The 144,179-nt window shown below is 35.8% G+C and overlaps 6 protein-coding genes and 1 pseudogene across 6 annotated transcripts; 4 read left to right on the top strand and 3 right to left on the bottom strand.

Annotated features, from left to right (window-relative positions):
* The first annotated feature begins 9,943 nt into the window (after positions 1-9,943).
* On the top strand, positions 9,944-10,442 carry LOC122195725 (uncharacterized). Its single transcript, XM_042897802.2, has 2 exons — positions 9,944-10,111; positions 10,183-10,442. The coding sequence occupies exons 1-2, from the start codon at positions 10,019-10,021 to the stop codon at positions 10,432-10,434; spliced, it is 345 nt and encodes a 114-aa protein (XP_042753736.2). The 5' UTR covers positions 9,944-10,018; the 3' UTR covers positions 10,435-10,442.
* Positions 10,443-14,840: 4,398 nt separating this feature from the next.
* Positions 14,841-17,497, top strand: LOC111903773 (pentatricopeptide repeat-containing protein At2g15690, mitochondrial-like; annotated as a pseudogene).
* A 3,566-nt stretch (positions 17,498-21,063) lies between these two features.
* LOC111903774 (squalene synthase 2) lies at positions 21,064-27,019 on the top strand. Its single transcript, XM_023899530.3, has 14 exons — positions 21,064-21,404; positions 22,247-22,289; positions 22,736-22,825; positions 22,925-23,000; positions 23,389-23,464; positions 23,576-23,722; positions 24,169-24,273; positions 24,574-24,720; positions 25,688-25,763; positions 26,016-26,104; positions 26,247-26,338; positions 26,526-26,571; positions 26,668-26,728; positions 26,864-27,019. Exons 1-14 carry the CDS (start codon positions 21,195-21,197, stop codon positions 26,875-26,877), a joined length of 1,272 nt encoding a protein of 423 aa, XP_023755298.2. The 5' UTR covers positions 21,064-21,194; the 3' UTR covers positions 26,878-27,019.
* A 31,287-nt stretch (positions 27,020-58,306) lies between these two features.
* Positions 58,307-62,263, bottom strand: LOC111903711 (SH3 domain-containing protein 2). Its single transcript, XM_023899460.3, has 10 exons — positions 62,076-62,263; positions 61,081-61,203; positions 60,381-60,450; positions 60,117-60,268; positions 59,892-59,993; positions 59,267-59,467; positions 59,122-59,184; positions 58,891-59,037; positions 58,727-58,801; positions 58,307-58,651 (listed from the first exon to the last, which is right to left on the bottom strand). Exons 1-10 carry the CDS (start codon positions 62,133-62,135, stop codon positions 58,535-58,537), a joined length of 1,110 nt encoding a protein of 369 aa, XP_023755228.1. The 5' UTR covers positions 62,136-62,263; the 3' UTR covers positions 58,307-58,534.
* A 2,828-nt stretch (positions 62,264-65,091) lies between these two features.
* LOC111903712 (uncharacterized) lies at positions 65,092-68,102 on the top strand. The gene is made up of 7 exons (XM_023899461.3): positions 65,092-65,547; positions 65,771-65,902; positions 66,101-66,160; positions 66,754-66,830; positions 66,907-66,963; positions 67,149-67,215; positions 67,820-68,102. The coding sequence occupies exons 1-7, from the start codon at positions 65,344-65,346 to the stop codon at positions 67,937-67,939; spliced, it is 717 nt and encodes a 238-aa protein (XP_023755229.1). The 5' UTR covers positions 65,092-65,343; the 3' UTR covers positions 67,940-68,102.
* A 903-nt stretch (positions 68,103-69,005) lies between these two features.
* LOC111903713 (zinc finger CCCH domain-containing protein 19) lies at positions 69,006-75,050 on the bottom strand. The gene is made up of 10 exons (XM_023899462.2): positions 73,610-75,050; positions 73,433-73,512; positions 72,961-73,142; positions 71,940-72,750; positions 71,691-71,815; positions 71,537-71,596; positions 71,377-71,427; positions 71,196-71,266; positions 70,911-71,065; positions 69,006-70,819 (listed from the first exon to the last, which is right to left on the bottom strand). The coding sequence occupies exons 1-10, from the start codon at positions 74,935-74,937 to the stop codon at positions 69,144-69,146; spliced, it is 4,539 nt and encodes a 1,512-aa protein (XP_023755230.1). The 5' UTR covers positions 74,938-75,050; the 3' UTR covers positions 69,006-69,143.
* Positions 75,051-80,091: 5,041 nt separating this feature from the next.
* LOC111903714 (B-box zinc finger protein 19) lies at positions 80,092-83,838 on the bottom strand. Its single transcript, XM_052767056.1, has 6 exons — positions 83,459-83,838; positions 82,128-82,224; positions 81,251-81,366; positions 80,875-81,117; positions 80,624-80,715; positions 80,092-80,510 (listed from the first exon to the last, which is right to left on the bottom strand). Exons 1-5 carry the CDS (start codon positions 83,549-83,551, stop codon positions 80,629-80,631), a joined length of 636 nt encoding a protein of 211 aa, XP_052623016.1. The 5' UTR covers positions 83,552-83,838; the 3' UTR covers positions 80,092-80,510; positions 80,624-80,628.
* Positions 83,839-144,179: the final 60,341 nt, after the last annotated feature.

Genomic DNA, 144,179 nt, shown 5'->3' with positions numbered 1-144,179 from the left:
AGCGAATGGACCATTCAACCACTTGAAGTCATGCTCCGAGCCCGAGTGTTTGAATTCAGTAAGTCATGGGATACCCGGTTGCCCTTGACTGAATTCTCATACAATAACAACTATTGCACGAGCATTAAGATTGCTCCTTTCGAAACTCTTTATAGTCATAAATGCAAATCGCTCGCCAGTACTCTCATGAGACCAGAAACCATTTGTGAAACAACAGAGAAGATAATCCAAATCAAAGCTTGACTTCAAGCATCGCGAGACCGACAGAAGAGCTATTCTGACAAGCGGCGTAAGCCGTTAGAATGTCAAGTCGGGGATCGCGTGTTATTAAAAGAATCTCCTTGGAAAGGAATTATTCGCTTTAGGAAACGAGAAAACTAGACCCACGACACGTCGGAGTGTTCGAGATTCTTGCTCGGATTGGTCCAAAGACCTATAGGCTGCAGCTACCTGTAGAACTCAGAAACGTACACCCTGTGTTTAGCGTCTCGAATATGAAAAAGTGCCTATCAGGCAAAACTCTTATCATTCTTTTATGAGGGATCGAAATAAACAAGAATCTCCTGTTCGTCGAAGAACCAGTCAATGTATTGGATAAGGAAGTAAAGCGTACAAAACAAAGCCACATTTTCATTGTGAAGGTTCGATGGAACGCTAAGCGTGGACCGAAATTCACAAGGGAAACGCGAAGATCAGATGAAGTACCTACTCTCTCATTCACGAACCTACCTTTCGAAAGAATTTCGGGACGAAATTCCCTCTAACGGGGGGATGATGTCACAACTAGCATTTTTGCTAGGAAATTCTACTCTCATGCAATCATTCACCTAGTGTAATAACTTTTACTCTAAAGGAATATCATACTCTATTCTCATTCAAATACATCTCATAAGTTCAACTAAGGGTTGGAAACCCTAGAAATTCCGGCTCAAATTCATTATGGACTAGGATTCTTTTATTGGGCCTAAGGGACCAATAAATCATCAACTCATCAATATATAACATTTTGGGCCATTTGGGCCTAAAATGATCCATCTTATTTCTAGTGGGCCTTATTGGGCCATAACAACTCCAATTAACCTTAATGGACTTTAGGACCCGTTTTTTTTACACTATTGGGCCGTAAGATACCTTAAAGGCCCAATGGGCCGAAAGATGATATGATTAGGCTCCAAAAATCCTAACTAAATTTTAATGGGCTTAAGCTATTCCGATTCCTAACTTCTTGGCCCAAAATTTCGACCCAACACCATTTAACAAAAAAAAAAGAAATGAATTAGGGGTTGACTTTGGAGGTGCCACCTCCATATTATCCCCCATACAACAAGGAAATTGTTTCTCATACTTCTATGTAGACTTGTATAACCCAACATACTTCAAAGCTAGTCTCTCTCCCTCTCTTCTCTCATTCTCGGCCAAAGACACATACACACACACACTTCAATTACAAACTCTCTCAAATAATCTCTCAAACACTTACAAGAACACTCCCACATTTTTCCTCTAAATTTTCGAGAACTAGAGTATATTTCAATAGATTCTTCTTCAAGATCATCAACCTTGGTATGTTCTCACTTAGATCTATGATTTCACTTCTTGATCTCTTCAAAAATCTCCTCTTACACCTTACTTTCATGGATCATGATCTCTAGAACCCTTTAAGTTCGAAAACATCCTCAAGGAGTTTGCTAGGGCCGAGATCTACTCATCTCTTCACCAAAAACCGAATCCAACACCCCAAAGTGAGTTCATACCCCTTTTTTTCTGTTTTTAGATGATTTTTGGGGGAGAATACAAGTTGCTTTGTGTAGATCTATGTGTATATGCATGACTATGTGTGTTTTCCATGAATTATTTGATGATTATGTGTTGATTTCTTCACTAATCTAAAAATATGTTGAGAAACTTGAAGTTATCATTAGGATCTTCATATGAATCTTGACAAAAGTATGTTTTATCACAAGTACTACATGTAAACATGTAGATCTGGGATTTGTATACTTTATATAGCAAAAACAAGTGTTGTGTTCAAAGATTTATAAACTAAACCCACAAAACAGCTCTTAACAGAAAAGTTTTGGTCCAATCTCGGACTGTTTTGACCATCCAAATGGAATTATTTTTCAAAACTGTTTTACATGGATAAAGTTCAGGTTTATACCTTTAAAATGACTACTCACACGTTTTCATAAGATTTTTCTATAATTTTTGGCGAATTTTACAAAACTGCCTATCATATTTGAAATAATTTTGGACCAACCTGTGAAGATGAGCAATTTCACACTTGTTAGAAGCTATTAAAAATTATGAGAAAATTTTGGAACAAAGTAGACAAAATTTCTAAACTTTGAGAGTTTACGGATCCAAATTTCGACTTACGATGATTTTTCTACAAATTTTCAAACAACTAGGTCGGAAAAGTTCAAAAACCAGAAAATGTGCGTTTTCACAAAAATCAAGCTAAGAATGTTATTTTTGACAAAAAGGGGTTTTAAAATGTTGTTTTTACTACAAAATAGTTATCAAAACAAGTTTTGAACAAAATGGAGACCAAAGTGTTATTCTTACAAAATTGGGCCTTAATCCTAAATTTTTGGCTTATTGGGCCAAGAACATCATTTTTACAAAAAGTGAGCTTTAGACATCAATTATGTAAACAATCATGCTAAAATAAACTAAGAAATAACAAACGGGTTAAAAACGACATTCATATCCTTATTGGGCCTGGAAATAATATACTTGTTTAGTGGGCCTTAGTGTCCTTTTACATGTATATTGGGCTTAGAATAGACATTCACATTCCTTTTGAGCCTGGAAATAATAGACACATATAGTGGGCCTTAGTGGTCCACTTACATGTTTATTGGGCCTAGGAATGGGTTTTATATGCGTTATTCTTTTTATGCTATTTTAATGGATACTATTTGCATGCTATTTGGGCCTATAAATACCTTACATGTGAAATGGGCCTTAGTTGTCCTTTCACATATATTTTGGGCTCATGTTATATAATCTCATTCCCTTTAGGTCTTGAAATGATTTACATGTTTAGTGATGCCTTAGTGGTTCACTTACATGGATCATTGGTCCTATAATGAGTTTATACATTTTTCTTCGCGTAAATTCGATTAAGGATCTAGCGAGTTTTAATCGGTTGGCACCTATTAAGTGTACGATCGTAGCATGTAGTTATAACCAGAGTCTCTTGGAGGGAGAGCGGGGATTTGTGTATAGATCTATACGGGGATGACACCCCACACCTGAGCTGTTCGCTACAGTTAGACTAGGCTAGTCTAGGGTGACAAAAACCTTATTCTATTTTCCGTCGGCGTCCAACGACGCCAAGACAGGCGAAATTGTCATTATATAGTATGGTTATGACGGCTCGCTTAGAGGAATTAACGTTATGAAGTTTACGGAAGACCTTTTTATTTAGGCAACATCGGGTTGTCTGGTAACATTCTCGTTACATGCTCTTACGTTCTCTCTGCATTCTCTTTACCTTTTTAGTCAAATAAACAATAACATACATGCATTAATACAAGATCTAACACAAACACACTAAACAGTTTTCAGAAAATATCGGATTTTCTGGTGGTTTTCAAAGTTATACAAATCATTTTCACAAACATGCTTATGAACTCACCAACATTTTTATGTTGACCGTTTTCAAAATAACTTGTATTCTCAGGAAACCGTTGAAGCAGGATGAACGAAACAAACTAATGAATATTGTGTGATATTTTGTTTCATTGTACTCTTACTAATTTGGCATGTAATATTCAAATACAATACTCGATGTAAACAATGAATGTTGTAATATTACATGTGTGATGATGATGATGATGTTATGTTTCAATTATATTCACTGTAATGATATTTCAAGATGAAGTCACGCGCAAGCCCCCGGACGTTTCCGCCGTCTGGTTCGGGGGTGTGACATTAACTAGCCTTCTTCCCCACTTAGATCCATGGAAACACGTTTTTGGTGTTAGATCTTCAAGAACACCAAGAACACATGCTAAAATTTTTGGAGTTTAACCATACTTCTAAGCCTCTAGATCGTATAAACACTTATCATAGCTTGTTATAGGCCAAGAACACTTGAAGATCTTTTGGAAAAACGCCATTTCTCATGATCTTCAGGAGTGTACGGCCGCACACACCATGTGTATGGCCGCACACACCATGTGTACGGCCGCACACACCATGTGCAACCATACACACCCCTTTTAGGTCCTAAAATGGCAATAAACTCCATATAAGGCTAGAGCATGAAGTGAGAAACCTTCCTAGATGGGTTCTAAGGCCTTAAAATACGTTTTGACACACTTCATAGGGAGTGTGCGGCCGCACACACCAATATGGTGTACTTTGACCATACACTCCCTTGTATAGCCATACACCCCTTACATACAATCATATATGATTGTAACACTTCAATATAAGTGTTTACTATCCCCTAAGGTGGTCCTAATTCGATAATTAGTTGTTTCAAACGCTAATTGTATACATGCATATGTCATTATATGGTTAATAGGATTTGTTTGTGCTCAAGTCCATAATTAACACTCAACCTCCTAAAGTGATCCTACCGTTGCATCACTCACTACAGGTGAGTTCATACCCCTTAATTAACCTTTTAAATGTTTCTAAATGCTTTTATGGGGGGGGGGGGAATACAAGTTGAGTCATACTCGTTATTATATCAATCACATGTGATTAATAGCTAGCATGCACATGGAATTACTATGCGTTAAACTGTCTTGACAACAAAACTACTTCAAAATGATTTCCAAACACTTTTACATGTTAAACTATTTATAAAACTCAGTTCTAGTTTCCAAATCTTTACTCTCAAAACTCTTTAAACGTATATACTGTCGAATCATGTCCAATACATATATACTTATATAAGTAAGGTTTGAAGGACTTAGGACTGATAATACGCTCTATTTCCTGTTCCTTATTTGGTTGTGGACTTAGAGTCCCCTATTGTTTGTCCGAGTGTCGTTTGATCCTTAGTTATATATCATGTTTACATGTATAGACATATAAGCTTTCTGTCGTATTTCAATACACTCAGTTATATAAACAATCTTTCTAGTAAACTATAATAGGTATAGTTTAGTGATATACTACTTACTACTTCTAGTACTATGAAACATACAAAGAGTCAGTTCATACATGATTCAGAACATACTATTGTGAGGATTGAACAAGAACACATACATATACATATACAAAGAAGAGAACATATACATATACATTTACAAGTAAACAGAAGGAACATACACAAACCTAACAATTAGAATATGAGATTTACTTATACCTGACGTGGATTCCACCGTTGTCATGTTGGTAACCAGAGTCTCCTGGAGGGAGAGCGGGCATTCTGTGTATAGATCTATACGGGACAGACTATTCCGCACCCTGACTGTTAGCTATAGTCTTAGGCCGACTAAGCTGATGGGGTGACAAATGTCACATTTATTATCGACGTCTTTCATCGTCGTGTTTCTTCAGCCGTCAATCAGTATGGTTACAAATCTCACCTTACCTTATAATTCACTGGCTTTAAGGTAAGCAGTATCAAAGTAGTTTACATATACAGCACTACAGTCTATAATATTTTCCCTAATGCACTTTCCTTGAAACGTTTTCTAGATAAACGATAATATACAAACTATATTTTGATAAGGATAGTTAAACTTGGGAAAGATACATACTTTTACAAACAAACAAAACGAACATTGAGTCTTGGTAGAAGACTACATTTCTAGTAGAAAATATGGGATTTTATAGGATGTTACGAACATTTTACACATAGCATTAACATTTACAACTTTACTACAAACATTTACAAGCTTTTACATTTAACTAATTACAAACATTTTCACACAAATAATGACACTAAAATGCTTATGAACCCACCAGCTTTAATGCTGATTAACTCTTTCAAAATAACTTGTATCCTCAGGTCATTAATAGACAGGTACCGATGCCAACTTTTGAGAAGATGGAGCGCTTGCGAGACTCATCTTTTATTTTGATTCATATTTTTGGTGTCTATAAACTGTACAGAACACACTTGTATTAAAATACTTTATTAATGCAATGGATGATGTTGTTTTCTTGTTTACTATATTTCTATATTGTGATATTGTACATGACGTCCTCTGCCCCAGAACGTTTCCGTCGTTCTTGGTTTTGGGGTGTGACAGCAAAACCTATAGAATCTGGTGAAAAAGACCTAATGTGTACATATTAATAAAGTATAAGGGTTTATTTTACAAAAAAAAAAGAATAAGGACTAAATGTGTACATTTCAAAAAGTATCTTACCCTATCAAGTCATTATCCCATATTTTTATACCATGAGAATCATTATCATCATATAATATCATATCATATCATATTATATTACAAAGGAAGCATTTTTCCTTTCACCACATTCATTTGAAACTCCCATGTATTTTTCCTTTCACCACATTCATTTGAAATTCTCATAACTTTTCAATTTCTTTCAAATAATAATTATAAGTTGGTTAATAAGGTTAAATAAATATCAAACCTAAAGTGTAATCATATATAAACTAAATTTCAATATTAAAATAATATATTACTTCTACATATAAAGTTATGTTTTTTAACTTTTAACATATTATACTTAATTTATTAGTTTTGTTATATCATTGATTGTAAGTCATTATCATTTTAAAGATACAACTTTGGAACAATTTGTATAAAATATTTAAATTATTAATTTGAATATAACATTACAGGGTCAACTTAAATATAAAATTTAGTTTAACTTAAACAACCCAAATAATATTTTGTAAATAGTTAAAAATGATTAATTGTGGTGTCTTTCTAATAAAAGAAAATTGCAAATATAACCAAATTCTTTAATTATTTTGTGGAAAATAGCCAAAAAAAACCCCAAATTACAAATATAGCCATGAAAATCGCAGATGGATTAAGTCCATCTGCGATTTTAGCATTCCATCTGCGAACGTACAAGTCGCTAAAACACAGTCGTGCTTTAGCAACTTGTACGTATGCAGGTGGTTTTTTTTAGCTTTTTTGATTTTTTTTTCCGTATAAATACCCCAATCTTTGACTGAAATCCCAGATGTTCATCTACGATTTCCTCTCAACCCACTTGCGATTTTGCGTTGTTTTTTTTTTTTTTTTTTAGTTTTGACTACAATTATATAGATGTTTCTACGCAACGTGCGGACATTCGCCTGGTATACTTATGAAGCTAGCGTTTTTCCTTTCACCACATTCATTTGAAACTCCCATTCATTTTTCCTTTCACCACATTCATTTGAAACTTCCATGATTTTTCAGTTTCTTTCTAATAATGATTATAAGTTGGTTAATAAGGTTAAATAAATATAAAACCTAAAGTGTAATCATATATAAAATAAATTTCAATATTAAAAGAATATATATTTTTTTCTATTTATAAAGTTATGTTTTTAACTTTTAACATATTATACTTAATTTATTAGGTCTAATATGTTGTTGTATGTAAACCATTATCATTTTAAAGCTATAACTTTTGAACAATTTGTATAAAATACTTAAATTGTTAATTTAAATATAACATTACAGGATCAACTTACATATAAATTTTAGTTCAACTTAAACAACCTAAAGAATATTTTGTAAATAGTTAAAGTTGATAAATTATAGTGTGTTTCTAATAATGATTATAAGTTGGTTAATAAGGTTAAATAAGTATCAAACCTAAGTGTAATCATAAATAAACTAAATTTCAATATTAAAATAATATTTTTACTTCTACTTATAAAGTTATGTCTTTAACTTTTAACATATTATACTTAATTTATTAGATTTAATATGTTGTTGTATGTAAACCATTATCAATTTAAAGTATAACTTTTGAACAGTTTTGACAAAATACTTATTTTGTTAATTTAAATATAACGTTACATGGTCAACTTCAATATAAATTTCAATTCCACTTAAAAAACCCAAAGAATATTTTGTGAATAGTTAAAAATGATAAATTGTAGTACTAGATACAAAAATTAAATTGTAATATTAATGTAACTAAAATATTTCCTAAAGATACTTTTATAATATTTAAAAGTTTTCAAATAATTAGCTTAAAATAACTTACAATAACAATAGTTAAAAATAACTCTATATAAATGATTACAATGATAGAAATTAAAACGTTAAGCAAATAAATTTTAAAAAATTAATTAATAATAACTCCAACTATAAATAACATTAAACTATATATTATATTTTATTTTATTCATGAGTAACACGCGGGTAGAGGTCATTCAAAAGATTGAGATTATGCAATTTTAATAGATGTATATATTATCATATAATTCAAAATAGAGTAAATTACATGAATGGTCCCCACGGTTTAGAGTAATTTGCGTCTTTGGTCCCTAACTTATTTTTTTAACTCGGAAGGTTCCTAATATTTGTTTTTGTTACGCACTTGGTCCCTGTCTTACCTAAAAATACTATTTTTCCCTTGATTTTCTAATTTATTTAAATAAACACACCTCCAACCCCACCCATTCACCTTACCTTACCTACCCCACAATTTTTTCCTATTTAAATAATAGTCATTTTAGGTAAGACAGAGACCAAACGTGTAATAAAAATAAACAGTAGAGACAAAGCGCGTAACAAAAACAAATAGTAGGGACCTTCCGAGTTAAAAAAGTAAGTTAGGGACCAAATGCGCAAATCACCCCAAACAATAGGGACCATTCGTGTAATTTACTCTTCAAAATAATCAATATATTATATCTCTTTAGTATACGAATTATTATATCAGATTTAACAATAATATTATTGTTATATTTAAAAAGAACATCTAAAGATTTCAGTTATATAGATGCTTCTGCGCAATGCGCGGGCATTCACCTAGTTTCATATATATTCTTATGAGAATTTCGCGCGTGTATGTATGTATATATATATATATATATATATATATATATATATATATATATATATATATATATATATATATACACATATATATATTAAACATCAAAATATTTGGTAACTTAATTTTTAAATATCATGTTTATCATTTATATACTTTCAAAATACCGTATGTATCCTTTTTAAATATCAAAATATCAATTTTAAATATTAAAATATCATATATACTCTTCTTAAGCATCAAAATCAATGTTAATATCTAACATATCATTTATCTAGAACATGAAAATAATCAACAACAACAAAAATTAAACAATCAATACATACATTTCATGGAAGAGAGTTGAAGAGGAAATGTTTTGTGGGCCGACATTCTAACAATATAGAAATAGACGTTCAATTATTATAGATGTAGAAATAATATGTTTACATTTTTTAACTATTAAATAATTCTAATATATAGAAATTATTATAAACAGTTAAAAACATTGCAAAAAAAGATTTGGACAAATATGATATTGTAAATGTTTGTGAATGGTAAATATGATATTAAGAAATTAAACCAGACACATATGATATTTTGATGTTTAAAAAAGACATATATGAAATTATTCCTTTATAAAATAACCATTTGAAAAAAAATAAGGGTTATTGTCATTGTAGGCCGACAAACTTTAGTATATTGGTTCACCCGGTGACACCCATTCTAATCAGCAGATTTAGATGCGACAAAATTGCAAATTTGGTCCCTGTGGTATGTCAAAACTAGCATGTTTGGTCCAAAATGGGTTTGGCTTGCAAAGATGGTCCAATAGTTTCTATTTGTTGCGAGTTTAGTCCAATGGCTTAACAGCCGTTACCAAGCTCCTGTTAATTTACCCATGCCCCTCTCACTTAAGGGTATTTTAGTCCATTCATCTAGCCCCTTTATTATTTTATTATTATTTAGTCCATAAAGAGACTACAACGTCTCTATTCTCGTCTCCAGCAACAAGCCCTAACTATCACTCCCTCTCTGATTTCATATTTTCCATCGATCACCCCCTGTGATTTCATCTTCTCCATCGACAATGGTGATGTGCTTCTGCAGAAAGTGGGCGATAGTTCGGACATCGTGGACAGATAACAACCCAGGGCGTCGATTTTGGGGATGTCCTGACCCAGTAAGTGTGTTAAACTTTATTTTGAAGACTGCTCCCTGATGATCTAATGTTTCTTTCTTCTTTTTTTCAAGAATTCATCATGTGGGTTTATTGGGTGGTATGATGAACCCATGTGTGCTCGTTCCAAAGTTATAATACCAGGGCTGCTTAGGACAATCAATAAGCTACGAAAAGCAATGGATGATATAAAAGAACAAGCAAGCAAGCATGAAAAAGCAATGGAGAAGATCAAAGAACAAGCAACTATGTTGAAGTATTACCTAGTCTATAGTTGGATTTTTTTGTTGTTGTGTTGCTGTTCTTGTTGTAAGTCCACAGGTTGATTGTGGTTATCTTTTGTAATAGGATAGGGTATATGTGTCTGGTTTAAGTATTTTTTTTTTTGCTAATGTGGAACATTGTTGTAATGCAAAGTAATGGTTAATGAAAATTTGGTATCTATTGACCAATTATGGATTTATTCTATTGTTCATACATAACCTTCTAAAGATAACATATAATGCATCCATATGTAGTTAACACAAAAGCATACTAAAGACATAATACCTATTACCATCTTCAAAATACATGTCATAAGTTATCTGAAAACAAAGTTATTGCAACAAAAGACATCCTGCATCTAGGAATCAAACCAAAGTTGTTCAATACAGTCAAACCAAAAGATAAAACCAACATAGACCATCAAGTCCCTCCCTGACCTTTGCATGTCCTGGAGTTGTACCCTTTGTTTCCACACTTACTACAAGTCACACTAACAAACTTTCTTGTTAGTTTCCCACTACCATGTGGACCATGACCATGAATCTCATTGGGACCAACATCTGACCTTTGACTCTGACTTTGACTCTTGCTTTGACTTTTCTCCTCCATGGATTGCCTTCTCTTCCTCTTGGGTCTCCCAGGTTGATTACGGTGTGGGGGAGGTGTGATCTGCATTGGACACTCACTTCTAGACCACAGTGCCCGACCTTTAATTGGTTCCACCTTGTACCCATATGTCGTTTTCCAAGTTTGTAGCCAGTGCACCTTGTGGACATAAGTATGGAGCTCTTGCATACACTCACCATGATCTGCTTTGTTAGAAATCACATGTCTGCAAGGGATACTTGTTAATTCCCATTTCCTGCAGCTGCATACCCTTTCATGCATATCAACAACATGTTGATCATTCCATGGGCCTTTGACTTGGTATTTTTCATCACCACACTATTCTGCAATGTACTGAGTAGCAGCTGCTTCATTCTTCTCCATGATCTTTGTTGTTGTTGGGGTTAGTGGGCCTACACACTTTTGTTGCACCTTGAGGACATTACATATCCTCTTCATCATATACTCCCTAATAAACTCCAAGCAACTAATAATTGATTTGTCTCTCCCATCAACTAGCTTGCCATTAAACACCTCACAAAGGTTGTTTAACAGCATGTATGTGGTTGCTCTCCCTGTATAGAAAAGGGTAAAAGTGTCATAATGTTATGTGAAGGGTAAAATGGTAAAAGGGTAAAAGGGTCATAATAGCTTACCTGTGAAATGGCTTTTTTCCCAATGTTGTGGTGGTATTGACTTCAACCATTCATATGCCGATTTGTCATATAAACTGAATTGGTGCATGAAATGGTTAAACTCTGGCATTGTTGTAGCTGTGGCACAATCCCAAAGGTGATCTTTATATTCCTTAGTTCTCCAGTTTTTCTTCATGTTCTCATGTATATGTATGAGACAGAACCTATGCCCAACACATGGGAACAGTTGACTAACTGCTTGTAGCAAACCCTGGCAACAAATTACACATGTTTAACAAATAAACATTAAAAATAATAAATAAACAACCATTACCTTTTGTCTGTCACTAACAAAAGTGAAATTAGACATAGCATGTAGATCCAAGTCATCACCAAGACATTCAAGGAACCACTTCCAAGATTCACAGTTTTCAATCTCTACAATGGCATATGCAAGTGGGTATATGCCATTGTTGGAATCTAATCCAACTGCAGTTAAGATCTGGCCTGGATAAGGGCCTTTCATATGAGCCCCATCTAGCCCCAAGAAATCTCTTAAACAAGCTTTGAATCCCTTCTTCATCCCCCCTAGACAAACATAGATTCTTTTGAAACATCTTGAAGTGCACTTCACCAAATTAGATTCTGAAACATCTCCAAGTTCTAATTTGACTGTGGTATCAGGATTGGTTGACTGCAACTCAAGGATATAGTCTCTCATAACTTCATACTGTTTTTTGTAATCACCCACTACAATCTTTTTTGCATCTGCTTTAGCTCTAAAAACTTTATGGATTGAGAAGCCCACTCCATACTTCTTCTGTAATTGTTCTTGGAGAGCTTTAACTGGGATAGTAGGGTTGGATTCTACCTGATCCATGATTTGTTTGGACATAAACTTCGCTGTTGCAGCTCTCACCTTCCTTGTATTCATACAAGTGTGTTTGTCTTCATATGTTTTAATGTACCAGCTGCTTGCATCTGTAAACCTCGAGGCATGTAACATCAAAGGACAAGAAGAATCTGCTTTTTCCTGACTTGTCCCACCTTGTTTGTCCTTTTCTTTACTTTTCCCTTTAATTTTCCCTTTACTTTTTTCAGCTTGGGTAGGTCCACCAACTCCATCATTAGTAAATGCCACAACTCCATTACATATGGCCCTCAATCTGGATTTGTCATTTTTTTAAATGCAATATTCTTTTTTGTTTCCATTGCATGCATTTTGATTTTCTCTTTCAACTCCTGCTTACTGTTATACGTTTGACCTATTTTAAAATGACACTTATGAACCTCACCTAATGAACAACTTTTTTCCTTACTTAGTTGTTTCAAAACTGCTCTTCTCTTCCTGTCCTGATCAGAATCCTCATCCATGGAATCAAAAGCATCATTGTCAATGACATCTAACTCATCTGCTTCTTCATCACTCTCATGTTGTCTAGGATTCCTAGCCCTTTTATCTAAGAACTCTACTTCTGTATCAATGCTCATGTTAAAATCCCTCATATCAACTTCAACATCTTCAATTACATTATCTTCATCCACCCAATAATCACTATCATCTTCCTGCTCTGTTTCACTTCTTTCTTTACTTTCAACCTTACTTACATTTTCTTTTCCACTACTATCCATGTTAGACTGAGGTTGGTTTTCACTTCCATCTTGGACAAAAACATCAGTTTGATAGTCAAAATCCCAAAAGTCATTCATTTGAGGTTGGTTTTCTTCATCCATTTGAGCTTGGTTTTCTTCATCCATTTGAGGTTGGTTTTCTTCATCCATTTGAGGTTCATTGACATCATGCATGTCAGTGCCATTGACTCCATCAACATTGCTTTGTAGTATTTGTTGGTAGAGTCCAATATCAAAATCAGTAGCTGCCTCAACAAAGTCTTTGGCTATCTGCTCAGTCTCACCAATATCATCAAAGTATATTTTCTTACTGCAAGATGCCATCACTCCATCCTTGCTCATACCCCTTCTCCTATTATATCCAGGTGATAAAGTTACGACTTGAACTATTTCATTAACTTGGATTTCAGGTTGGTTTGCTTGAGTGGGCACCACATCAACTAAATTATCAGTAGGTGTAGTCATTACAGGTGTTTCCTTTCATTAGTCATCAGGAGCTTCATCAATGTGTTGCACATCCTCATGTGGTTCATCTAACTGTACAAGGGTAACCTTGGTAACAGGCTTAGGATTCAAGAAATAGGTGAGTAGTCTTGTTTCACCATGCTCTGTGTATACCTTCATCACTTTGTGCTCACTGACATATTGAGAAAAGTTTGCAACATCTTGATCATTTCCTAAAGGGCGAAGACCAAAGTGGAAGTCTCCACCAGACACAAGAAAATGGTAGTATATAACAAGAGGAACCCCATATCTAAAACCCTTCATGATTGCATCGAGCTCATGAACTGAAAACTCATCCATGTCTACCATGTCAACATAGTTTACAGTTCCATCAATGTAACGGACATCAGGGTACTTGGTGAACTCACCTCCATGGTACAACTTAATGGTAAACAATGTTGTGTCCATCTTCAAAACAAGAAAAAAACACCTCAGTTGGACTTACTTCAAAAAAATCAAGAAATCAAAAGATGAAAAAGGGCAAATTACGTACCATAAACAACCTTAAGGTTGAAGGGTGTGTTTAACAACCTTATGTGCCACATTGGTATGTTCATCCACCGATAATCTCTACAAATCGCAGCTTAACTAACAGAACTAATTTTGTGTCTAGGGCTTTTATTGATCTTGGTAAAGAACGACGGTCTACTTTATTGAGAAGGAGACGAACTACTTTTATTGAGCTTTAGCGGGAACGGTTACAGGGATGAATGGACTAAAATACCCTTAAGTAAGAGGGGCATGGGTAAATTAACGGGAGCTTGGTAACGGCTGTTAAGCCATTGGACTAAACTCGCAACAAATAGAAACTATTGGACCATCTTTGCAAGCCAAACCCATTTTGGACCAAACATGCTAGTTTTGACATACCACAGGGACCAAATTTGCAATTTTGTCTTTAGATGCCAACTCAATTGCCACGTATAACACCTAATCTAATGCTTTCTGTAGAACCTGAATCCAATCAAATCCCTTGTTGTCTTTCATCTTAACCCGCTCTGATGCTGTCTTCTTCAGCTCCACTGCTGTCTTCTTCGATTCCGGCGGTGGCCTTAATGTTGACTCTGGTAGAATCGAACACCAATCTGTGACTCAACACATCCACAAAACCACCAACTCTTCCCAAAACACGACAACACACCAACCTATCTCCGCCATCGGATGTGGATTTAATGACGCTATGGAAAAATAGGTCGACTAAAGAAATGATTGAGTTAATGTCTTAAGGTGTGCCCGCAGGATCTGATGTTTTCAAGCTTGTTTTGGATTCGTGTGACGATCTTAAACTGGGGAAGAATGTTCAGTAGCCTCTTATTCGATCTCCCTATTATGGTTTTGTGAATTTGAACTCTAAATTGATGGTACTATACATAAAATGCAACATCATGAGGGATGCACGTGGGGTGTTCGACAGAATGCGTGAATGAGACGACTTAAGCTTATGGCATTCAATGATAAAGGGTTACATAGATAACGGGGAACTCAATGCAGGTTTGTTTTTATACGACCAGATGAAAGAGTTGGGCTTAACTCTAAACAAGGAGACTTTCCGATTACTTTTTTCAGCATGTGCCAGTGTTAATTCGATTCAAGAATGCTTCAAACACTTCAAATCAATGAAGAACGACTACAATCCAGATCCATAAATTGATCATTATTTAGGGGTTATTGATGTTTTGGGGAAATATGGGCATCTAAACGAATCTTTTGAGTTCATCAAAAACATTCCTTTTGAACATATATTTGAAATATAGGAATCATTATTGAATTCTGCTCAAATCTATGGTGATATCGAGCTAGAAGATCAAGCCATGGAATTTCTGCAACCATCAATCGCATTACACAAACTTCCTTTAATTAATCAATCTGCAAGTAATATGATTTAAGGGAAGAAGAATAAAGTCTATGAATACCGAAATCGAGGGTGGTGGCCCTGATGTTCGCTCCACCGTTGTCTTTTCAGCCACCCCATTCTCTCTAATTACACCCACCACCACATCGAAAATCTCACATACACTTTCCAGGATTGTAGTTTTGGAATTAGAACATATGAGAAGTACATGGCGTTAATGACGAAGAAGAAGCTCCATTGTTATTGTTCGTAAGCCCTCACGTCCCGATGTAAACTGATGGATTAGTTCTATCTTCGTGGCAATTAGGTTTTGGCTTACGTGGCAACAATGAGTCGACTCACCACTGAGTCATTGTTGACTCACCTGCCTAGTTGGCAATTGACAAGGCACTGTAACCTTCAAAAATAGGTAAAGGTACCAAATTAACCGGTAAAACACAACTTCGTACCCTTCAAAGGCAAAAAAAATCACGAGGGACTATTTAAACCAATATACTAAACATTGTTGGGCTACAGTGACAATAACCCAAAAAAATAATAGCCACTTGTTTTAGAATAAGCATTATGAAGTAGTCAAAAAAAGATTAAGCCCTAATATTATAGTTTGATTGTACACACACACACACACACACACACATATATATATATATATATATATATATATATATATATATATATATATATGTGTGTGTGTGTGTGTGTGTGTGTGTGTGTCCCACACATTGATATACTAGATATACCATTCCGGATAGTGCTCATTCCAAATTTTTTGCAACCAAAATATCAAAGTTTCTTACATTTAAGTTTTTAAACGATTTTTTGTACATCAGATGTGTAGAACCTGTTCGGAATGGCATATTGCATGTTGATTTATTGTTAGTCTTAGTCATCATGACCATATAAGTATCTTAAAATTGTTAGTATCACTCCATAAAGAGGAAATAAGTGTAGATTACCTATTGAATATGGTTATGGTATGCAAAATAAGTTTCTAAAAATCCATAGAACTAATCAAGATTGTTTGGAATACGAAGAACTTATTTGAAATGTCTCTTCAGAATAATTTTTCTTTTTGTTTATGATATTGTTAAATTAAGAAGTAATATTGATTTGTATTAAACCAGTACCTATGAATTAGCCCCAAAATAAGAACTAGTGTGTTCGAAGATGCCCCTAATCAAATTGTGTTGATGTTGCTAAAAAAGTGAGTTTTAAGGATGACAAATTATATACTGTCTACAAGTGCTTTCAGAATTGGTCTTAATAAAGGTAAATTTTAATTAAAAAATATGATTATAAATATTTTTTATGATACTAAAAGTAAACAATAGTTTTTGGTTGGATTTTTTTTTGTAGACTAGTTGCCATTTTATAATTTTTGTTATGGATATATTTTATAATGTTTGGAGGCATTTCACTTTTATAATACCTTTGTATTTTTGAATCACAGTCTCCAACATCTAGTGAGTCGAATGATGAGGATGTGATGCTAATAAAATATGAACTGCTACGCCTCGAGGACAACTAAAGAGGTATTGTTGGTACCATTACGTTAGATATGATTCGAGATTTTCAACGTGCGAATGAGCGAATGATAATATTGGAAATTCCATAACTGCTTTTTGTGGCCAAGAAGCATAGAGAACTAGCATTGTATAATATGCAAATGTTCCTCATTACAGTTTTTGAAGATATACGACTGTTTGTGAACACAATGAACGTCATTGAGGAAGCACGTAGGACAAGAGCAACAATAGAAGAATGAGTGTAAATGTTTGATATTGTGTTTTGCCTAATTGAGACATACATGAAATTGTTTCAAAGTCGTGTAGACACTTCTACTTTGCACCGTATGTTGATGAACCAGTAAAATCTGGATGAATTCTAAAATATCAATGTTGAGTACATTCCAACGGGTGTTAGAGAAATAGGATCTTACCCATTTCGCATTACCGATTTTGGCAAGTCACTCACATGCGGCAGCCGCATAGTCAACCGAATGTTTCTTCAAAATTAGACATAGTATATGTAACGTCCAAATTTTCAAACCAAAATTTTTATTGTTAAATCCATATAAAAATAGTTTTCATAAAAACCATCCCAAGAAAAGTCATAATGTTAAATACAATTCTACATCAAAATATTAGAGTGTCCCAAAAATATCCAGTAACATAATCTCCCAACGAACGTGTACAATCAAGCATTTGCCTTCCAGCGATCCTCAGAACTACCTGAAACGTATTTAATCAACAACTGTAAGCACAAAGCTTAGTGAGTTCCCCAAAAATATTACATACATCACAACACATAATACCACTTTGGGTTATCAACAACCCTGAAAACTACATGAAGTCTCAGTAAGCAAACAACACACCCTGTGGGTTATCAACAACCTTGGAGACTACTCAAAGTCTCAACACATACAAACAATGCAAACACAGTGATAACACTTAGACCCAGTTGGTCGTCACATACATCTACAATTATTCTACCATACAGGTAAGAGTGTAAGTGAGGAGATTCACCTAGTATTGATGATTGATAGAACTCACACCTGAACTGCCAGAACTACACTTCGCCTAATTAAATACACCAATTAACCTCAATTAATAATTAAGGTATTTCCTACATATACTATTAAGCCCAAGACAAGTCTAGTCCACACTCATAGTAAAAGACCGATTTTCCCTTACAAAACCCTTCACAGTCTATCTAAGACATAAGTGGTCAAAGACAATGAAAGTCAACGGAAGTCAACCCTTGGTCAGTACGCTCGACGTACTCAACCCTACGTTGGGCATAGAGCGAAAATCAGGAAAGTTGGTCTCACATCTGGCTACGCGGGGCGTAGCCAGGGGTACGTTCACCGTAAGTAAGCAAGTCTCAAAACTTCCATATAATATCTTAATCATTAAGACTCGTTCCAAACTCAGCTCTAGCCCCTAAAGAATGTCATAAGTCGTAAAGTCTCTGATTGTAATCCTTTTCATGGCTAAAGAGAGCTTAACCTCTAAAACCTTAACTTCATCATCACCAAAAGCTCCAAAACACTTGCATGAAGGAGAGGAGAAGGTCCAACTAACATCTTTATGAGTCACAACACTCTAAGACCTCTGAAAGGACAAATCAATAACCTTGAAGTACTCCATACTCACAAGGATCAAAGTCTTGGGACAAAAGAAGCATAAAACCATGCAATATCTAACAACATAAGTCCCAAGGTAAGAACTTTATACCTTCAAAAGATAGATAAGGAAGGATAGATTCTGGATCCAAAGGTTTGCAAGCACCACCACTTCTTGAATGATCATTCCTTCACAACCAAGAGCACAAAAATGTCACTCTCAAGCTTCAAATCACACTCACAAGGCTAGGGTTTCGTTTTAGGGTTTAGAGGGAATGAAGGTTGGATGAGAGGATGTCCAAAGAAGTGATAAGGTAATTAATTATGGGTCACACCCTAAAATTTAGGGTTTAGGAATTGTGCGAGTACACCTGGTGTACTCACATGTACGCCAACGTACTCCCTCATCCATCTTGACTCCTTTAATGACTTACGCCCGTCATACATGGCTAGTACGCCCAGTGTACGTGGCTAAAATGCAAGTTACAACAACTTCAAGGGTTAAAAAGAAAATGCTCAACAACGGGTGTTACAGTATATAACTTGTGGCCATAGCAAAGGTTATAATGTTCAATTTCGATCAACTCTTGAGCGTAAAGCCAATGTCACACTCTTACACAATACTCATGATAAGAATTAGGGAAACACACACACACACATACACACACACACACACACACACACACACATATATATATATATATATATATATATATATATATATATATATATATATATGTATGTGTGTGTGTGCGTGTGTGTGGGTGTGTTTGTGTGTGTGTAAAACCATGTTGTGTATGCATTCATTCATACTTGTACATAAAATACAAAAAATATCGTATGAAGTGAATATAAGATATATACATATTAATGAAAGGCTTAGTGGTAAGCACCATAAATTAGGCGCACTTGCTTCTTAATTTCCTGAATTTGAATCCTAACATCACTTTTTTAATTACATGTGATTGTCATGTTAGTTAAAAATTCACTTGAGCAGCCACATGACATGTCGTGTCAACCAAGTAACTGGACAAATGTATACAAAAATTATTCATTTGTATTCATTTTAAACAACGTTGAAAGATTATTAATAAATCTATACAAAGTTATAGAGAAATGATAAAACATATACAAAATTAAAAGATTATTGGTAATAATTATTCAAAAAAAATTATTGGTATCTTTTGTATATAACCCAAAGTTCATTTCCCTCTTTAGAGCTTTCATGATAAGAGCTTTTTAAAAGGTCTTTTAAAAAATTAAAACTTTTGTAAATGAAATGAGTTTGTTAATTAAGAAGCTCTTCTCTTGAACTTTTTCAATAATGTGCTAGGTTTCATAACTTTGTAACCATTTGCAAATAGACAACTACATAATCAAAATACAGATAATCATATTGAAAAAGCTCTCTTAGAGTATCCACAAAAGAAGTTTTATAATAGTTTTTCAATAGCTTTTTAGTGGCCAAAAAATTGTTACTAAAAATGAAAAATTCACTAGAGGAGCTTTTCATATTAAAGTTTTTTCAAGAACTATTCTCTTGAGTTTTTTCAATGATGTAGTGGATTTTGGAGCTTTTCAAAGCAAATATCAAATAGACACTAGTAAAATAACAAAGATATATACTCAAATAGAAAAAGCTCTCTAGTGGGTATAAATAATTTTTTCATTTAAAGTTTTTCATGAAAAATCTCTAAAAAAGAGGTTTTCCTATCATAGATGCTCTTTTGTGGGGACACAATGAGCTTTTACAATTTAGAATTTTTTTTCATGACTCTTTCATATTATGGATACTTTTAGAGGATGTTTGACATTGCACTTTTAACTTTTAATTTTTTTAAAAAGCCAAAAGATATCGAAAAGTTTTTTTTAAAAATGACTTTTTGTATAGACGAAAAAGAGGGGTTTCAAAAAGTTACAAAAATATGATTTTTTGTGACTTTACATGTAAAAGTTATACCAAAAGTCATTTTGCTAATTCAAATATATTTTAAATAGTTCCTTTTGCAAAAAACTCTTCTACAAAAAAGACGTTTGATTCAAAAACAATCCCAAACACCCCTTTAGTCATTTTCCCTACAAGATAAATGATAGGGTTACTAAATAAAAACCTAGTTGTCATTAAGTAAACTTTTTGTTTATGAAATATAAACTTGTAACATAAACCTTTAAATATTGATCTGAAATTATATTTCTATAAGTAAAAATACATTGTTATTTAATTATTATGATTTGTCTCTATCTAAATTAAAATAAAAATATAATTATATGTGAAAATAGAATCACCAATTTGGACAAGCGGTCGATAACACATTCGCATGCATTAGCAATAATCGTACCGGCCGGCCTACATTCCCTTCCCTCCAGCCCCCATAATATCATCCCCTTCCTAATCCTAACAAACTCCAACAATCTCATTATAATCCCATTGATATTTCTTCTTCCGATCTGCACATTCATCTCGTTGAAATGAGTCACGATACAATGGGGACTTTAAAGGCGGTGCTACAGCATCCTGATGATTTTTATCCATTGATGAAGCTCATGATGGCGACGAAGCAGGCGGAGAAACAGATCCCGACGGAGCCACACTGGGGATTTTGTTATTCAATGCTTCATAAGGTTTCTAGAAGCTTCGGCCTCGTTATTCAACAGCTTGGCTCCGAGCTTCGTGACGCTGTAAGTTATGCGATCTCGCGTTTATCGTTTTGTTTCTTTTTATTATTCTTATTCCATTTCCATGTGTTGATTTCAATTTTTCGTCAAAATTGTTGGTTGCTAAATGCGAATGTGTGAATGATGAATCCAAAACATACATACATTTAATACATTTAATGTTTCGCTGTATCAGCTGGTTTTCGTTTGACGATCGTTAATGCGAATTGTGTAATTGATCGACAATCCACGTCTATATGACGCATATATTTCAAAATTTCTTAAGAATTTTGATTTTGTGGATTATGAATGCATGAATTCAATACATTCCTGCAACGTCTTGTTCTATCAACTTTCCTTCTACGTTAGAGTTTTTAGATTTTCAGGATCGTGAGTGGTTTAGTTAATTTAATCATAAAAATGTTGCAAGCTTTAATAAGTATGTTTTTAGGTGTTTGAATTTATTATGCCAATCAAACATTTAAGTGAAAACTATTAACATTATGCACCTCACTCCTTGTTTTCTGTCACTGTGATATCTATCAATGAGCAATAAGTGAAAACACAATGGAAAACTTATTCTCATCTTCCATGTTAGCAGCAAGAAAAGAATTTTCTTAATTTTGGTATTGAGATCATAGCAAAGAAATATCTGTATGGTGGACACTTTGCTGCATTGAAATTTGTGGAGTCTATGCTAACTTTCTTAATCTGTAGAAGATACAATAATCTGTATTGCTAACTTTATGGAGTCTATGCTAACTTTGTTAATCTGTAGAAGATACAACAATCTCATTATAAGTTCAGCTTTTTGTTAAAATATTGCTGGATTTCCTCATTCTCTTGTCAACATGCTGCTGATGCAGGTGTGCGTTTTCTATCTGCTTCTCCGAGCCCTTGACACTGTTGGTATGCTCTGTTACCTTTATGTGTAGGTTCTATTATTTTACATCACTTGTAGCTTCTTTACTTTTTGTACAAATTAGGTAGCCTACTAACACCTTTGGGCCCCATTTATTATTAGGATATGACATAACAGATGGTCTTCTATGCATTTGACTGAACTAGGATTGAGACTGAGTCAATGAGACAAAAATTGCAATTTTTTGTCCTACTTGAAAAGTTGGGAGAGGGACTCCTGTCAATCATGTCCTGTGTAACAAACACAAACTTAATGTACAAGGTCTTTGTGATCCACCTATTTAATAAAAAAGACAGTAATCCTTACTTACATGCTGTTTCTTTTTAACTTAATGTACATAAAGGGGACAAAACTTAATCATGTATGTTATATATGTGTGTTTCTTGTTGACTTAACTGAGAAAGTAATAGAAATGATTTTTCCTTTTGACCAGAGGATGATACAAAGATAGATACTATGGTGAAGATACCAATTCTGATGGAATTTCATCGCCATATCTATGATCCTGATTGGAATTTCTCATGTGAGTACTGAATGTATTGCCTTCCTTTCTTAAATCTTTGAGATCTTATCCATCATACATGATTTACATGCTGATTCTAGTTGTTTCTTTTTTCTGAAGGTGGTACTAAGGAATACAGGATTCTCATGGACCAATTTCATCATGTTTCAACTGCCTTTTTGGAGCTCAATGGCAGGTTGCTTTTACACATAACTCTTGATTGTGGAATCTTAGGTATCTTGTAATGGTTGGTGGATTTCAAATCAACATAACCGAAAGCATTAGTGATACGTTTCTCATCATGTTTCTGGTTTTATCATTTGAGGACATGATAAGATTGACTTAGATGAGGAGGGCATTCATGTCTTTTTGCACAAATACCATCTTGTACAAAGTACAACATGTTCATGTTATGCCATGTCATAAATTGCTTAGATTTGATCAAAATAGATACTTGAAGTAGCCTTCTGAAGATTTGTGAGATTAACTAATCTAATTTGTTACTCAAGATATGTACTTATATGTGTTTTTTCACATGTTATCCTTCTACTGATTTATTTACAAAATCTTCAACTATTGTCCAGTTATCAGGAGGCAATTGAGGATATCACCATGAAAATGGGTGCAGGAATGGCAAAGTTTATATGCAAAGAGGTACATGTTATGATTGCCTAAAGTGGGACCCATGTCAGTGGGACAAAATTAAACTTTAGTCAAGATCTTTTTCTCTCTTTCTTTGTTGTGAGAAAAGATTATTTTGACTTTTTGCAGGAAGTTGTAAGCATGGCTGACTATGATGAATATTGTCATTATGTTGCTGGACATGTTGGATTAGGATTGTCAAAACTATTTTATGCCTCAGGAAAAGAAGCAATGTTTCCTGAATCTACCTCCAATTCAATGGGCTTATTTCTTCAGGTAATCATTGCAATGTACTTTCATTTATTTGTTTTATAATATCATCCTATATTACAACATTGTAATTTGAAAAATCTACCCAATCACAAATCAATGTAATTTCATTTCTTTGTTTATAAGAGCATCCTATATTAACACAAAGGCCTTTCAAATGGTATTTGCAATGCCTAGTCATGTTTCATCTTACATATATTGAAAGTTGAATTGAAATTTTTAAATGCCATGTCATTTTTTTGGGTTTCACATATTAATTAAAAAAATTACTTTTTGCTATTTTACTTTTACCATTTAGTTACATTGATCTATTTATTATCTTAATGCATATCATATAGAATACACTTATATATTACAAACATTTAATTTATATTTGTTTAATCAACTTCTATATTTTTAAATAAATTAATAGAACTACATTAATATTTATTATTTCTGGTACCATTTTGCAGAAAACAAACATTGTTAGGGATTTTCTTGAGGACATAAATGAACAACCCAAATCCCGTGTTTATTGGCCTCGCCAGGTCTGGAGTAAATACGCGAGTAAACCAGAGGTATAAATATATACACATAATATTTTTTTCATTTATTTAAAAAAAAAATCTCAAAAACTTTCTTGTAGTGAATTTGGCATGTATTGGACTAGAATTCATGTCAATGGAGACAAAAATTGCAATATTTTTCTCCACCTAAAAAGGTGGGATGATGTCTTGTCTTGAAAAAGACGTGAATGCCCCTCCTCATTGAAAATAGCCCTAGAAAGGTTTTTAGGGCTATTTTTAATGTACGTCAAATGCAATACAACTTGTTTTGTCAAATTCCATTTAACCAGTTATCGGTATTACGTGTCTCAGGACTTGAAACACAAAGAGAATTCAGTGAAGGCCATTCAATGTCTGAATGATATGATTACAAACGCATTAATACATATTGAAGATTGTTTAAAGTATTTATCCGGAATACGTGATCCAGCAATCTTCAAATTTTGTGCTATACCTCAGGTATTCCTTTTGCCTTTTTTTTCCCATTCAGGACATGATATGACATGACAGTACTGGCTGTCAGCTAGACAGACAGGACATTATTGGCCTAGTCTAGACTAGACTGGACTGGACTAGACTAAAAAATCTTTGTTGGCAATTTTTAATGATTGATGAGGAGGACATTTTTGTCTTTTGCAAATTTTGTCCGATTGACATCTTCCGATCCCAGTCCAATGTTGTCAAACACAGTATAAGTTGTTTTCTTTGTGTCCTGTCTCAACCACAATGATTATTAAGAGTAAAAACGTTGCTATTATGAGTAAAAAAGTGTAAGTATGTTTCCATTATGGGAAAAATATAAAGTATATTCCTTATTGGTAAAAAAGGGAAATTGTCAAAAAAGTTCCAATATTTTCGAAAAAGTTTCACTTTAGTCCCCCAAAAAGAATTTGAACATAAAGGTCCCGATTATTTCATTTTGGCTCAAAATCCCCAAAAAAAGTATAATGGTTTTATGCGGAAAAGTCCCATTATTTTGGGAAATTTTTTGATAAAGTCCTAAATGTTTTTTTTTTTTTGAAAAGAAAAGTCTCATTATCTTTGGGAAAATCACTTAATCTTTCATTTCATGTTAAAATAAAAAAAGGACTTTTTCATTAATTTGCGCAAAATGTTAAATAATCGGGATTTTTCTATTAAAAAAAAACATTTAAGACTTTATCAATTTTTTTCCCAAAATAACGGGACTTTTCTGCATAAAACCGTTATCAATAAAAAGTATAAGTATGTTGTTATTATTGGTAAATAAATTAAGCTACATCGCCCATATTTGTAGCAAGAGTAAAGTATGTTGCTATTCCCCTGAAATTTACCCTTTGATATCTTTCATTTATTAAAAATCTATGATGAGTTATTAAATTAAACCTCAAGATGCAGAATTGCAGTTTAAGTATTCTTTATGGACATTTAACTGATCTTGTATTAGATTATGGCAATTGGAACTTTGACTCTTTGCTACAATAACATTGGAGTTTTCAGAGGGGTAGTGAAATTGAGACGTGGTAAGTTTTTTTTTTTTTTTTTTTTTTTTTTTTTTTTGAAAAAAATACATTGTGTTGTTGCATAAATTGGTAAAAAGGTAAAACATATTTCCATCAGTAAAGCATTCATGAGGTAACTTCTTGAAATATTTTTACATACAAAATTTTACTTTGTTACAAAAATTGGGAATATGTGAAATGTTATTGTATAAATTATAAATCCACATATAACCAAAATTATACCTTTGGAGTAATTTGTATTGTTTTTTATAGGTCTTACTGCAAAAATAATTGATCAGACTAAAACCATGGCAGACGTGTATGGTGCATTTTATGATTTTTCCTTGTCTCTTAGGTCCAAGGTATTATTATTATTATTATTATTATTATTATTATTATTATTATTATTATTATTATTGTTTTATTGTATTTATGAATTTTTTAAAATAACAAATTTTTTTTCTTAAGTTTTAATGGGGGGTTTATGTATTTAACAAATAACAGGTTAACTTGAAAGATCCAAATGCTCATACAACAGTAAGCAGGATAGAAATTGTCCTAAAAATCTGCAGGGACTCTGGCACCCTCCACAAAAGGTATTTCAAATATATATTTTTTTAAAATTTCCTATTCCATGTACAAAAGGAGGTAGAGATCATGAGGGCAAAATGGTCATTTTATGGTTTAACAACATAAGTTATAGGGGCAAAATGGTCAAAAGAGTAAAGTATGTTGTTATTTCTTGCAATTGTTCTGATTCTCCAATTGTTTGGCCTTCATCAGGAAATCTTACATAGCCGACAACGATTCATCCTACGGTCCACCTCTGGTGAGGGATTCAAATTTCCTAAAATGCCCTTATAATCCTAATATTTCAACCACAACCATCTTCTAACAATATCCCATATATGATCTTTATATGCAGATTGCTTTTCTTATCGTTATAATGGCAATTCTTTATGCATATAGTCAGCTCAACAAAACCAGTAAGCATATTCATTAACTTTTTCTTTTTCCTACACTTGACTAAACACACTAGAAAACATCCTGTTCTATCCTATCCTGTCCTGTCCTGTTTTGTTTTGTTCTGTTCTGTATAACAAACGATCTTCTTTTTGTAGAAGTTACATCGTGAGAGTCAGTCGGTATCAGTGTAATGTCGATTACCATCAACGGATAGCCAACACAGTATGGTAAAACCATTGTCTAAAAATCTAATTTTTTTTTAATTTTTTTTCGGTTATTGTTATGTAGCGGTATAGGTAGAGAGTATGCAATAAATTGGGGTTTGGGTTCTTCGTAAAGTTGATTGTTATAAATGTTACAACAAATTTGTTACAGAATTATTGATTCATTAGCTTTTGTTATTTAGCATTAATATGTGAAATGACATGATTTTATATTGGTTTATGTTAGCAAATTATACTTACACATAACAGAAACGTACTTTTATTAATACGTAACAAATAAAGTACTTTACCCTTGTGGTTGGGAAATATAAGTACATTTCTATTATTGGTCTTATAAGAAAATAAAGTGACATTGCTATTTTCATCAAAAATGTAAATCTGTTGCTATTGTGGGTAAATAAATAAAGTACATTGTCAGTATTGAAGTAAATTGCTACTTCAGATAATGTGTCCAAAGTTGGTGGTTATGAATGTGGTATAAGTTTTATTGGAAATAGAGAATTAGGTAGTTTATTTAGTAGAAATCAGTGAAGTGACAAGTGACAAGATATGTATTCAGGATTCATAGGAACAAATACATACAAAGGTGAGGGTTTATGGTGGATATATAGTGCTAAAATGTTATCAAAAGGATTTTAGTTCTAAATAATACACAATTATCAAACAAATGTTTCTTTCTCGAAAAAGAAAAGTCGTTGGTAAATAAAAGTGATTATGGTATCATCCATCGATCTCTTCTTATTGATAATCAATGCCCTATTATATCGGGACCAATACAATGCAAAACTACCACATATAGTGCAGATAAATACCAAATATACAATCAAATATTGACAGAAGTATATCTCCTAAAGATACGTACAAACTATAAATATAATCGGCTAATATTCCCCCGCAGTTTGAGTTGGGGAAGGACGAACACTCAAACTGGAGCTAAATTGTTGATACAAGTAGAGTGGCAACCCTTTAGTGAAGATATCTGCATATTGCATGGAGGACGGAATGTGTAGAACGCGAACATGACCAAGACGAACCTTTTCATGCACAAAATGTATGTCAATCTCTACATGTTTGGTACGTTGGTGTTGGACTGGGTTCTGTGACAAATAGACTACAGACACATTGTCACAATAAACAGTTGTTGCCTGGCGAAGCGGAACATGAAGCTCAAGTAGGAGATTTCTTAACTAGGTTGTCTCAAAAACAACATTAGCAACACCACGGTATTCAGCCTCTGCACTTGAACGAGAGATAGTTGGCTGACGCTTTGCAGACCAGGATACAAGATTGTTACCAAGAAAAACGCAATAGCCGGAAGTGGATCGGCGAGAGTTAGGACATCCTCCCCAATCAGCATCAGAATAGGTTGTTAACGTGTGTGACAAAGATGCAACAAGTTGGAGACCGTTGTCTATGGAGCCCTTAAGATAGCGGAAAATATTCTTCATGAAATGAAAGTGTAGCTCACGAGGAGCATACATGAACATGCAGACTTGTTGAACAACATATGCAATGTCTAAGCATGTGAAAGTCAGATACTAGAGAGCTCCGGCTAGAGTGCGATAGAGAGTACCATCAGCAAGTGGTTCACCGTCAGTGGTGCTAAGTTTTGTGGACATATCCACTAGTGTGGCGCACGGCTTTCAGGACGCCATAGAGGCTCTTTGAAGAATATCACGAGTATAAGAGGCTTGTGACAAAAATAGACCATGTTTATCACGAGTGGCCGTGACCCCCAGAAAATGGTGAAGATCACTGAGATCAGTCATAGCAAATTCATGCGACAAATAAGTGATAATCCGGCGGAGAACACCGGGGTCTGATGCACTCAATGTTATATCATTGACATATAGTGTCGGATTTATACTTGAGAGGGTAGACCTGTACATAGTGAGTAAAATTCTCAATGAAGACCATATAGTATTTGTAACCGGTTTTGCTTAAGACTGGAGATGTCCAAAGATTACAATGAATTATATCAAATGGTGCATAAGTCATAGATTTTGAATCATAAAAAGGCAACTGCGTATGTTCAGATAATTGGCAAGGATTGCATAAAGAAGAAGTTGTAGGTTTATTACAAGTAATTGAAAATTTAGAATGAAGTAAATCTAAAACAGAAGCGCCCGGATGATCCAAGAGAGCATACCAACGATCGTGAGAAGTGGCAATAAGAGCGGATGCACTAGTTGGCGTTGTAAAAGGATAAAGATCTTCCATGCTATCATGACGAGAAAGAAGAGCTCCAGTCTTGAGGTCCTTTATAGAAAAACCAGATGGGTGAAATTCAACAGAAGCTTGATTATCTATAGTAAATTTGCGAACAAATCATAGATTTTTAATAATGGAAGGAGTGAAAAGGATATTTTTTTTAATGCATAGGAATGAGACAGGGAAGTGTATGAGGTATAACCAGACCCATGAATTGGAAGACTAGAACCATTTCCAACAAAAATAGAGGTTATAGGAGAAGTAATCATGGGACTAGAAATTTTACCCGGGGCGGAAGTAAGATGTGTCGAGGCGCCCGAGTCCATATACCAAGTCGGGTCATTGGTGTTGAGGTGAACTTGCTGCATTGTTTAGGCTAAGTCTGATGGATTGTGATGGATTGTAGTCTGAGTAGCCAGCAAATTGAGGACTGGAGGTACCAATTTGGTGTCACAACTAGCATTTTAGGGCTAGAAAATTATGTCCATGTGGAATTAACTTCTAGCATATCTTGTAACCCTAATGTTGATACAATGCAAGTTATTCATTCAAAAACAACAATTCGAATCAAAATTCACTCGTGAAGCCCTAAACCTAAATCAATAAACTACACTCACTCAACTTTGGGCTTGTAACCCTACCTATCCGGCTCAAACTCTTATTGGACCAGGATTCTCTTATTGGGCCTAATGGCCAGTAAATCCTCAATTTGGTTCTTTTGGGCCAAGAATCCACATTTGGGCCCTAATTGGGCCGAAATTCATTAAACATTAATGTTTGGGCCATAAAACTCTCCATGGGCCTTATTAGGCCGAAAACCCATTTCTTTACCCTTTTTAGACCGTAAACTCATATGTGGGCCCACATGGATCAAAAATCCCTAATGGGCCAATACAATATAAATTACACATGAATTTAAGCCCAATACTCTCTTCTTTCATCCCCTCTCCATTCTCGGTTTAAAAAAAATGGTGATTATCCTAAAACTTGACACCTCCTTATTGCATGGAGGATATCCATGCATTTAACCCCCATACATCTAGAAATCTCATACTTCAAGGCAAGATCTTTCCTCTCTTCACTCCTTAAACTCTCGGCCGAGACCTCTAACCCTTTCCTCTCTCCATTCAAACTTCAAACACACTAAAAATTCTCTCTAAACTCTCAAGAACTCTCTCACTTTTTCCTCCAACAAATCATGAGTTAGTGTGTGTGTTCAAACTATCCACTTGAAGCTTTTCATTCATTTGGTAAGTCTTTAACTAAACTCAAGTTGATTTATTCCATTTTGTGCCAGATTATTCCTCATGAACACTATGTTTTCGTGACCATGCTCTTAGAACCTCCTAGAATTCGAAAACTCGCCTCAAAAAAGCATCCAAGGCCGAAAACACCCTCATTGTCTTTCATTTCTTCATCAAAACCGATCCATCACCCAAGGTGAGCTTCATACCCCCATGTTTTCGGGTTTTACTATGTTTTGGGGGAGGATACAAGATGATTTTGTGTTAGATCTAAGTATTTATGCATTCTTGTGTGTATTTTCATGATATGTTATGTAAATGTGTTATGAATCTATGTTTAACACTCATGAACTCGATATATATTCCAAGTCTTGAAGATATTAGGAAAACAAGTTACTTTATGTAACTCATTAATATGTTGAAAGGATAAAACATGTTAAAGGATACTTGAAAACTAAAGAAACCCTAATGAGGGGCCAAATTTGACAAATAAGCAAAAAGTGGGCCTTTTATGACACTCGCGGTTTTAAAGGGGCCAAAAGAGTCATTTTTGGATAAAAATGGATTTTTATGACATTCATGGTTTTGTAGGGGTCAAAAGTGTTATTTTTGGAAAAATGGGCTTCTTTTGGGTCTTCTCGATTTTAATGGGCTAAAATGGTCATTTTTCATAAAAATGGGCCTTATTTAGAAATTCACGGTTTCATGGGCCTAAAATGTACTTTTTTGGCCTTGATGGACTTAAAATGTCATTTTTATTAAAAATGGGCCGAAAATGTCATTTTTATCAAAAATGGGCCGAAATGTCATCTTTATCAAAAGTGGGCCGAAAATGTCATTTATATCAAAAATGGGGCGAAAATGTCATTTTTATCAAAATGGGCCAAAAATGTCGTTTATATCAAAAATGGGCCGAAAATGTCATCTTTATCAATAGTGGGCCGAAAATGTCATTTATATCAAAAATGGTCCGAAAATGTCATTTTTATCAAAAATGGGCCGAAAATGTCATTGTTATCGAAAATTAGCTGAAAATGTCATTTTTAACAAAATGGGCCTCAAATACCCATTTATAGGCATATTGAGCCTTATACATTCATTTCATATTTATTGGGCCTTAAATACCCATTTACATGCTTATTGGGCCTTGTATATTCATTTCATGTTATTGGGCCTTAAATACTCATTTACATACTTATTGGGCCTTGTATATTCATTTCATGTTCATTGGGCCTTAAATACCTATTTATATGCTTATTGGACCTTGTATATTCATTACATGTTTATTGGGCCTCACATACTCATTTACAGGCTTATTGGGCCTTGTACATCCATTTCATGTTTATTGGGCATTAAATACCCATTTACATGCTTATTGGGCCTTGTATATTCATTTCATGTTCATTGGGCCTTAAATACCCATTTACATGCTTATTGGACCTTGTATATTCATTACATGTTTATTCGGCCTCATATACTCATTTACAGGCTTATTGGGCCTTGTACATTCATTTCATGTTTATTGGACCTTAAATACTCATTTACATGCTTATTGGGCATTGTATATTCATTTCATGTTTATTGGGCCTTAAATATCATTTACATGTTTATTGGGCATGTTATACTTATTTCATGTTTATTGGGCCTCACAACACATTTTAAGTTAATCGGACTGATAACATTAAATACTTGACATTTTGATAAAAACAAATGGTATTTTTATTCACCAATGTTTTGAAATCAAATACATACTCGAAGTATTATTTAAAACGAATGATAATGTGAAACACTGTTCGCGTAAGTTTTGTTAAGGCTCTTGTGAGACACGCCTTCACCCGTACCTTCCCTAGTGTACAACCGTAAGTCTTGTAGTTATAACCAGAGTCTCTTGGAGGGAGAGCGAGAGTTTGTGTATAGATCTACACGGGGTTGACACCCTACACCTGAGCTGTTCGCTACAGCTAGACTAGGCCAGTCTAGGGTGACAAATATCTTACCTTAAACAAGCGACGCCTGAAGAACGTCATGACAGGAATAACAGTCACATCAAACATGGTTATAACGACTAACATAGAGATTACTAAAACTGTGACTTTACAGAATACATATACTCTACCGCTATTACAAAAACCATACAAATACTATTTTTCGGTCTTAGAGTTTTAAGACCACTACACTTTCACAAGTAGAAAATATCGGATTTTCTGGGAAATACATTATACACTACTATATACTTACTACAAAAAATATCGGATTTTCTGGAACTCTCATTTTATACACTGCAAAAAACAGGAACATACATGCTAAATACAAGATTTGAAACAAAACTCTGAAACCATTTCTATAGAAAATATCGGATTTTCTGGTGTTTACAAAACAATACAAAAATATTCATACAAATGTGCTTATGAACTCACCAACATTATATATGTTGATGTTTTCAAAATAACTTGTATTCACAAGGACACGTTAAGCAAGTCAATCGTCAAGATCAATATGGACTTTTGCTGTACTTTTGCTTTATCATATAATTAACATTTTGGCATGTAATTTGTGATACAATATTTTGATGTAAGCAATGATGGTTGTTATATTTATGTACGATGATGATGTTGTCTTTGATTCATTTATATACACTGTGATGATATTACAAGATAAAGTCACCCGCCCCCAGACGTTTCCGCCGTTCTGGTTCGGGGGTGTGACATTTGGCCAGAGGGTTGCACCATAGGCGGTCCATGGGGAGCTTGTTGTGTCATTGTTTCAAAATTTTGGGCTGGACCCAAAGGTATGATTAGCCCAGTGATTTGTAGATTTGTTTGGACCGTGAGATGGATATGGTGATGGTGGTGGATTTCATGATGGCGAGGTGTTCCAGTTATTTCCTTGATTCCATTGACTTCCTTGATTCCAATGTTGTTGACCTCGACCTCCACGTCCTCTGAAGCTTCTACCACGGCCTCGACTATTTGAACCACGACCTCGATTGCTTGCACATCTGCCCGAGTGGCTGTCGTAGGAAGGAGTTTGAACATGTTGACCCGTTGTTGGGTATTATGATGCTCGATCAATCGTAGAAGATGCAACAAAGACTGTTTCTGTTTGATTCTGCCAAGCAGTTTGTCTGTGTTGTTCCAATTGTAACATGCTACGAGCCGTTTCCCATGATGGAGAGCTTTGATTGATATATGCCCCGACGACATCAAATTCTGGTGGCAATCCGCGAACCATCTGCAAGACGAGTCTTTCAGTGACAGGATTGTCAACATCTTCTAGTTGGTCCGCTAAATCTTTCAATTTCTAACAATAAGCTTCCATTGATGAAGATGAGGCTAGAGTAAGGTTAGAAAATTCCTGTTCGAGGGCTGCAGCATGTGAACCTTTGTTATTGAGAATGTTTGTTTTGAGTTTGTTCCATACAGCTTGGGCGGTGGTATCGCTTTCTAGGATTCGAACCATGAGTTCATCAGATAGCATACTGTAGATCCATTGCAAGACGAGTGAATCCATCTCCACCCATTGGTCATAACTAGGATCGTTTTTTTGTGGTGCTGGGGTGTCGTCAATGTGATCAAGAACCTTGTAGGCTTTGGCATGAAGACGGAACAGTTACGCCCATGAGGAGTAGGTAACCTTAGTTCCATCTAGAGTTGGAATCTTGGTTTGAATATTTGTCACAATATATGATTGGTGTAAGGATGTGGCCTTCACTTCGCTTGAACTAGCATCGTCTTTGGCCTTGATGACTAGGGATTAACAAACAGAGAAGGGGATGAGACAAAGTTGTAGCTATTGGAGGTTCTAGGATCTGTCAATTTGGGTTTCTAAGGCTCTGATACCATAAAAGTGATTATGGTATCATCCATCGATGTCTTCTTATTGATAATCAACGCCCTATATATAGGGACCAATACAATGCAAAACTGCCACATATAGTGGAGATAAATACCATATATACAATCAAATATTGACAGAAGTATATCTCCTAAAGATACGTATAAACTATAAATATAATCGGCTAATAGTAAATACATAAATTGGTTTAGATTCTTTGAAAACATGTTTTGCAAATGCTATTTGTATTTACTTTGATTTCTAAATTCTAAATATATAAATGAAATAGAAATAAAAAACAAATTCTATTTTTATACGCCTTAAAATCAAACAAAATACAAAAGGCTAAAAATCATCAAAATTTTAATGGCATGACCAAGGATTCTTAAGACGATTCTTTTGACCAAAGACATTATTATCCGAATTTTTGACATATGTATCAAGCTAGTAGTGGGATTGGCTCGGCATGGGAGATCGACAAACACCACGTTGGGTTCATGTAGAGTTTTTGTGCTCTTCTTGACATTTGCTTGCCGTTTCATCACCTCAAAAAAGCATGAGTAAGGGAGAAGTTGGGTTGGAGCTCGGCACCCACGCTACGCCACCTGTTACGACATCGTTTACACCTAAAAATAATAATAAAGGAGACCACTTTATTGAACTAAAGGGTAGCACAAGAATATAGGGTTGAATCCATATGGACACAACATAAAAGTCAATGATTTTTGCGCCACGTACAATACTAATCCAGACAGAAATTAATAAGGGGGATTTTGATTATTAAAAATAAAACTAAATACAAAACTATAGAAATTAAAGTGCTTAAAAAAAACTTTAAAAAATCAATAATAAAAAGCGTTTCTGTTGCGACTCTCCTATTTATACAATTAATTTAGATCTGGTTATCTAAAATGAATAAAACATAAAAATAACAACGAAATAGCTCGCCTTCAAGCTGGTCCAGAATTTGAACAACCTTTTGGTGGTAGGCACGTTCTGATTTAGTCTTTCATAAAAAAAAATACAAGTGTCAGATAATAAATAAGACATGATGAGAAGTTGAATTATTAATAGTAATAATAATACCATGGAAATTAATCTCTGAAGTGTCATTTTTTTGTTGACCTTCAACAGCAGTCATTGCTGATGCAGCTTCTCTTCCCAAAATTGCCATGTTGGATTTGAGATCTTGTAATTTTGATTCTGCTGCTTCAAGTTTCATAAGGATGTCGGATTCCTGTTCTTTCTCTTACTCTTGCTTGTCTTTTAGAAACTTCTACAACCTACAACTTAAGATAATGTCATTACTTTTTTTAGAGTAAATTACACGAATGATCCCTATGGTTTGGGGTAATTTGCACGTTTGGTCCCTAACTTATTTTTTTAACTCGAAAGGTCCCTATTGTTTTTTTTATTACGCGCTTGGTCCCTAATGTATTTTTTGTTACGCGCTTGGTCCATGTCTTACCTAAAAAGACTATTATTTAGACAATAGTAATTATATATAAGACTATAGTTATATATTACAAGTTTAGTATCAGAGCATGGTTTAAGGGATGTAGACATACATTTGTGTATGTTTAAACTCAAACTAAGTCTCAAGGTATGAAATTTTTCTTTAAAATGGGTCAAGTTTTAAAAGCTCAAAAATTTTAAAAAGAAAGCTTTCAAAGGAAACAGTTAGGCTTAGGAACGTGGACTTAGTCACATTGCATGTTCTGGTTTGATTGTTTCTTTAGGATTAGGATCATTGTTCTATGACCTAACTTAAGTTTAAAGAAAGAAATATGTGATGCTCGAGAAGGAAAGTGATCTCAATATACCCATATTTCTTTTGTATGTTATCCATGCAGTTGATATATATGCATGCTAGAATGTAGGCTAAGGATCTGCTTAGGATTCGCATGTTAAGTTGCTTTCTTAGGAAAGATACCTTGTTTTTCCTAGTGTATTGATTGTTATGTGCTACCTGAAGTCTATGTTAATGTTGATAGGTTGCTAAGTGAATGTTTTAGGGTTGTACACAAATAGAATCAAATAGTCTTAGAATTCTTGATCTTGCCTTATTGTATGTTCCTTTTTTGGTTGTTGCCTTAGGGTAGGATCAACTATTCGAATGTTTATCTCATTATTGACTACGTACGAATGTGCATTCATAAAGCGACTCAGCAATATTGGCGGAAACTTCATTCGGCATGGTAGGGGAGCGAAATTCTAAAGAGAGTCTAGGAAGATCGGTAGTATATATGGGTGTAAGAATATACATGTGTGATAGGACTCTTAGTAATGGCATTAAATCCTAAAGAGCCTAGGAATATTAGTAGTATGTATGTGTAAGCATATACTTGTGTGATCAAATTTAAAGTAGTGGTTGTAAGGGGCAACTTAGAAACTGTAGGGAAACTCTTGGGACAAATACGGATATGTATGGAATGTAGTATGGGATCGTACTACAGGAAACATAGGATACATACTTAGATCAGGAAGGGTCACAGGGTTTAATCGGGAAAATAGTGTGGGGATAACACTATATATATATATATATATATATATATATATATATATATATATATATATATATATATATATTGTAACCTTTCTGTTTGTGTTTACATAATGGTGGCTACTAGAATTGGATGGGAGAGGTTCTGGAGCACGTCCGAGTGAGTCGGATTTGCCTGATGTGATTGTTGATGTAATATGGGTTAACACCCCCACCTGCGGTTGCTAGCTACAACCTCGACGAATCAATCAAAGCGGGACATAATTATCTTTATTCTTTATCCACGACGTCAAATGAAGTGTCATAAGGGGTTATTATTGGATTAGATGTCTAAGCCCATAACTATATTTGGTATGTACTTGACCCGATAATAGCATGGTCCTTTTAGGTTGCCTTCACCAAAGCAACTTGACTTGATGATTAATGGAGAGAGAGGATAATATGGTTTATTAATATATTATAAGAATAATATATTAAAGGAAAAATCATATTAGTTAATTAATATGTTGGTCTAGAATTAATTTGGTGATCAAAAGATATTAATTGAACTTAGGGGACTGGATTGCAATTATTGGATAATTGGTTATTGGGCTGTGAAACCCTAAGGAGCAAGGGGTGGACGAAAATTAGATGGAAGCCCATAATATTTTCGTCCAAGGCCTTATTACAGAAGGTTCCTTAGACTGCTTAAGGTCTAACCTATCCAATTAGGGTTTTGACTGAAACCCTAGAAGCACAAGTATAAATAGCCCCTAAGGCTATAGACATCGACACTTGAAACCCTAAGAAGTCTAGGAGCAGATTTTGTGCCTCTCATCCCCTCTCTTCAAGATCATCCTCTTGTCTTGATGTTTGTAAGCCATTAGAGGTGTGACAATTGTGACACTAAGCTCTAAAAGATTGAAGATTCTAGCATTCAAGAAAGGTAATCATCTAGATCTGATCTATTAGTGTAATTTCGAAATATATATTCTAGATCTAGGGTTCTTAAGTCTTGGATGAATTGCATGTATAATAGAGAAACCTAGATCCAACCTTTAGGGTTTTGCATGTGCACATAGAATGTTGTTTTCTATTAAACCCATCAGTGGTATCAGAGACAAGATTGGTTTCAATTGTATTTGATGTTTGCTTGTTCTTCCAATACTTGAAAAATCGATTTTTTGTCCTCTGCCCGACCAACTCGGCGAGTCCAGGGGTCAGACAGAGGGAAAATTGAGATTTTTGTTGTTTTTGCTGTGGCATAATTACCAAAAACGTTTTTGACTAATAATATCCGATTTTTATTATTATTATGTGATTATCCTTACCAAAATAAAAGATAATTATCAATTGATTAAATAATTATTGCCTTATGTGATAATCTTTGATTATTTGACTTAATTGGCGAATTATCTTGTTATGAAATTGAAGTAGGTCAAATTTAGATAATCATAAATTAACTGTTTAATTTAAATTATTTGCAATTTGATCTTATGTGTTTTGAAAAGTTCAAAACTTTCCCTCAAGTTTTAAGATTTAAATTTTTGATTAAAAGTTTAATTTTGAAATATTTAAATTTTAAACCCTAGAATTTTAAAAGTTTAAAATTCAATCTTATACTAATATTTATTATAAGATTTTATATATATATATATATATATATATATATATATATATATATATATATATATATATATATATATAAAGATTAAGCTAGTCTTATCGTTACTAGGCCTCATTCACGAAACCGATCTATAAGGGGGTATAAGGAAATTGCCTATAAAATGGTGATTGAAAGGGTGTCCACTCTCACCCACCACTTCCTTGATTGGTGGAGGGTCGTTAGTCAAACGGGTAGGATAGGGCAACTAATTCCTCATTATAAGTATAATGATTAATAAAGTAACTAAATGTTTTTTACAAAATTCTCAATCTTAGTTACTTTAGGAAAAAATGTGAAATTGTATGCTATTCTATGAAATTACAGTTTGCACATTGCCAAGTCGTTAGTGGAGCGTGTGTGGCTAACCAGAACACTAACTTGGGACTAGTTTGGGTGGCAAAGGGTGGGTCGATGTTTTTCATAGACTAATGGAGTGTGTGGTTCACCAGCACATTGGTTAGGTGATAAATGACATCGAGAGCGCCAAGTACATTTACATGGTTATTCCCACCTTATTTGTGATCCTCGACATCCCAGTCACAAACTTGTAGGGCATAATCGAGATTAAAACATGCCATTGGTGAATCGTCATTCACCTACATTCAAATTTTTTGCAATTAGATTACGACATCCCTTTTCTAGATTGTAAATAATGTTGTTGGATCCTAGCCCTAATTTCTCATTTGGGTGTTTAGTTGGGGATTTTTCATTTCTAATCAAAACTTTGTCTCTTTTTCAGATGTCTACTCAAAACAACACAAACGCTTCTGGCTCAAATGCTTATGGCTCCTTCTCTCTCATGAATCTTTGTGGGAGAGTGATCTTCAATGGCACCAATTTTAACGATTGGATTCGTAATATTTGCATGGTGACCAAATACGAGGACAAAGAGTATGTTCTCGAAAAGGAGCTCAAAGAGATAGCTGCCTATGAGGCACATGAGAAGGATGCAATTAAAGTTCATTGCATCATGTTGGCTACTATGACTGCCGAACTCCAGAAGTCCTATGAGGACTATTATCCCTATGAGATGAACCAGGATTTGATGGAGCGATACCATCAAAATGCGAGGAAAGAGAGGTACGAGATCATCATCTCGATGATCACGACCAAAATGAAAGATTGAGAGTCCATCACGTCCCACCTGTAAAAGATGCAGAGGTATGTGGACCGCTTGCTGAAGTTAAATGTTAACTTCGATGAGGAGCTGGCGATTGACATCATTATCCACTCCTTACCTCCTTGCTACAACCAATTTCGTATGACTTATCATATGAATAAGGAGGAGGTAACCTTGAGCAAGCTTCAAGGTCTCTTGCGCACTGTTGAGAGCAATCTCAAAGATAAACCTGTTGCACCAACTCCTATATCTACTGCCCCTGTCCTGGCTATTGGGCAAGGAAAAGGAAAGAAGAGGAAGGCTCCTCACAAGAGCTTCAAGGGTAAGACCCATGATGGATCCTCTTCTAGTGGGACCAAGGCTGGTGTAACAATTGGTAAAAATAGGAACGACCGTACGATGCTATGTTTTGATTATTAAGCAATATGAGTATTTCATCAAGAATGGTTGAAGGAATTTAACCGCTTTTATTTAAATAAGTTATTGTGAAATATAAAACAAGTAGCTATTGATAAATTTCGTTATGATGTATGGCTACGAACCATCACCGGTTTGTGAAATTAGCATATAACATCATTTGAACGCAACAAACTTAATTTTTGTATCAACATGTATCTAGTTGATAATTAAGTTGGGTTCTATGTAAAATGTGTGCTTAATAGTTGTGGAGGATCTAAATTTGACAAATATACGAACCAAAGTGACAAAATGTGTTTAACGATATGGTTAACCGGTTAAATGTCACGAAATTATACATTGGTCAATAAATTTTATATTTAAATAAATTAAAATATAAATTGAATTATCATAAGGTATAATTAGAATTTATTTAAGTGTTTTTGAATAAAAAGAATAAAACATAAACATTAAAGTTCAAATACACAAAAACTACATTGTTATTTTATACTAAGTATACATGTATGTATTTGTATATATGTATTATTATCTAGTGAATGACTAGTTATGAGTCATGAATTAAAGTGATTTCATGTAAGTTTTATGATGTCTAAATCAATTAAGATAAGAGAATTGATGGAGATAAGTGCCAACTTAACTAATAAGTGCTTAATCACTTAAGACATTTTACTAAGAATGCTTCTTAATCCCTCTTCTAATTTTCAAGATTAAGACCTTCCCTCTCCTTAACTAGAACTCCTAACTAACTAAATAACTAGTAGTTAGTTAGTTAACTAACCCTATCTCTAAGCAACCACCCAAGCAAGTGGCTAGACAAAATCATATCACTTAAACTCACATCCCATCACAAGCTAGTGTAGGTTTTGTCCCCTTATCCTCTTCCACTCTTTCCTCCTTCATATCCACGAAATTCCTCTTCATTTTACCCTCATTTGACCAGCCAATACTCCAGGGAATTACTCTCAACCTTCATCTCATTTTCAAGCACAAGAACTTCCTTCCAAAGCCATCAAAACCATGAACTAAAGGGCTGCTGTCCCTTTTGTGTTTCAGCCACCATTTCACCCATCTACACCTTCCTTTTGCTTGATATTTTTACCACCAAATACCCCTGGAAGTTACTTGTTATGATACTCAAAATTATTGATTCAAAACAGTGAGTAAACTATCCTTTTTCTTGCTCTTTTGCTGTGAAATTTTCGTGACAGCAACATAGCCAAAAGAGTGGCTGTTTTGGAGCATCAAGCCAACAACCAAAAGTTCATCTTCAACCTTCCATTCTTCAAGTATTCACATAAGTTGAGTTCATACCCCTACATTTTCATGTTTTCTTCAAGTTTTAAGGGGGGGAATACAAGTTAGAACACTAAACATAACTTAAATTTAAATGACAGCTTTCTACAGAAAAGTTGAGTCCTGTTCACGGACTGTTTTGACCATCTTAAACTTAATATCATTCAAAACTGTACAATATGCAAATATTTCAAGTTTATACCTTTCTAATGACTACTCGCACGCATTCATACGATTTTTCTACAATTTATGGCGATTTTTATAAAACTGTCTGTCATTTCAGAAGTGATTTCAGACCAGTCTGTGAAGATGTTCATTTTCACACTAGTTTGAGACCACTAAAAATCATAATAAAAATTAGGAACAAATTAGACTCATTTTATAAACTCTCAGAGGTGACGGATTTAGTTTTTGACTTACGATGATTTTTCTATGACTTTTCTAAAAACAGGGATAGTAAAGGGTAAAACTGTCAAAAGTGGTTTATAGATTTATTAACACCTTCTAACATTTTTGAGCAATGTTTATACATTAAGGAAGTTAAAACACAATCATTTAAATATGTTTAATTACCATTTTTACAAAAGTGATAATTACAAAAAGGTCTTTAGTATCAAACTTAAGGATTATTTCATGCAAAGTTTCTAATAAAAACGTAAGAATATGAACAACAATGACGAAACATACCAAATCATCTTTTAAAACTTATACATATATATAACCATATACATATATATGTTTTGTTTACAAACTTGTCTTCTACATCAAAAATTTCACTTTACTCGTTTTTATCAAATGAATCACTTGTGATTTATTACTACTATGTGAAAACTCTTGTCATACTTTGCATGCACTAGATTTATACAAAGTATTTAGAAATTCCAAAGTATCCTTCGTTGTTAAACCGTTTTAATACATTTTAAAAACTTATGATTTATGCATTGTCAAAACTTTGTGAGAAAGGATGATCTTTGCATACAAAACTATTACTTTAATACAGACTTAGTTGAGAATCCGTGAGACAAGTACATCTTCAAACACTGCCTTTTTGCTAGAAGGTATCGCTACAAGTCCTGTCTATAACCAGAGTCTCCCATTCGGAGAACGTGTCAAATGTGTATAGATCTATACGGGAAGTCATGATCCCGCGCCCTGACTGTTAACTACAGTCCGTCCTTTGGGGTGACAGTTTGTCATAACGCTACGACGCCTGAAGAACGTCGCTACAGGCATATTATGTTTAGTATGGTTATAAAACTCATCGGATATACAATTATTATAGTACTTCTGATTAATGAATGAGTAGTTATTAAAACTATTCTTCATCGAACAAACTGAAATCTTCTAATAGGTTTCATTATATAAATCTATGCTTCAACCTTCTAAAGCATGTCTTTTGCTTTCGGTTTTTAGTCTAGGACATTAGGCTAACTATTACTTTAGGAAAATATGGGATTTTCCTTGTATACAAAACAAACAACTAATAGGAAAATAAAGGATTTTCTTGATTCAACTATCTATATTATTCAATACATATATTCTCATGCATTTCACACTTTTATAAGGAAATAAGGGATTTTCTTGGAAACATACACTCAATTTGGAATGGCATACAAACTTTCTAAACCACTTATGAACTCACCAACTTAATTGTTGACACTTTCTCTTGGAAATAACTTGTATTCTCAGAGAACCGCTAAGCAGGCTTGGAAATCAACTTTTGGGGATTAACGTGCTGGCGTTAATTACTTCTTTTGAAAGATGTTTATGCATTTATCTTTTGAGCATGTAATGAATACAATGTTGTAAACATTTTAAAAACCTTTATATATGTATGGTGGTGTGTACTTTCCTTTCTATGAATTGTTATGATACTGAATATGACGTCCTCCGCCCCCGAACGTTTCCGCCATTCTGGTTTGGGGGTGTGATAGCTAGTTCTGCTACTCCCCCGACCGATCCCAAAGAATTAGAGTGCTTCTATTGTCACGAGAAAGGGCATTGGAAACGAAGCTGCTCGAAATACTTGCAGGACATTAGATATAGAAAGGTCAAGCCCGCTCATGCAAGTATTTATATTATTCAATCTAGCAACTCATCACATCTTATTTCTTGGGTTCTTAAAACAGGGTGTGGTTTTCACATTTTTTCTGATTTGCAGGGCCTAAAAATAAGTAGGGATATGGAGCATGGGAAGATGAACCTAATCATGGGGAACAGAAGAAAGTTGGTTGTGACCAAGATTAGGACTTATTCTTTAGTGCTTGGTAGTGGGTTAGGGTTAGAATTGAACAAATGTTGTTACTCATCCGAGATGGCGAGAAACATTATTTCTTTTCATGGTTTATATAAATAAGGTTTTAGATTTTCATTCAATAATGAAATTGGTTCTATTTATGCTTATTTGAATGGTGTTTTCTATTTTGAAGCATTGCCTTGTAATGGAATATATTAAACTGTGATGGTTGTTGATAACTTAGGAAATAATGTATTGCAAATCGATTCGTCCAATAGTTTGGACAAAGCATGCTTGTGGCATTGTCGTCTTGGACATGTCAACAAGAAGCGCATAGCCCAACTCCAAAAGGATGGAGTGTTGGATTCGTTTGACCTAAAATCAGACGAGACGTGCGAGTCTTGTTTAATTGGAAAGATGACCAAGTCACCCTTCACTGGTACTTGTGAAAGGGGTGAGGGTTTGTTGGACCTCATACATACTGATGTGTGTGGACCCTTCAGATCCACCACAAGGGATGCTTGTTGCTTCTATGTGACTTTTATTGATGATTACGGTAGATATGGGTATATCTACTTAATCAAGCATAAGTCAAAAACCTTTGAAAAGTTCAAAGAGTTTAAACAAGAAGTGGAGAATCAGTTGGGCGGGAAGATAAAGATGCTACGATCCGGTCGAGGAGGAGAGTATCTTAGTATTGAGTTCCACGAGTATCTAAAGGAATGTGGAATAGCTTCACAATTGACGCCGCCTAGGACACCACAACTTAATTGTAACATCCATAAATTTTACACCAAATTTAAACTTTTTCGATCATAAATAAAAATCAAATAGCATTGTTTACAAAAATGTTTTTGTGACAATAGTCAATTTCGAGTCAACTCAAAGTCGTCAAGTCAAACCGAACGACTCGATTAACCCTTGTATATTAGGGTTCACGTTATGAAATTACTATTCAATGCGCTATTTTAATGAGAAATCATCATTTGGAAAATTTGTGTGTTTAATTTCCATAGCCTTAAAAATGTTGAACATTGAACCAAAGCGATAACACGTCATTTCACACTCATCGGGAGTGTGTACGACACTAAATCATGGCTTAATGGGGTTTACGGACCTTGCGTTGCGAAGCCGGACACTCAAAAATATCACAAACGAAACCTCTTAGAGGCCGAAACCTCTTAGAGACCGAGACCGAGCCTCGCTGCCTCAGCCGAGACCGAGCCTCGCCTTCTCCCTTCCCGCCTTCTCACACTCTTGGTTCCTTCCTCTCTCTCGGTCCTTCTCTTCTACTTTCGGTTCCAAGCATCAGAAGCCGAACCTCCGGCCAGACTTCGGATTTTTGACACTTTTCACCCATTTTCAATATTTTTAACATTTTAAGCCCGTTTCTCGTGATTTTAATGCGGGATTTTCATTCAAACTCGTATTTTAATATAATAAACCCTAAATATTCATAATTTAATCATATTTTCATGAAAATCTTTATTTAAATAATAAAATCTAGTGGGTGAATAATTGAGGTGGAGAGTTGACTTTGCTTTACCTTATGACACAAGCAACCACCCCCACACCCACTCTATGACCAGCCACACCTCCCCACCTTACCTAGGTCACTTCAATGTCCTTTCCACTCAATTACCAGCCCTGCCCACTTTCTTAGAGATGGAACATCCATCCTCTCTCCCCACACTTCATTCATTCTCTCATTTTTTTCAACAAAGAATCAAACACTTTTCTCTCAAACTTATTCTCTCTATTTCAAGACTCCAAGGCTGATCATCAAGCTTTATTATACTCTTGGTAAGTATAATTCATCCTCCTTGTGATTATTACACTTTATTCTAATCCAATCATCGATTGCTTACACAAACTCCATCACTTTGATGTTAGATTCTCGAAAATCTTCAAGGCATCTTCAAGTGTTCTTGAGTTGAACACTTCTTTTCTCCATCACCCATCTACTGAAAACACTCAAGGTGAGTTCATATCCCAACATTTTCATGTTTTCTTAAGTTTTAAGGGGGAGAATACAAGCTAAATCATCAAGAACATAACTAAATTCTTCTAACAGCTTTCATCATAAAAGTTACACCCCATTCACGGACTGTTTTGGGCAACTTAAACATTTTAGTTTTCAAAACTGTTTTAGGTGCATGTAGTTCAAGTTTTTATATTTAAAATGACTACTTGCACATCTCCATAAGATTTTTCTACAATTTATGGTGATTTTTACAAAACTCTCTATCATTTCAAACATCAATCCGGACCAGTCTGTGATTATGGACTTGTTCACACAAGTTAGAGGTCACTAAAAATCAGGTAAAATTTTATGAACAAACTAGACTCATTTTCCAAACTCTCAGACTTTAAGGAATTTGATTTGGAAATTTGATGATGTTTCTACAAATTTTCTAAGAACAGTTACAGAAAATGTTATCAACAGAAAAATACTATCAATTTCATTTCACCTTGTAACATGTTGAGCAAGGTATATATCTTTATGTGATTACGTGTAATTGCAATATATGACATTTTGTCTTAGTATATAGATATACATCAGTTAAAAAATGGGTTTTTGCTAGATAAAGCATAGAAATAACAATGTGTTAAAAATCAAATTACATCCATTACATACAAACGTTTGAATAAACTATGTTAAGTATAGTTTATGTACATTACTACTACTATCCTTGTTTTGATAAGCTATAATAGGTATGGTTTATGTTTCTATTAATACAACAAACACTTTTCGAAAGTTTTATTCCCACAGAAAAAGGTTCTACCTCACGCACACTACACGTAAACTTGTTAGCTTAAGTTGTGAGACATTGTCTCCCCGTACGTTCGAGTACGGGATATAAATTCCTGTAAGTTACAACCAAAATCTCTTGTAGGGAGAGCGTGATAATTGTGTATAGATCTATATTGGGGTTGACATCCCACACCTCGCTGCTAGCTACAGCCGGACCGGCAGGTCTGCAGGTGACAAGAGTCATAGGATCAGGGCATCTGAAAGACGTTGTGCAGGTTACCTCTAGTCATAGTATGGTTATAGCGACTCACATAGGGAGTTAACAACACATAAAGTTTATGGGAATTTTATAAATAAAAAGGGGTTTTATGTCGATTTAAAATCACTTTTTGTATCTTTAAGTATGACAAATACTTGTTCATTTTCAGTCCTGGTACTTAGGACCACATAACTTTTATAAGGAAAATATTGGATTTTTCTTGGTATCATACAACTCATTACAAAGATCGATTTTCAAACTCTTACTATCAAAAGCTTATGAACTCACCAACCTTTGTGTTGACACTTTTTCAAACAACTTGTATTCTCAGGAAATCACTAAACAGGTAACCAAGTGCTTTTGAGGATGGAACGTTAAGGCGTCAAACATTTCATATTTCGTCAACATATTGTAATTGATTTTGAAACATGTAACTCATACAATGATGTAACTCTTTCAATTATATATATGTTGGTTGTGTTTACTTTCATCACTATTGCCATTGTTGTTATGATACTATACATGAAGTCCTCCACCCCCGGACGTTTCCGCCATCCTTGGTTTGGGGGTGCGATAGTTTTCAATTCAATATCCATCAGAGTGTCCCAAAATCATAACATAAGGATGAGGAGCGGTACAGTCACGCCTTCGCCTTGGTTTCAGAGGGGATCATGTTGGGACACATAGCCACCAAGTCGCAAAACCTGGCCGTATAAGCCGTTATGTCGGTCCCCTTCATCTTGAGGTTCCAGAGTTCTTCCTCAAGCTTCTGAACTTCGCCCCTAGGGCAGTACTCTCCTCTCATGAGATCTTTTAGAGTGTCCCAGCCCATGGCATTGGCTGTGACCAAGGAGAGTGCATTGACATGGCCGTTCCACCATGACAAAGCTCTGTTAGTGAAGGTAGCAGTAGCGAACTTGATTTTGCTCTCTTCGGGACAAGAGCACATTTCGAATACAGCTTCGGTTCTTTCGAACCATTGGGACAATGCCAGAATTCCTCCGGTCCCATCAAAGAAAGCAGGTTTACAATTCATGAAGTCCTTATAAGTGCATCCCTGCACTCGCTGGTGGACTTCACCGAATCTAGAATTTCCACCGCTCGCATCACCCGAGTTCATTTGGGCCATGGCTGCTGTGACCGCTGCAGTCACAGCCGCTTGGAACAACACCGGATCGAACTGCGGAGGAGGAGGTGGTGGAGGAGGGGTTTGAGTTTCAGGTCTTCCCCTGCTGGGACGCTTTCGTGGAGGCATCCTTCACTGGAAGATCATAGAAATGATAGCAATAGTAAGAGCCTATTGCGAATATGAATAGAGTGTTTCGTGGATTAAATCAACATAATCCAAGATCAGGGTAAGAGCTATAGCAATAGAGAAATCATCTGCCAATATACTGGTATTAATGATGCAACAGAAGTTCATGAAAATTGACCTAGCAGTAGGTCTTACATCATACCGTAGAGAAAATGTTGGCAGTTTAGAGGTTCAGCTAGAGTACTTTTAAACTAGGAATGTTTACAGACAAGAGACCTACGGAACATAGAGATGAAAGGCTAGTCCTTTAAACAAAAGAGTGAGGTAACTAGATGTCTTCTACTGGCGACGGCTGCTTGTCGGGCGAATTCTCAGATCCTCCAATTGACGCATAACTTCTTGAAGGTGTCGATCCTGAGTCCTTTGGCGTGCTCGGAGTTCCCTAACTTCAGCTCGGGATGCTGCCAGCTGATGCTGCAGAGCCTCGTTGGTCCTCCTTGTCCTGTCCATGGCTTCTTCGAGTTGGCGGATGCGAGCCGTGTTGAGGTTTGAGTTGGCATCCACTTCCACAACTCGCCCAATAGCTGCTTGGCCTTGCTCAACATTCCTGGCAATCCTTCGGATCATGATGGGTAGAACCCGATCTGCCGATCCTCCTTCGCTTACGTTGTAGAAACTTCAGTCTCCATTGTAGGGCAAGGGCTGACCCTGCTCCTCGCTCCATCGATGCAAGGACATTGCCCACATAGGAGTGGGGCCCTGCAATGCCAGTCGGGGGTTAGGGTTCGGGGCTTCAGGAGGTTGGTTGTTGACTTCTGGCTCGGAGCTCGAGCTATCCGAGAAGCCTTCAGCATGATGATCATCCAAAGGAATAGGGTGATCGTCGTCGGACTCTTCTTTGAGCCATCCTCCATTGCCCTGGTTTGGAAAGTACGGATCACCGGGTAGGTGGAAGCCAGCCATGCTATCTACGCGAGAAAGGGGGAAAGAAGATTAATAGACGTACTATTCTAAGATACTTATAGGAGGAATCATTACCAGTTGACCCAATACTTGCATAGTGCATACCGGTCACATGTAACCGAAGCAAGATAGTCCTTCGAATAAACCACCCTAACTTCAGACCCCCAATCAAACAAGAACAGGGAATGAAGCAAAGGCTGCAGATTCTGAGTCTATAGCGCCCCAATCACATGTAATCGTGGTGTATCCACTTAGCAACTATTGTCCTACTAGTAACGACCCTTGATGATAACACATACGTATAATCTAGAGATACAGAATACTCCTATAGTATTCTTATGTTAGCGTTATTGTAGTATTGTTGGTAAGTTTTAGACTTGTTGCAACATCCCAACCGAACTTAGGCACATGCTAGTCACTCTCAGGAAAACGTAGTTGATCAGGCTACATCATCCTGAATGTGACTATATGTCTCTAAACCCAATTGTGCTGCCCAACGATCTTAATACTTTTGTTTTGTTCTAGGATGATACTGATTCCTGTGTTTCATAGTGATGGGTGTATATATATACTTAGTTAGATCTTTTAGATACTTAGCAGTATATATTCTTGGTCAGAGTGTTTTAGTCCCGAAGTGTTTATAGTTCGTATATCTTTTATAGGTTGATATACTTGATTCACTATAAACAATGCTCTGATACCAATCTGTCACACCCCAAAACCGATAACGGCGGAATACGTTTCGGGGTGGATGACGTAGTGAACAGTATCATCACAATTGCATAATAGTAGAAACAAGAATCATACAACCATAGTATTACATAGTGAATTTAATTACATGCGTGTTTTGTAATGTTTAACAATCACTCAAAAGTAATTCAAAAATAAGAGATGGGTCTTGTGTGCTCCACCTTCTCCAAAAATGTTGCGTCTGTACCTGTCTATATTTGACCTGAAGATACAAGTCATTTTGAAAACAATTATCAGCATAAAGCTGGTGAGTTCATAAGAGTTTAGTGTGAGTTTTTGTATACAAGGCATTAGTGTTAAAAATGTATCCTTTATGTTCATAAGTAGTAGAAATTTAGAAAATCCCATATTTTCCAGGAAATACATTGTAAGTGACAATCTGTGAAAAGTATGCATTCTTTATCTCTTTGAAAACAATTTATTGTAAAAATTCTTTGGCAAATCTCCAAATAACAAATGTGATAGAATAAGTTAAGCCTGTGATCAATGATAGAGGTGCGAGCTTCTTTTAGTGATAGATACTTACTTACTTCGGGATGTGGTTTAACATTTAGTGTAGTATTTTAGAGTAGTTGTAGGGTATTCCATGTATATTACCAATAGTGTGGATAATAGAGGATCCCATGACCTTCCCGGTCATGCACAGTGTAGTGAAGTAGTGGCATCCCTGGGCCTGTACGGCACAGACTGAGTTAACAGTCGGGATGTAGTAGCGTCTGCCCCGTATAGATCTATACATGTAGAGTCGTCTCCTGCTGGAACACTCCGGGCGTAGTGAATAGCGAATAGAGTATCTCGTAGTGGTTTAGTGTATTATTGTTTGTTTAGTGTTTACTCAATGGTTATAGTATAGTAAGCTTTTACTATTGATCATAGTGTATTCTCTTACTAGTGTATCGTAGAGTAATAGTGAGTATTATAGTGTAGATAGCAATAACTTTAGCGAGTAGTAGCGGTAGCGACCCTAACCATACCTATTATGGTTATCTTAGTGGGGATGTTTCATAGCACGTTAGTGACTTTAGCAATAAGTGAAGGCAGTAATAATTGTATCCCATACTGATATACAGATTATATAAGTAAGAAATCAACGACAGTCGGACGGATAGCTACTACCCTAAGCCCACAATCAAACAAGAACAGGAAATAAGGCGAGATATCGGTCCTAAGTCCTCCAAGTCTTATTTATATAAATATATCAGAGTGGTTACATTTTATAAGCAAATTGATTTAATAAAAATATTTTCCAAAAGAACATTTAAATTCTGATTCACTGTTTAAAATAGTTTGAAAAGGGTAAAACCCGTTTCCAAGGCATAGGGACAAATCACATGTGATTTGAACTAAGAGTAGTGAATCACATGTGATTAATCCTTGTAACTCGGAAATCGTTCTGTAAAACTTTACATAAACATTTATAAGCAACTTGTATCTCCCCCCTAAAACATGTAAAACACTTGAAAGGTTCATTAAAGGGGTATGAACTCACCTGAAATCGCGGAAATCGGGTGAATCGGGTAAATCGGGTAGTAGTGTCGATTGAGCGTTTGGTACCAAATAACCACTTGAGCACCTTTTAGGACCCTAATGTCGTATGAAATATGTATTTTACAAGAAGTTAATCATCTTATGCTTTTCATTATAGAATTTGGACATTCTAGTGTCGTTTTCGGGGTTTTAAGGCCTAGAAAGGGTTCCCGGGAGTGGTACAAGGCCATGGATGATTTACGGGAGGGTCCTTGAGTTCACTCTCTTAGAGTTTATGGCCTAAAAGCCATCCATTGGGAGTTTACGGCCGTAAGCCCCCTAGGCTTGGCCGTAAACTCTTGTGGTGTCCCAAAGTGTGTGTTTAAGGCCTTATCTCACTTCCTTGATTTAGTGGTGTGTGTTTTGGACCAAGAGGGAAGGATTAAACATCATATTTTGTGATATTTTTGGGGAGTTTACGGCCAAGACTTGTTCTTGGGCCGTAAACTCCTATAAGTCCTTCAAGATGAAGGTTTTACTTGTACAACATGGTCCCAAATGGCTTAGAAAAATCCTAGAAGGCCCTATAGTGAGTTTGGAACAATTTGGCACACATTTATGGGGAGTTTACGGCCCAAGAACATCCTTGGCCGTAAACTCTTCATTTGGTGTCAAAATGAAGTGTTTAATGGTACAACACACTTCCATAGGCCTTAGATAAATTCCTTTCATGCATTAGGGTAGTTTAGGGACTTGTTTGACACAAAAATTTGGGTGTTTACGGCCCAAGCTTAGCCTTGGCCGTAAACTCCTCTTTTTGTGCTCAAATGATGTTGCTTGATGCATTTAAGTGTTCCTCGGAGTCAAGTCTAATTTACCAAACATCATAGAAGTGTTTTTGGGGCTTAAATCATAGATTTATGGGGTGTTTGAGGTGTTTACGGCCTAAGCACATGCTTGGGCCGTAAACTCCTTTTTACATGCCAAATCCTTGTGTTTTAGTGTCCAAACCCTTCTAGATATATGCCTTAATTAGTATACTAACATACAAGAAGGAAAAACTTGGTCTTTGGCTTGATTTTGGGGGTTTACGGCCTAAGGAGCTTCTTAGGCCGTAAACTCCTCTTTGAACCTTGATTCCTATGATTTTTGGCCCTCAAATTAAATGAAACATGTCTAGAATAAGATAGAGAATGAGTACTTACGTTTGGAAGTCGGAAATTAGCGGAATCGGGGCCGATTTCGAGTCTAGAGAGAGAAAGTAGAGAGAGGGAGAGTGGGTGTGTAGTGAATGAGTGTTCAAATGTTGTGCACACCCATTGCATATGTCTCGGGAAACGCACCCGATACACGGCTACCCGATGTTTAAATTTAACTGGGTTAAAACTTTTTACCCGGGTGAAGTGGTTGAAAAAGTAAAACAACTCTATTAGGTTAAACGAGGTTAACACATATGAGTTATATTACTTATGATAATATTAAGTCATACATAGACTGAGATATTCGGATTTTGACGGTTCCAAATATTACATAAATAACGTATAGCGACACGTTCCGTTAGTGAAAATGGGGTTTGTAACGGAATTAGATTTGGGGTTGTCACATGCATACTGGCCATCAGCCTGACTAGACCACCCTACTTGGCCTACAGTCCATCTGAATCTATCCTGAGCCTTCGACATGACTGGTCCGCCACGTGGGCATGCAGTCTCCCGGGACCACTCATAGGGTATGTTGGCCTTCAGCACAAAGTAGGACTGCCTCAACCCAAACACAAGCAAATAACCATGTGCGCATAACTATCATATACTGGCATATACAAACATCAAACATATCTATCTCATTGATCATCAATCATAGAATTCTCTCGTAACTAGAGTATCGACCTAGCGGGTTACTAACATACCAATCCTTACAGATTATAAGAGCCTAACATACTGTCTACCCTGATTCCGATCTAACAGATCATAACCACATGTAGCATACCATAACAATAACAACTAAAGGGTCGGCCTTGGTGTCGTAGACTCTATCGATATAGTGAGGATAACTCACCTTGCAAATGTCGGCTCGGAAGATAAACTCCAACTCTCGGATCACTTGACACAGGCTCCACCACCTATGATCATAGTACAATATACTCATAAGTCCTTAACCTTATAAGGTACTCCATAACCCACCAGTTAACCCCTGGTCAAAGTCAAAGTCCACAGTCATGGTCAACAGTCCATGTTGACCCCAACTCACTGAGTACCCTCGGCTACTCGCCGAGTTCCTTGAAGTACAATCCAACTCGCCGAGTCATCGGGGTGACTCGCCGAGTTCCTTCGATTCTCGTTCAAACTTTAAGGCCACCCGTCGAGTTCCCTCCTTGCAACTCGACAGATACACACGCATACATATTCTAGGGAAAACTCATCTGACTCGCCGAGTTGTTCTTCAACTCGTCGAGTCTTATGGTAATCTTCATCGGACTCGTCGAGTTGTTCATCCAACTCGTCGATTTCACGACCATCTTCATGTGACTCGCCCAGTCAACCTTGTGACTCGCTGAGTCCATTCAGTCCTCTTTCCATACAGACTTGTTTTGAGCCATGCAGCGGCTCCAAATCACAGATCCAAGCTTCTAGGGCATGCTTATCACGTAAAGTTGCAAACTTTACGTGCATGCATGGCTATAAAGGCTCTAAATGCCTATTTTAAGTTCTTAATGGAACTTCATGCTCAAGAGGGACCTTAATCATGACCAAAACTGAAACTTTATGCTTCTAGAATCCAAGGAGGGTCCAGATCTGAAGTTACAACCTCAGATCTAACCCATAACTCATCTTTCCAACTTATTATCTCACCAAAAACCCTAAAACTCAACCAATAGAAGAGATTCACAAGGAAAAAGGCAATGTGGTTACCCCCAGAAGATGATAACTGAGATAAGAGTTGATTCCCACACTCTACTTGCCCTAATCTCCTTCTCCTCCAAGCCTTCTCCCTCCAAAGATCCTCTTTTCAAGCTTCAAACACATAATGGGCACACACACACACACACGCGTATTAGGGTTTTAAGGGGCTCTCAAAGACTGCAAAGAGGCCAAAGGAGGCTGAGGCTCCTTTAAATAGAGGTGCAAACCCCGGGATTTAGGGTTTCATCTGCCAGCTCCTACTCGTCGAGTCCCAGTATGGACTCGTTGAGTAGGTCACCTAACATGCGATCCCACCCCGCTGCTACTTGACGAGTAGGTCAACCAACTCGTCGAGTAGAGCTTAACCCAATAAATCTTATTTAAACAATACCTGAGAATTGGGGCGTTACATTAATGGTGTGGCTGAGAGGCGCAATCGGACCTTGTTGGGCATGGTTCGTTCCATGATGAGTCGTGCTTCGTTACCTATCTCATTTTGGGGGTACGCCTTAAAGACTTCCGCCCATATCCTTAACTTAGTCCCTATAAAGAAGGTTGCCAAAACACCTCATGAGATGTGGAAAGGAAAAGCTCCCTCGTTGGCACATATAAAGGTTTGGGGTTGCGAGGCTTTCGTTAGACGAGAGACTCACGACAAGCTTGAACCTCGTAGTGAGCGGTGTATTTTCATCGGTTATCCACAGAAGTCCTTTAGATATCTCTTCTATAGACCGAGTGATGATGTTGTCTTCGTTTCTAGGAGAGGAGTATTTCGCGAGAGAGAGCTCATATTCCAAGAGGACAGTGGGAGGCAAATTGATCTTGAAGAGCTTCAAGAGTCAAGCGATGAAGTAACCTCCAACACTAACGATCAACCTGAGGAGGAAACTCCTGTTGAACCAAATGACGAGTCCCTACCTCTTAGACGTTCCGGTAGAGTTAGCCATCCACCCACGTTTTATGGATTCCATATTACTACTGAGGGCGATACATTCATTACTGATAGTACACTAGTGAATTTAGATGAGCCTAATAGCTACAAGGAAGCCATGGCAGGCCCGGAGTCTGCGAAGTGGAAAGAGGCAATGGACAGCGAAATTCAGTCCATGTATGGCAATCAAGTTTGGAACTTGGTTGACAACGTACCATGGTTGACAACGTACCAGGTCGTAAGACAGTTGGGTGCAAGTGGATCTTCAAGAAGAAGACAGACATGGATGGGAAAGTGCACACTATAAGGTGTGATTGGTTACAAAGGGCTTTACTCAAACTCTTGGAGTTGAATATGATGAGACCTTCTCACCAGTTGCGAAGATAAAGTCTATTAGGGTGATGCTAGCCATAGCTGTGTTTCATGACTATGAAATATGGCAGATGGATGTCAAAACCGCTTTCCTTAATGGGAAGTTGGCTGAGGATATTTACAAGAGTCAGCCAGAGGGTTTTGTTGATGCAAAGCATCCCAATAGAGTGTGCAAGCTTGAGAAATCCATTTATGGATTGAAACAAGCGTCTCGTAGATGGAATCTTTGCTTCGATGAGAAAGTCAAAGAGTTTGGCTTTACGAGGAGTAAGGATGAGTCCTATGTATATGTCAAAGCTAGTGGAGTATAGTAGCTTTCTGGTGTTGTATGTGGATGACATATTACTCGTAGGAAACGACATCCCAACCTTGCAGGAAGTTTAGTCCTGGCTTGGGAAATGTTTCGCTATGAAGGACCTTGAAAAACTGCATATATCCTAGGGATAAAGATAGTGAGAAACATGAGTAAAAGACTAATTGGACTTAGTCAAGGTACTTACTTGGATAAGGTGTTGAAACGTTTCAGCATGGAGAATTCCAAGAAGGGGGAGTTACTGATCCAAAGGAATACCAAACTAAGTAAGACTTAGAGTCCGAGTACAGAGGCTGAGATAGCAAAGATGAGCCGAGTCCCTTACGCTTCTGCAGTCAGCTCCATCATGTATGATATGACTTGTACTCGCCCTGATGTGGCCTTCACTTTGAGCATGGTCAGCAGATATCAAGGGAAACCTGGTAGAGCCCATTGGACCGCAGTCAAGAATATTCTCAAGTACCTACGAAGGACCAATGAATGGTTTCTAGTCCTCGGTGGGAGTGATGACTTAAGAGTATGAGGGTATAGTGAAACTAGTTTCCAGACGGATCGGGATAACTACCGATCGCAGTCAGGCTGGGTCTTTACTCTCAATGGAGGAGCAGTAACTTGGAAGAGTTCCAAGCAGGAAACGATGGTTGATTCAGTGTGTGAATCAAAGTACACTGCAGCGAGCGAAGCGTCAAAGGAGGCGATATGGCTAAAGAACTTCATCAGAGACCTTGGAGTTGTACCTGCCATAAAGGAGCCTATGGAGATTTTCTGCGATAACGAAGGTGCGGTCGCCCTGACCAAGGAACTAAGGGATCATGGTAGATCCAGACCTATCGAAAGGAAATACCATTTTATCAGAAATCGTGTGGAAGAGGGACTCCTCGTTGTGAAAAGGGTATCGTCAGAGGATAACCCAGCAAATCCCCTCACGAAGGGACTAAGTAGGGTTAAGCACTCGCAGCACGCTATGAGCATTGGGCTGAAGCACGATATTAGTTTTTGTGATTAGATAGGTTTTAGAAACTTGTAATAGATAAATTGTAATTGACATTTTATGATTAAATAAAGGTGTATTATTTATGAGTAAAGTTACTATCTTGTGTTGATTATTTACTATTGTTTCATTTTGCATGTTTTGACTTCCTGAATAATAAGATTATTCGAAACCTCCACAGTCGATCATACATTGGAAGTAGGTATGAATGAAGACTGTCATGAATTGACTTGTAGATTGTCTAAGGTGTTAGACATAGCAAAAGTTTGTTGCAACGTTAATGAGTGCTTATGAAATAAGATTTGAGCATTAGATTAAACCCATGTTCATGAAGTGTCGTAAGGGGTTTTTGTTGGATTAGGTGTCTAAGCACATAACTATATTTGGTATGTACTTGACCCGATAGTAGCATGGTCCTTTTTGGTTGCCTTCACCAAAGCAACTTGATTGGATGATTAGTGGAGAGAGAGGATAATATGGTTTATTAATATATTATAAGAATAATATATTAAAGGAAAAATCATATTAGTTAATTAATATGTTGGTCTAGAATTAATTTGGTGATCAAAAGATATTAATTGAACTTAGGGGACTGGATTGCAATTATTGGATAATTGGTTATTGGGCTGTGAAACCCTAAGGAGCAAGGGGTGGACAAAAATTAGATGGAAGCCTATCATATTTTCGTCCAGGGCCTTATTCCAGAAGGTTCCTTAGACTGCTTAAGGTCTAAGCTGTCCAATTAGGGTTTTGACTGAAACCCTAGCAGCACAAGTATAAATAGGCCCCTAGGGCTACAGAAATCGGCACTTGAAACCCTAAGAAGTCTAGGAGCCGATTTTGTGCCTATCATCCCCTCTCTTCAAGATCATCCTCTTGCCTTGGTGTTTGTAAGCCATTAGAGGTGTGACAATTGTGACACTAAGCTCCAAAAGATTGGAGATTCTAGCATTCAAGAAAGGTAATCATCTAGATTTGATCTATTAGTGTAATTTCGAAATATATATGCTAGATCTAGGGTTCTTAAGTCTTGGATGAATTGCATGTACAATAGAGAAACCCAGATCCAAGCTTTAGGGTTTTGCATGTGCACATAGAATGTTGTTTTGTATAAAACCCATCAGTTATATCTACCCACGTAGCTCGTTTATAGGAATCACTATAAGCATTAACTGAAATATTTATCTAGAACCCACATATTCGGTTTATCTTTTATCGAACATTTTCAAACATGGTTTTAACTACAAAATAAATACTTTTCATACTTTTTATATATTTTATTAATACGGTTAGCAGAAAGCCTATAACTCTCATCAACCTTTGTGTTGACTCTCAAACTACATATATTCTCAGGACATCATTAAACCAACTTTTAGCAAAAGAGAGTCATAGATTTCGGGCAATCTAGTATTCTCTAGTTTTTGTTATATCGGCCTATTTGTTAAGACAAATTCATGAACTTATTATTATTATTATTATTTGTACGAACTATTTATTCAAACCTTAAAGTGGAATGTAAATGATGTATTATTATTGTTGTAATTTGTGAAGTATATTCAATTTATTTATGATCCATAAACTAAGTCGCACAACCCAACATGTTCCGTCGTTTCGGTCGGAGGTGTGACACAAACCACCCCCTTTAAATGGCAAGATCATAAAAAGGCATGACAAATATGACGTGACACCTACATGGCAGCAAAAAAGGAGTAACAAAAATAGCACCACACGTTGTAGCCTAATACAACACACATTTGTCATTTGTGTTTATGTGACCCATGACATGACAATATCATACTTCCATTTTCTTGACACAAAACAACATAATTTCAATTCCTTACTTATCATAGTAAAGCACTTACACAATTACACGTCTCTATACATAACACATAAAGATCGAAATGCAAAAATGCAGTTAAAAAAAGTACATTGCTATAATGTTTTGTATTTCTCATAATTGTTCCTTGAATTTCATGACAAAGAAAAGTTTCCCAGAAAAAACACATTAACTTTCTCGACTCAACACAAAAATATGACTAAATCACAAAAGCAATTACATAAATCTTCTCACAAAAAAAAAACTGACAACAAAATTCCAAAAGAGAATTTACAAAAGATTATGAATTTTAGATTTAAATGAGAGCTAAAAAATATCTGTGACCTTACTTGCAAGAACACGTTCTCGTCTTTCAATGTATCCCACCGGAAACCAGCCTGCTTTCCCTTTGCATTCACCTTCTGCCCAACCATTATTAGACACCTGTCATTTTTTTTATAAACTTGTCAAATATGCTGATGTGGCATCTGATTTTGGTAAATGTAATTAATTCCTTACCTTTCTAATAACAACATAATCACCAAGTGATAAATTCAACTCCACATCAGACTCTGCGTGAAATGAGTACATTACCTGAACAACAACAAATAATTCATGAAAAAATATAATCAAGAAAGTAGTTAATAAATTCGAATGGATTTTATAATTTATAGGCTTCTTACCTCTCCTAAAAAGTAATCCACTTCATCATTTGACCCATTTTGAGTTGGAGAAGTAAACGCATTATTTACTTCTTCATATGATGGAGGTGGAGGTGCTGTTTCTATTGGTGTAGGAGCCGCTTCAATTCTTTGTCGTTCTGATACCATCTACACAAGGGTAAAACGGTCATTTACTCTCGCATTCACACAGTTCATGTTTTTTTTTTTTACAAATATGCCCTCATTGCATACCTCGCCTTCAAGCTGATCCAGAATTTGAACAACCTTTTGGTGGTAGGCACGTTCTGATTCAATCTTTTATAAATAAAAATACAAGTGTCAGATAATAAATAAGAGATGATGAGAATTAGAAATATTAATATTTAATATAAAATACCATGGAAATTAATCTCTGAAGTGTCATTTTTTGTTGTTGACCTTCAACAGCAGCCATTGCTGATGCAGCTTCTCTTCCCAAAATTGTCATGTTGGATTTCAGATCTTGTAATTTTGATTCTGCTGCTTCAAGTTTCATAAGGATGTCTGGATTCCCTGTTCCTTCTCTAACTCTTGCTTGTCTTTTAGAAACTTCTACAGCCTACAAATTAATTACTTTTTTTTTATCCATTTAGATTTTAGACCTTTAACTATATTCTGTTGTGATTAAATATTTTACTTTTCAGAACAAAATATAGAAAAGCATAATGTATTAGCATCATTTTATCAATTTAACTACTTAACTGAATTCCTGTAGATTAAACCATTATATACTATTTTTGAATGTTTCAAAAAAAAAAAAAAAAAAAAAAACGTTTTTTGTGGTTACCTGATATAGAAAGGCATAAAATGGTGATAATAGTCACAAGTACAATTGTTATCTGTGTTTTTTTGGATGACAATTTTTATATAAAACAATCAATGCAAATTGCAAGATTAACGAAACTGAGAATAAACATAAACAATTATATATTAATCTCAGAAACAAAAAATAAAATCATTTATTAAAAAGAAAAAAGGAATACCTGAGCTTCAGCCTCTTGCCTCATTCTATCATATCTTTGAGCAAGATGACGAGCATCTTCTAGTGGAGCTCCCATTACCATTGCTCTTAATGGCTCTGCCACCTGTTCAACATTTGAAATAATCTTTCTATTTTTAGCATTGTACTTTAATTCTTTCTATTTTTAGAACACTAATTTGAAAATTGAAAGTAACATGTTATGAATATAATTAACAAATAAATGAACCTGAGTCCCAAATGATTTGAGTAGGTTTCCTCTTTCTTTCTCCATTAAAGCACGAGCTCTTGAAAAGTTTTTTGCAGCTCTAGATAGTGTGCTACCACTAGTGCATGTATTCTCAACACCATATTTCTTGCTATCTTCGGACAATTTTGTCCCTGTTCAAGAAACTCTTCATGTGAATTTACAAATTACAACACAATGTCCTTCAAATGAACTTTTTTAAAAAAAAAAAAAAAAAAAAGTTGGAAAAGAGCATCAAAAGTTTACCAATTTCAAGTTGTTTGGAACCTGTAACTATATATCCTTCAACACCACGAACAATGTCCCTTTGGAAATGCTGAAAGTGAAAAGGGAGCAAACTGTAATGACCAAAAGGGTAAAATTAATTTTTCTTATCAGAAATGCTAACATCATGTTTCATTGAGCCTCAAGAATGTTTCTTTTTTACGTAATCTATCTACCCTTCTTTTTTCCTCCCACTCATTTCACATCAAAGTTAATGAACATTGTGAAAACTGTTTGTTAGAATGTAAGGGTAAAATGGTCATTTAGTCACATGTAGCTTATTTTTTTACATTGATTTAGAGCATGCAACTGCAAAATTGTTTCTCTTGAATTCTAGACATGCTTTTTTAGGGCTATGTTCAATAATAAAGATGAGAAGGGCATTCAAGTCTTTTGCCCGTATTCCACGTTTTTGGGTAGGGCAAAAATTGAAATCTTTTTCCCATTAACATCAGTTTTAGTGTATGTTTGGAAAAAAACAGCCAGAAGCTCAAGCTTTTATTTGTGTAAAAGAGTAAGTTGTAAGGTTTTAAGAGGTGTAGAATTACATAAAAGGACATGATTAGGGTTAGGGTAGATAAATAGATACGTGACTTTTCAAGGGCAACCTAGTAATTTTGTTAAAATATGCATGAGGTTTTCTTTAAATGCTACTTGAAGTAGCTTTTGGATTAAGAGCAACCTTAGCAGCACGTGTAGATATGTATAGCTTCTCAAGTTTCTGATGAAGCCTCAGTTCTGCCTCATCTGTAACAACATTATCAGAGCCTCCATAACCACCACCACCAAACTGCTTGAAAACCGCCTGAAAGTAAAATATATAATAATGTTATTAATTATTGTTGTGAAAGTAAGTTGTGCTTTTCTGTATTTTGCCCCTTTTCAACTTTATTACATTCAGACATTATCATGTTATCACAAAGTGAACACAAAGTTTATTTTTCAGTATTTCAAATTTGGAAAATACGCGTAGTTATTTATGTAAGGACACACATGAGATATGATGTTATCATGTTAGCACTACAAACTTTAAAGGTAGCAAAATGAATTTCTACAACGTTTTCATACTAAATAACAAAGAATCGATTATTCTATATCAAATTGTGTAACAAATAGTATGACTTGGTGTGATAATTGCTATTTGGGGACTGTGAATAACTTTATATCAGTTGTAGAATAGGAAAATGTTTAGTTTGTTCATAAAACAGAAAGATTATAATAAATCTTTCTTTAACCAGAGTATGAGATTCTAGTTATCTACACTACCTTGACCAAAAGCTGAAGTTAACTACAAACTCAATATCATTTACCTACATTATGACAGAGTGCCCTAATTAAAATTATAATCGACGTAAACTGCTTGATCGATACCAACTGAATCAAGTTAGACAATGTCTCTTGAACAAAAAAAGAATCATTGATTACTAATTTTATGTCGACGTTGCTTAAACATCTATATTAGTTTTTTACAAGTTTTTGACATCGAAATTTGAAAATACGTCTCGTTCGTTTTCGAACGGATATAAAAAACTAGGGAAAGAAAAAAAAAATCAGATTCTACAGATTCATCCACAGATCCTTGAAGAATAAATTGTCATAAACAAAATTAACTATGATCTGAAAGTGTTTCGCCGCCGAGAGTTTGAATTCAAAACAAAGAATTCGTCTGATTTGTACCTGTTGTTGTCTGGCAACCTGCTCCCGGAGCTTCGTCGCCTGTTTTCTGATCGTTTCCATTCACGAATTCACCGAAAAAGGGAAGAAATCAACGGATTATGGACTTAGTTGAACTGAGGTTCGCCGGAGATTTATCCCGTCGAACAGATCCAACTTTATTATATTATAGTTATTCCGATACAAATGCTAGAATTGTTATTCATTATGGCTTTTCAGAATTAAGTTAGGGTATATTACAAAATAGCCCCTCGACTATCTCTTAATGACAAAAACTTCGAAAGCAAGCTTCAATGATTGTTTCTCATATACATTGAACTTCTTCGATCAATACTTGGAAATTATTTGATGATAAATTTGGCACACATGTTGAGTCATGATTTGATAATAAAAAATCTTCGTTAGGATTAGGATTTAGATTATTTTTTTTTCTTTGTCAAGCTTTGTGATCATGGATCCAATAAAGTTCTGATATCATTGTGCATCTTAATTCGATGTTCAAATAATTAAAAATATGATTTGTTATATCATCATTTTCAATGAAATAATATCGATGCTTAATACAAAGTGGTTAGATATAGATACAATACGGATTCTTGTTTGCTCATCATCAAAACAAAAAAACATGGTGATAATCAATACAAATGCATGCAGCCAACGCGACAATATCATGAATCATGAAGTCTAAAATGAAACATTCATCACATAGCATAATTGGTAATGACGAAATATTTTTCAAATAAAGTATTAACTATTAAGTCCTTAAATAACAAGGAAGGGATCACAAAATTTAAAACCTCCCATAAATGTTTGTAAAAAATATATTCCGAGGGAAGTAGGGGAGAGCATTTGGACCGGTGGACCGGACCGGACCGAACCATTTTTTTGGACCCCCGGGCCGGTTCTCGGTTCTAAGATTTCTCGCCGGTCCGGTCCGGTTTTTTTCCCGGTCCGGTCCGGTTTTTACCGGATTTAGAACCGGTTGGACATGATTAAGATTTTTGTGACGTTTTTTAAACGCACATAACTCATTCGTTTTAAGTCGGATTGACCTGCGGTTTTTTCCAACATTTAGTTTATAATTTGTAGATGAATTTAGACTATAATTTTGTTTATTTTGGTATTATATTCACCGTGTTACAATCCTTCAAAGTAGAGCTATCAAAGCTGAAAAAATTCAGCTTTTCAGCAACATTTTGTAAGCTGTGATGTTTTTTAAACACCCATAACTCATTCGTTTTAAGTCGGATTGACCTCCGATTTTTTCCAACATTTAGTTTACAGTTTGTAGATGAGTTTAGACTATAATTTTGTTTATTTTAGTATTATATTCACTGAGCTACAATCCTTTAAAGTAGAGCTATCAAAGTTGAAAAAATTCAGCTTTTTAGCAAGATTTTATAATCTGTGACGTTTTTTAAACACCCATAACTCATTCGTTTTAAGTCGGATTGACATACAGTTTTTTCCAACATTTAGTTTACAATTTGTAGATGAATTTAGACTATAATTTTGTTTATTTTGGTATTATATTCATTGAGTTACAATCCTTCAAAGTAGAGCTATCAAAGCTGAAATATTTCAGCTTTTTAGTATTATTTTATACTATAATTCCGAGTCCGCGTTTAGCACTTGTGGTAGAGTTGTAAGTGAGTATCAAACTAGTTTATCGACATTGATAGTTGAAGCTTTGTTATGCACCCAAGATTGGGTGATAAAGTTTACAAATCCGATAGTTGACAACGTTGGTGACATCTTGAACGATGATGATATAGCTTTGGGTGAAAAAATTACAATCTTTATTCTTTTTTTATACAATTATTACTTTTTATTAAATACTAACAACATTTTCATTTGTGTTTATGTAGAGATTGCACAAGCTTTAAATATGTTACATATGGATGACAATGATATGGGGAAGTGGCCAATGGAAGATTAGATTATGAGTTTATGAAATTTGTTAGTTTGATTGATTTTAAAGTTTAAACTATGATTTTTGTTGTTACGGTAATACTTTTGTATGTTTGTCTTAAATTTGTTTAACTTTTGTTGGTGAACTTGATTTATATGTTAGTTGCTTTTATTTGGAAAATTAATTTTTGCAAATTGCAAGTTATAATATTATATATCAATGTAGATTAGTTAGGCATGAAACGGAAACATATTAATTTTGCAAGTTATAATATTATACATCAATGTAGATTACTTATTATACTCTATGCAATTAAAGTTGTACCGGTCCAAACGGGTCCAAAAACCGGAAAACCCGGACCTGGACCTGGACCCGGACACGGACACGACTCATCCGGTCCGGTCCATGGTCCACAAAATTCTCCATAACCGGTCCGGTCCAAGAGCCGGTCCGGTCCGATTCGGTCCGGACCGGTCCAAATGCTCACCCCTAGAGGGAAGTCACCCAATATAACAATATAAACGCAAACAATAATGGTTTTAATTAGGTAATACAAGTATCATATGGAAAAACAAATAAAGACTATTCAGAATAAAGAATGTCATATAAGATTATATTTGGCATGCTAGTTGAAAAATAATTGTTACATTTTTAGTTGCCTTTCAGATTTAACCGAATATCATTTTTTAAAAAATTTATATGTTTTGTAACATTACATTTATCTTGTTCAAATTTATGTTGATACGGAAAGAAATAATAATAAATAAACGATGTTACTTATTTTGTTTGAGCAGATGGTTTATTTCTTATATTTTATCTTAGACAAAATACAATATCATTTTTTTTCATGATAACCTAAAAACAAAAAAAAATGAATGTCATGTTACAAAACAACAAATAATTTCTTTAAAAATCGGATGTTTAGGTTAATGTGAAAATTATCTGAAAATATAAGGATTTAAAATATATATATATATATATATATATATATATATATATATATATATATATATATATATATATATATATATATATATATATATATATATATGTATTTCTAAATAAATACTTTGATAAATAAATTATTAAATTTTAGGCATACAGGATTCCAAATTTCCAATCCACTTTCGTGGATAACAAGTTTCGACATACACTCATGAAACGCCATTTCTGAAGTTCCAATTTTAAGAATAAAATAGTTTCGAATACTTCTTTTTTATTCTCAAACAACTTTTGAGCGCTTTACAAGTTCATATTCGATCGAATGCCTCCGATCCAAGAGAAGATTATACATCCATTAGTTTGTGTAACCTGAAACTCACTCCGCCTGAGCATAAAAGATCGATCAAACGATAGACAATGGCTGCTGTTTCGAAGCGTTTGGTTCAATTAGGTATCAATTCAGGGTTCCAAGCAAAATCAGTGAAGAACAACGTATACGGTTTTGCTACACCTTTTTTGGTGCCAAAACAGAGTCGATATGATTACACTAACAGGAGACATCTCTCCCAGCTCGTAAACCCTAACGGCAGGCGTGTCTTTCTCGTTGATACATTAGCTCTGGTATGTTGCCAACCATGATTAAGTTCAATTTTCAATTCTATATGATAAGTTTTCGTTATTGGTTGTAATACTAAGATCAAATATAGATTCGAACACAAAAGATGTTTAGGATTTCGCTTTGAATGTGCGTTGTTGGTAGATAAACCACTGTGAATAGTGTGGAACACTTATCCACAATCAGATTCATGTATAAATTGATTTTGGGCTTGTATTGTGTTTTTAGGTTAGGAGGTTAGAAGCTCAAGGAGTACCTTCAAAACAGGCTGAAGCGATAACATCTGCTATCACTGAGGTTCTTAACGACAGTTTGGAAAATGTTGCTGATACGTTTGTATCAAAAGCTGATATGCAGAAAGTAAGAAATCTCATCTTTTACAACATCTTATCTTCTTCCATATTTAGATTAGGAACAATACATCTTACTATTCTGTGAGAACTACAGGTTAATATTTTCAATGGATAAATCCAATAAACAAAAAAGTGAAATTAAGCTGCTATTTCTTGCATTTAGCCTATTCTCAAAAGTCTTTATTTTGTATTTTTTTTTATGTAGACAGTGATGCTTCAGGAAGCACATCTTGGGAAGTTTAAATCTGAAGTACAGAGTTCACAGGTACTTTCTTAAAAGTCACCAAGTTCACAGGTACTAATAGTAATAGCCTTTTGTTTGTGTCATGTTCTTTTTCCCATTAAGTATGGTCTGGATAATAATATGTTTATTAATTATTAAATATTTGAGAAATATGAGGGTGAATTTGTGTCCTTCTTTAAGCATTAAGTCAAAAAAGCAACACCCATGTCTCCATTAAGTAGATAAAAAAGAAAAAAAATTCTTATAGTAGTTGAATACAAAGATTGATCTACATTTTGATGTTATTTTGTCATATATTTTGAAAAGTGATATAGTAGTTGATTAAGGAACCATTTATGAATAAGTCAACATTCAATTTTAGGTAATTAGTCCTTCTTTGTGTATAAAATTATACAATTTCTTTTTTTAGGACAGAATATAGAAAAGTTAACTATTTTCTGCAGTGATTAATCCAGTATACTTTTTTTTTATTACAATTTTTTCTAGGAAATATACAGAAAAGAAAAACATACTTTCACCATTTTATCTATTTAGCAACTGCACTACTGTTTTATACAAGATTTAGTCAGTGAAATATATTAACATTATTTTTACTTTTTATCGAATTGTTGCAGGAGCATCACTTTTCTATGTTGCAACGTGAGACTGAAAAGCTAAGAACTGACATAGACAAAATGCGAAGTGAACTGAGGTTATTTTCGTAATTTTTCATTTTAATTGGTTTATATATTGCCCTTTAATTGAACAGAATAATAATAAATATACAGGTATGAGATTGACAAGGTCACTGCAGGTCAACGTTTGGATTTAAATCTTGAAAGAGGGTAAGTAAACAACTTTATTATTTAGTAAAAAAAAATTGTAATACATTGTTTTTTTGTGTAAATAAATGAAAGTACATTGCCATTAAGGGTAAAAAAAATAAAACACACAACATATATTGGTAAAAGAGTAAAATAAATTGCTATTTTTTGCAATTTGTTAAAATTTGACATGAAGTTTATTTCAGGCGTATTCGTGATGAGCTGGCCAATCAGAATGCTGAAACCACCAGCCTCACCAACAAGCTTGACCGAGTAAGACCTTGTTTCCATTTTATTTTTATCAAGTAACAAGGGTCAAAATGGTCATTTGTAGTTAACGTTAGTTCCAGACGAAGGGTAAAATGGTCATTTCCAGTTATTATTAGTTCCAGACAAAGGGTAAAATGGTCATTTGCAGTTTATATTAGTTCCAGACAAAGGGTAAAATGGTCATTTGTAGTTAACAATACATTAGTTTCACAGGAAGGTCAAAATGGTCATTTGCAGTTAATATTAGTTCCAGACAAAAGGTTAAAATGGTCATTTGTAGTTAACAATACATTAGTTTCACAGGAAGGTCAAAATGGTCATTTGCAGTTAATATTAGTTCCAGACAAAGGGTAAAATGGTCATTTGTATTAGTTCCAGACAAAAGGTTAAAATGGTCATTTGTAGTTAACAATACATTAGTTTCACAGGAAGGTCAAAATGGTCATTTGCAGTTAATATTAGTTCCAGACAAAGGGTAAAATGGTCATTTGTAGTTAACAATACATTAGTTTCACAGGAAGGGCAAAATGGTCATTTATCGTCATTGACAATTTTACCCTTGTTGTCGAGAAGTGTGGTTTATGTAATTTTGTAAATTTGTATGTAGGAAATTCATGGATTAAGAGCGGAATTAGAAGCAGCAAAGTATGATGTTATAAAGTATTGCATAGGAACCCTAATTTCCATATCGGCTGTTGGTCTTGCAGTCATTCGTATACTCATGTAATCTAAAAATTGAAACTTTTAACTCTATTTATTCTTTCGATTCATTCATTTCCATTTTTGGATTGAAAAATCTAAATCTAAACTTACAAATTAGTTTGTAGATTAGGTTACTTGATTTGTGAAACATATATGGTATATGGAATGAAAAAGTTTATTATTTTGTATTTGATGTTTTTTTATACAAATATAGTTTTAATATTTTTAGTAAGTTTTGTATTAGTGTTTTGTTGTGTTAAGTTACATTTACTCTTGTTATCTTCACAAAAAAAACATATTCAAATATCGATATATGTACAATGTACCACATTTTATTATATTTGATGATATGATTTTGATTATTAAATATCAAATAATTGTTAGATATATGTGTAGAAACACTTTCCGAAATCAACTGTATGTTTGGGAATAATCCAAGAAACTATTAATTAAAAACTAGTAGACTTAGAAGGTTTAAGTGTGAATAAGTCTTAATTTGAATTGTTAGCAATTATCTCACATATTAAGGATTTTGTCTGATTGGACTTGGTCAAAGTTATATTGTGTTTCAGTTCTGTACTTATCAAACACTACTTCAACAATTATCCTTAATTATTATATTTTTTATGATTCAAAATTAAATTATTCAAAAAATATAATGATCCAAATATTGTATTGAACAAAAACTATATCAAATTCAATATATTATGATCCAAATTAAAATGATCCAACTTAATATGGTCCAAAAATATATGATGCATAATATGGATATGATTCAAAAATTTTATGATCCAACAATAATATGATTCAAAAAAAAGTATGAAAGGAAAATATTATGATCCTTGATATTCTTCTTATTTAAAATTTTATAATTGTTAAAACATGAAAAACTCAAATCGATATTTAATTTAAAAAATCAAAAAATAATAAATAAAAAATCCCTACTATCCTAAGTGCGTATTAAAGATATTAAAAAAAACGAAAAAAAATTAAACGAGAAAAAAAATAAAAACATTAAAACCAAGCATATATCTATTTTTTTTTAAAAAAAAACATTTTTGAAATTTTTTTAACAAAAAGCAAAAAAAATGTTGCCACCAAATAACACATTTTCTAAAACCCTTAAAGTGTCGACAAGAATCCAGAAAAGAAAATTAAAATCTAACCCAAAACTTGCTGTACAAAAAGTTAAAACAAAATTCCAATCGGGCAGTCCGGGCAGTATTGTGCTACTGGTCAGAAGGAGCAGGGGCAGGAGCAGGAGCAGGAGCAGGATCACCCGATGATCCTCCATGGAACGACGACGACAACCTCCCGTCTTTGTGAAAGGATTCTTGCTTATTATTACTATTATTATTATTATTATTATTATTATTGTAACTCCTTCGATTATTACCACCATGGAAACCCGAACCCCGATTCCGCCTTTGTCCCGAGAAACCACCTCGTTCATTTCCACCCCAATTCCCCTGATTCCGAGGTCCCCAGTTTTGGTTGCTATTTCCAGGCGGCATTGGAGTCGGAATTGGAGTTGGTGCCGGTGCCGGTGTAGGAGTTGGTGTTGGAATTGTACCTTGAACCCAACCCATGTTGGTCCCTGGTGCACCACCCTGATTCCACCCGGTGTTGACATTAACATTACCCTGGTTCCAACCGCCTTGGACCGGTCCAACCCAACCAGGGTTCCCATTTGGAGGGGCAACCCAGGTTTGATTCGGGGCAGCAACTCCAACCCCTGGAACCGGAGGCTGAGGAACCCAACCCGGGACCTGGACCCAATTTGGGTCCATGGTCCCGGTTACTTGCGGGCCCTGAACCATGGGCCCCCAAGCCATTCCAGGGTTCGGCCCAGCCCACACCATGTTCGGATTCATCCCCATTGTCCCCCAATTTACATTCGGTTGCTGCATATTCTGATTAACCGGAAACGGAAACTGTTGCGGTGGAGCCGCCACCGCCGCCATAGGTTGTGGCAAAAAGTTTCCGGCAGGGTCCTGAACCATGGCTGGACCACCGCTCCATTGGTTATACACCATCGGTTGCATCCCCATCCCCGCCATCGGTATCACTTGCGGACCACCACCATTCCAACCCTGAGGATTTTGAATTTGACTTTGACTTTGACCACTCGCCGCCTGAACCATTTGTGGCGGCAACGCCACACTGCCGCCAGGTGCCGCCACAATGTTCTCCGGTGCAACCGGAACCGGAACCGGAGCCACCGATGTTCCCGCAGCATTCATGTCGTTATTCCCACATGGAACGAAAGGCGGGCCCACAGAAGTAGAACCAGTATTTGGTGTTGGTGTTGGTGTTGGTGATTGACCCGCGGAGCTTTTAACTGGTGTATTAGCAAAATCGGGTCCGGGTCTATTTACGGGTGTTGGGTTTGGGTTATTTTGAAAGTTACCTTCTAATGCATCCCTCAAAAGTATTCCATCGTCTTCTTTCAGGTTTTTCTTCCATATTTTTAAATGGTCAGGAAAATACCCGTTTTTGCTCCAATTCCGCAACTTCACCAACGAAAACGGGCCTTGGATTTTACCCGACGGGTCTTTGTAATGCCACATTTTGTCCGATTCGTTTACTTTCGGGTTCGACACAGAAGTTTCTATATTAACAACCAAGTTTGGCTTCTCGGATTTGATTGGTTGTTGGACAAATGGGGCCCGTTGTTGTTCATGATCTCGTGAATTTTCGATATTCTCGAAACTTGACATGTTTTTGTTCGAGTGGTTTCGGGTAAATTCGTAATTTTTCCTGGAATTCCGTGGGGTCCCACTCCAAGATTCTTTGGAATTGGAATTGGAATTGGAATTGTAACTGTAATTATAATCTCCTCTCGGAGAAAATTGATCCCTTCCTCTTTTGTTGAACCCAAAACTATCCGATCTTTTGTATAATTCTGTGAGGACACAGAAACAAGAAGAATTGTTGAAAAAAGATGCTTAATGCAAAAAACAGTAATGTGTAATATCTTAATTCTTTGAAAATACCTTGTCTCTTATTATCATCAGAATTAGTGTCTTCTTCAGATTCATATTCAGGATCCATAGTAGGATCATCATGTACTAATGGAAATTCTTCTAGCCTTCGAGCACGCTCTTCAGGTCCCTTTAAAAGGTTTAATTTCTCTACACATTCTTTTAGCGTAAATGCAAGTCAAGGAATAATTCTTATTTAAAACATGTGTCGAATATTGATATTTTTTGCATTCAAATAGTAGACTTGCATCGAATAAAATTTAAAAAAAAAAAAAAAAAAAAAAAAAAAAAGGATATTCTTTGAATCGCCCTAAATCACTTGCTCGATCACGGAGATGATTAAGCCGCACAACCTCTGTTTCAAGCCACTGCACAATTAATTTAATACATGAATTTTAATATGAATTTCTTATATTATATCATACAATTTTTTTTTTGTTTGTTTTTTTCAGAATGTATCATAAGATAAACAACTTACATCATTAACTCTTGCCACCTGAAGTTCCATGGCTTTATCCAAAATGTCTCCCTACGAAGCAATAAAAATTAGTTTTAATAATAACAATCAGGATAATGATAATAATAATAATAGACACATTAAAAATTATAATGGTATAGAATAAAAGAGCATAACATACCACAGTGAGTCTATTTATAAGTCCTAACTTTATACTCTGCCTCAGACGCTTGCATTCATCCTACCATAATCACACAGTTAATTAAAAAATCTTCAAAATTCATATGAGAAGCCAAAAAAAAGCAGAAAACATAAGAGAATTTTGATCAAATTACCTCTGTGAACTCCTGATTTGAAATAGTATCAATGGGTATTATCTCGGTTTTGTTAAGATTCAAGATTTCAAGCATAGCACATGTTGTCCTTTTCCCAAGTGTATATTCTGCTGCTTCACTAGTACCTATACACAAAATCATTGGAGAATCTTATATCCACAATCTCCATTAATTGTGTATACACTACTAATAGAAAGAAATGAAAGTAATATGCAATTATAAACAAATCAAATGAAATAAAAAAAATACCTGTGACTTGCACCAATCTATATATATCCTGATTCTTATTAGCTCCAGAGACTCTTATTCTAACAAAAGTTCCAACAATTTTGTGATGAAACATTTCCATATCATCAAGTAAATCTTCCACCAGCTTCCTCCTTAAATAGATCAAATTTATATTATGAATGTCAATTGTAGCATAATCGTCACGATTGGTTTGTGGTTCTTTTTTATCCCCTTTCTTCCTCCCTTTCCTTTTCTTATCTTTCTGATCTTTTCCTAGGGTTTCATTAGTTTCATCATCATCAACAACACTGCCCTGAAAATCATCTACCTGAGAATCTTCTTTTGTCAAAAAGTGAGATTCTAGAAGCTTCAACATTTCAATATGTGCCACACGTGGTTTCCCAAAAAGGGTTTCGAGTCTTGTGTCACAAATGATTTGACTTTTTTTATTTGGGTCACGAAGTTTGTTTCTTTTTATGTATTCGAGTAAAAGATCTTGAACTTCATATTGAGATATAACAGAACTATCACCGTTTTTCATGTGGGTTATGAATTCAAGAAGTTCTTTTGATACCCATTCAGGGGCAGAATCGTCAGAAATAGCATCGGATTTTTGCTTCTTTGTTTGTCTTCTTGTCTTTCTTGCACTTGGGTTCTCGGGTGGATTGTCTGAATTACCCTCGTCTTTAACATCAGATTGTGTGATTGAAGATTCTTGTTTTTTAGCTTGGATGAGTTCGGATAAAGATAAGTCATGTTTGGCTTTTGTTTCAGTCCAATAATCCTTGAAAAGATACTCCCAGCTACTCTCATCATCAAAGTTTGCATTTTCCTACAGAATATGGAGAGAAATCAGAAAAACCAAGGGGTAGTTTGGTCATTATCCAAGAAAGCTTGTATCTTTTTATGTTATTTCAAATAGCAAACCAAAAGGGCATCATCATGTGATCTCAATAAAAAGAAATCTTGTATCTTTTTATCTTTTTATTGATTATAATCAAATACCCAAAAAAGAAGAGTTAAAATTGAGCATACTGCATACCTGATTTTCTGGATTTTCAATTAACATCACAGTTCTCATGCAAGCTTCACATAAGCCTTTCTTCTCTTTCTCTCTAACACATAACATATCAGAGGTTTTAATGCATGATTTGCACACTGAATATGTGCAGGTATAGCACATGTACTCAGCCTTTTTCTCACAGATACTACACAGATGCCAGCCTGGATTCAGAGGTAAAAACAGAATTAAAAAATGGTTAAATTATTTTAGATACAAACATCAAATCCAAAGCCCTTCTTGAAGCATATCCCTCAAAAAAGTAAAGATCTTTTAACACTGTCTTCTAGAGACATTATCCACCAATCTATTTGACTTCTTTAATAGCTATTACTGACAAGGTTATCGCCTAATCTCAAAAGTATAAACAAGGTAACAAGTCTCTCGTTTATATTGATGATATATGACATGAACACAAATGTATGCTAACCGCATAACGAATAGAAAAACTCACCACAATTCCAACTACCCTTAGATTGGAAGAAGGCCTCATCCCGATTAACACAAGAAGGATGATAAGCTTTAGGGCAATTCCTGAAGAAAAAGAAAAACAAACAACATAACATTAAGAGCTCAATACGATTAATTCAATCCCTGTAAACCCAAATGAATCATCAATTACCACACTCACCGCCTGTCACACAGCACAAGATTTCCACCATCAAAGCAAATGAAGCAAACATCCTCCTCCATTGTTTTCTTTGTGGTGGTTTTTGAGAGCTTTCCTCCTCTTTTCCGTTTTCCTCCACTATCTTTCTTAGATGACTCTGGCAACTCAGGTTCTGTCTCAATATCTGCTTCTTGGACTTTCTCTTCATCTTCTAAGTTTATTTCTTCTTCGGTCTCCATTTCTGTATCTAAGGATTTCACAGACTCCATTTCAATGTCTAAAGATTTCTCAGTCTCTATGTCGGTATCTAAGGATTTCTCTTCATCTTCCTCCATGGGTTCTTCCTCCTCATTTTCCCCAACACCATCAACTGTCTCCTCATTTGCCACTGATGCTTCCTCCTGCTGATCTTCTCTAACATCTTCATCTGAAACATTATCTTCTTCCTTAACAATTTCTGGAACAACTGGTTCTTCTGCCACTGCTTCATCTTCTTGGAGATTATCAATGTTTTCAATCTGCGCATCTCCATGACCATCGTTTTTAACATCAGAACCGACCATTCCCTGAACATTCTCAACATCTTCCGATCGGACATTGAGACCACCATCGTTTTTAGATTGATCTGTCATTTCATCTCCTCCATCGTTATGAACAAGAACAACAGGCGACGAGAGAACACCTCCATCATCACCGACTTTCAACACCTCAGCGTCTTCCTCCTCTTTCACCGTCTCCTTCTCATCTTCAGGTTTGCCTTCCATTCCTACCATAATCTCGTTACCTTCATTCTCATCTTTCTCGGTCTCCAAAAATTCACCGACATTGGTATCATCACCGTCATTTCCCACCATTTCCTCTACCACCTCCGGATCACCAATCCGCTCAACCACAGCCTCCCCTCCCTCATCTCCGCCATCTTTAACCGCATACGTCAACTCACTGCCACCACACTCCACCGCTGCCACGTCAATTTCTTTGACGGCACCATCATCCGCGTCCTTGGAGTCTTGCACTACGCTCATCGACACAACAACAACCGAATTATCACCACCACCGCTCAATGCCGCAACCGACTCCGAGTTCCGGCAGTGAACAGGCTCCTCTACTTTTTCCCCCGCCGCTGCCGAAACGAATGCCTCCGAGCCCTCAGATTTAGGAACAGAAACAGAGGAGTCCTTTTCTTCTTGACTGTTTGATTCGGGTGCCAAATTCGATAGCTGTTTTTCAGATTGTTTATCAATACTAGTAGTATTTTCTAACAAGATTTCACTGATTACGGTTGTTGTTGTTTCTGCTGCTATAGATTCTTGAAGGTGATTTGAGGTGGTTTCTTCTTCAACCTCCATAGCTAAAATCCCGTAAAACCCTAACCCTAAGTTTATTTTTCTTTATACAGATATAATCATATAATCATGGAATGTTATGTGAGGAGTGGGAGGATCGTGATTTTGGACGCCATCTCAAACCCCTGCATTAGAAATTATATAAAAATCAAATTTTTTATTTATTTATTTCAATCATGATTTATTTCAAAAATCAAAAATTATATCTTTTTATGTTTATGTTAGGTATGATATTGTATGTGAATATAGTTGTAGAAATGGCAGTTGAATACAATTATAATATTGTTTATATTTTTTGTATAAAATTTTGTTTCATATATAAAGACTGAAGTAAAATAAACAACAAAATAATCAAGCGGATGTTTTCGATTTATATGAAGACGATAATAATATGTTTACAAGATGCAATATTAATCAACTCGACTAACGAGAGAGATAACTTATATATTTTAAAAACAAAGTCTTGACATATAATATAATGTTTTTTCTCTATTTTATGCTAAGAAAATGAATACATGATTTGCAAAACACTCTATGAAGATCGATGCTAAGAAAGGATGGTTGGAAATTGTTAATTTCTATAAACTAATGTTGTTAATAGGACATTTGGTGATCTTGTAACATCTAAGCAAGAAACATCAACGGTTGGACTAAACTTTACTACCGTATCTCAATGTGAGTAACTTGTTATGTTTGAACCTTCTTGAAATACATATGCACATGTTCTAAACATGGAAAAGTCCATGCATCGTGTATATGAATGCTCATAGTGAAGTCAATGATAGATCATGGAGGGTAAGTTTATGACGGATTGCAATAAACTACTTAGATTGGTAGCTTAATTTAGAATGATTGAAGGTAGATGATTATGAAATATGTAACCTAGTGCAAGATAATATAATATCATACACATGTATATACGTAGATGCTTTTAAATGGAAACCTTTTGTTATCATTAGTGTTGCTTTTGAAAAAGGTACCAATTATGAAAGATAGTGCTTTATATGTGTTATACCAAGTGGTGGACAAAGTGTTCATGTTAATTTGATTAAGCTTTCAACCACATATAACAAAGGAAAGAGTTTATAATAGTATTCATGCAAGTAACTATGTCAGAGTTATTTGATTAAACTTTCATGAGAATCAAATGGTGTGGTTATTCTAATTATGGAATCATGATAATCAAATGATATGACTATTTTAACTGTGGTAATCTTTCGTGATAATAAAATAATAGGATTGTTCTAGTCGTTATAAGCTTTCATGATAATCAACCGATATGGTTACCCTAATTATGGTTAGCTTTCATGATAGTTGGATGGTAGGGCTTCCCAGGTATGGTAAGCCTTATAAAATAATGTGATCGTTCTAATTGTGATAAGCTTTCATGGTAATCAACTGATATGACTACCGTACTTGTGGTTAGCTGTCGTGATAGTTGAATAGTAGGGTTTCCTAATTATGGTAAGCCTTGTAAAATAATGAGACTATTCTAATCATGGTAAGCTTTCATGATAATCAACCGGTATAGCAACCTTAATTGTGGTTAACTTTCATGATAGTTGAATAATGGAGCTTCCCGAATATGGTAAGGCTTCATGATTGTTGTCTTGGGCCTATCAGAGTAAAATATAGGACATTGCATGTGTTTGGGAAATGACTTGCTTAACATATAACTTGTTTTAAAATTGATGTTATCTTGGGATTATATTATGATAATTTAATGATGTATTATGGGTAAAATCTTATGTTAGTTACTCGCTAAACTTTGTTTAGAATAGATGATTTTGTAATGATGCAAGCCGATTTTGTTAGTGGATAGTTTTGTGTTAATGATATATAATATATCAATTATCAGAATGAAATACACCTTAATTTATAAACAATGTTTCAAAATGGAGAATTATTGGTTTCGGGTGTTACATTAATGTATTTAACTTTATATTGCATCGATATAAAATTTTGATATTTAATTTTAAAAAATTATTTAGTTTTATCAAATTTTGAATATATTCATTAATAAGACATGATTTTTTCAAAGCAAAACTAAAAAGGTCTGTTAGATAATAGTTAACTTTGATGCTACACATGTTAAAATAATTAACCATACAAATAATGACATTAAATTCCATTTAATTCATTTTATTTAATGGAAAATAAATTTTTTAACGAAATTAATGTCATATTATTTTTGTTAATTCCGTTTAATATAACATTAATTTTGTTTAATTCATTTTATATAAATATTTAAAATACTTTCATTTTCTATTAAATAAAATGAATTAAACGAAATTATTGTCATACTGTTTATATGGTTAATTATCTTAGCACTAATAACAACATAGTAAAGTATTAGCTAACGGTCTTTTTTATTATTATATTTTGTTGAAAAGTTTTTGTATTATTAAGGAATATATTCAAAATTTGATAAAACTAAATAATTTTTTAAAATTAAATATCAAAATTTTATATCGAAACAATATAAAATTTATTGCATCTATATTATGAAATCAAAACCAAAATATATTTTTATCTTTAACTCAAAACCACATACTTGTATTTTTAAAATAAAATAGCAACATACTATTATTTCTATAATAACGTATTTTTTGTAATAAAAAAAATGATACGGCTACTTTAATTGTGGCAATATTTTGTGATAATAAAATAATGGGGTTGTTCTAATCGTGGTTAACTTTCATGTTAATCAAACCAATATGGTTACCCTAATTGTTGTTGGCTTAGATGGTAGGGCTTCATAAATATGGTAAGCCTTATAAAATAATGGGACCGTTCAAATTGTGATAAGTTTTCATGGTAATCAACTGATATGACTACCCTACTTGTGGTTAGCTGTCGTGATAGTTGAATAGTAGGGTTTCCTAAATATGGTAAGTCTTGTAAAATAATGAGACTTTTCTAATCATGGTAAGCTTTCATGATAATCAATCGGTTTAGCAACCTTAATTGTGGTTAACTTTCATGTTAGTTGAATAATGGAGCTTCCTAAATATCGTAAGGGGTCATGATTGTTGTATTGGGCCTATCGGAGTGAAATATAGTACATTGCATGTGTTTGGGAAAGGACTTGCTTACCATATAACTTGTTTTAAAATTCATGTTATTTTAGGATTATATTATGATAATTTAATGATGTATAATGCATGAAATCTTATGTTAGTTACTCGCTAAACTTTGTTTAGAATATATGATTTTGTAATGATGCAAGCCGATTTTGTTAATAGATAGTTTTGTGTTAATGATATATAATATATCATTTATCAGTATGAAGTACACCTTAATTTATAAACGATGTTTCAAAATGGAGAACTATTGGTTTTCGGGTGTTACATTAATGTAGTTAACTTTATATTGCGTCTATATAAAATTTTGATATTTAATTTAAAAAAAATATTTTGGTTTTATCAAATTTTGAATATATTCATTAATAAGACATAAATTTTTCAAAGTAAAACTAAAAAACGTCTGTTAGCTAATAGTTAACTTTGATGCTACACATGTTAAAATAATTAACCATATAAGTAATATGACATTAAATTCCATCTAATTCATTTTATTTAGTGGAAAATAAATTTTTTAACGAAATTAATGTCATATTATTTTTGTTTAATTCTGTTTAATATAACATTAATTTTGTTTAATTCATTTTATATAAATATTTAAAATACTTTCATTTTCTATTAAATAAAATGAACTAAACAAAATTATTGTCATACTGTTTATATGGTTAATTATCTTAGCACTAATAACAACATAGTAAAGTATTAGCTAACAGTCGTTTTTTTTCCGTTTAAAAGGTTATGTATTATTAAATAATATATTCAAAATTTGATAAAACTAAATAGTTTTTAAAATTAAATATCAAAATTTTTTATTGACGCCATATAAAATTTATTGCATTTATATTATGAAATCAAAACCAAAATATATTTTTATCTTTAACTAAAAACCACATACTTATACTTTTAAAATAAAATAGCAACATACTATTATTTCTATAATAACATATTTTTTGTACTAAATAAAATGGTATTTTTATGCTTCAAATATTTTTAGATAAAAATAGAAAACAAATATATTTAATTATGTACTGTAATTCAAATATTGTAGATAAAATTTACAAAAAAAAATATGTATTTAAAAAATATATAATAAGATATTTATGAAAAAGAAGTGTCGAAAATGTAAAAAGAGAAAAGTAAGAGACTAAAATTGTAATATTTCAATTGGTCTTGTATAAAATTTCACAAATGCCCTTAAACAAGTTTCACAAAATGTCAGAAATAGTCTTTATCCAAAATTCTTTCAACTTAACAAGAATCTAACAAACATCAACGGTAAAGACCATTTGTGTGCTTCGTAAAGACTATCTTAAAGAAAAAAGTTTCGTAAAGACCATTTAAGGGAAAAACTATAAAGCTAAAGGATCATTCGTGTAATTTATTCTTCAACTAGGTGTGAGACTCATTTGTTATATGGATTAATTTAAAAAAAAAATTAAATATGAATGTTTAAATATTTAAGAATTTTGGATTTATAAAAAATAAAAAAAAATAATGAATTATTAAAATTGAAATGTTTTTTTTTATCTTTTAAATTTAAACAAAAATTAAAAAAAAGTAAAAAAAAATAAAAAAAAAACTAATGAACTTTAGTTTGAGAATTTTGAAATTAAAAGGTAACTCTATTAATAAAATTAATATTCATTTATTACTTGATTTATTGTAATTATTATATTTAAATATTATATGAAATTTAATAAAATAAAAACCCATAAAATGACATGTGCAAAAAAATTAATTTAAAATAACCACAAAATGACATTTGACAAATTGAATGAGAATGTGACACATGACAATAAAAAAAAAAAAAAACTTTCATTTATTAGAGTAGATTTATTTATAATAATTCTTATTTCGAAATCATTTCTAGACACTGAAAGATAAACTGATATTTTTCATATATTTAACAATTTGTAAATTCAAGTTTTACTCATACAACATCTAATTAAGAAAAACAAAAGATTTCTTTTTTTCTAATTAGTTGTGTTACCCCATAAAATGTTTTAGAAAATAACAACATACTTAGAAAAAAAAAGTAATAAACAAACAAGAGCAAATTTATAAAAATTAAGACTCATCATAAAAACCTTATTTCACTATTTTTTTTTTCTATTAAGTCGTTCTTTATGCAGTTAACTGAGAAAAGTAACATTCATACATAGTCTACCGAATTAAATCTTGTCGACCATTAGACGTTTATAACTTAAAAAAAAAAAAAAACAAATAAATACATCAAAATCTAAAATTGCATGAGATTTAATTCAAAGATAACGAAACACATTTATAAACAATTACAAATTCGGATTTTTTGATCCACCAACAATCTTGGATTTTCCTTCATAGTAAGGAACTCTTATCATCAATATTAGCATTTGCCACATTTGAAAGAGAGAGGATTACCACCGATATCAAATGGTAAAAGTCTGCCTTCAAAACGGTTAATCCCCTCCCTCCCTCATACACTGCTTTGATAACCTCCAAGACCATCTCATACTACACGTGTAGAAGAAATTACATCAAAAAATTGCAAGAAATAGCAATGTACTTTCATATCTTCATATCTTTATTTATCATAGCATGAGCATAATAATGAAAAAAGTCTATACCTAAATTATTTCTCGGGTTCTCTTTTAAAAGAGCCAATAGGAACCACACTTGCACATTCATTATTACCACCACTAATCTCCATTCCTTGTTCCTTGAAAAAAAAATCAAAATAATCCAAATTATGCAAATCACAAAAGTATAGTTTGTTATTATAGATAACAAATAAAGTAGATTGCTATTATAGGTAAAAGAATGTAAGTAGGTTGCTATTAGAAGAAAATAAAATGTGTATTTAAGAGTTAAGTAGTACCTGATTATTTGAAGTTTGACCATGCATACGTTGAGGCTTTGAGTTAAGGTCAATCATCTTATTTTCCATCCTACCAACATTATCTGTATTATTATTATTTTCCATCATTCCTATGGCAGATAACCTATGATGTTGGTTATGGTTATGATTATCTCTTGTTGTAAGCTTGGGTGGATTATTTGGATCCACGGGTTGTGACCCTAACTCATCTTCACGACCATTTCCATTTCTATCACCTGGAAACTACACAAACAATCTCATACAGTAAGTAAGTGTGTAGTGATTTTGTCAAATATTAATTGGAAAAGAAAAGAAATAGAGGGTTAGTTTTTAGGTTTGAAGCAAAGGGAAAGGGAAGTGGCACAAAACCAGAAACCTCGACTTGTTGCCTTAGTAGCAGATATCTTCCATGTGTTCGTTTACCACCAACATGAACAACCATGTCACACTGTAAGCACAGAGAACTTCCATCGATTCCACAGTAGAAGAAAGCTACACACACACACACACCAAAATCATATCATATCATGTTACTATCTTGATCAACAAAAGGAAACTAATTATGGCTATGTAGGTCTTGTTCGTTACATTTACACATGCTAGGATAGGACATGACAGAGCAGAACATGTTGTACTGTGTTTGACATGCACCGGACACTGACTAGGACCGATGTCAGCGGGACAAAAATTACAAATTTTTATTCCACTAAAAAAGGCGAGACAAAGATTTGCTCTCTTTCTCTCTTCTATGAAAAAGACATAAATACCCTCCTTATCCTTATCATCGAAAATATCCCTGGAAAGCTCATCCAGTCCAATCCGGTCCAGTTAGGACCCATGCAACAAACGCAGCCGTAGGCTGCGTATGTTACATGCGACATAACTTGAACTGAATTGGATCAGACTGGATAAGCTTTCTAGGATATTTTCGATGATGAGGATAAGGAGGGTATTTATGTCTTTTTCATAGAAGAGAGAAAGAGAGCAAATCTCTGTCTCGCCTTTTTTAGAGGAATAAAAATTTGTAATTTTTGTCCCGCTGACATCGGTCCTAGTCAGTGTCCGGTGCATGTCAAACACAGTACAACATGTTCTGCTCTGTCATGTCCTATCCTAGCATGTGTAAATATATATATATATATATATATATATATATATATATATATATATATATATATATATATATATATATATATATATATATATATATATATATATATATAAATAAAATAAATAAGGAGAAATGAGAATACCAGGTGCGTTTTCACATATGTCACAACGTGGTACGTCACTAGGATCAGCAAGTCCTACTCTTACATGCCGACTTGCAAGCTTATTACACATATGCACCTGCCCAACATTTTTGCAGATAAATCAACACACAACTACAAGAATTTTTTAGGACATCATTTCAGAGGAAAATCTTTCTCTGTGTCAACATAAAATCTATCTAAGTCATCCAAATACAAAAGCAATTCACAGGGCTATAATTGGGTGGATTTTTTTTTTCTTTTCATAGAAACTTCAAACTTTCCCTTGTAATTAAGAATGATTATATATGTTACACCAAAAAGTCATTAAAGCCAGAAATGCACAAAATAAAATGAGGAAAATAAACACTAGCCAAAAAAATTCATGGTCCTAATTCATACATCTGGATGCCAAAAAATGTGCTTAAACAGGTGGGCCCATAAAATAAAGGGACAGAAATATAAAGATGTGGCTGTTGCATTCCCATAAAGAAAAACATTCAAAAACACAACCCAAACACATGCAACTCAAGATATATTAAACAAACCAACCAACCAAAGAAATGAATTAACCTAATTTAAAACGAGATCCAAAAACCAAAAGCACCATAAGTATGCTTAGGTGTATAAATGATGATTAAAATATATTTTAGTAGATTAGGGAAAATCTGTAAAGAGTTATTACTCAATCAGAAATTCCTCATTTTCATGGCTTCCTTTTTTTTTTTTAAGCCGTTTTATTCTATATTAAGTAAAAATAACAAAGAAATATTCATACAGAACTTACCGGATTAACTCATGTCCCTATTAAGTCCATTAAGTTATAAAGAAACAACACCTAAATTGGATAATATCCACAAATGAATTATTAAACACTTGTAGCTATTGAGTAAAACTTCTTACTATGTACTTGAAATTGATTCTTTCAAGGCTTATATCAAGCTTTGGAGATAAATGAAATTGATTTTGGTTCAATAGAATTGAGGTGTTTCTTTATCTAATGAACTTCATCCGACAATTCCAAAATATATCATTACAAATTTTTAATCCAAAATCACCAAGATCCTTCTACTGTTAAGCGTTCTCACAAAAGAAAATAACGTTACATGAGGTGATGAGCTGTGTTGAAACACAATAGTTTGTAAACAAAACCCTATTACCAAATTCAGGATCAAACATTAGATCCATCAGAAATTACACCAAAGGAATTTTCTATAATAATCTCTCATTCACTTTACATAATCACGAAGAACAATCCAATCAAATCAATAATTTACAAAAATAAAGTCAATTTCAACGTAAATACGATTTGAGAAAAAAGAAGAAACTTAAACCTTTTCGTCGCAAGCACGACAAAGAGCAGCTTCATCAGCAGCACAAAAGAGGATCGCAGCAGCACTTTCGCAAACATCACACAATGTTCGCATAATTATAGACCTTTTACGAAGTAATTCTTCTGCTTTCTGGTACTAACTCATTTCCCTTTTCAGATAATCCATGATTCTTTCGATTAACAAGTGAATGTTTGATTAGAATAAAAAGTTTGAAATCAAATTTGATGTGTTTTAAGAGATGCAGAACACAAACAGAGAGAACATGAACGAGAGAAGGGAAGAAGAACAAGCAAAGATGAAAACTTGACAACCAGACTCTGTGCAAGAGAGAGAGAGAGAGAGAGAGAGAGAGAGAGAGAGAGGGGAAATAGGAAGAAGCTTTAAAGTCGAGTTTTTTTTTTTTTTCTTTCATAATCCTTTTTAATTGTTTATCTTAATTTAAGATTTTATTCAAAATATATATTTATCGTCAAAATTATCCATCCCAAAATAAAACGCAACAAACATTTCACGAGTATAGTCCAATGTTGCTTTTCTTCATAAAATTATAAAATTGTATACATATATTTACATATATTAATATTAGTTATATAAATATAATAAATAATAATATGATTTTAAGCTTTCAAAATTAAAAAAAAAAACATATTTTTAAGTTGTTAGTATAATGAATTTGAAGAAACTATAACTTTTTTAACATGTCAAATTTTGCTATAAATAAACATTTATTACGGGCGGGATGGTGTAATAAGGGGGATCGGAGGCAGGGGCAGGGGTATCAGGGATGAGCATCGGAATCGGGTACCCGCTTTTGGAACCGGAACCGCCTCGGAACTGTCGGTTTTGGAACCGGAACTGCCTTAGGCGGTTCCGGTTCCGGTTCCTAAAGTTATGGAACTGCCTTAAGCGGTTCCGATTCCGGTTCTCGTTTTTTCGGAACCGCTACCCGCCGGAACCGGTTAATATATATATATATATATATATATATATATATATATATATATATATATATATATATATATATATATATATATATATATATATATATATTATCTCATATAAATATGTGTGTTACATAAACCAATTTAGAATATATATTGGTCCGGTTTTTTCCGTCTTTGGTCCGAATTGACTTGATTTGAATCGAACTAAATTGCGGTTTTATCGACAAAAATTAACAAAATTAATGTAATCGGGTTACCCGCTCCCGGAACCGGAACCGCCGGTTCCGGGACTGGTTCCAAACATTTAAGAACTGCCTAGAGTGGTTCCGGTTCCGGTTCTAACTTTCTAGGAACCGCTGGTTCCGGTTCCGGTTCCGGTTCTCGCCAAATGAGGCGGGTACCCGCCTATGCTCATCCCTAAGGGGTATGATTTATGAAGCCTGGAGATTTCGGGAGTGGGGGTGGGGCCAGGGGAACGAGGAAATTTAGGGAACGGGGGTGGGGGATCCGTTTCACGTCCCATTTTCCCCTGTTGACATCCCGTAGATTGGGGATGAGCAATTTGTCCCAAATCCCGATCACGTACCGGAACCGGTACTGAACCATACCAAATTTAAAAATATGAGACGGTACTTGGTACTCAAAATACATGAAATTCGGGAATCGGTACCGCCGGTACCGGTATTGGTACCGAAAACTAGCGTTGTTCCCGGTACCGGTACCGGTGATGTTAATTCGGTTCGGTACTCGGGATTGACTTTTGACCAAATTCGATTTTCGGGAAGTCGGGAACGGTACGGGTCGGTACCGGTTTCGTCCCACTCTCATCCCTACCTTAGATAATGACTTAAGTGGGTGAGTTTTTTTTCGTTCCTATCTATTCCTTTAACTAAACATTTAGTCCTTATGACCAACTACTCCAGGTTAGTTTGTGAAAATAATTTAATAGCGTAATATATTTTTCACTTTGTACACATTTAGTCCTTAATATTTTTGTACACATTTAGTCCTTAGTATTTTTTTATTGCAAAATAAGTAATTTTTGTTTTTGTACTCATTCAATACTTATGAATGGTTTCTTTAGGTTTTTCTCACGACATCTTACGTGAGACATTTATTAATAAGGTGTTTGGGGCTTTTGATTTTATGTCCATTGCGATCTTGACTACCTGGTTGCTTCAGTCATGTGTTCTAAATGTTATAACTTCTTCATACGATCTCAAATTTCAACGATCTTTATATCCATGTGTTCGTATTTTAGTCTAGTACAACTTTCATTTAGATTACTCCAATTAAAAAGTAGTATATTTTTGCTTACGATCTTTATATCTATACGTTTTTTATGAATGCATGCATGGATGTTTTTTTAATATAAGCGTAAGTAAAAATATATTATATTTTTACGGGTGTAATCTTAATGGAAGTTGTAGTAGAGTCAAAAAACAGACACGTGGATATAAAGATCGTTAAAATTTGATATCGTATGAAAAATTCACGACGTTCATAATATAAAACCTAAGCCAAACCACAAGACCTACACAACCAAACAGTCGAGATCGCGATGTCCATAAGCATCAACAGTCCCAAACACATCATCAATGATTTACTCGAGTAAGATGTCGTGAGAAAAAAACTAAAGAAATCATTCATAAATACTGAATGAGTACAAAAACAAAAAATGACTAACTTTGAAACAAAAAAATATTAAGGACTAAATGTATAAAAAATAAGAAGTATATTACCCTATTAAGTCATTTGTCCCGACTAATCTGGAATAACCATTCATAAGGACTGAATGTGTATAGTTTAACAAATTGAAAGGGTAAATGTGGACAAAAAAAAAACTCAGTGACCAAATGTGTACAGATCGAAAAATATATTACCCTTTTAAGTCATTATCCCTACATCTTAACTTAGAATATGAAATAAAATGTTTTAAGAAAATCTAAAACATTACATATGTCAACTTTTAAATCTAAACCTAAAGTCATTTTTTCTAAAAAAAAAAAAATAGGAAAATCTTCAGAAAAGTCTAAATATTTACGGAAAAGTTACACTTAGTCCCAAGATTATTTTTTTTAACGAAAAAGTCCTGAAAACCGGTAAAATTTTGCAAATTTACCCTTTTTGGCTGGTTGAAACCGGTACCAAATTAATTTGGGACTATTTCGTAAACTAACCCAAAATAATGTGACTTTTCTGTAAACAAAAAATATTATGGCTTTTCTGTAAACAAAAATATTATGACTTTTCTACAAACAAAACACTTATTATTATTATTATTATTATTATTATTATTATTATTATTATTATTATTATTATTATTATTATTATTATTATTATTATTAAAAATATAAATAAGAATACTATTTTTTGAACTTGTTATTATTAATATTGTTATTAATACATATAAATGCATTTAAATGAAAGAAAAATAATATTAATGACATTGTTTAAGGGTGGAGGTGGAGAAGATGGTGATGCCTTTAGCATTGAAATCGTAAATGTGTGCTTGTATATTTTTACTTTGTATATGGTCATTTCGTATTTATTATTATTGTTTTCAATTCAGAATATTAATACTTAACAATTTAAAAGAAGTTGCATATTTGTAAAATTGTTTATAAATAGCTTAAGATAGAAGGGTTTCTCACTTTGTATATAAAATTGTTTAAGGTAGAAAAATTACTTTCCAAATCCAACAAATCCACTACAAACATCTACATAGGTAACCCATATCAAAATTCAAAAGTATTAATTACAATATCTTGTTTAATAAAAAGTAATAGGAATAATTCAAATGTATTGATCAAAATTCAAAAGTATTAATCGAAAAAACATGTCCTATTACTTTTTATTAAACAATATATTATACTTAATAATTTTGAATTTTGATATGAGCTACCTATATAGATGTTTGTAGTGGATTTGTTGGATTTTGAAAGTAATCCTTCTACCTTAAACATTTTTATATACAAAGTGAGAAATCTTTCTACCTTAAACTATTTATAAACAATTTTACAAATATGCAACTTCTTTTAAATTGTTAAGTATTATTATTCTGAATTGAAAACAATAATAACAAATGTGAAATGACCATATACAAAGTAAAATTATACAAACAAACATTCATTAATATTATTTTTTTCATTTAAATGCATTTATGTATATTAGTAACAACTAATAATAACAAGTTCAAAAAATAGTATTCTTATTGATATTTTTAATAATAATAATAATAATAATAATAATAATAATAATAATAATAATAATAATAATAATAATAATAAGAGTTTTGTTTGTAGAAAAGTCATAATATTTTTTTTATAAAAGTCATAATATTTTTTGCTTATAGAAAAGTCCCAATATTTTAGTTTAATTTACGAAATAGTCCCAAATTAATTTGGTACCACTTTCAACCGGTCAAAATGGTCAAACTGCAAAATTTTGCCGTTTTTCAGGACTTTTTCGTTCAAAAAAAATCTTGGGACTAAAGTGTAACTTTTCCGTAAATATTGAGACGTTTTCTGAAGATTTCCCAAAAAAATATATATATATCAAAATTTTAAAAGATTAGTAAGTTTCAACACTTCAGGAAAAAAGACTTCTTTTAAAAAAATACACATACGTAAGTAATTTAAAAGGTAAATCAACAACTTCAAGAATACAATGAACATGTATTTATTCTCAATAAATAGGTCAATTTTAACGTCCAAATCTTACACCGATGAAAATAACGGCTTGCGTTTGATAAATAGATATCACATAACGTACGATACACTTTCAATGACAACTCAAATCAAATATCAAACTACATACTAGTGACCCATCACACTGAATCACACGCGAGGTGTGGCAAATTCGTACTACATGTGAGGGTGTTATAGAATGTCATTACAAACATCTTTCAAAGTTCTAAATTGGATACATTTAAGTATCACACCAAGTCCCAACATGCAAAAGTTCAGATCAACATCTTATTTTGAAACAAAGTACTTTGTTCATCTTCTCCAAAAACTTTGTACGATAAGTTTTGTGAATGCACATATATGACATGTATTTCAAATAGATGCACATTGTAATTCAAATCAAGGAATATTTCAAAATATAATGCATAATATAAACATGCATTCTTGGTAAATATACTTACATCAATTGTATTAGTTGTTCTAATCAACTTCCAATTATATGTATTTGCTTAAGTGTCACATATAGGGCAACGTTTCTTAATTCATTAATCACTAATTAACCATGGCTATCCTCTTCAAGGTTGATAATCTTTTATATCCTATTTTACTGTTCAAACACGAGTTACAACTCTCTAAAGGTGTTATTGATGTTCATAACAATAACAACAAAATGTATAAATGATGGAAGTATTAATAGTTTAAAATTTTAATTAAACCCAAAGTCAAGGATCTAATTATAAGATTATAAATAAATAGTTAATCAACGATAGAGTGTTTAGAATAATACCCTAACTTGGAGACAAATTATCAAAGCTTATAGCATTTAATGGTTGATACACACAACGCAAAAACCTAGAGCTGCTCCAGCCGATCAAACATTTCTTCTCTCCATTGCTTGTTGATCATGTCACAAACACAAACATACACACCCACACAAAGAAAGAGATCGAGGGGATGATTAGTTCTTGGGGTTTCTCCCAAGGGAGCTCTCAGGTTTTTGACAATTTCTTTGTCTAATAAGCAAATGACTTCTCAAGGCCTCCTCTTATTTATGACATTAGACGAACCCCCGCGTTGTGCAGAAATAAAACTATTGTAATTAAAGTTTTGAAAAATATATTACGTTGATTACAATAATATAATTAAATTATTGATACATATATGATATTATAAATAATTGTATCCTTGTTATTAATTTAGAGTTTATAGTTTTTTATACTAATTTGTTATAACACATTATAATTATTTTAAATATATGATAAAATAGATACATATTAAAACCACATCGTCTCAATAGACATTACCTGTAAGTTTCATACAAAAATAAAAATAAAGTGATTTTTTTTTATTTTTAGCAATTTTACCATTTTCAGATATATAACTTTTTTGTGATCATATCAATTTAATGGAATGTAAACAAGTTTTGTGTGGATTTTCAATTTCAATTTAGTTAGAGATATTTAATATTATATTTTAAAAAGTTATTTTTAAATCATTAGAGACCAACTTTTTTTTTTTAAATATTATTTTAGAAAATAGTTTTTCAACATTTTGTTTTGTTAATTTGATATTTAATTTTAAGTTTTATATATAAAGATAAAACAATATAATAAGTATAATTAACATCAATGAATTGATTAAGTATCCATATTTAAAAAGTTTTTTTAACATTAATGAATTAATTAATGATCGATACTTAGAAAGTCTTTTGACTTTGAGTAGTAAGTGTAACACCATGTTTATTTAATAAATAAATGGGCAAAATTAACGAATGGGTCGTAGCCTTAAAATTAATAATTATATAGCAAGGTGTTGGTTTTGGGAAGTCAAATGCCATAAGTTGGATTATTCGGGGTCAAAGTATAAATTCAAGATTTATTTTGTAAACATTTTAGAAGACAGGGGGATATTTGGTAAGTATTAGACCTAATATGAAAGGAATTATGAAAACAAGGGCTAAAAAGTAAATTCCGGACCAACTTTGAAAAGGATTTGTAGAGGGAGGGGTTGTTTTGTAAAACTCAAACTTAATTTGTAAAGGAATTATGGAAGCGTGGTTCAAATGGTAAATATTGGATTAAATTTGAAAACAAAAGTATGAGGAGGGGCTGAAGCTGGGTTTTTGGATCAAAGTTTAGAGGAACACGGGATATACCCGGTAACCTCTTACCCTACCGTTACATTGCCAAAGAACCCTAACCCTAGCGTTATTTCTTCCAACCGCCATGAGGGACTCCAACCGCAAACCTCATTCCTCCATATGCCCAGTCGTCACCTCCTCGCCACCACTAAAGGATCATCGGAGCAGCCGCCATGTTCCCTCACCGGAAAAAGACGAAGAAGGCATGACGAGATCGGAAAACGTGGTTTGTGGGTGCTTTTGCGATTCATGGGTGGGTCGCACACTCTTTCTTCACGCCTCTTTTTTTGCTTCCCCAGCCTACGATGCCGCCGTTACGTTGCTATCGCCTCCGGCTGTTGCTCGTCGCCGAGAATGATGGTTGTGGTTTCGTTTTGTGTTCGGTGAGGACTACCGCCTCACTTCTGTTCATTACGGGGGTGTGTGGGGTTGATTCACGAATGGGAGTTTGTTTCAGATCGTGTTTGCGTGTGGATGCTCGACTGGGAATCAAGAGAATCGCCGCCACCACCTCACGGTGGCGGCTGTCACCACAATCCGTCACTGATGCCGCTATGTGTATGTTGGTGCGTTTGTGTTCATTGCTGTTGTGAGAGGGTATCATGTGGATGTTTAGTTAGCCGGAAAAGCCACCACCACCACCTTCTACCACCAACGACCACCACAGGGTGGTTGTATGTGGGTTTATTTTGTTTAGTGTGTGTGTTTATTTTGAGTTTCAGCATTGTAAAGTGTAAATTACAAATTGAATAATGAAAGGAAAACTGAAAACCACCACCGTGAGGTGGTGGCTATCGCCTCCTGTCGCCGTGTCGGGTGGTGGTGTGCTTTGATGGTGTTTTGACTCGTTTGGATGGTTGGACAATGGGACTAAGAAACCCTAATGGTCCCAATGAGGCTTAATGGGCTTAATAAACCCTAATGAGCCCAATAAAGCTTAATGGACCTAAAAGCCCAAATAGATTACTAATGGTCCTAGTGAAACCTTAATGAGTCTAATGAACCTTAATTAATCAAAAGACATATCAATTGGGCGTATTAGGCTAAGATGGGGTTGGAAACCCTAATTAGGGTTTAGAAAACCTTAATATTGGATTTATGGGTTTGGACTTATTGTGACCCATTTTTGGGAAATTGGAATGGAATTGTGTGATTAAGCCCAATCACACCATATGACTTATTTAGAAGAATGATGGACTTGGTGGATTAAGTCCTTAATGGATTAAGTTCTTAATGGGTTAAGTAAGAAACACTTAGCCCTAATTTTCATTTTATGTGAAGCTTTAATGTCACATGGGCCTTGAGTTGGGCTCTTCAGTTGGGTATTGGTAATTGGGCCAATAATGGGCCATCCAAGAATGATTATAGACTAGAATATTTAGTTGGGCTTTAGGGTAAGGCCCATATGAAGGATTGGGCCTAATTTGGAAAATTAGGCCATAGTTTGGGCCTAGATGGTTGTATGATATTGAGCCCTTAAAATGACTAAATGAGACATGTTGGACTGGACTGAACAATTGGGCCTTAAGGGAAGTCCATGTATAGGTTTGGGCCCAATTTGGAAAAAATTGGGTCATATGTTGGGCTTTGATCCCTAGTTGAGCTTGGGCCCATGGATTGCGCTTTGGGCTTGGGTAAGCTAAGCTTGGGGTAATGTTGTAATTATCCAAAGTCTGTATTTATAGTTATGTAGTGGAACCCAATTATTAATTGGGTGTTATTTTGATATTGACAGATCGGGAATCTGTCATCCAGCAGTTATGGTTTTGGTCAGCGGGACTTCAGCAGTGTGAGGTGAGTCTTCCTTCTAGTAGGAACGGGTCTACGACCACAATGCCGGCCCATTTAGTCAGAAGTAGTTCCGGACTTCGATCTGATGCAGTAGTTCATTGTGCTTGAGGTCTTTGTGATTCAAGCATGTCTTTGTGTTATGTGTTCCGGATTTTGGTCCGATGCAGTATGCAGTATATGTGTTTATGCTAGTAGTTATGATTATGCTATGCTATGTTCAGTCAGTTTCCAGACTTCGGTCCGATGCAGTATACGATATATGTGTTTATGCTAGTAGTTATGATTATGTTATGCTATGTTCAGTCAGTTTCCGGACTTCGGTCCGATGCAGTATGTAGTATATGTGTTTATGCTAGTAGTTATGATTATGCTATGTTATGTTCAGTCAGTTTTCAGACTTTGGTCCGATGCAGTATGTCGTATATGTGTTTATTCTAGTAGTTATGATTATGCTATGCTATGTTAGTCAGTTTTCGGACTTCGGTCCGATGCACAGGGAAAGGCCCTGGTTAGTTCCGGACTTCGGTCCGATGCAGTTTTCGGACTACAGTCTGATGCATAGGGCAAGGCCCTGGTTAGTTCCGGACTTCGGTCTGATGTAGAGGGCAAGGCCTTGGTTAGTTCCGGACTTCGGTTCGATGTAGTTTTCAGACTTCGGTCTAATGCAGTAGGCAAGGCCCAATATGTGTTTATATGTTATTGTATGGTATGTGGTAGTTTGGGGGAGCTCACTAAGCTTCGTGCTTACAGTTTCAGTTTTGGTTTCAGGTACTCAGTTTCAAAAGAGGAGCTTGGAATGATTGCAATGCTCACACCATTTGTCCAGCCTGGGATGTTTATACTCTGATATTTTGACAAATGTTACGACATTTTAAGACACAGTGTATATGATTTTTATACGATGTTCGATGACTAAGGTTTTATTATTAAATTAAAACGAAATTTTTAGATTGTATTTTTGGGATGTTACAGTAAGGTAAAGAGTGATGGGAGTTTCAAAAATATAAGGTTATAGGAAAAATGTCTCTTTTTATAATAGATATAAATTATGATCTTGATTTTTGATGTGCTAAATTATACATACTAGTTTTAAATTTGTAAACCTAACTAAGTTTAACTAACCAATCATATTTAGGCAGTGCACCTAATCAGATTATAGAATAGTAAAGTAAGTCGAGTATCGATCATAAGGAACGATATTTCAATTAATAAAATAACTACTAAAAGTTAAACTACGAAAAACAACCAAATTTGGGAGGGGTATCTTATTTTGTAAGTTCAGATTAACTTAATTACTCAAACAACTAAAATTAAAGCAAGCAGATAACTAAAGACGACTGTAAATCAAGATGATTAAAACAATTTTGCTTAGATTTGAATCACCATTTTTCCTATGGTTAGTTTCAAGACAAGAATTATCTTCAGTTGATTACCAATATAAATATTATTAGAAGTCTTTGTTCGATCTCCTAATGTTTTCACCAATTTTATGAACTATTTGATGGTTTTATACAAACAATCCTATGTGTGCATGCAACCCTGGATTGGATCTATGTTTTCTCTATTAGACATACAAGTATTGAACACAATATAAAAAACCCTAGCATGCATATAATATTTCAAAATCTACATAAGAAAGATTAGAGCACATACCTTTATTGCTATATAGTAATTATTGGGTTTTGTATACTACAACATCCTATGGTGCACATACAACCCTAAATGCCTTAGATCTATGTTTTCTCTAATTATACATGTAATAGTGTTTCCAAAGCATTAAGCTTATAACTAGCATACAAATGACATAAACAATATGAAATACTAGTTAGGACGACATACCTTTTCATGTAGCTTGAAACTATTTAGTATTTGGCCTTTAAGAACTTAGCACCAATAGTGTGGATGTCTCAAATGGAATCACAACACACCATAGACAAAGGATGACATTTGAGAGAGAATATTAGCCACATAAAATCATCCATATGAACTCAAAGAACATAAGTTATGATTTTGGCTATGGAGAAATATATTTATATGTGGAATTCCAAAGGTCATGGGTTAACCATAATCTATACCCATGGGTTTATGATCCATGGTTCATGTGGCCCAACTCTTTATGTATCCATTCATAAACTTAGTCTAACATGGATCAAAAGCCCAACGTATAAATATAACTAATTTACATAATTAATCCCCATAGATTTAATTAGTCTCTTTTGATCACTAAATTAATTCCAAACTAATTCCGTTGGATTAGTGTCTAAGCCTGTAACCATATTTGGTAAGTTCTTGACCCGGTTGTGCATGGTCCTTTTGGGTTGCCTTCACCAAAGCAACTTGATTGGAGAAATAATAAAGAAAGAGGTTATTATGATTTATTAATTAATTATAGGAATAATATATCAATAGGAGAAATCATAATTGTTTAATTAATATTGGTCAATAATTAATTAAAAATTAATTTTGTGATCAAATGTAATTAATTAAACTGCAGGGGCTGAATTGTAATTATGTGATAGTTGCAAATTAGGGAAATGGATGTCCTATGGGAGAGGTGGACGAATTCAAGGGGATAAGGCCCTTGAAATCGTCCAAGGATTTCAAGGCTTATTTTATGGTTACTTGGTGGGCAAGCAACTAGATAAGGATAAGGACTGAAACCCTAATCTATACCCTATATAAAGACCCCTAAGCTTAAGGAAATCGGCCACTTGATTCCCTAGGGTTCCTAGAGCCGATTTCTAACCTCTATCTCCCCTCTCTCTCTCTTGCCTCTCCAATTGCTTGTGGTGTTTGTGAGCCATTAGAGGTACTACACTTATGGTACTTGCTTTCAAGACTAAGAGATTGAAGATTAGTGTTGTTATTGCAATATAACAACAAGAGGTATGTGATCTAATCATCTATACAAATTTCAAAATATATACCTACTAGATAGGGTTCTTATTGTGTTCATAAAGTTGTGTATCTAATAGAGAAAACATAGATCCAAATCTAGGGTTGCATGCACACATAGGATTGTTTGTACAAAACCCATAAGTGGTATCAGAGCCTTTGGTTGAATTGTTTTCAATTAGTATTATACAATTGTATGAATTTGACACTTTAGGGTTTCTGGTCAATAAACCCTAGGAGGCTAGGATTTCGATTTTAGGGCTCTTGAACCCTTGTGTTCGAAATTTTTTATTGTTGCCCAAGATTTCGAGATCTAGGGTTTGCAAACCCTAGATTTTCGAGATTTGCCTCCTCCCCAAGATAAGTCTCTAAAATCTAGGGATTTGGATAATCCCAAATCTTGTAATTATCTTTTAATTGTTAAATATGGTAATTAAAGATTTTGAATTATCCCCTCCCTAATTTTCGAAATTTAGAGGGATATAAGGGATTAGGATAAAATTAATTGTTTAATTTATAATAATCCTTTATGATTTAGTAATTAAAATTAATTGATTAATTTAGATAATTATTAAATCAAGAGTTTTAATATTTAAAATTTTAATTTAAAAGTTATAAATTTTGAAAATTTTAAATTGAGATTAAAACCCTAGTATTTTTAAAATGTTTAAAATACACCCTATACTATTATATTATTACAAGATTAACATATATATATATGTATATATATATATATATATATATATATATATATATATATATATATGTATAACTAAAATGCTAGTCTTACCGTTAGTAGGCCTCATTCACGAAGCCGATCTATATGGGGGGTATAAGGTTATGGCCTATAAAATGGCCGTTTAATGGGTATCCACTCTTACCCACCGCTTCCTTGATTGGTGGAGAGTCGTTAGCCGAATGGGTAGGATAGGGCAATCCTCTCTTCATTAATAAGTATAATGAAAATATATAAAGTAACTAAACGTTTTTACAAAATTCCCAATCCTAGTTACTTTAGGCAAAAGTGAATTGATGCAATCCCATGAAATTACACTTTGCACCCTTGCTAAGAAGTTGGTGGAGCGTGTGTGGTTAACCGGCACACTAATTGGTTCTAAGCAAAGGTGACAAAGGGTGACTCATTGTTTGTCATAGTTCGATGGAGCGTGTGTGGCTAACCGGCACATCGAATAGGTGACTGTAACAATGAGGGCACCATATATATTTACATGGTTATTCACACCCGCTTTGTGATCCTCGGCATCCCGGTCACAAACAAGAGGGGCATATCGAGATTTAAACATGCCATTGAAAAGTTTAATGAATCTCAAGAAATCTAGGAATTCTCAATACATTTAAAACCTAAGCCTTATGTTTTTCATGGTGAAGAATTAGTGAATCGTCATTCACTTACCTCCAAATTATTTGCATGTTGGATTACGGCATCCCTTTTCTAAGGTGTAGATAATGTTGTTGGATCCTAGCCCTAATATCTCATTTTGGGTGTTTAATTAGGGATTCAATTCTAATCAAACTTTTTCCTTTCTATTTGCAGATGTCTAACACAAACGCAAACAACACTGTTGCTGGTTCATTCTCGCTAATGAGCCTATGTCAAAAGGTGACATTCGATGGATTGAATTTCAACGAATGGATAAGATACATTCGCATGATTGCCCGCTACGAGGACAAAGAATATGTCCTCGACGAGAAGCTTGAAAAGATCAATCCGGAAATTGCTACTCCCGAAGAAATGGCCGTCTTTGAGACCCATGAGCGTGATGCAACGAAAGTCTATTGCATTATGTTGGCCACTATGAATCTTGAACTCCAAAAGTCCTATGAGGACATGTATCCCTATGAAATGCACTAAGATTTGCTGGAGAGGTACCACCAAAGTGCAAGGCAAGAGCGCTACGAGATCATCACCAACATGATCACCACTAAGATAGGAAGTGGAGAATCCCTAACCTCGCATTTGCAAAAGATGCAAAGGTATGTTGATCGTCTTCGCAAGTTAAATGTTAACTTTGGGGAAGACTTGGCTATTGACATCATTCTCCACTCCTTGCTCTCGTGCTACAACCAATTTAGGATGACCTACCACGTGAACAAAGAAAAAGTCACCCTAAGCAAACTCCAAGGACTCCTAAGGACTGTTGAGAGCAACCTCAAGGAGAAATCTATTGCACCAACTCCCACTCCACCCGCTGCTCCTGTTTTGGCCATTGGGAAAGAGAAGGGTAAAAAGAGGAAGGCTCCTTCAAATAGCCACCACAAGGGAAAGCCCCAAGATGGTTCCTCTACTAGTGAAACGAAAGTCGGCCCCGCTAAGCCCAACTCAGACCCTAAGGAAGCAGAATGTCACCACTGCCACAAAATAGGACACTAGAAGAGAAGCTGCCAGGAATATCTGCAAGCCATCAAGGATGGGAAGATCAAGCCGTCTTTCGCATGTATTTACACAATTAAATCTAATGATTCATCACGTACTATTTCTCGGGTTCTTGATACAGGATGTGGTTTTCACATATGTTCCGATTTGCAGGGACTAAGAAGAAATAGTGATGTGGAGCGTGGAAGAATAAATCTAATCATGGGAAACAAAAGATCGTTGCCTGTCACCAAGATTGGAGTGTATTCTTTAGCGCTTAGTAATGGATTAGGTTTAGATTTAGATAATTGTTGCTATTCACGAGATATGGCAAGAAACATCATTTCATTTCATGGTTTGTTTAGACAAGGATTTAGATATTCGTTTGATAGTGAGAAAGGTTCAATTTATGCTTATCTAAATGGTGTCTTATATTTTGAAGCATTGCCTTGTAATGGAATTTATGAAACTGTTATGGTTGTAGATAAATTAGGAAATGATGTGTTGTGTGTGGATTCTTCCAATGGTTTGGATAAAGCATGCTTGTGGCATTGTCGTCTTGGACATGTCAACAAGAAACGCATAGCCCAACTCCAAAAGGATGGAGTGTTGGAGTCATTCGACCTTAGGGACGATGATGTGTTCGAGTCTTGTTTACTTGGAAAGATGACCAATTCACCCTTCACTGGCACTTGTGAAAGGGGCGAGGGTTTATTGGATCTCATACATACCGATGTATGTGGACCCTTTAGATCCACCACAAGGGACGCAAACCGCTTCTATGTGACTTTCACCGATGATTATAGTAGATATGGGTATATTTACTTAATCAAGCACAAGTCAGAAACCTTTGAAAAGTTCAAAGAGTTTAAACAAGAAGTGGAGAATCAATTGGGCAGGAAAATCAAGATGTTTCGATCCGATCGAGGAGGAGAGTACCTAAGTCTTGAATTCCACGACTATCTCAAGGAATGCGGAATAGTTTCGCAATTGACGCCGCCTAGGACACCGTAGTTGAATGGTGTGGCTGAGAGGCGTAATCGAACATTGTTGGACAAGGTTCGTTCCATGATGAGTCGTGCTTCACTACCTATCTAATTCTGGGGGTATGCCTTAAAGACTGCCGCCCATATCCTTAACTTAGTCCCTACAAAGAAGGTTACCAAAACACCTCATGAAATGTGGACAGGGAAAGCTCCCTCGTTGGCACATATCAAGGTTTGGGGTTGTGAGGCTTTTTTAAGACGAGAGACTCATGACAAGCTCGAACCTCGTAGTGAGCGATGTATTTTCATTGGTTACCCGCAGAAATCCTTTGGGTATCTCTTCTATAGACCAAGTGACAATGTTGTCTTCGTTGCGAGGAGAGGAGTTTTCCGAGAGCGAGAACTCATAAACCAAGGAGACAGTGGGAGGCAAATCTATCTTGAAGAGATTCAAGAGTCGAGTGATGAAGGAACCTCTAACACTGGCGCTCAACCCGAGGAGGAAACTCCGGTTGAACCGATTGACAAATCCTTACCTCTTAGACGTTCCGAAAGAGTTAGAGTTCAACCCCAGTTGTATGGTTTTCATATTACTACCGAAGGCGACATGTATATTTGTGATAGTACACTAGTAAATCTAGATGAACCTAACAGCTATAAGGAAGCCATGGCAGGCCCGGAGTCTGCAAAATGGAAATAGGGGATGGACAGCGAGATTCAGTCCATGTATGACAACCAAGTTTAGAATTTGGTTGACAATGTGCCCGGACGTAAGACGGATGGGTGCAAGTGGATCTTCAAGAAGAAGACGGACATGGATGGAAATGTGCATACGTATAAGGCGCAGTTGGTTGCGAAGGGCTTTACTCAAACTCCCGGAGTTAACTATGATGAGACCTTCTCACCAGTTGCTAAAATTAAGTCTATTAGGGTGATGCTAGCCATTGCTGCATTTCATGATTATGAAATATGGCAAATGGATGTCAAAACCGCTTTCCTTAATGGGAGGTTGGCTGAGGATGTTTACATGGCTCAGCCAGAGGGTTTTGTCAATGTGAAGCATCCCAATAGAGCGTGCAAGCTTGAGAAGTCCATTTATGGACTTAAACAAGCATCTCACAGATGGAATCTTTGCGTTGATGAGAAAGTCAAAGAGTTTGGATTTGTACGAAGCGAAGATGAATCATGTGTATATGTCAAATCCAGTGGGAGTATAGTTACTTTTCTCGTGTTATATGTTGATGACATATTACTCATAGGAAACGACATCCCGACACTGCAGGAAGTTAAGTCCTGGCTCGGGAAGTGTTTCGCTATGAAGGACCTCGGAGAGGCTTCCTATATTTTGAGAATAAGGATAGTGAGAGACTGAAGTAAGAGACTAATAGGACTTAGTCAGAATACTTACTTGGACAAGGTACTGAAACGTTTTAGTATGGAGAACTCGAAGAAGGGAGAATTACCGATCCAAAGTAATGCCAAGTTGAGTAAGACTCAAAGTCTGAGTACCGAAGCCGAGATACCTGAGATGAGCCGAGTACCTTACGCTTCCAAAGTAGGCTCAATCATTTATGCTATGACTTGTACTCGCCCTGATGTGACCTTCGCTTTGAGCATGGTCAGTAGATATCAAGGGAACCCCGGCAGAGCACATTGGACCGCAATCAAGAATATCCTTAAGTACCTTCGGAGGACCAAGGAATGGTTTCTGGTTCTCGGACGGAGTGATGACTTAAAGGTGCAAGGGTATAGTGACGCCATTTTCCAGACCGACAAGGACAACTACCGTTCGCAGTCGGGCTGGGTCTTTACCCTTAATGGAGGAGCAGTGACTTGGAAAAGTTCCAAGCAAGAAACCGTAGCTGATTCAACGTGCGAATCAGAGTACATTGCAGTGAGTGAAGCATCAAAGGAGGCAATATGGCTGAAGAACTTCATTGGAGACCTTGGAGTTGTACCTGCCATAATGGAGCCTATGGAAATTTTCTGTGATAATGAAGGAGCGGCTGCCTTGACCAAGGAACCGAGGGATCATGGTAGATCTCGACATATCGACATAAAATATAACTTTATTAGACATCGGGTAGAAGAAGGAATTCTCGTAGTTAAGAGGATATCGTCAGAAGAGAACCCATCAGATCTGCTTACGAAGGGACTGAGTAGGGTTAAGCATTTGCAGCACGCTAGGAGCATTGGGCTGAAGGACAGTGTTAGTTTGGATTAGATAGTTTAGAATTGAGTAATAGATAATTGTAATTGACATCTGATGATTAAATAAAGGAGTGTTATTTATTAGTATAGCTATTGTCTTATGTTAATTGGTTGACTATTATTTTGCTTTGCATGTTTTGACTTCCTGAATAATTGAGTTAATTAAGAATAATCGAATTATTCAAACGATCCATAGTCGTTCAGGATGGGTTTTAGCCATAAGAACTTTCCTATGTGCGCATGCAAAACCCTAATGCTTGGATCTAGGCTTTCTAATTAAACATGCTTTGAATCCAAGACTTCTAATGACTAATTAGGTTAAATAACAACATTGAAACAGATCTAGAACCATACCTTTGAATCCCTTGTTGATCTTGTAGTCTTGGAGCTTCTAGAGTCACAATTGTCACTCCTCTAATGGATTACAAACACCAATAGCAAGAAAGATGACTTAGGAGAGAGGAGAGGGGAGGAAATCGGCCAGGGTTCTCTTACTTTAGGTGAAGTGCCGATTTCCCTTAGCCATGGGGTCTATTTATACTTGTAGACTCCTTAAGGGTTACAACCTAAACCCTAATTGGATAATCTTCTCTTAAGGCTATCCAAATCCATTCCATAGATAACCCCTTCGATGATTTTGAAGCTATCCTAGCTTCTAGAATCCGTCCCTTGTATATCTATATGGATTTACAGTCTAAAGCTTAACTATCAAACAATTGACAGTTTATACCCTCTTATTTAATTAATCTCTTTAAGTCACCAAATTAATTCCAATTAATTCTATGACTTATATTAATCAAATCAATATATTATTCTTTACATTATTCTCATAATATATTAATAATATTTACTCTCTCTTAATAAATCATCCTATCAAGTTGCTATGGTGAAGGCAACCCAAAAGGACCATGCACAACCGGGTCAAATACTTGCCTAATATAGTTGTAGCCTTAGACACTATTCCAACAGTCTCCCACTTGGATAAGTCTAGTAACTATATGCACAAGTACAATTTAGTTTGCAATCATAGCTCTCAAAGACACTGTCAAACTCTGATCTAATCAATCTTGTCCTTTAGATAAGGGATCGTACAGTCCTCTGTTAGATATCATGCTGACAATCCTATGGAACGGTTAGTCAAGCATTTAGGTTTCTCGATCTCTGATTTATTTGACATAAAACTTAATCGAACACATCAATTCAGTTCTGACCGGGCCCGACACATAAGTCAAATCAAATCATCGAGCGGCCGAGATATCGCTTTTACCTTCTTAGATAAAAGTTACAGATAAACTTCGACTTATATGCATTTACTTATTCATTAACCAACTATACACAACAATGCGTTTTATAACACCGAGTTACTGATGCGTTTTCGCATTATCAATGTACAATCAATTAACAAATAACAAACCATATATCTAGGTTTTAAGACTATATGATATTATCGTCTTGCGATCACCCTTTTATATCATATTCCATAAGGTGATTCCAGCAAGCGCGAGTTTGTTCCAATACTCAAAACTAGTTCATAAGCACTCATGAACGTTGCAGCAACCCTTTGCTATGTCTAACACCATTTAGACAATCTACACACCAATTCATGACAATCTTCATTCATATCTACTTCCAACATATGAACGATTGTGGACAATTTGAACAATTCGATTATTCCTAATAAACTCAATTATTCTGGAAGTCAAAACATGCAAAGTGAAACAATAGTTAAACAATTAAAATAAGATAGTAACATTACTCATAAATAAAACTCCTTTATTTAATCATCAAATGTTAATTACATTTATCTATTACACGTTTCTAATACTATCTAATCTATGCTAATATCATCCTTCAGCCCAATACTCCTAGCATGCTGCAAGTGCTTAACCCTACTCAGTCCCTTCGTAAGCGGATCTGCTGGGTTATCTTCTGATGATATCCTCTTCACTACGAGTTGTCCTTCTTCTACATGATGTCTAATGAAATGATATTTTCTGTCGATATGTCTTGATCTACCATGATCCCTCGGTTCCTTGGTCAAGGCAACCGCTCCTTCGTTATCATAGAAAATCTCCATGGGCTCCTTTATGGCAGGTACAACTCCAAGATCACTGATGAAGTTCTTTAGCCATATTGCCTCCTTCGACGCTTCGCTCGCTGCAATGTACTCTGATTCGCATTTTGAATCAGCTACAGTCTCCTGCTTGGAACTCTTCCAAGTCACTGCTCCTGCATTTAGGGTAAAGACCCAGCCCGACTGCGAATGGTAGTTGTCCCTGTCGGTCTGAAAACTGGCGTCACTATACCCTCGTACCTTCAAGTCATCACTCCCTCCGAGGACTAAGAACCATTCCTTCGTCCTCCGAAGGTACTTAAGGATATTCTTCACCGCAATCCAATGTGCTCTGCCAGGATTCCCTTGATATCTGCTAACCATGCTCAAAGCAAAAGCTACATCAGGGCGAGTACGAGTCATAGCGTACATGATTGATCCAACTGCGGAAGCGTATGGTACTCAGCTCATTTCTGCTATCTCAGCTTCGGTACTCGGACTTTGAGTCTTACTCAATTTGGCATTACTTTGTATCGGTAATTCTCCCTTCTTTGAGTTTTCCATACTAAAGCGTTTTAGTACCTTCTCTAAGTAAGTATTCCGACTAAGTCCAATTAGTCTCTTACTTCTTTCTCTTACTATCCTTATTCCCAAAATGTAAGAAGCCTCTTCGAGGTCCTTCATAGTGAAGCACTTCCCGAGCCAGGACTTAACCTCCTGCAGAGTCGGGATGTCGTTTCCTATGAGTAATATGTCATCGACATATAGAACGAGGAAGCTTACTATACTCCCACTGGCTTTGACATATACACATGATTCGTCTTCGCTTCGTACAAATCTAAACTCTTTGACTTTCTCATCGAAGCAAAGATTCCATCTGCGAGACGCTTGCTTAAGTCCATAAATGGACTTCTCAAGCTTACACACATCCTCAACCAACTTCCCGTTAAGGAAAGTGGTCTTGACATCCATTTGCCAAATCTCATAATCATGAAATACGGCAATTGCTAGCATCACTCTAATAGATTTTATCTTCGCAACTGGTGAGAAGGTCTCATCATAGTCAACTCCGGGAGTTTGAGTAAAGTCCTTCGCAACCAATCGCGCTTTATATGTGTGTACGTTTCCATCCACGTCGGTCTTCTTCTTGAAGATCCATTTGCACCCAACGGTCTTACGTCCGGGCACATAATCAACCAAATTCCAAACTTGGTTATCATACATGGATTGGATCTCGCTGTCCATTGCCTCTTTCCACTTTGCAGACTCCGGGCCTGCCATGGCTTCCTTATAGCTATTAGGTTCATCGAGATTTATTAGTGTACCATCACTAATATACGTGTCCCCTTCGGTAGTAATATGAAAACCATAAAACTGGGGATGAACTCTAACTCTATCTGAACGTCTAAGAGGTAAGGACTCGTCAATCGGTTCAACCGGAGTTTCCTCCTCGGGTTGAGTGCCAGCGGTAGAGGTTCCTTCATCTATCAACTCTTGAATCTCTTCAAGTTCGATTTACCTCCCACTGTCTCCTTGGCTTATGAGTTCTCGCTCTCAGAAAACTCCTCTCCTCGCAACAAAGACAACATTTTCCTTCGGTCTATAGAAGAGATATCCAAAGGATGTCTGTGGGTAGCCGATGAAAATACATCGCTCACTTCGAGGTTCGAGCTTGTCGTGAGTATCTCGTCTTACGAAATCCTCGCAATCCCAAACCTTGATATGTGCCAACGAGGGAGCTTTCCCTGTCCACATCTCGTGAGGTGTTTTGGCAACCTTCTTAGTAGGGACTCGGTTAAGGATATGGGCGGCAGTCTCTAAGGCATACCCCCAAAAAGAGATAGGTAGTGAAGCACGACTCATCATAGAGCGAACCATATCCAATAAGGTTCGATTACACCTTTCTGCCACACCATTCAACTGCGGTGTCCTAGGAGGCGTCAATTGTGAAACTATTCCACACTCCTTGAGATAATCGTGGAATTCAAGACTTAGGTACTCTCCTCCTCGATCGAATCGAAGCATCTTGATTTTCCTGCCCAATTGATTCTCCACTTCATTCTTGAACTCTTTGAACTTTTCAAAGGTTTCTGACTTTTGCTTAATTAAATAAATATACCCATATCTACTATAATCATCGGTAAAGGTCACGTAGAAGCGGTTCCCATCCTTCGTGGTTGATCTAAACGATCCACATACATCGGTATGTATTAAGTCCAATAGACCTTCACCCCTTTCACACGTACTCGTGAAGGGTGACTTAGTCATCTTTCCAAGTAAACAAGACTCGCATGTGTCATCTTCCCTAAGGTCGAATGACTCCAACACTACATCCTTTTGGAGTTGGGCTATGCGTTTCTTGTTGACATGTCCAAGACGACAATGCCACAAGGATGCTTTGTCCATACTAGTGGAAGAATCTATATTCAAAACATCATTTCATAAGTTATCAACAATCATAACAGTTTCATAAATTCCATTACATGGTATAGCTTCAAAGTAAAAGACACCATTTAGATAAGCCAAAATAGAACCATTATCATTATTAAAAGAAAATCTAAAACCTTGTCTATATAAACCATGAAATGAAATGATGTTTCTAGCCATTTCTGGCGAATAGCAACAATTGTTCAAATCTAAACATAAATTATTCCTAAGCACTAAAGAATACACTCAAATCTTGGTCACAGGCGACGATCTTCTGTTCCCCATGATTAGATTGATCCTTCCTTGCTCCACATCGCTACTTCTTCTTAGTCCCTGCACATTAGAACAAATGTGGTAACCACAACCGGTATCTAGAACCCAAGAAATAGCATGATTAGAATCGTTAGATTTAATTGTGTATATACCTGCGAAAGATGGCTTGATCTTTCCTTCTTTGATTGCTTGCAGGTACTCTGGGCAGCTTCTCTTCCAATGTCCTATCTTGTGGCAGTGGTGGCACTCTGCCTCCTTTGGGTTAGGGCAGGGCTTAGCGGGATCAACTTTGGTCCCACTAGAAGAGGCACCATCTCGGGCTTTGACCTTGCGATAGTTCTTCGATGAAGCCTTCCTCTTCTTTGCCTTTCCTTGACCAATAGCCAAGACAGGAGCAGTAGGCGGATTGGGAGTTGGTGCAACAGACTTGTCTTTGAAGTTGCTCTCAGCGACCCTCAAGAGACCTTGGAGTTTGCTTAGGGTGACCTCTTCTTTGTTCATGTGGTAGGTCATTCTAAATTGATTGTACATCGGAGGCAAAGAGTGAAGCACCATGTCGATCGCCAAGTCTTCCCCAAAGTCAACATTTAACTTGTGAAGGCGGTCGACATACCTTTGCATCTTTTGCAGGTGCACGGTAAGAGATTCTCCATTACCCATCTTAGCGGAAATCATGTTAGTGAAAATCTCATAACGCTCTTGTCTCGCGTTCTGGTGGTATCTCTCCAATAAGTCTTGATGCATCTCGTACGGGTACATGTCCTCGTAGGACTTTTGGAATTCGGAGTTCATGGTGGCAATCATGATGCAATGTACCTTCGTTGCATCTCGCTCATGAGTTTCAAAAGCGGTGATTTCAGCCGGAGTAGCGATTTCAGGGTTGATCTTCTCGAGCTTCTCATCGAGGACATACTCCTTATCCTCATAGCGAGTAATGGTACGAATGTATCTTATCCATTCGCTAAAGTTCGTTCCATCGAAGGTGACCTTTTGGCAAAGGCTCATCAACATGAAAGAACTAGCAGCAGCGTTGTTTGTGTTCGACATCTACAAAAGAAGAAAGGACAAAGATAGATTAGAATAAGAATCCCTAATTATCACCCAATAAGAAAAATTAGGGCTAGGATCCAACAATAACATTTACATACTAGAAAAGGGATGCCGTAATCTAACATGTAAATAAATTGAAGGTAAGTGAATGACGATTCACTAATTCTCCATTTCAAAAACTTAAACTATTAGTCCTAAGTGTATTGAGAATTCCTAGGTTCGGATGAGATTCATTGAAACTATTCAATGGCATGTTTAAATCTCGATATGCCCCTCTTGTTTGTGACAGGGATACCGAGGATCACAAAGCGGGTGTGAATTACCATGCAAATTCACATGGTGCCTTCATTGTAACGATCACCTATTCGATGTGCCGGTAAACCACACACGCTCCATCGAACTATGATAAACAATGAGTCACCCTTTGCCACCTTTGCTTAGAACCAATTAGTGTGCCGGTAAACCACACACGCTCCACTAACTTCTTAGCAAGGGTGCAAAGTGTAATTTCATGGGATTGCATCAATTCACTTTTCCTAAAGTAACTAAGATTGGGAAATTTTAAAAAAAATGTGTAGTTACTTTGTATTACTTATTATACTTTTAATGAGAGGATGAGGTTGCCCTATCCTACCCGTTCGGCTAACAACCCTCTACCAATCAAGCAAGCGGTGGGTGTGAGTGTACACCCATTAAGCGCCATTTTATAGGCCACAACCTTATACCCACCTTATAGATCGGCTTCGTGAATGAGGCCTACTAACGGTAAGACTAGCATTTAGTTATATATATATATATATATATATATATATATATATATATATATATATATATATATATTATTCTAGTAATATCATATTAGTATAGGGTTGTATTTTAAATCTTTTAAAATCTAGGGTTTGAAATTTAAGTTGTCTAAAGTAAAACTTTTAATCACAAAATATAAATTTCAAAACTTGAGGACAAGTTTTAAACATTTAAAACATGGAGGATCAAATAACAAATAATTTCAATTAACAATTAATTTCCTAATTATCTATATTTGATTTATTCAAGATTTCTTTTCAAGATAATTACCAAAATAATTAAAATAATTAATTAATTATCATATAAGGAAATTAAATATTTTATTAGTTGATAAATATCTTTAATTAGATCAAGATAATAGTCATATATATCAAAAAATCGGATTTGGGTTGATCTAATATGATTAAGGTAAGTTTCCATAAGATAAATATGAAAAAATCCCGAATCTGGCCATTCCTGACGCTTGGACTCGCCGAGTGCACAAAGGGACTCGCCGAGTCAGGCCAACTCGCCGAGTCCACTTTGGAACTCGCCGAGTCCATGACTCAGAAACACAAAAATCGAATTTTGCAGTTTAGTTTCAGTTAATCAAGCAACAATTTAATGAAAACCAAGCTAGGCTCTGATACCACTGATGGGTTTTAGCCATAAGAACTTTCCTATGTGCGCATGCAAAACCCTAATGCTTGGATCTAGGCTTTCTAATTAAATATGCTTTGAATCCAAGACTTCTAATGACTAATTAGGTTAAATAACAACATTGAAACAGATCTAGAACCATACCTTTGAATTCCTTGTTGATCTTGTAGTCTTGGAGCTTCTAGAGTCACAATTGTCACTCCTCTAATGGCTTACAAACACCAATAGCAAGAAAGATGATTTAGGAGAGAGGAGAGGGGAGGAAATCGGCCAGGGTTCTCTTACTTTAGGTGAAGTGCCGATTTCCCTTAGCCATGGGGTCTATTTATACTTGTAGACTCCTTAAGGGTTACAACATAAACCCTAATTGGATAATCTTCTCTTAAGGCTATCCAAATCCATTCCATAGATAACCCCTTGGACGATTTTGAATCTATCCTAGCTTCTAGAATCCTTCCCTTGTATATCTATATGGATTTACAATCTAAAGCTTAACTATCAAACAATTGACAGTTTATACCCTCTTATTTAATTAATCTCTTTAAGTCACCAAATTAATTCCAATTAATTCTATGACTTATATTAATCAAATCAATATATTATTCTTTATATTATTCTCATAATATATTAATAATATTAACTCTCTCTTAATAAATCATCCTATCAAGTTGCTATGGTGAAGGCAACCCAAAAGGACCATGCACAACCGGGTCAAATACTTGCCTAATATAGTTGTAGCCTTAGACACTATTCCAACAGTTCATATGTTGGAAGTAGGTATGAATGAAGACTATCATGAATTGGTGTGTAGATTGTCTGAATGGTATTAGACATAACAAAGGTTTGTTACAACATTCATGAGTGCTATAAATAAGTTTTGAGCATTGGAATAAACCTGCGCTTGCTGGAATCACTTCATGGAATCTATCACGAGTGATCGCAAGACTATAATATCATATGGTCTTAAAACCAAGATATATGGTTTATTGGTTGCTGATTGATTATACATTGATAATGCGAAACCGCATCAGTAAAGTGATGTCATAAAACACATTGTTGTGTATAATTGATTAGTGAGTAGTAAATGCATATAAGTCGAAGTTTATCTGTTTCTTTTATTCTTAGAGGGTAAAAGCGATATCAGGGCCCCTCGATGATTTTGATTTGACTTATGTGTCGAGCTCGGTCAGGACTGAATTGATGTGTTCAATTAAGTTCTATGTCAAATGAATCTAAAATCGAGAAACTAGCTGTTTGACAATAAGTATGATTATGTTCCATGAGATTGTCCGCACGATATCTAAAATAGAGGACTGTACGATCCCTTATGTAAAGGACATGTTACTGATAAGATCAGAGTTCGACAGCGTCTTTGAGAGCGACGATTGATAATCGAGTTTTACTTACATTTGTGGTTACTAGACTTATCCAAGTGGGAGACTGTTGGATTAGTGTTTAAGCCCGTAACCATATTTGGTAAGTTCTTGACCCGGTTGTGCATGGTCCTTTTGGGTTGCCTTCACCAAAGCAACTTGATTGGAGAAATAATAGAGAAAGAGGTTATTATGATTTATTAATATATTATAGGAATAATATATCAATAGGAGAAATCATAATTGTTTAATTAATATTGGTAAATAATTAATTAAAAATTAATTTTGTGATCAAATGTAATTAATTAAACTGCAGGGGCTAAATTGTAATTATGTGATAGTTGCAAATTAGGGAAATGGATGTCCTATGGGAGAGGTGGACGAATTAAAGGGGATAAGGCCCTTGAAATCGTCCAAGGATAAGAGCTTTCAAGGCTTATCTTATGGTTACTTGGTAGGCAAGCAACTAGATAAGGATAAGGACTGAAACCCTAATCTATACGCTATATAAAGACCCCTAAGCCTAAGGAAATCAGCCACTTGATTCCCTAGGGTTCCTAGAGCCGATTTCTAACCTCTCTCCCCCCTCTCTCTCTTGCCTCTCCAATTGCTTGTGGTGTTTGTGAGCCATTAGAGGTACTACACTCATGGTACTTGCTTTCAAGACTAAGAGATTGAAGATTAGTGTTGTTATTGCAATATAACAACAAGAGGTATGTGATCTACTCATCTATACAAATTTCAAAATATATACCTGCTAGATAGGGTTCTTATTGTGTTCATAAAGTTGTGTATCTAATAGAGAAAACATAGATCCAAATCTAGGGTTGCATGCACACATAGGATTGTTTGTACAAAACCCATCAAATTCTTGATCAATACTAATTAAATCATATGATTTCATATTAATATATTATAACTTATAATATATTAATAAATCATAAATAACCTCTTCTCAAAAGTCCATCCTAACAAATTGTCCTGGTGATATGAAACCCAAATGGACCATGCTACTCTCGGGTCAAGTACATACCAATTATAGTTATGGGCTTAGACACCTAATCCAATAGTCTCCCACTTAGATAAGTCTAATAACTATTATTGTAAGTATGACTCTAAAATCCCGACTAGCAATCGTAGCTCTTAAAAGATGGTGTCAAACTCTGACCTAGTCAATGATGTGTCCGTTAGACAAGGGATCATATATTCCTCCATTCTAGATATCCTATGGACTGAGACATGGATTATAATCATTCTCTCTATCCATTTGTTGTTTCCCGATTTCCGATTTATGACGACTGACTAATTTAACAAATAAAATTAGTCCAGGCCCGGCCGAGCACTTAGGGTTGTCATCACTAAATAATCGAGGGGCCCACAGATATCGCTTTTATCCCTCTAACGGTAAAAGGAATGGATAAAATTCGACTCATATGCTTGCTCTATTTACTTATCAAATCACACACAACAATATGTTTTATAGCACCAAGTTACTGGTGCTTTTCAAATTATCAATGTGCAACCGACTTGTAGGCTGCAACTCATATCTCTCCGTTTAAAGAATATAAGATATTATTGTCTCGTGATCACTCGTGATAAAATCCATGAAGTGATTCAAATGAGCGTGGGTTTAATCCAATACTCGAATCTTATTCCATAAGCACTCATGAATACTGCAACTAAGTCTAAAATATCTTGACAAACTACATACCCTTCATGACAGTCTTGCCTCGATACCTACTTCCAAAGTATGATTGATTGTGGATTGTTTGAATAACCTAGTTATTCGGGAAGTCAAAACATGCAAAGTGAAACACAAGAATAATACTAATCCTATATGGCCCCAAAACTTTTGAGTCATATTGATTACTCATTATTCATTGATAATGTTTCAAATGATCAACTTAATTCTTGAACTAAAACAATAGTTGTCCCATGCTACAAGCATGCACACTATGTTTACCTATGGTCCTTCCTTTGTGGAATAGATCAATTGAAAACATTTCAATGATGCTCATTTCACAATTCCAAATCCTTATGATAAATGTAAGAATACAAGATTCTTTGCCATTTATTGAAATATGTTAGATTCTAAACTTATATGCAATGATCCTCTTGTAATAACTATGCACAAAAGTCACAAAGAATCGGAAACAGACATTACAAAGTATTCCAATGGAACCGAAGTCTCAAATTCAAAGTACATTCCTTTAAACATCCTTTTTACATTAAGTTTTTTAATCTTACACAGATTTAAACAATAACTTCCACCGCTGAAAACATTTACATATTCACATTTTGACTATCACTTCTGAACAAGAGTTGCCTCTTTTCGGAATATGTCAATATGCTCCTTCCAAAGATTTGTACTATACTTCCAACTGTCCATGAGCAACCAATCTTTGGTAAACCTTAGATTTGCCTCGACAATTGCTTAATTATTTTAGTCATATCCAGTTCTAGTCCTTTTCCCTCTTAATGCCCTAGGCATTTGGAAAATTTAGAACAGATAAATATTACAGCACATATAATCGATCCTATATCTGAAGCATATGGGACACGATTCATGATGTCTCACATAAAGACATGATACTAGACCAGTGTTTTGCTATAATATTTTTTTGTTTTCCATGTTCTCACAATTTGGACTATGAAGAGGGATGTAATCATAATCGAATTTTGAGAACACAATAAACATTTCCATATATAGAATTTCCTTATGTTGAACCATTCTAACATAACATTAATATATATATATATATATATATATATATATATATATATATATATATATATATATATATATACACACTTGACTAAATTCGATTAAAATCTCTATCTAAGCTTTTAGAATTGGGATGAAGTATAATTTCCTCTCCCTTAATTATAGCAAAACAACTTTTCAAACCCTACAACTTTGCAAATCGAAACTTTTGTTTTCTATAATTAACATTGCTAACTTGCAAGACTTAACATAATAATCATGCTCCCACTAACATGATAATTATATCCTTATTAGCATAACACTTGTGCTCCCACTAGCTTTGACATGTATCCAGAAATCAGCTGGACTTCTAGAAATCAATACTTTATTGAATTTCATTACCAAAGTTCAATTTTCTGATACGAGATGCTTCGATAAGACTTTATCTAAGCTTCTTAAACTCATACACCTTTTCTTAGATAGCTCACATGTGTGTCTAAACAATTATGAAGAGGGATGCCGTAATCATAATGTTTAGACCTTTTGCCATTTCTCACAATTCGAACTATGAAGAGGGATGTCGTAATCATAATCGAATTTGAGAAATTCAAATATCACAATTGCTAACTATTCAAAATCTACTTAGTGGAAGTGTTTCCTCACCATCATTTTCATGAATCGGAGAGAAACCTTATAACACTAAGATTTTTATGGTGTAAATGTTCCCATCCATGTGAATTTGTCAAAGCCATAATCACAAGACAAGGTTAGTGACAAATCCAATCTCATATGGACTGAATTTGTTCAGTCTCAATTTCTCACCACCTGGCAGCATAAGGGCCTACCATTGCTTCCAGGTTGTTATGCAAACAATTGAACACTCATAGAACTCACAAGAATAGTCAACTTTAACTGGAATGGACACAAAACTTAGACAATGTCAACACGATAGGTTACAAAACTCAACTCGTGCGCTGGTGATTAACAATAGGTTTTATTCTTGATTAGTTCTTGAAACTTTTCAAGATCTTTAAGGCTCCCACCGACCTCTTGACATATAAGATTCACTTTGTTAAGGAACATTACTTGACAAACAAATATTCAAGAGTTAGTGCGGATTCTTATTAAGATAAACACTTCACACATTTGGTCTTACTTGGTCTTTGTTTTATCAAAAACATCACCACTTACTATATGTTTTAAACTTTCTTAACATTATGTCACTCAAGGTTCGATCTTTGAGTGCTATTCTAAGACTCATTTTTGGAGTGACGTATGATTCATCTTTTGATTTAAACATTTTAACAATTCACAATTCCTCTTCTTAGTCAAAAAAATGCACTAAGATTTCCTTAGAGGATCAATTGTGATATGGTTTTTCATAATCGTTAAGATGATCATAAAACATGATACTTCAAGTACTCTCCCATCTTTTCAGATTGGAGAAACTTTTATCTTCCTGCCTAATTTGATTATTCTCATTCGTGCTGCCATGCATTGAAACTTTTCCAATGTTTCAGAATTATACTTAAACTTGTAAGCATAACCATATTTACTAAACTTTGGTAAATCATGACGAATAACCTTATCGTTCTTTGTGGTGGACCTGATCAGCACACAACTAAGTGTACCCGATCTCCTAGTCCTTCACTTGACTCACATATACATGTGAACAAGGAATTAGTCTTAATTTCCCAAAGATGAAAATTCGCATTCATCATACAATACAAGTTGCATGAATCCAAGTTCCTATCCAACTGAAACTTGGGTTATGAGAATCTTTCCTTATTTGGTAAATTATGACACTACCACAAACGAAAAAATCAAATCCATTTTCCAATATTGCTATCAATGGAAACATATAAACAACAATTTTTCGCAAATGTCATTGTAAGGAAACTTAAAATAAAATAAAATAAACTTTTCCTTTATTTAATAATTTGCGGAAATTTTTTTCCTTACAATTCAATTACAAATAAAAAACATGTTTTTATTTATTCCTAAGCAATCTATCATGACTCTTAAGCAGCAACTCAAAATTCTTATCTTCGAATCATGCGATCGAAATCCATCTTTGCGATTAGATTCAGCATACTCTTATTCTAAGCTTCCTCTCCTTTTTTCCGATTCTACAAAAAAGCAAAATGCGACCTAGTCACGTCATGTAATAAGAATATCCAAATGGGATCTTAATAGAGTTAGATAGTAGACTTTCCTGAAGCAGAGCCAAAGTTTTTGACTTTACCATACTTATGATCTTTCAGGTAAATAGGGCAGCTTCGCAACCAATGCCCCTTCTTTTGGCAAAAGAAACATATGGACTCTTTGGAAATGGTACACGAGACTATCTTAGACTTGGCCTTTCTCTTTACCATTGGGTTAAATGACTTGACCATGGCCGATCCCTTTCCATTGGGAAGATAAAGCTTTTCTGGACTTCTAATGTTACCATTGTCAATGTCCATGGAAGTTTGGGAAGTAGATCTTCCGATCAAATTTGCTTTACCAGTGCTCCAAATCATTGTTGATTCAGCAGCGACAAGCAAATAGGTAAGATCAATAAGGTTGGTACACTTAATGTTACAACAAGGAGTGAATAACCATGAAAATTAGCTTGGTACACTTAATGTTACAACCACCTAATCAATGTGCCGGTTAACCACACACGCTCCATTGATCTATGATTAACATCAAGCTACCCTTTGCCTCACATTGTTAGTCCCAGATTAGTGTGCCGGTTAACCACACACGCTCCACTAACGACTTAACAAGGTACAACGTGCAATTTCATGGGTTAGCACCAAATTCACATTTTCCTAAAGTAACTAAGATCGAACATTTAATAAAGTTTAGTTACTTTATATTTATCATTATACTTTTAATGAAGGGAAAATTAATGTCCTGTCCTACCCGTTCGGCTAACGACCATCTACCAGTCAAGGAAGCGATGGGTGAGAGTGGACACTCATTAAACTACCATTTTATAGGCAGTAAACTTATACCCCCTTATAGACCGGCTTCGTGAATGAGGCATACTAACGGTAAGACTGACTTTATTCTTATACATGCATATATATATATATATATATATATATATATATATATATATATATATATATATTAAACCTATAATATTATAATAGTATAAGAGTGTATTTTAAACTTTTACAACACTTGATGGTTTAATCCATTAATTAAACTATACTCTTAATTTAATTAAACTTAAACCATGTCATTATGGAATTATTAACTCTCATTTAATTAAGCTCATTAATTAATTTAATAAAGTCCATAAGATTTGAATTTTAACTTTTAAAATTCTAGGGTTTGGAATTAAAGTTTACATAAACGAGACTTTACAAATCCCAAAACTTGAGGGCAAGTTATGAATCTTTTCAAAACTCTTGGATTTTCATAATTTATGAGTTTAATAAAGGTTTTATGAAAAACTTTTCAAGTTCCATAACTTGAGAACAAGTTATGGAAGCCTTTAACACCATTCAATATGACATTTAAGAATGAGACCTTTCTTTTTCTATAACCTATGTATTTAAAAGAAAGACATTTCATTTTCTTAACTTATGAAAATTTTTATGAGTTTCATTAAAACATTTAGATCATAATTTTAATTAACACAATAATCAAATAATTCATCCATGAACTTTTAAACTCATAAGAACAGGATAATTCATATCATCAATCTTCGAGAAATTAGCTTAATCCTATTAACTAATACAAATCTTGAAATTATGACAATTATCTTTTGTTTGGATGAGAATAAACATTACCATAGCACAAAAATCAAATTTTATAAACATAAACACTTTGTGGTAATGATTCTAATCCAAAATAGGCCAAAAAACTCAAAAATCTACACACAGGGTGTCCGACTTGACGAGTGCACTATTCAACTCGATGAGTTGGTTGATTTTGTACATGGACTCGTCGAGTCTGTGTATGGAATTGTCGAGTCCCCTATTCAGTGTCCAGATTTTCAGTTTTTCCAGCTTTGAAAACCAATAAAAACATCAAGTATAATAGAAAACAACCCATGACTTTGATACCACTGTTGGGTTTTGTATACTACAACATCCTATGGTGCACATACAACCCTAAATGCCTTAGATCTATGTTTTCTCTAATTATACATGTAATAGTGTTTCTAAAGCATTAAGCCTATAACTAGCATACAAATGACATAAACAATATGAAATACTAGTTAGGACGACATACCTTTTTATGTAGTTTGAAACCTTGTAGTATTTGGCCTTTAAGAACTTAGCACCAATAGTGTGGATGCCTCAAATGGAATCACAACACACCATAGACAGAGGATGACATTTGAGAGAGAATACTAGCCACATAAAATCATCCATATGAACTCCAAGAACATAAGTTATGATTTTGGCTATGGAGTAACATATTTATATGTGGAATTCCTAAGGTCATGGGTTAACCATAATCCATACCTATGGGTTTATGATCCATGGTTCATGTGGCCCAACTCTTTATTTATCCATTCCTAAACTTAGTCCAACATGGATCAAAAGCCCAACATATAAATATAAGTAATTTACATAATTAATGCCCATAGATTTAATTAGTCTCTTTTGATCACTAAATTAATTCAAAACTAATTCTTGATCGATACTAATTAAATCATATGATTTCATATTAATATATTATAACTTATAATATATTAATAAATCATAAATAACCTCTTCTCAAAAGTCCACCCTAACAAATTATCCTGATGATATGCAACCCAAATGGACCATGCTACTCTCGGGTCAAGTACATACCAATTATGGTTATAGGCTTAGAAACCTAATCCAATAGTAATAACAACCAATTCTTGAAGATCCTTTCTTTTGAGAACAAGTACCACAAGCGTAGTACCTCTAATGAATCACAAACACACTAGCGCAAGAGGATGAATATAAGAGAGAGGAGTCACTTGCTCAAAAATTTGGCTCTTATAGGGTTTCTTGGAGGTGCACGAGTTCAAGAGGCCTATGGGATCTATTTATACTTGAGGCTAGCTAGGGTTTTGAGGTAGAAACCCTAATCCGTTAGCTTAGGGCCTAAGCAAGTCCATGGACTCCCTTACTTTAGGGATTAGACTAAAATCTCTAGAACCTTCTAAGGATTTTCGGCCCTCCCTAATAAAGGTTATCCAATGGCCCAAAACCACAACTATCAAATAATTTCAAAACAACCCCTGCACTTTTAATCAGATGACTTTCCTTTATTTGAAACCAAGCTAGCTTACATAGTTCAATACATATCGATTGAACGCAAATGGACAACAAGCTGCGCCGCTAGCCCATTCTGGATGGCAAAACCAATTCTTTTGAAACCAACATTTGTGGATCTAGGAGATATGACATTAGAATGCATGAATCGTTGGACTCTGTTGTGGAGCTCCACCGCCTCTAGTGTGAGAAAACAAAATGTTTCGAATGCAAAAGGTACAAACACATGTTGATTTTCTATACATGCATTCTCGTGCTTTACCACTTTGCACGCAACGACTTTTAAAGCGGCATTCCCTGCTGTAAAACCCTCGCTCCCCAAACCAATGATATGAGAGACCCTAGTAAGATCCACGCACACATGCTTCCCTCCTATCCATCTAAAGACCAAAATGTCATTCGGTCTAAGTGTGGACCTTCCATCCTGTGAGTCCGTCAAAAAGTTCACTGGCGCTTCTTTCTTCGCAGAAATACTAGCACGCCGACAAGCATCAAAGAGAACATCCCAAACCACATAATGTTTGTACTTGAAACTATGGAGCTCTCTACAATGAACCACATGTTCCCCAAAGGCATCCAAACATGCCTTGCGGCAACCTGGGCATATCTCGTCAATTGGGAATAGGGGAATCATGATTCAGTAATGAAGGATAGTTTGGTACCTCCACAGGAGACATATGTTGGCCAAGACCATCAATAGGGATAGTTAGCAGAAAATCCTGAGCATGAGGTGCCCGTAGACACTCAAAGACTGCTTTCTGTCTAACAGTCATGTCGAACTCGACTTCCATATCTTTGATGATTTTGCTAAAAAGGGCAAACGCCAATGCTTTTTGCTAAAAAGGGCACACGTCAAATTAATTTATGATTAAATACTAATTCATAATATGATTTATAATTAATATATTATTCTTATAATATATTAATAAATCATTTTTATGCACCAATTTATTATTCCAAATAATAAACTCAGACTCTCTCTCCAATAGTCATCCTGTCTAGTAGTCAGTGTGAAGGCAACCCAAAAGGACCATGCTACTATCAAATCAAGTACATACCGATTATAGTTATGGTCTTAGACACCTAATCCAATAGTCTCCCAATTGGATAAGTCTAATAACTATAATTGCAAATATGTCCTCAAAATCTGACTAGCAATCGTAGCTCTCAAAAACCGTTATCGAACTTTAACCTAGTGAGCCGTGTCTCCTTAGATGAGGGATCATATAATCCTCTGTTCTTCAAGATATCATGTGGAAGAAGACATGGAATAGAATCATTCTCATTGTCAAACAATTTGTTTCCCGATTTCTGATTTGTATGAAAAAGAACTTAATTTAACACATCAATTCAGTCCTGACCGGGCCCGACACATAAGTCAACACAAAATCATCGAGGGGCCTAAGATATCGCTTTTACCCCTTGGGATAAAAGGAACAGATAAACTTTTGACTTATATGCTTATATTATTTACTCATTAAATTGTACACAAAAATACGTTTTTATAACATCAAGTTACTGATGCATTTACGCATTATCAATGCACAAACAACTCGAAAACAACAACTCATATATCCTGCAAGTTTGGAACGTCGTTTCCTATGAGCAGTATTTCATCTACATATAATACTAGAAAGATAACTATACTCCCACTAGCTTTGACATATACACAAGACGCATCCTCACTCCTAGAAAAACCAAACTCTTTGACTTTATCATCGAAGCAAAGATTCCATCTGAGAGATGCTTGCTTCAATCTATAAATGGATTTCTCAATCTTGCACACTTTATTGGGGTATTTAGCATCCACAAAACCATCTGGTTGACATATGCAAATGTCTTCAGCCAGCTTCCCATTAAGGAAAGCGGTTTTGACATCAATTTGCCATATTTCATAATCATGAAACATAACTATGGCTAACATAACCCTAATACACTTGGTATTGGCCACTGGTGAGAAGGTATCATCATAGTCAAAGCCCAGGGTTTGAGTAAAGCCTTTCATAACCAGTCATGCCTTAAACGTGTGCACCTTTCCATCCATGTCGGTCTTTTTCTTGAAGATCCATTTGCACCCAACTGTCATACGACCTGGAACATTGTCAACCAAGTTCCAAACTTGATTGTCACACATGGATTGGATCTCGTTGTCCATTGCCTCTTTCCATTTAGTAGACTCAGGGCCCGCCATGGCTTCCTTGTAGTTAGCAGGCTCATCTAAATTATCAATATACTATCACTGATAAACGTATCACCATTTGTAGTAATATGGAAACCATAAAACTTAGGTGTCATTCTAATTCAAGTGGAACGTTTAAGAGGTAATGACTCGTCAATTGGTTCAACATGAATCTATTTCTCAAGTTGAGCGTTAGTGTTAGAGGTTGCTTCACCACTTGACTCTTTAATCTCTTCAAGATCAATTGTCCTCCCACTAGCCTGTTGACATATGAGTTCTATCTCGCGAAAGACTCCCCTTCGTGCTACAAATACCACGTTGTCACTAGGTCTATAGAACAAGTATCCAAAGGAATTATGTGTGTAACCGATGAAAATACACCGCTCACTTCGAGGTTCAAGCTTGTCATGAGTCTCTCATCTAACTAACGCTTCACAACCCCAAACCTTGATATGTGCCAACGAGCGAACCTTCCCTGTCCACATATCGTGAGGTGCTATGGCAACCTTCTTAGTTAGGACTAGATTAAGGATATGGGTGGCAGTCTCTAAGGCATACCCCCGAATGATATTGGAAGCAAAACTTGACTCATCATCCAGCAAACCATGTCCAAAAAGGTTCGATTGCGCCTCTTTGCCACACCATTAAGTTGTGGTGTCCTAGGAGGTGTCAGTTGTGAAACAATTCCACATTCCTTAAGATAGTCGTGAAACTCGATACTAAGATACTCACCACCGACCACCTCTATCAGATCTGAGCTTCTTTATCTTCCTACCCAATTGATTCTCTAATTCTTGCTTAAAATCTTTGAAGTATTCAAAGGTCTCTGACTTATGCTTGATTAAGTAGATATAGCAATATCTGTTATAATCATCAGTAAAAGTCATATAGAAGCGGTTTGCATCCCTTATGGTGGATCTGAAGGGCCCACACACATCTGTGTGTATGAGATCCAACAATCCCTCACCTATTTCACAAGTACCAGTGAAAGGTGATTTAGTTATCTTTCCAAGCAAACAAGACTCGCATGTGTCATCTGACCTTAGGTCAAATGACTCCAACACTCCATCCTTTTGGAGTTGGGCAATATGCTTATTGTTGACATGTCCAAGATGAAAATGCCACAAGCATGCCTTGTCTAAATCATTGGACGAATCAATATGCATTTCATTATTTCCTAAGTTATCTACAACCATCACAATTTCATATACACCATTACAAGGAAATGCTTCCAAATGAAAAGTACCATTATAATAAGCATTTATAGAACCAATTTCATTATTAAATGAATATCTAAATCCTTTGTTTGTACAAACCATGAAAAGAAATAATATTCCTCGTCATTTCTGACGAGTAGCAACAATCATTCAAATCTAAACTTAACCACTACTGACCACTAAAGAATAAACTCCAATCTTGGTAACAGACGACAATTTCCTATTTCCCATTATCAGGTCCATCTTCCCATGCTCTACATCCCTACTTCTTCGTAGTCCCTGCAATTCAGAACAAATGTGAAAACTACATCCTCTATCAAGGACCTAAGAACTAGCATGTGATGAGTTTTTATATAGAATAGTATAAATACCTGTGAAGGTGGGCTTTATCTTCTTATCATTGATGTCCTACAAGTACTTCAGGTAGCTTCATTTCAAATGCCTCTTATCATGACAATAGAAGCATGTTTCTTCTTTTGGATATGAGGAGGGAGGGGAGAAACCGATTTTATCTTTGGATCCACTAGTAGAAGATCCATCATGAGACTTTCCCTTACAGTTATTTGAGGGAGCTTTCCTCTTTCCCATTTCCATGTCCAATAGCCAGGACTGGGGTAGCAGTAGGAGTGGATACAACAAATTTTCCTTTTAATCCACTTTCAACAGTTCTTAACAAACATTGAAGTTTGCTCAAGGTGACTTCCTCCTTGCTTAGATGATAAGTCATCTTGAACTGATCATAGCAGGGAGGCAAAAAGTGCAAGACTATGTCTATAGCCATCTCTTCATCAAAGTTGACATTCAACTTGAGTAATCAATTCACATACCTCTTCTTCCTTTGTAGGTGGGTCGTGATGGACTTTCCATCATTCATTTTGGTTGTTATGAAAGAGGTGAGTATTTCATACCTATATTGACGTGCTCTTTGATGGTACTTTTCAATCAAGTCCTGACACATATCGTAGGGCCAACAGTCCTCATAAAACCGCTGTAGCTGTAACAGCCCAAAATCTCAAGTATTGTTAAATTGCATTTTGGGGGTGTTTTAAAGGGGAGACTCGACGAGTTGGAGCCAGACTCGCCGAGTAGGGTCGCAGGTTTGGTCGCGGGTTCACGACTGGACTCGACGAGTCCAGATATGGACTCGGCGAGTCGACGCTGTTCAGCGGAAACCCTAGCCGTTCAGTATTGGGTCGTATATAAGGGTTATTATGCCGTCATTTCACGACTTTTGATCGATTGGGGAGAACCCTAGGCGACTGGGGCGGCTAGAGCAAGCTTGAAGGCCATTGGTGACCTTGAAGGAATTGTTGTGCAAGGAGGAGAAGGGTTTTAGCTAAAGGAACTGCAGGGAGTTCGAGTTCTGAAGTTTGGGGACATGGAAGGTACATCATTCAGGTAATAATTCGGATTACATTCTCCTGTGATTGATGTGTATATAGATTTAGGGTTTATGGAACCCATTTGGAGTCTAGATGGATTGTTGTGTTGTTATTCAACGTTTATAACCCTGTATTAGGACCCTTAGAGGTCCAGAAGGTCCCATGTTTGTATATTCGAGAATATATGTATCTCAGGAAGCAGTTCGATCGACTGCATGGCGTAGACTCGCCGAGTCGGATGATCAGACTCGGCGAGTAGCTTGAAGATTTACTGGGACTCGCCGAGTTTGTTCTTCAGGCTCGGCGAGTAGAGTCGGGGTGGCCCCGCGATTCTTCCACGAGGACCTCGTCGAGTCAAGAGGGATACTCGACGAGTAGAAAGGGATCATGCAGGAATTGGTGAGGACGACTAGACTCGCCGAGTCGCCAGGGTACTCGCCGAGTCCAGTCGAGATGGCCGTTGACCAGAGTTGACCTGTGTGTAACGTTTTAGGGTCAGTTAACGTGGAAGATAGAAGTATTAAAAAGAGATATATGATGAGACAGGGAGCTTGTAGCTCGGAGGATCAAGTGCAAGAGATTTCAGGAGTTGCTATCTTCCAGTGTCCGCGAGGTGAGTCTTCTCACTATACTGTACCCGGAAGGGTTGACTGTGTGACCGGAAGGTCGGATATGATATGTGATATGTATGCTATATGTGGTAAGTTATTGTTATATGTGCTATGTATGTTATGGGCCGGAAGGCGATTATATTATGGGCCGGAAGGCAATATGTTATGGGCCGGAAGGCGATATGTTGTGTGATGGACCGGAAGGTCGGCGTGGGTAAGGCCGGAAGGTTTACCCAGCAGGGAGGGAAGTCCCCTGAGACACATGGACCGGAAGGTCGGGCCTGGAAAGGCGTATGTGCGTAAGTGTATATTGGGGAACTCACTAAGCTTCGTGCTTACAGTATTTATGTTATGTTGTTTCAGGTTCTTTCAGTAACGCGGAATGGCATCGGCTCGATTGTACACACCGAGGAAAGAGTTGTATTTTGGAGGATCCTGATTGTCTATTCAAATGGAAATGGAACTATGTTTTGTAATTCGAATATGAATAAGATTTTAAACAAGTGTTTTAATATTAAATTGATTATTTAAATGAAAAATTTTGCTTTGAAAATCATGGTGTTACAATTGGTATCAGAGCCTTGGTTTGAGGGATTCGGACGCGCCTACGGGTGAGTCTGGACTCAAACTGAGGAATTAAGAAAAGGTTTTCAAATAAATAGTTTTCTAAAAGTGAATGAGAGTTCAAAGAGAAAGCAAGAAAGAGCAGTGTGTACAATCAGCCAGAGCCAAACGGTGATTTCCCAAAATACCCTTACTTTGTATTATGAAATATCTATTATGCACTTTATGAGACATTATTGCATGCTAGAGACAGGCTAGGTATTTCACATCTTAGGACTAGAGTGGCCTGATTTGTGATGCCTTAGTCTAGGGTTTGCTGTTATATGTGCGTTATGCTTTTGTGTGTATGTGATGAGTGAGAGTATCTAGTTAGAACGCACAAGGGGTAAAGCTACGGGGTGCAGAGGTACTTCCGAGGATGAGCCGAGAAGGTGGAGCTACCACAGATGGGGAGTCCTATGTATGCTTCAATGCTCGAATGCTGCTTGCTTTGTGCTTTGTGGAGTTGTCGATGATGGGAGTCAGCTACTAAGTGAGTATGACGATACTCAGGAGGTAGAGGGCTGGCATCATTAGGAACTCTTCAGCAACTGATAGCAAAGAAGTGGGAGGACAGCGGAAGGGACTAGGGAGTAAACCTAGCCAGATGAGTGCGCGGGTAGAGTAGAAGATTTCGCTGGAAAGCGAGCACGCGCGATGAGATGGGTGAAAGAGCAGGTTTCTCAGCTACTTAGGAACTCTGGGATGGTCCGTGTGGAAAGTATGGGTAGATGTGGCAGGTAGTATGGGCCCGTACTACTGAAAGCAGAGGACCCATACTGGATACAGGGGGCATTCTGAAGGTCCTAAGGAACAGATTGAGGGGTGATGTTATGGTTCGGATACCATACATCGGAGCGGATACAGAGTGATGTTATGGTCCGGGCACCATACATCGGAACAGATTGAGATAGATGTGTGGTCCGAGTGCTATACATTGGAGCAGATTGAGGAGTGGTGCTATGGTTCAGGTACCATACACCGAAGCATGTTGAGGAGGGATGTCATGGGATGAGTACCATGGTTCGTAGTGGATGATGCTTGTGGCTATTTTGTTATCCGGTTATGACCGATGAGGTAGAGATTGGACGCTATGGGTTTCAGGCCTGTAGACCATGATTGAGTACGGAGAGGCGTCCCTCGAGGGGAAAGGCAAGTGCCTATCAGAGTATTTTGGTAAAAGTCAAAGACAGGGGAGAATTTCAGTTGAGTCGAGCAATCAGACGACAGAGGAGAGGTCACCTTTTGGGTGGGTAGTGTCATTTATGCTCGTGTGCAAGACGCGAGAGGTCTGGTGTTTCAGTTTTGGATTTGGGAGTACACCTTGCAGGTAGTTATCGATAATGACTTCCCTCAGAGCATCAGGTAGCGGGTGTACCGCGAGACAGAGATTTACCGTGAACAGACAGTCAGTTGGGGCTGAGGTAGTCGAGAACCACACCACACCTAATTGAGAATAACAGGTTGGGTTATAGTGGTAGCAGTGAAGAGTTCAGACGAGTTTTGCAGTGCGGAGAGTTGTCGTCTATGTTGAGAGTAAGTCCCTGTTCTTGGGACAAATCCGGCGTTGGATACGGGGTGATGAGCTGAGATGAGAGGAACGATGATGCTGCGGTGCAGTCTGCGAGCCAGATATGTTATCGAGCAGTGCAGGTGCTTAGTATTAGATCAGTATGGGATTTGGAACGATTAGAGGCAGCCGTGATGAGAAGTTCTTGGAGAGTTAGCTAGAGGTTCAGAGTATAGGGGATTGATTGACTTCATAAGGGGAGGGACTATCGGGTGTTGCACAGCACTTTTCTGGGGCAGGTACGATTTCGCTGGTAAAAGATAGTCGTGGGTTGATTGTATACTGATTGGTGTTGGTTCGAACCCTAGTGGGGGAGAACCGGGTACAGTATGTAAGAAAGCAAGAATTGTCAAGAGTAGTAATAAGTGGAGTATAGGGATGCAGTAGGAAATCATGAGACCATAGGTGTCGATGATCGAGTAAGAAGGGGTTACATCGGAGCTTGCGGGTCCGGTGGTGCATGCCGCAAGTGCGGAAAGGAGAGGCACTGTGCACGGGATTGTTGATAGTCAGTGCCAATTCGGGATTTGAGGAGGACAGGATGGAGCGGAGCCCCAGAGGGCTCAGGGTCGCGTTTATCTGCGTGCGACCGAGGGAGACGGAGCAATGCCGGAGGCAGCTGCGGGTATGATGCTTTCATGATGTCTTAATTGTCTTGCATGGATTTGGCGTATGGTTTGTGCTGGTATCTTGTATGGATTTCGATGCGGTATTCGTTGTTTCGCGGGTCTGGCATGGTTATGGTTTGGTACTTCAGGTTTTCGCTTTGGCATTCGTTGTTCCCTGATGGTTGGGTATGGTTATAATTGGTGTTTTAGTGTCAGTAGTCTTGTGCGGTTTTCGATGTGGTGTTCATCCTTTGGGCAGATTGTGAGTTTGGTTATGGGTTATTGTCGAGGATTCCTTTGGTTATCGTTCGTGGGGGTTGTTAGGGGAGATGCGGCACTGGGTTGATTGTCGGGTAGCATCTACAGTCGTGGAGTGGATGATTGAAGGACTAGATTCTTGTGAGTGGGTTGATCAGGGAGGAGGTGTGTTTTGCTGAGGGTTGCTTGTGCTTGTGGGAAGCAGTCAGTGTGTAATTGTTCTCTTTATACAGGATTGTTCTGTAAGGTCGTTAATGACGATCGGTGGCAGTTAGTCAGTGCTTTAGTGGGGGGGAGAATTAGAAAATTCTCCGGGAGATCGATGAGTATGTGAGGGTGCCTAGCTGTTGGGATTCAGCAGTGTTTGTCAGCGCAGAGTATGGGCCGACGAGAGCGAGTGTCGGGTATGCGGGGCGGGATACAGACCTAGGGCATTCGATTGTGGAGGCCTGAGAGAAGGCCGGGATCAAGCTTGAGTAAGTAATCGGGGTTATGCGATCAGAGCATTGGTATGTCGAGGTACGTGATGGGTTGTACTGCGTTAATCCCACGGGATTTATGTTGTGCATGTTTCTAGAGTTGGAACCGGAAGGTTCCCAGAGTTCGAACCTGAGGGTTCGCAGAGTTGGGTGTACGGACCCACAGAGATATAGCCTCGAGTGGCTGGTATGTGTTATGAGAGTCGGTCCAGTCATGCTGGAGGCTCTGTTGGTATTGCTGGATCAGTTTGGGATTACGGATGGTGTATGTGCAATGTGATTACATTGGAAGGTCGGGCCCCGGGATTGGTGATCTTGTTTAGCTGAGGCAGTGATCTTGATGAGTGGAGAGAGTGCATGAGATTGAGAGCCCCTGCAATGAGAACCAGAGTATGTGGATAGCGGTTACGCAAAAAGGGTGGTGTCGCTTGGGGCGAGCACCGTGGCACCGGTTGGGGTGGCATTATGGCCAAGAGGGTTCCTTGGAAAAAGGAAAAGAGGAAGGTGTGTAACTCCGAAGGGGTGCAAGTTCACGAAAGTGAAAGCTGCAGAGCAGAGTTATGGTTAGAGTATTTCAAGTATGGTTTCGAGCATCGTGTTTGCGGCAGTGAAGTAGGAACCCATCCGGGTTGGGATGACTGACGAGACTCAGAAAGGATGCAAGGGAATAGAGAATCTTGAATTCTCAGTGTGATTCTGATCAGGGTGTAGGACGGATATTAGTGGTTCGTCTTGGGAGATGTTCGAGGATATCATCAGTGAATCAGGTTTTTCAACCTGTGAGTGTTGGGACTAGTTCAGTATGTGTATGTGATGGCAAGAGGGAACTTGTGAGAGTTGATCTGAGAGGGAGAACGGATCTCTCAGTCGGTCCGGAATGGGCAAAGTGGGCTTGGATCGGGGATCCGGTGGTTCAGGGTTTCCTAACCCTTATGGGTTGAGTGATCGTTGAGATTTGGAGCAGAGTGCATCTTGGGTAATTTCCGATTACAGAGAGTGATGAGCAGTTCAGAGTTCGTGCTTTAGTTGCCAGAGCAGACTCAGCAGGTTAAAGGGAGTTAGTGATCGTCTAGAGTTAACAGGAAAGTTATGCAGGCAGACGCCGTTGCGAGCATGTGATTCAGGTCGGCGGCTTCGTATTTCTGACGGGGTGTTTCGATTTAGGAAGAGGGGTAAATGGGGGGCCCCGGTATGTTGGGTCTTTTCGTGAAGGTGCGAAGGTAGGAAGGGTGGCCTGTCGTTTGGAGCTGTCAACGGAATTGGGACGGATCCATGACACTGGTATGTGTCACAATTGAAGAGGTGTATAGCGGATGAGTCAGCAGTGGTTCTACTAGAGAACGATTAGGTGGATGCGAGCCTGTGTTACGTCGAGAGGCCAGTGGCCGTCGGAGATCGGAATATCAAGGTTCTGAGGAACAAGGAGGTACCTCTGGTATTGGTTCAGTAGTGGCCTCGGAAGAGATCGGTAGTGTCTAGGGAAGCCGAAACGTGAGATGCGGGAGCAGCAGCCAGAGCTATTTTCAGAGTGAGACTTCGAGGGCGAAGTCTAATTCTAGTGGGGGAGAATTGTAACAGCCCAAAATCTCAAGTATTGTTAAATTGCATTTTGGGGGTGTTTTAAAGGGGAGACTCGACGAGTTGGAGCCAGACTCGCCGAGTAGGGTCGCAGGTTTGGTCGCGGGTTCACGACTGGACTCGACGAGTCCAGATATGGACTCGGCGAGTCGACGCTGTTCAGCGGAAACCCTAGCCGTTCAGTATTGGGTCGTATATAAGGGTTATTATGCCGTCATTTCACGACTTTTGATCGATTGGGGAGAACCCTAGGCGACTGGGGCGGCTAGAGCAAGCTTGAAGGCCATTGGTGACCTTGAAGGAATTGTTGTGCAAGGAGGAGAAGGGTTTTAGCTAAAGGAACTGCAGGGAGTTCGAGTTCTGAAGTTTGGGGACATGGAAGGTACATCATTCAGGTAATAATTCGGATTACATTCTCCTGTGATTGATGTGTATATAGATTTAGGGTTTATGGAACCCATTTGGAGTCTAGATGGATTGTTGTGTTGTTATTCAACGTTTATAACCCTGTATTAGGACCCTTAGAGGTCCAGAAGGTCCCATGTTTGTATATTCGAGAATATATGTATCTCAGGAAGCAGTTCGATCGACTGCATGGCGTAGACTCGCCGAGTCGGATGATCAGACTCGGCGAGTAGCTTGAAGATTTACTGGGACTCGCCGAGTTTGTTCTTCAGGCTCGGCGAGTAGAGTCGGGGTGGCCCCGCGATTCTTCCACGAGGACCTCGTCGAGTCAAGAGGGATACTCGACGAGTAGAAAGGGATCATGCAGGAATTGGTGAGGACGACTAGACTCGCCGAGTCGCCAGGGTACTCGCCGAGTCCAGTCGAGATGGCCGTTGACCAGAGTTGACCTGTGTGTAACGTTTTAGGGTCAGTTAACGTGGAAGATAGAAGTATTAAAAAGAGATATATGATGAGACAGGGAGCTTGTAGCTCGGAGGATCAAGTGCAAGAGATTTCAGGAGTTGCTATCTTCCAGTGTCCGCGAGGTGAGTCTTCTCACTATACTGTACCCGGAAGGGTTGACTGTGTGACCGGAAGGTCGGATATGATATGTGATATGTATGCTATATGTGGTAAGTTATTGTTATATGTGCTATGTATGTTATGGGCCGGAAGGCGATTATATTATGGGCCGGAAGGCAATATGTTATGGGCCGGAAGGCGATATGTTGTGTGATGGACCGGAAGGTCGGCGTGGGTAAGGCCGGAAGGTTTACCCAGCAGGGACGGAAGTCCCCTAAGACACATGGACCGGAAGGTCGGGCCTGGAAAGGCGTATGTGCGTAAGTGTATATTGGGGAACTCACTAAGCTTCGTGCTTACAGTATTTATGTTATGTTGTTTCAGGTTCTTTCAGTAACGCGGAATGGCATCGGCTCGATTGTACACACCGAGGAAAGAGTTGTATTTTGGAGGATCCTGGTTGTCTATTCAAATGGAAATGGAACTATGTTTTGTAATTCGAATATGAATAAGATTTTAAACAAGTGTTTTAATATTAAATTGATTATTTAAATGAAAAATTTTGCTTTGAAAATCATGGTGTTACAGTAGCTCAGGTGTCATAATGGCCACCATAATGCACGACACTTTGGTCGCTTCCTTGCATTTGGCCTTATAATGAACCATTTCTTCGGGAGTAAGATTGGCTTCATATATCTCGATGAGTTCCTTGTCGAGAATATGTTCCTGATCCTCGTAACGTAAGGCCATTATGATGTTTCTGATCCAATCATTGAAATTGGATCCATCAAATATGACCCTCCTACAAATGTTTAGGAGCGAGAGTGGGTTCGAGGAGTTATTGTTGTTGGAGGTTGAGCCAAGAGCGTTGTTTGGGCCAGAAATTTGAAAAAGAAGAAAGATAAGTTTTTGATTAGATAGGAAATCCTTAATATAACACCCAAATGAAATATAAGGCTAAGACCTAACACAATAATTCACAATTCAGAAAAGGGATGCCGTAATCCAATTGTAAATTATTTGAAGGTAGGTAAATGACGATTTACCAATTTCACCACGAAAAATGAAATTATAATAAAATAGGCTTTATTAAATGAAATTCCTAGATCTTTTGAGATTCATTGAACTATTCAATGACATGTTTAATCTCGATTATGCCCTTCAAGTTTCTGACTGGGATACCGAGGATCAAAAACAAGGTGTGAATAACCATGCAAATTAGCTTGGTACTTTCGTTGTCATTTACCACCTAGTCAATGTGTCGGTTAACCATACACGCTCCATTGATCAATGATAATTTACGAGCTACTATTTCCACGCTTTGCTAGTCCAAGTTAGTGTGTCGGTTAACCACACATGCTCCACTAACGACTTGACAAAGTGCATTTTGCAATTTAATGGATTAGCATCAAATTCACATTTTCCTAAAGTAACTAAGATTTGAGAATTTATAAAAACATTTATTTACCTTATATTTATCATTATACTTATTAATGAGGAATTAATGTCCTATCATATCTGTTCAAATAACGAACCTTCACTAGTCAAGAGTGCGGTGGGTAAGAATGGATACCCAATGGCGGTCATTTTGTAGGCCGCTTCCTTAAACACCCCTTATAGACCAACTTCGTGAATGAGGCCTACTAACGATAAGACTGACTTTTCTTATACATATATAATATTAAACTTATATATATATATATATAGATAGATAGATAGTATAAGAGTGTATTTTAAACATTTCAAAATACTAGGGTTTTTAATCTAATTTAAAATTTTCGAAATTAATACCTCTAATGGCTCGCAAACATACTAAGGCAAGAGGATGAATATGAGAGAGAGAGAGAGAGGAGAGAGGAGTCACTTGCTAAAAAAATAGTCTCTTCTCGGGTTTTTTGGAGGTGCACAAATTCAATAGGCCAAGGGCTCTATTTATACTTGAGGCTAGCTAGGGTTTTGAGGTAGAAACCCTAATCCTTTAACTTAGGGCCCAAGCAAGTCCATGGACTCCTTTACCTTAGGGCTTGGACAAAAATATCTAGAACCTTCTTGGGATTTTCGGCCCTCTTTAATAATGGTGATCCAATGGCCCAAAACCACAAGTATTAAATAATTGCAAAACAACCCCTACACTTTTAATCAGTTCCTTTAATCCCAAAATTAATTCCAAATTAATTTCTGATTAAATACTAATTAATAATATGATTTCTACTTAATATATTATTCTTATAATATATTAATAAATCATTTTTATGCGCCAATTTTATTATTCCAAATAATAAACTTAGCATCTCTCTCATTTAGTCATCATGTCTAGTTGTCAGTGTGAAGGCAACCCAAAAGGACCATGCTACTATCAAATCAAGTACATAAAAATTATAGTTATGGGATTAGACACCTAATCCAACACTACTAAGCAATGGTCTTACACAAGTGAACACTAAATTGATTATTAATATTTTTGGGAGATGCTAATATTAATTATCTATGATCTAGAAAAATAACCAAAACACAAATTATGATCTTATTATGTTCTCTAGCATAATTAAAACAATTATATTTATTACCTATACTAGGATTTGGCCAATAACTGGCTTTAGCAATTTAAGATTTATAAACAACTACGTAAAGAAGTTAATGCAATCAAAGTGATCAATCAACCACACAAAACTTGGAAATTTAAGCAACAAAGATTGAAACTCTTAGCATACTAGGAATCGATTTATCTAACATGATCTAAACCAACTTTAATAAATCCATGAAAAGAGAAACTAACACATAGTATTAGGGTTCATCATTACTAAATGAAAGTCTAAGGATTTAGCTCATGATTACAGAAGAAAAACACACAATCATATAAAAACTAAGCTAGACATGATTAATTCTAGAAAAACAGAATGAATGATGTGAAATCTTGCTCCAATATCTTATTCTCTTGCTCACTAATCTTCTTCTGCCTTGCAAGGGTTATTAGAAGGTTATTTTTCGCTTTTTAATCATAGCTCTCTGCTCCAGGTCCTCTGATTTCGATATATATATATATATATATATATATATATATATATATATATATATATATATATATATATATATATATATATATATATATATATATATATATATTCCAAAATTTGGTCTCCACGACGTGGTAAATAGGTACCACGTGGTGTGAGTCATACTAATACCATATGCACTAAGTAATATGTGCTTTGTTGTAGAAGATTCTGGTCTTGGCACGTGGTCATGTCGTGACAAGTATTTTGTCACATCGTGAGAATGGTTTTTGTTGAGTTTCAAGAAGATTCTTCTTGCCACACCGTGAGAATCATACGTTGTGGGAACTTCCTTTTTCATGATTTTCTCTTCCTTTTTCTCTCAATTTCAGCTTTATTCCTCCAAGTATCCAACTTTCATCAATTTTAACTCCTTTTTCTCGAGAGTGTCCCTTTTTTACTAAAAAAAATAGAATTTAAACATTATAAGTACCAAATATCTTTGAATTTCACCAAAATATAGCTCAAATGTATTTTAATAAAGCATAAATAAGTGTAAATATTACAATATCAAATTACCACACACTTGCCTTATAACGCCCCGATTCTCAGGTATCGTTTTTGTCACACCCCGAAAACCAAAGGCGGAAACATTTCTGGGGTTGACTCCACGCTGAGTATCAAATCCAATGTACATAGTAAGTAAAGTGAAACAAACATTACATTACATATCAAAAGTTTTACAATTTGTTCCAAAAGACACAGTTTATACAGTTGTGATACATATTATAGATATAAACAAAACGAACGAGTCTTGCACGCACACGATCCTGAACCAAGTAAGTCTTCGGGTACCTGTACTATCGTTGACCTGAGAACACAAGCAGTTTGAAAATCAGCATAACGCTGGTGAGTTCATAAGTAGTTTTGTTTTGTGAAAATGTTTATGTTTCCTTTCTATTTCTGAAAATGTAACACACGCCAAGAAAATCCCATATTTTCTTAAAATTTGGTTGTTGTATCACAAAACTAAAGTATAGTTAGATTATCCATTTTATTGTTCTATTCCTTTTATGTACCAGTGTATTCCCAGGAAGGTCCCATACTTTCCTGAATTGTTAGTTATTGTAAAAATTGTAATGTTATTCAGTTGGTTACACTTTTCTGGTTATGTGTATGTTACCCAGGAATGCCCCATGCTTTCCTGTATGTTGGTTTTCAATGTGAAAGATGTATTCTGTTAGACCTGGTTATGTACAAGATTTCCCAGGAAGGTCCCATACCTTCCTGAATGTTGGTTATCATTTGTAAAAGATGTAAACTGAATCCTGGTTATCTGTAAAATGTAGTATGTGGTTCATTATTACTATAAGTAAATCTCTGTTATCCTAGTTGCGAGTTCCATAACCATACTAAAGACTGAACCTGTGGCAATAAGTAGTCCACAGCCTTGTGGCAATAAGTAGTCCACAATCCTTATGACTTTCGTCACCCTTGAACCATTTTGATTCGGCTGTAGGTAGCAGCCAGGTGTTGGGTAGTCAGCCCCGTATAGATCTATACACTCAAGTCACGCTCTCTAAATTCCAGAGATTCTAGTTACGGGTGTAGTCCTCCACTTGCGTATCTTTGTGGAGTGTTTGCCGAGGACGTGTCTCCAATCATACGGAATAACAAATTTACTAGTAATAATAGGATAATCCTCCATTCACGTATCTCTGTGGAATGTTACCGAGGACAAGACAATGTACAAAATATATTATTCATGTGTTATAAGTCATGCTTTTAACTGATAAAATGTGGAAACCATTTGTGAAATATATAAAACATAACAGTTTATAAAACTCATTTCACAAATAAATGTTTAAGTAATCTGTGTATTCAACTCGTTATCAGTTGTGTAATCAATATTAAAAGCATATGAAATGTGAAGTACACACATGAAAATAAGTTTTGAGTACAAGAAAACCCTTGTACTTTGCTTGTGTTCCCCCCTGAAAACAGTGAAAAACAGTGAAAAAGGGTAGGGGTATGAACTCACCGGACTTGGGAATGTGTCGGTTTTGGATACTAGACGTTGATTCGGGGGTTGTTTACTCACGACGTCCCTATGTAAAATGAAATAATGTCCATATATATACAATTAGGGATACATTCACTAATCATATGGAACATTACACTCCAACGAGGTTAAACACCTCAAAATGAGCGTTTGGAGTGACCCGGGTGACATCATCGGACTTGTAATGGCACTAGGGACTTGGGACTTGGGTTTACTCTCCATAAGTAAACATTTAAATGAGTTTACAACCATAAAACTCACCCACACACGAGTTTACGGCCGTAAACTCATGTTGGTGTGATTTTGATGGTTTAAGGGCTTATATGGACATGGGGATTGCTAGAATGGATTATCTAAAATGCCTTGGAACACTTGGAATGAATTTACATCATTTAAAACATGAGTTTACGGCCACACTCTTAGAGTTTACGGCCGTAAACTCACCCATGGCCAAGAATGGTTAATTTGAACTATATAGGACAATCACATGTGATTCTAACTAATTTTCTAAGCATTGTTATGAATTTAGGTTACCATTTAACAAACTTTTAGGAGTTTACGGCCTAGAGGCATGTTCTATGGCCGTAAACTCTCCTTAGGCTCTTGAAAAATTAGTTTTTGATGTTTAAAACACTCACATGCAATTCTAGAAAATTTTCCAAGCTTTTAGGGTGGTTTAAGACATCATTAGCCACACTTATAGGAGTTTACGGCCTAGGAGGAGTTCTTTGGCCGTAAACTCACTTATGTAGGGTATATGTTGTGTTTAAGGTCTCCAAATCATTTTTAGATGAATCTAGGATTTACCACAAGGCCATTGGTTGAGTTTGAAAGCATTTTGACATGTTTTAAGGCACTAAATCACCATTTAAGAGGAGTTTACGGCCCAAGAGTATGTCTTGGCCGTAAATTCACTTTTATTACCCAAAAATCATGTTTAAAGTGTTCCAAGTCTAGATTAGCAAGCCCTAATGTCATATCTAAGTCCCAACTATGATTTGGAAGGGCTTAAGTTCATGAAAACCTCATTTACATGAGTTTACGGCCCAATCTTATGCCTTGGCCGTAAACTCCTTCAAATGGCTAAAAATCCATGTTTCAAATGATAAAAGTCTTGTCCATGAAGCCATTAAGCCATAACTAAAGTCCAAAATTGCTTAGGAAGGGATTTGGGGCTCAAAAACCCATGCTATATGAGTTTACGGCCCATGAAGGCTCCATGGCCGTAAACTCATGAATATGGTCTTAATCCATGTTTTGAACTCAAATTTGAAGGCTAAGAAGGTTACAATACAAGCTAGGGAAAGTACCTTAGAGATTTGAAGCCTTAGATTTGAGATTTGGACTTTAATTCTAGCTTGAGGAGAGAGGTTGTGAGAGTTTAATGAGAAATTGGCCAAAGGCTTCAAATGAAGTCTTAAAACACTTTATATAGTGTTCGGGAATTGGACATGACGGAATTCTCCCCGATACCGACGTTAAGTGAGGCTTTTGGTCATACCCGACCAAATTGTCGTGACTTGATACGGTCGATTCTATACTTATTCCGATTACTAAAGTGGGGTGTTAAAATGATTTCTAAATGTATTAAGACACCCATTAAGTCATTTTAGATTGATATAACTAATGACTTAATAAAATGGCGAAATCGAAAACGAATTTGAAAATGACGTTTGGTTGATCGAATTGGATTACAAGTTGAGGTACAAGAAGTGATATGAAATTTTGGGTTGTTACAGTTTTAAATAAGATTTCTTGGGTTAAGCCCTACTCGACGAGTTGGTTGCCCTACTCATCGAGTAGCAACAGGGTGGGATCGCGTGTTAAGTGACCTACTCGACGAGTCCATATTGGGACTCGGCGAGTAGGAGCTGGCAGATGAAACCCTAAATCCCGGGGTTTTGCACCTTATTTAAAGGAACCTTAGCCTCCCTTGGGCCTCTTTACAGTTCTAGAGAGTCCTTTATAACCCTAATATGTGTGTGTGCCCATTGTGTGTTTGAAGCTTGAAAAGAGGATCCTTGGAGGGAGAAGGCTTGGAGGAGAAGGAGATTGGAGCAAGTAGAGTGTGGGAATCAACACTTATCTCAGTTATCATTTTCTAGAGGTACCCAAATCGCCATTTTTCCTTGTAGATCTCTTTTATTGGTTGAGTTTAGGGTTTTTGTGAAATATTAAGTTGGTAAGATGAGCTATAGGCTAGATCTAAGGTTGTAACTTCAGATCTGGACCCTCCTTGGATTCTAGAAGCATAAAGTTACAGTTTTGGTCATGATTGAGGTCCCTCTTGAGCATGAAGCTCCATTAAGAACTTAAAATAGGCATTTAGAGCCTTTATAGCCATGCATGCATGTAAAGTTTGCAACTTTATGTGATAAGCATGCCTTAGAAGCTTGGATCTGTGATTTAGAGTTACTGCATGGCTCAAAATAGGTCTGCATGGAAAAAGGATTGAATGGACTCGATGAGTCGCAAGGTTGACTTGGCGAGTCACATGAAGATGGTCGTGAAATCGACGAGTTGGATGAACAACTCGGCGAGTCCGATGAAGATTGCCATAAACTCGATGAGTTGAAGAACAAATCGGCGAGTCAGATGAGTTTTCTCCAGGATATATATGTGTGTGTATCCGTCTAGTTGCAAGGAGTAAACTCGACGGGTGGCCTTAAAGTTTGATCGGGAATCGAAGGAACTTGACGAGCCACCCCGATGACTCGGCGAGTTGGAAAGTTCTTCAAGGAACTCGGAGAGTAGCCGAGGGTACTCAACGAGTTAAGGTCAACATGGACTGTTGACGTTGACTGAGGACTTTGACTTTGACCAGGGGTTGACTGGTGGGTTATGGAGTACCTTATAAGGTTAATGACTTATGAGTATATTGTACTATGATCATAGGTGGTGGAGCCTGTGTCAAGTGATTCGAGAGTTGGAGTTTATCTTCCTAGCCGACATTTTCATGGTGAGTTATCCTCACTATATAGATAGGGTCTACGGCACCAAGGCCGACCCTTTAGTTGTTATTGTTATGGTATGCTACATGTGGTTATGATCTGTTAGATCGGAATCAGGGTAGACAGTATGTTATGCTCTTATGATCCATAAGGATTGGTATGTTAGTGACCTGCTAGGTCGGTACTCTAGTTATGAGAGAATTCTATGATTGATGATCAGTGAGATAGACATGTTTGATGTTTGTATATGCCAGTATATGATAGTTATGCGCACATGGTTATTTGCTTGTGTTTGGGTTGAGGCGGTCCTGCTTTGTGTTGAAGGCCAACATACCCTATGAGCGGTTCGGGGAGACTACAGGCCCACGTGGCGGACCAGTCATGGCGAAGGCTCGGGATAGATTCAGATGGACTGTAGGCCCAGTAGGGCGGTCTAGTCAGGTCGATGGCCAGTATGCATGTTGATTGATTGTTTGTTACTAATATGGCATTTCTCAGTGTGGTATTGGTATTTTGGGGGTAGCTCACTAAGCCCTCGGGCTTACAGTTTCAGTTTATTGTTTCAGGTACTTCAAGAAATCATGGCAAGGCGAAGGCATGACCGTACCGCTCCTCATCCTTATGTTATGATTTTGGGACAATTTGAATTTTTTTTTTGTAAACAATGCTATTTGATTTTTATTTATGATCGAAAAAGTTTAAATTTGGTGTAAAATTTATGGATATTACAAGTTGGTATCAGATCCTTGGTTTGAGTGAATTGGAGGAACACTCGTGTGAATCCAGTCTCAAATCAAGGATATTTTTGGAAAGCCTTGTCTGAGGCAACCTTTAATAGAATACTTCAAGGCCTAGGAATGATGGAAGCTGAATCAGTTCCAAAACTACTTTCGCTTTCGCAGTAATCCTTTCACTTTCGTTTTTATTATAAGCCATGCGAATTGGTGCAAACGCTCGCTCTAATTCGTTTCTGGTTTCTTGGACACGAATTGAGACGAACGCTCATCCTATCTCGCGCCTCAAATTTTTGTAAGGCGAACGCTCGTGGTCTGATTTTTTTTTTGTATAAACATATTTAATTTTTTTATGTCTTCTCTTTCATATCCAAAAAATTTTTATTTCTATTCTTGTTTCTCTTTCAGAAAATTTCAAAATACAAAAATATTTTCTTGTGCTATTAATTTCATTTTTGAGTAGCATTGTAGGTTAGATTTCGAAAACAAATGATGGGGCATATATAATTTCTACATCTTTGTACTATCTAAGTGTCCCTAGAAGCATGTTGTTGCATGTTCTCCAAAGCCTCAACAGAATCTATATGAAGCCTTAATGAATTGAATCTACCAGTCGTTTCTTCCAAACTAGGCTGACTAATTTACATTAGTCATGAGCTAACTTACTCTTCTCACATCGAGTTAAAAGTTATCTGCTTGGTCAAATTCGTTTAGCAGAGGTACATTTGGTTCTTTAGCCACCTTAACGCTTCTCAATTTGTCTTTGTACTCATAAATGTAACCCTTGAGTCTCTTAGCTATACCACTGAGGTTGATGGTTACGAAACATTTTAGTTTATGATCTTAGTTTCGTTCACCACGATCTGAGTGAAACCCATAATTCAACACACTTACATGAATTGACAGTGATCGATAAAAAGTTCTAGATTTTCACCATGGAATTAATGTAACTCCACCTTTGTGGATTGTACCACAAAATCTCTCTTTCTTTTTGCGAGATCTTTGTGAACTGTTCTAATACCAAGAATTTTCTTCCCATAAGATTCAGTTTCATTTTTTTTGAGATATCACACTTTCGTTTAGTCACTAAAATAATTTCAAAGCTACTCGTTCAACTGACTACTCCGGTCACACGATTATTTCATCTAACTTTCGTACTTATGTTAAGTTACGTAATTTGGATTGAAGATGAAGCCACCTTTCTTGCCTAACTTTATAAAATGACTTTCATTGTTTCTTAACAAAAAATGATCAAAATTCAACGGGAAACCAAACAGACACTCCATAGTCTCTCTTGACTTTGAAGGAAGAGATTTGTGCCTGAGATCTACAGTTTCATGTCTTGTTTGACATCACTAAAATCCCACACATAATTTTGATTTATTTCGTTATCTTTGGCACACTCTTGCACGAAGATCTTTATGATTTTCCACAGTCTAGTTCGTGGTTCTCATGTTTCTTTGAATTCGCAGAAATGAATGATGCTCGTTTTAATATGTCACCATGACGAATGCTTCTCTAAAGCGAAAGAAGATTTAAAAGTTATTTAAAAAGCGCGAAAATAATTTGAATCATTGGGGACATTGATGAAGCTACTTTTTTGGGATAATACTTAGTATTTAGGCGTGTGGAATTTGAACTGTTTCCACTCATCACGCCGCCTGGCACCTTTTCATGGGGAATAGTTGTCACATCACGCATGTTTAGGCAAATTTTCAGAGGTGATATCATAACCAACGTTTCAGTTTTCTAGGTTATCATATAAAATGGATTTTAGTTCATCATTTATTCCTCATCTTCTCAAAATATTCTCAAGAACCCTAACAACAATTTCTGCTTACTGTTAATCTTCTTCTCCGCTCAAGAAAAAATGGCTCTTTCTTCGTCAGCTCATGAACAGTCCGCTCAATCATCTCTCCTTACCATAAAAAAACTTGATTATCGACTTGGCTTCAGTTAAGTATGACGCGTTCATGTTATCGATTGTCGAATGCTTAAAGTACTCACCTCTAGTCATTGTTCTAACCAAGGTTAAAGTCAAAAGCTTATTCTTCAGTAGCCTACATCAAAGAGGAGGAACAGATTACCTTTGAGATATTTGAGAAGAAGACTTCAATTTCGAAGGCTAGGTTTTGCTCTCTTCTAGGGCTTGCTTATGACGATTCAATGGTGAACCCATATTCCATCTCTACTACTAAAATTGTGGAGATGTTTTATTAGATGGGGTACAAGGAACTTATGCCCTCCATCTCCAAGTTCTAAAAACCTAACCTCCCTCTTAAATGGAATGACATATTTACCCTACTCTTTAAGGGTTTTTCTAAAAGGGTGAATGGGTCTGATTGCGCGAGTAAATTGTTCGTGACGATCATATATTGTCTCTATATCGGCATCAACCTGGATTATGGTTCTGTTTTATGTGCACAGCTGGTGCAAAGCACTAATTCCACTACTCGACACCGTGAGATTTCCTATGCTTGATTTCGGACCATCGTTGTGCAGCGAGCGATTGAAAAACTCAACATTCCTTTCATGGCAGACTCTTTGATTTCACCAATTTCCACGTTTCACACTACCAATTTCGTTATTGCATATACCTCCAAGTTTTCCTTTGTGGGGTCAATTCTTGAATCCATGTAGAGGTGTGTGTCTGGGGCAAGCAAAATCATTGGGATATACAAGAAGCTTCAAGTTTCAGGACCCAGAGTCATCACTCTTGAGATGCAGCATACTCTTGATGAAGCTGATAAGGTCAAGAAAGGGGAAAATGTGAAGCAAACGAAAGAGGGTCCATCTGTTCTAACTTAGTGTCCTAAAAAGAGAAAGACAAAAGGCGATTCTTCCAAGCCTGCTCCGTCTTCTGCAAAACGAAAGCGAGTCAAGAAACCAGTTCGTAAGGTTCGCATCCCTTCCTCAACTTCTTGTGAAAGTGAATCTGATGATGCTCATCCAAGCAAATCTGAGGATGATGTCAATCGAAATGACCAAGAGGTAAATTTCACTATTCCATCCCCTCCACCATCACCTACTACCACATTTATGCCTATCAAAAGTGCACCTTTCCCACCTCTTGTTTCTAGTCAACCACCTACTTCTATTCCTCTACAATCCCATATCTTCACTGAAGCCACTACCACTATAACTACCACTAAAGGCGAACCTTTTGTTAATGACAGGGGCAAAGACTTCGGGTTTTGCAACAACTTCTACCACACCTCCCATTTATCCTTAACCTCAAGATGATTCCAAAGACCCTCTCAGTGCTGATGGACTAGACTTTGACACTTTTCACTATAGTCCATTCTCAATCCAAGGAGAAAGCGATGATGACACCCCTGTGACTCAAAGGCATCTCAGTGTACTTAATGAAAAATTGGACTCTCTCCTTGCCTCCTCTAATCTCTCCTCAAGCCAAGTGTATTCTGAAGCAGCGGTTAAGAGTATGCTCGATACTCTTGTGAAAGAACATGCAACCAATCTAGCCAAAGAAAACAAGGTTGTTGAGGACTCCACTCTTTCATGTCAACAAGTGATCGAAAAAGTCAAAAAACTAATCTCAGAAACCAAGTCTATTATAACAGAACTCAACACTGCAGCTGAATCGAATGCTTCAAAAGCAACTGATGCGATTACAAAATTGAGCACTTCATTTCGTACTGAACAGACGAATCTGGAACAACTTCGTACATATATCACCGCAGACAACACAGCGTTTCAAAATTCGTACAAATGTCTAAGTTCCAAGAAGACCTAGCTATTAAAATTAAGATAATGGACGAACTTTCTCTTCGTACAACTCAACTCAAAACTCAATCTGTCAAACTCAAGCATGCGAACAAAGAAATCGAGGATCTTAACGCCGAAAAAGCAGTTCTGGAAAACTATGTGGGGGATGTGAATTCGTTGCTCTCCAATCTTCTTGAAGCCCATGATGTTATTTTGACCATCACTATTCGCAGACACAGGAAATATAAGCTCTGTCCTGCTCTCGCTCTTCTTAACAGAATTAAAGGTGTTTTTAAGGCCCCTGTACCTCCGAAACAAGGGGGAGAAGATCAAGCTACTAAGACGGGGGAAATGCCTAAAAACAAAAACGAACCGAAGGGTAATGTAGCTTCGGTTTCAAAAGGGAAAGAACCAATAGGTGATGTTGATGAAGAAGAAGAAGAGAATGAAGAAGACCAACTGAAGCGAAAGGCTTGCGATCATGAGCTAAACGAAAATGCTTGCATTCCCAGAGAAGCCGAAGAGAAGGAAACAAAAGAAAAAGAAGCTTACGATGCTTTGGAGAGTAGAAAAACGCTCTTTTTATTGTGGATGATGGAGCGACTGTTGCATGAGGTTGTCGAATTCCCAAGTGTTCACTAGTTGGAGCCAGTTATTTCTTTTGATTTGGAAAACACGAAGGATTCTCAATTCGACATGCCTATAACACGAAAAGCATGCGTCTTTCATTGCTTTAAATCTATTGCAACAGTTCCCTCTCCAGATACGAAAGTGGATAAAGCCTTAATTGACTCTTATAAGACTTATAATCTAAGTGGATAACACCTTAATTGACACTTATAAGACCTGAAACTACAGTCAAAGTTTCCGGGCCAATTGTGTCACAACTAGCATTTTTAGCTAGGAAATTTTATTTTCATGTAACCATCAACTCTTATAAGACTTGTAATCTAAGTGGATATCATGTTCTATGCTCAATCAAAAACATTCATTTGAATCAAAACTCATGAGTGAAGTCCAAAATTTAATTCAATACAACTCAGATAATCAATTATGGGTTTGAAACCCTAATAACCCGATTCAAACTTAGTATGGACTAGGATCCTCTTACTAGACCTAATGGACCAGTAAACTTTCAATTTGGCTATTTTGGGTCAACGGAACCTAATTGGGCTTAAATTGGACCCACATTCATGAAACTGCAGTATTTTGGGTCATGTGGGCCTAGAATGACTCAACTTGTAATCATGGGCCTTATTGGGCCGTAAATGGTTTCATAAGCCCTGTTAGGTTGTGAACTAATGTCTTGGGCTTCATTGGGCTGAAAACTCAAATTTCCTTTATTATTTTGGGCCGTAAACCCATAAATGGGCCCAATGGGCTGAAAACTCTCAAGTTAGGCCTCAAATTTCAAATACACTAAAAAATGGCCCAAAATCTTCCTTCTCTTTTCCTTCTCTCTCTATTCTCGGTTTTGTTTAAAAAAAATAAAAAAAATAACAAGATGATAATTAGGGTATTGCCACCTAATTATTGTTTAATGGATAACTAAGCAAATTATACACCATGTCTCTAGGAAATCTCATGTTTCCATGCAACAATCTTGTCATCTCTCTCTTTCCTCCATCTTTTTCTTATTCTCAGCCCAAAACAACCCACCACCACCTTCATTTTACTCTCAAATCCACTCAAACATTTCTCTTTAAGAACACTCAAAGAAACCTCCTTTATTCTTCCTAGAATTTGTGTGTGTCTCAAGGAAAATCTCTTCAAGCTTCATAGTTAGGTAAGATCATGTAAACTCAAAGTGATATTTCATTTTATTATAGATCCATCCTCATGAACACATGTGTTCATGATCATGCTCTTAAAACTTCTTAGAATTCGAATATCTCCTCTCTGAAGAAGATTTCTAGGGCCGAAATCCTTCTCAACCTTCATCAAAGACTGAAAACAAAAACCCAAAGTGAGTTCATACCCCCTATTTTCGGTTTTTACTATGTTTTGGGGAGAATACAAGTTGTTTTGTGTAGATCTATGTGTGTATGTATGATCTTGTGGATAACACGGTATTATACTCGTGCTGGTACTCAAACACGGGTGTTGAGATTCTAGCATTCTCATAAGCAGATAACATCGAGTTGTCTGGGATTATTCTCTCTATACTCTCACAAACATTAACACACATGCATTAATACTGTTGGGTTGTATAGTGTTGCGTCATGGGCTCGGTTTTTAGCCTAGTTTTGTAGCCGGTTTGGGCCTGTCCAACCGTGTATTTTATTATTCTAGGGTTTTAGTATTTAAGGTGCATGCATGCATCCTTTGTCACTAACGCTTGAATTATTTTCTGATCAAAGTATTGTAAACCCTAGCTCGCCTCTACAGTGGAAGTTCTTTAATATTGATTCAATATTGTGTTGATTGTTGTGTTTGATTGAGTTGTTTGCTCTTTATTAATTTACCTGTGAAAGATCTAAACGATCAAGAGATTTATTCTCATCAAATACAAGATCGGACACAAACATATCAAACTGTTTTTCAGAAAATATCGGATATTCTAGTGTATACAAAGTAATACAAATCATTTTTCTCAAACATGCTTATGAACTCACCAACATTTTTATGTTGACCTTTTTAAATTAACTTGTATTCTCAGGAAATTGTTGAGCAGGTTGGGCTGAAAGAATCCATGGATATTTTGTTATATTTTGTTATATTTTGTTTCATCATACTTAGACTATTTTGGCATGTAATATTCAAATACAATACTCGATGTAAACCATGAATGTTGTTATGCTACATGTGTGATGATGATGATGTTATGTTTCAATTATATACTATGTGGTGATACTACAACAATGAAGTCACCCAAAGCCCCCGGACGTTTCCGCCGTCTAGTTCGGGTGTGTGATAGATTGGTATAAGAGCTTTGTTTATAGTGAACTGGCATTTCTAATCATACATGATATGCAACTATAAATACAATGAGACTAAAGCAGTCTGGATAAAATAAAACCTAAGTATACATTAATACTATAACCATAAAAGTCTCTGGAGGAAATTGAACACAATGGATAAACCCGGACAGCTATGTATGTTGGGTTTTGAGCATTCTAACACTCCTATGGTGTACATGCAACCCAACCTTGGATCTATGTTTTCTCTATCATACATGTAAATAATAACT

The sequence above is a fragment of the Lactuca sativa genome, chromosome 8 (genome assembly GCF_002870075.4).
Source record: "Lactuca sativa cultivar Salinas chromosome 8, Lsat_Salinas_v11, whole genome shotgun sequence".
NCBI lineage: Eukaryota > Viridiplantae > Streptophyta > Magnoliopsida > Asterales > Asteraceae > Lactuca > Lactuca sativa.
The sequence above is the reverse complement of the archived record's forward strand: the minus strand, read 5'-3'. Positions and strand labels throughout refer to the sequence as shown.

Bases quoted from the DNA above. Each gene is read 5' to 3' on its own strand.
- LOC122195725 (XM_042897802.2), top strand. From the start codon at position 10,019: ATGGTGATGTGCTTCTGCAGAAAGTGGGCGATAGTTCGGACATCGTGG. The intron at 10,112-10,182 runs GTAAGTGTGTTA...CTTTTTTTCAAG, and splicing joins TTTGGGGATGTCCTGACCCA to AATTCATCATGTGGGTTTAT.
- LOC111903774 (XM_023899530.3), top strand. From the start codon at position 21,195: ATGAGTCACGATACAATGGGGACTTTAAAGGCGGTGCTACAGCATCCT. The intron at 23,001-23,388 runs GTTGCTTTTACA...ACTATTGTCCAG, and splicing joins TTTTTGGAGCTCAATGGCAG to TTATCAGGAGGCAATTGAGG. The intron at 26,105-26,246 runs GTATTATTATTA...AACAAATAACAG, and splicing joins CCTTGTCTCTTAGGTCCAAG to GTTAACTTGAAAGATCCAAA.
- LOC111903711 (XM_023899460.3), bottom strand. From the start codon at position 62,135: ATGGAAACGATCAGAAAACAGGCGACGAAGCTCCGGGAGCAGGTTGCC. The intron at 60,269-60,380 runs GTAAACTTTTGA...TTTCTTGAACAG, and splicing joins TTCCAAACAACTTGAAATTG to GGACAAAATTGTCCGAAGAT. The intron at 58,802-58,890 runs GTAAGAAGCCTA...GTTGTTGTTCAG, and splicing joins TGGATTACTTTTTAGGAGAG to GTAATGTACTCATTTCACGC.
- LOC111903712 (XM_023899461.3), top strand. From the start codon at position 65,344: ATGGCTGCTGTTTCGAAGCGTTTGGTTCAATTAGGTATCAATTCAGGG. The intron at 65,903-66,100 runs GTAAGAAATCTC...TTTTTTATGTAG, and splicing joins CAAAAGCTGATATGCAGAAA to ACAGTGATGCTTCAGGAAGC. The intron at 66,964-67,148 runs GTAAGTAAACAA...AGTTTATTTCAG, and splicing joins GATTTAAATCTTGAAAGAGG to GCGTATTCGTGATGAGCTGG.
- LOC111903713 (XM_023899462.2), bottom strand. From the start codon at position 74,937: ATGGAGGTTGAAGAAGAAACCACCTCAAATCACCTTCAAGAATCTATA. The intron at 73,513-73,609 runs GTGAGTGTGGTA...CTTTTTCTTCAG, and splicing joins CTTGTGCTGTGTGACAGGCG to GAATTGCCCTAAAGCTTATC. The intron at 72,751-72,960 runs GTATGCAGTATG...CATATTCTGTAG, and splicing joins TTGAAAATCCAGAAAATCAG to GAAAATGCAAACTTTGATGA.
- LOC111903714 (XM_052767056.1), bottom strand. From the start codon at position 83,551: ATGCGAACATTGTGTGATGTTTGCGAAAGTGCTGCTGCGATCCTCTTT. The intron at 81,367-82,127 runs GTATTCTCATTT...GTGTGTGTGTAG, and splicing joins CATATGTGAAAACGCACCTG to CTTTCTTCTACTGTGGAATC. The intron at 81,118-81,250 runs GTTTCTGGTTTT...TTGTTTGTGTAG, and splicing joins TACTAAGGCAACAAGTCGAG to TTTCCAGGTGATAGAAATGG.